The 144,179-nt window shown below is 43.6% G+C and overlaps 2 protein-coding genes across 2 annotated transcripts in view; both read right to left on the reverse strand.

The window, feature by feature from the left end:
• Nucleotides 1-4,861: 4,861 nt before the first annotated feature.
• YAP1 (Yes1 associated transcriptional regulator) lies at nucleotides 4,862-114,643 on the reverse strand. The gene is made up of 10 exons (XM_029048162.2): nucleotides 114,330-114,643; nucleotides 113,985-114,171; nucleotides 108,689-108,939; nucleotides 60,035-60,150; nucleotides 42,970-43,083; nucleotides 30,492-30,673; nucleotides 27,517-27,564; nucleotides 14,127-14,257; nucleotides 10,579-10,691; nucleotides 4,862-8,439 (listed from the first exon to the last, which is right to left on the reverse strand). The coding sequence occupies exons 1-10, from the start codon at nucleotides 114,641-114,643 to the stop codon at nucleotides 8,201-8,203; spliced, it is 1,695 nt and encodes a 564-aa protein (XP_028903995.2). The 3' UTR covers nucleotides 4,862-8,200.
• A 16,405-nt stretch (nucleotides 114,644-131,048) lies between these two features.
• CFAP300 (cilia and flagella associated protein 300) overlaps nucleotides 131,049-144,179 on the reverse strand; it is a 13,504-nt gene continuing 373 nt past the window's right edge. Inside the window, exons 2-7 of the mRNA XM_029048076.2 lie at nucleotides 143,411-143,492; nucleotides 143,094-143,169; nucleotides 139,809-139,975; nucleotides 137,607-137,779; nucleotides 134,421-134,487; nucleotides 131,049-131,693 (exon numbers count right to left, since the gene is read on the reverse strand). Coding sequence (XP_028903909.1) covers nucleotides 131,559-131,693; nucleotides 134,421-134,487; nucleotides 137,607-137,779; nucleotides 139,809-139,975; nucleotides 143,094-143,169; nucleotides 143,411-143,492 — 700 coding nt within the window. The 3' untranslated portion in view covers nucleotides 131,049-131,558. The remainder of the gene's footprint in view (nucleotides 131,694-134,420; nucleotides 134,488-137,606; nucleotides 137,780-139,808; nucleotides 139,976-143,093; nucleotides 143,170-143,410; nucleotides 143,493-144,179) is intronic.

A 144,179-nucleotide genomic window follows, 5' to 3' on the forward strand; every position in this document is an offset into this window, starting at 1 on the left:
GTAAAATGGGGATTAAGACTGGGAGGGCTTGACAAGAACACAACCCCCAAGGTATAGGAAAATGGGAAGCAAGCTAGAAGCCTAGGGAAGACCCATACGTTCATTTTAAGAGATTGCAATTTCAGTGCAATCAAGATGGTATTTTTTCACCCCAATAACGATGGTCTATGTTCTGGCTCCCAAGAGCAGAACAACTTTTACCAACATCTCCCCTCCTGATAAATCCGGAAACCACCCACTTCCTTAAAGAAAAAAAAGAAAAAAGAAAGTGAGGATCTCTGTATGGGAGCACGTACATGTAACGAAATGACAGGAAATCAGTTTTCAGACTGGAGAAAACAAAAAGGGATGATGTCACGATGGAGAGAAACAGGCAAAAACAAGTTAAACAGAGGAAAGGATTTGAAGGACAGCATGCCTACCACTGTCCTTCAGGCTAACAAAAAGGAAAAAAAAAAGAAAAAAGGGTCTTCCCTGAAAAAGATAAGCCAGAGAGAATGAGTTGTAATTACCTTCCCGTTCCAGTTGAGCCCACTGAATGGAGCCTAGGGGAGGAGTTGATGCAGGTCCCGGAGAAATTCCTTCTTTTAGACCTCTGGTGGGGAGGGAGAAGGATGAAAGGTTCAGGTTTGAGGGGGACCGAAGACATTGGGAACATAGGGCGAATCCCCACCGACCGGCCAAACGGAGATCAGTGTCGTGAGGGGGGGGGCGAGGCAACCAGGAAGGAAGTTAGTTTGGCTTTAGGAAAGCTCAGATCTGCCCCAGGCTAGGCTGGGGGAGAGGTAGAGGAGGAGGAGGAGAGGATTGGGGATACCCCTGCTTCCCCAGGGTTTGGGGGAGGGTTGAATGAGGAAGTGCCCTCTGGGTCAGAGAAACTCAGGGTTCCCAAGGCCTGAGGCAAGTGGGACCCCTTCTCCCACCTGACGCCCAGGCCCATGCTCCTTCCACGAAGCCACACTGCTCTCCAGACCTGAGTTCTAATCTCATTCTACCATTTGCCAGCTGTGAGACTTTGGGCAAGACAGTAAAATGGGGATTCAGTACTTGTTCTTCCTCTCCCCTAGACCGTTAGCTGTGTATAGGACATGGCCTGTGTCCATTCCGACTGTGTTGTAGTGCTTGGCACATTGTAGGCACTTAAATTGGAGGCCTCCCCAGCAACTAGTGCAATGCTCTGCACACACGGTGTCAACAGATGCCAACAATGACAACAACGTGGGAAAAGTTGATTGTGTTTTGTTGAGAGAGAATCAATAGGCTCTGCAGGCAGATTCCATGTGAGGGACAAGAGAGGAATTAATGATGTCTCTAGACGTAAACTCCTAGTGAGCAGGGATTGTGTCTGCCAACTCTGTTGCATTAGTACAACGCTCTTCATGCAGTAAGAGCTCAATAGTACTTAGTACAACGCTCTTCATGCAGTAAGAGCTCAATAAGTACCACTGATTGATGCCAAGGTGGATGGGAAGATTCCTGCACAATCTGAAAGGCAAAAAAAATCCAAACCAAGCCAGCATCACGGAGGCCTCTAAAACTTGTCAAAGGTAAACGCCTCAAAATTCGGCCCTCTCCGCTCTAATGTTCATATGCATGAGCTTCAGCGGGGAAGCGGCATGGCGTATTGGACAGAGTCCGGGCCTGGGAGTCAAAAGGTCGTGGGTTCGAATCCTGACTCTGCCACTTCTCTGCTTTGTGGCCTTGGGCAAGTCACTTCACTTGTCTGGGCCTCAGTTACCTCATCTGTAAAATGGGGATTGAGACTGAGCCCCATGTGGGACAAGGACTGAGTCCAATCCAATTTGCTTGTATCCAACCCAGTGCCTGGCACGTAGTAAGCACTTAAATACCACAGCTATTATTATAATTACCTCAACTCTGAGACACACTCTAGTCTCAGTGAATAGTTGGCCACACCAGAATTGACATCAGACCAATCAGCTAATTTTCCACACTGCTGTTAGAAAAAAACGGTGGGCAGGGAGGAACCGTAAATAAGAACACAACACACGGATATCATCTGGCTCGAAACAAAGGAAGGAGGGAAACACTTCTGACCTGTTGGAGACTAACGCCGTACATCAGGCTTTCGTGACTGGATCTGAAAGTTCTCTGCTGATGGTGGTTGATCTGTTAGGTCTTATTTTGGTTTCGCTACAGAAAATCTGGAAGGAGGGGTCACCTCGTGGATTTGATAGCATTTTTTTAATATTTCCTGCTCAGCTGAGTAACACAGGCAGGAAGGAGAGGTGAGCATAAAAGACATTTCAGAAAGAGGCAGCTGAGCTCTAAAGCTTGCTTTGGAAGTCCTGGAGTAGATACAGTCCCTCTCCCACACAGGGGTCACAATTTAAATAGGAAGTAGTAGGATTTAATCCCCATTTTACTGATGAGGAAACTGAGGTCCAGAGAAGTTAAGTGACTTACCCAAGGTCACACAGCAGAGAAGTGGCAGTACTGGGATTAGAACCCAGGCCCTCTGACTCCCAGACCCATGCTTAGGCGAAGCTGCTTCCTACCTGGAGAGCAGGAAGGAAGAGCACTGACTTGTGAAAGAGGCATACATGAATCTGCTTGTTGATTTGTAGATTTGAAAGTAAGCGAACTCACCTAAACACACCAAAAGACCATTCCCTGAGGGGTGGGGAAAGGCAGAGTAAAGGAAAAGGCGATCGGACGGATTTGATTTTTATTACTGGAGTGAACTGGAGCTATGAATTATTTCTGAAGAAAACATTTAATTTGGCAGAGAGTAGTGAAGGCGCATTACGGAGGTTTCGATTTTGAGCCTTGTTATTAAGCACGATGCAAGTCAGGCTTCTCATCCGAGTATCCAGTAATTCAATGCTGACACTAGAGTAGTGGGTGATTAGCTTATGCCATCACTGGACACAGGTTTTCAATTAAACAGATGTGATGGGTATTAATAGGCTAATGTGACTTCAAAGGAGCAGGTTGATTTTTTTTTTTTCCTTCCCAGTGAACTTTGATCTGGCCCTCTCTTATAATGCTGGGATTAGTCCCGGATCTCAAAAGCCAACGTACGAAGTTCACTGCCCTTTAAGAAATCCTGTGGCTTGCCCAGTTCTGGTACTGGAGTGGTTAAACAGGAAATGCTTAAGGTACTGACCTAACAGTGGAGGCAGAAGGAATATCCTTAACCTAATGACGCCACTTTCCAAGATTGAAGGTTTTGAGTTCTTTCTAAGGGTATTTCAAGGAAAGTCAAGATTTCAAGTATTTCAAAATAATAGCCCTGAAGATGCTTGGATTTGGTTTGTGCTTCCTGAAGATGGCATTTTGGGGATAGGTTTGTAAGGCAGTGTGACCAAAAAAAACCCACAAAACCTTTAAAGATTCTCCAGAGCAAATAAAAATGATACCTTTACTAAAACTTATTAACAACTGGGACTGATCAAATTCGGTTTGGGAGAAAAAAAAACCCTCTACAATAGCAGATGTGAACCTTTCAGTGAGAGAAGAACTAACTCTCATGTTTGAAAGGTTCATTAGTTGAGGCCAAACGACAAAGGCCTCCTCCCTATAACAAAGTAACACCGGCAGGCCCGGTGTCTGCTCTGACTGAATTCTATCTACCTCAGGGCTTAGCACAGCACTCCGCACAGAGGAAGCACCTAATACTACAATTATTATTATATTATAATTATCTATTATATTATAAATTATCTATTAAATTAAATTAAATTAAATTATCTATTATATTATATTATATTATATTATATATTATATTATTATATATATAATATATTATATTATATTATATTATATTATATTAAATTAAATTAAATTATCTATTATATTATAAATTATAAATATTTATAATTATATAAATATATATATAAATATATATATAATTAGGCAGTGTGACCAAAAAAAACCCACAAAACCTTTAAAGATTCTCCAGAGCAAATAAAAATGATACCTTTACTAAAACTTATTAACAACTGGGACTGATCAAATTCGGTTTGGGAGAAAAAAAAAACCTCTACAATAGCAGATGTGAACCTTTCAGTGAGAGAAGAACTAACTCTCATGTTTGAAAGGTTCATTAGTTGAGGCCAAACGACAAAGGCCTCCTCCCTATAACAAAGTAACACCGGCAGGCCCGGTGTCTGCTCTGACTGAATTCTATCTACCTCAGGGCTTAGCACAGCACTCCGCACAGAGGAAGCACCTAATACTACAATTATTATTATATTATAATTATCGGGGCCACTGTCTTCCTACCCGTCGGTCTGAATTAAGTGAATGTGCAGGGCCACTGATGTATGACAATTCAGATTATTAATAATAATAATAATAATGTGTATTTGTATGTGTTTATGTTCCAAGCACTGTACTAAGCGCTGGGGTAGATACAAGATAATGAGGTTGGACACAGCCCCTGTCCCAAACGGGCTTCTCGGCCTAAGGAGGAGGGAAACAGTGGAAAGTGCACAGTCCTGGGAGTCTAATCCCAGCTCTGCCACTTGTCTATGTGACCTTGGGCAAGTCACTTAACTTCTCTAAGACTGAGTTGCCACATCTGCAAAATGGGGGTCAAGATTATGATCCCTCCCTGGGATAGGGACTGTGTCCAACATGATTATCTTGTATCTGCCCCAGCACTTAGTACAGTGTCTGGCACAGAGTAAGCACTTTAAAAATACCACGTAAAAAAAGAAAAAAAAGAAGAGAGAGACAACCTACAGACAGTGGCTAAAGAGGAGCACAGATGCTTAAAATTAATCATATTAAAAAAAAATAATCAGACACTGCATGGGTTTTCACCTTCCTAACCTAATTCAGGGAACCAAAGCAACTGTAAATACTTTTTATCAAACGGTCAAAACAAGGGAGATGATTTTTAAGCACAAAGTATATATTTATACCACATAAACAAATGAAAAAAAGTATTACATAAGGAAAAAATAATGTAACAGAATTTACGTAGGTACCTAACATACTGGCATGCTTTTTCATCTAAAACAACAAAAAGGTAACATTGGTACTATATATATATATTTGACAAGTGTGCATTTAAGAATTCTCTAATATAAAACATTAAAAAGTGGAGAGTACTTTTTCAAGATATAGAAAAGTCAATAGTTTATAGACAGGCAGACCCACTATTCATATAAAAACATGCTTGCAAAGTGAAAATTCATATTAGTACTAACTTCCCAGATGTGCAAAAGCTATTAACTTAATCACTTTGAAATTGTCTTTTTTAAAATTGCATTGCTTGAGCTCCAACACTGATTGGTACAATTTTTAAAAACTGTTCGATTTACTGTTATTCCAACATGCTCCCATAGTTCACTGTAAATTAAAACTAATTGAACAATGTGGAAAATCTGATTCTAAAGTATCACCACCTTAACAGAATTGGGTTTTTAAAATGGCACTTCCATCCTTTAGCTACTTCATCAGATGGCACTTCTGAAAGTCGGAAACGGCAAATGTTTGTACCAAAAATCACAGAATCATTCTAAGGAGTTTTCCCCGCCTACTTAGAGGAGGGAAGGGTCAAGGAGGGATGCATGTTGGGGAAACAAAACTCCTTTAAAAATCGGTTTACTGTTAAAGCAATTCAAGAATACCCGGTTACGGTCAGAACTTACATCAACGCTACCCAATACAACCAAAAAAAAAGCAGTTCGGCGTTTTTACATATATATATATAATAATGAAAACACAAAACATCGAGACAGGCTGGGACTCTCCCCAAAAGGGGCAATTCTCTACACTCACTTCCGCCCCCCGTTTTAGCATGTCAGGCATTTGAGATCACCGCACAGTGTCACAACAGTGACACAGAACCGGCAAAGCCAACGTCGAAGGGAAACAGCTCTTGTTGGGTGGCTTTGTTTCAAATTTCTTAGTGTTATCAACACTGGGATCATTTCTTTTGTTTAGCCCCCGCGTTGGACACGGCAGAAGGGTCTTTCCGGAGGAGCAGGACGTTTCTAAAGTCTCCGTCAAAATCCCACTAAAACCTTAGAGCCACTCAAACCTTATGTGCCGCTGTTCATGGGGAGATGTGGTTTTGTGTCTTCTTTACAGAAGTAGCTTTGATCTTCCTCACGCTTTAAAGAAAAAAAAAATGCTGAACCATCCACATGCTATCCTGTCTAAAAGATTCAGGGACATACACGGGGAATATTCCACCCAAACTCCATCTCTCCGCTGCATTTATTTCCTCTGAAGAAGGACTGAAGTCAACCGTTTCGAATGCCTACCCGCTGTTATTTACAACCCAGTGATTGAGTCGTTGGAGCAATGGAAGTACTGAATGGAAGTACTGAATGCAAGACTTGCCGTTTTCACTTTTGCACTCCTAGAACGAAAGGGTCAAACGGCATAGAATCTGAATTGTACAAAAAAGGAAAAACATCGTCTCGAGAGGAGACACTGCATACCAAGTTTTGGCCAGGAAACTGTGTCTATGGCTAAGTTCTAAACCCTTGAAAATAAGGGGTTTTCATGGAAACATTGGCAGACCTTTAATTATAGAGGTGCTGGCTGGTGCCACTATAATTCATAAAAAATAATATTTCATAGCTTATACTGAAAAGTTGATTCATGCTCGTTTTGTTCATTTAAAAATACTCTTTGGAAACTGTCATAATTCCCGTAGACAGAGTAGTGTCATAGCTCTTCCCGCAAAAATAAAAGTATAATCGTGCTTATCTCTATCCCTGTCCTAAATTCAACTACCGATATACAATTCATTACCTGATCATTTCACCAGCTAACCATATTTTTATACTCTTTCTACACACTACCTCAGGGTTAATTTCTCAGCACACAGAACTACACAGAACTAAGGACAACTGTATGCTTCGAACGTACGGAGATGGTCCTGAAAAGGTTTGTCGCTCTTAACTTTCCGCACCTTCGTTAAAGGCATGTAGGTTGAAGTCTAGGATTTCCTTTCAAAAGCTACATTTAAGAGAAAGCTTTTAATCAAGTTTTCTCCTGTCACTGATTATCTATTCACTGACTTTATCCAGACTAAAGACTAGTTCTAGGGAGGTTTTGTTTCTCTCTTTTTTTTAATTAAAAAAGCTACTTTCAAATTCTTCTTCATGTCCAACAGGCGATATTTACTGTGCGTTCCCAGGCATCCCTGGGAACGCACTTCTGGATTGCTTCCAACCTGATTCAAACTTCGCATTTTCTCAATAGGCATGAAAAACAAACCGCTGGTCACGGGTTCTAATGTATACATTCAAAGCTACCATTTAAAAATAAATTGAAAAGTTACAGGGAAAAACATACAAAACTATATATTCAGCTATCAGGCTATATAAGACATATTATAGGTGTATTAAAAAAAAAAAGAGCAGACCATCAGGATTTAAATAAGACCGTGAAACCAGAAAAAGCTAGATTTCACCATAAAGAGAACACCTACAGTAACCCACCCAAACTATAACCACCGCTGCGTTCACTAGTAGGATCAATTCTCTACTTTCCCACAGACAAAAATGAGGCTCCGGTACGTGGCGATAATTTGCATTCAATTTTCTGGGAAAACTGCCTCACGTCTTGCAATCCCTTCAAATAAGATCGGGAGCCCTTAGTGACTGATGAGAGCGTTAGAAGTGGCACACACGTAATGTCAAACAAAATCTTCAGTCTTGGTTTGATCTGTATCTCCAAATCAGTATTGAGTTCTTTTGATCAGATACATCATTTTTGGCTTGTCAGACCAGAAAGTCATGTTTTTCCTCTCACCACAGGCAGTCGAAGAGACCATGAGTTGAACGCGCTACAAGTCGGGACACGTAAAAGCGAACTCACCAGCCCGACCGAGTGCTTCGTTCAGATGATCTACGCACACGTAATTGGACAGAAGGAATGACATCCATCATTCAAAAGGGCTCACCACCCCCTCCGCCCTCCCACCCACTCCCAACCCACCGAACGAACAGTAGTTGCGACGGCAAACAGAACTAAAGATTGAGACCGAGTTGCTGAGTCTTCGGGGTTGACTGGGAAAGAGGTCAGCAATATAGAACAGCAGCATGACAAGGAAGAGCAAAAATATTGGATGAATCTCTGTGGATATCTGTTCATTTCTCTCTCGACACAAGCCGGAAGTCTGCCCCAGTGGCTTGTTTGAGACCTCAGGAAGAGAGGACATATCTCCTTAGATCCTTCACAGATTGAGAATGCAGTCTCCCCGAGGCCTCTATAACCATGTGAGAAAGCTCTCTTTATCTAGCTTGGTGGCTGCCAGCACAGACTCCATGTCATTAAGGATGTCAGAACTCAGAGCCTCCTGCAGACTTGGCATGAGTTCTTCTCCTTCTATGTTCATCCCATCGCCTTCCAGGGTCCCCAGGTCCACGTTCGTTCCCGGAATGGCTTCCAGGTAGTCTGGGAAACGGTTCTGTTGGGAGGGCATGTTGCTTTGGCTGATGCTATCACCTGGTTGGGATCGAAAGGAAAAAAAGCAAAAAAAAGAAACATAGGAAAGGCCTATTAAGTAGATGTCACGACTGGATATGCAACTGTAACAAACGAGGCCATCCCTCTGGGTTCACCTAAATTTGGGACTCAGATTTTCTCTCGGCAGCGATACCAATCGGACTAATTCGCGGGTGTTTGGGCAGCAGAGGGTTTGGGGCAGCACAATAATGATTAAAATAACAACGACATCTGTTGTACCTGTTAAGTGCTTACTACGTGCCAGGCACCATACTAAGTGCCAGGAGAGATACGAGATGATCGGGTTGGACATCGGGCCTGTCCCGCACCCAACTCTCAGTTTAAATAGAAGGAAAAACAGGCATTGAAACCCCATTGCATGCATGAGGTAACAGGCACAGAGAAGCTAAGTGACTTGCCCAAGGTCACACAGCAGGCAGGGGGCAGAGCCACCATGAGAATCCAGGTCTTCGGGCTCCCAGGCCTGCGGTCTTTCTACTAGGCAACTCTGAATAACTGAAATCCACGAGATAACCCCAGCCTCAAACTGACCGGTCGGAGTTTCACCTCTTCTCCACGCCCACGCTCCAGCACAGGGACAAACCAACAGTGGAATGACCCTCTTCTCCCAATCCCTTCTGCATCACCCTGATTTGCTTACTTTATTCAACCCTCCCTCAGCCCCACGGCCCTTATTGGCATATCTGCAATTTATTTATTTCTTTATGAGGTCTGTCTCCCTCTCTAGACCGTAAGCGTGTTGTGAGCAGGGAGTGTGCCTACTGACTCTATAGTTATGGTGTACTTTCCCAAGCACTTAATACAGTGCTCTGCACACTGTAAGCGTTCAGTAGATCCAAGTGGTTGTGGCAGCAGGGGAGAGAAGGACAATTAGCTCCAGAAAAATCCAGAATGGACTGAATCAACCTCTTCGTAGTGTTTTACACACATTAAGCCCTCAATAAATACTGCAACTTGACTGGCTGCAAAGCAACTTGACCCCAAGTCATGCTGAGCAGTAAATGTATATCCCTGATGTCTCCCAAGAGCCTGCAGGTATTCCAACCACCCTGCCCGGCCCCTGACCTAGATTCTTTCCTATCCCAATTCACTGAATGTACCCCAGTTTTTAGTACAGTGTCTGACACATAGTAAGTACTTAAATACCGTGCCCTCTAGAAGGGTGGTAAATCCCTGCCCCCTAAAAAAGCCAGCAGGCATGAGGCAGGGGTCATTTTACAACCCTTATTTTTACCATTTTTCTCACTCAGAGATGGTGAGAATAAAAGGCTACAATAATAAGGGTTCAGGTGAAGAAAAAAAGCACTCAAATCACCTTTCCCCCTCCTACCTCACCTCGCTGCTTTCCTATTGCAACGCAACCCGCACACTTTGCTCCTTTAATGCTAACCTTCTCAATGGGCCTCCATCTCATCTGTGTTGCTGCCAACCTCTCACCCACGTCCTACCTTTGGCCTGGAATGCCCTCCTACCTCATATCTGACAGACGATTACTCTCTCCACCTTCAAAGCCTTACTGAGGCACATTTCTTCCAAGAGGCCTTCCCCAACTAGGCCCTCATTTCCTCTTTCTCGGTCTCTTCTTACACCCTTGCATTTAGGATTTGAGAACCCTTCAGTCACCCCTCTATCTATCCATGTATCTATCCATAATTCATTTGTATTAGTGTCTGTACCCCACTTCTGACCGTAAACTCACTGTGGGCAAAAAAACGTGTCTACCAACTCTCTCATACTGTACTCGGTGCTCTACACAGAGGAAGCGCTCAGTAAATACAACTGATTAAAGAAGCTGCTTCACTTAAAGATTTTTGTTTCCATGTTTTTAAAGGGTTTTGGTGCCTTCAAAAAGTTTTGTCCAGGAACACACAAAACTTTACAAGTTTCTCACAGTGCTCTAAGTGGTTGGTGAAGTTTAGAACGGAGAGAAAACTTAGGGTGCGGCACAGCAGCATTTCCAGGCCAAATCATATGTGGAGAGAAGTGGGGCAGAAATCCTCACGACTCAAATCCCATTTCTTCCAGGAACCGATGCTAAGGCTGGCTGAGTGTGAGGACACAGCTTTGGCAGAGGGAAGGTTGTGGGGGGGGAGAGAGGCCCACAAAAAGGAAACCAACCTGTATCCATTTCGTCAACACTGTTCAGGAAGTCATCCGGGGTCCTGGGAACGCTGTAACTGCTCATGCTCAGCCCGCTGTCTGTGCTCTCATCTCTGGAGTGATAGGTGCCGCTAGAACAACAGATCGGGGGGGGATGAGTTGACACAGGATGTTTGAAGATGACTGCTGACACTGAGCGAGCATCAACGTTCTTAACTTTGAAATAACAACTGTGGTATTCGTTAAGGGCTTACTATGCGCCAGATACCATACTAAGCGCTGCGGTGGGTCCAAGCAAATCGGGTTGGACACAGTCCCTCTCTCATGTGGGGCTCACAGTCTCAATCCCCATTTTAATAATGATAATGTTAATAACTGTGGTATTTGTTAAGCTCTTACTATGGGCCAGGCACTGTACTAAGTGTTGGGGTGGATACAAGCAAATCAGTTGGACACAGTGCCTGTCCCTTGTGGGGTTCATGGTCTCAATCCCCATTTCACAGATAACTGAGGCACAGAGAAGTGAAGTGACTTGCCCAAGGCCACACAGCAAACAAGTGGCCTTGGGACACTTGAAACACACACACACACACACACACACAGGAACTCAGGCATAGCCCAAGTGCTCTGAGGTGAAAATAACAAGTTAATCCTATTTAAAGCCGACTGCTTCAGGTAGCCTGGGGGTCTCCTTCATCTGAGCCCAGCTGCAGTGGGGAACGGGGGTCCCACTTTCCCATTTGATCAATCCCCCAAAGGACAGACCCAGGGATCAGCAACGGCATCTAGAAGAGTCAGCTCCCCAGGCCACGAAGCACTACAGTGTTGACGCTTCTAAGCCAACCGATCCTGGCAAACCTTCCCCCGGCAAACCTTCCCCGAGTCTGCCCTCCACAGTAGACGTCCGGAGAGCTAAGAGGTGGCAGGGCAGGTGGAGAGATCAAGGGGTTGGGGGCCCAGGTGGGAGGGCCGACCGACAGGTCTGCACTCGACTTCTGCTGCATGCCTAGCCTAGCCCTGGTGCTAATGAAAAACTAACCTAAATAAACAGCTACGGATGCATTTTGGACTGGGCTGGGGCAAATGAGTCACTGCCTCAGGGTGATCAGTAAACCTAATCTCTTGTTGGCGCTGTGAAAGAACGGGAAACAGGAGAAGCCTCTCAGTTAAAATGGATGGCAAGAGTCGGGGGCCAGACACACACACACACACAACCCACCATGTTCTTTAGACAGAAATGACGGTCGAAACAAGGGGGCTTTTTTTTTAGCATTAAATCTAAATATTTTTCCAGAAATTTACACAGGAGAAACAGTAGATGAGGACTCGTGTAAAAACTTGGTATCACGAGACGAACATATGGATCTGTAAATTAGACGCCCTTTGACCAAAGCGCTTTGAAATCAATTAATGGAAAATTCAAGTCAACAAAAGTAACAAGATCCCTAATGGTTTCGCAAACTACACACGGCAAGCCTCTACCTTGCCCGTGATTGGATGACGGTCTGTCAAAGGATCAATTGACATTCGCAGAAATCCTAAGCCTACTGCTTGAAAAATTTCTCCCGAATGGGAGGGATTTCAAGACAATTGATTACATTTTCAGGCAGTAAAAACTAGCCCACTTACAGATGAATATTTCTACTGGTGATTTGAAATTCAGTAGGAGATAAACTATTGTGAGCTGGATTGCAGCTCTCCTGGGCCCCTGCTGGCCCAGTGATCCAACGGTCAGCGGATCCAATCCAAGTCCCGGGATCCAAGGCCGGTCTGGATTGACCATCAAGCAGCTACCCCCAAAGCAGGGTTTCCTAGCCCCAGAAATCCAGAGGGTAACACCTCTGACCTGCCACGATGCCTCCCGTAAGGAAGAGATGGGGGGGAAAGGAAAGAACAGATGGAGATATCACCTCTCCACTTTGTGGTTTTAGTGCCTCTGGCATAAAATACATGAGTGGGGAGAGACAGAATGAGAGTAGGTGGATGAATGAGGATAGGTGCGTGTGTGAGTGTGTGTGTCACCACCCACACACCTGAAGGTCACACACACACACACACACACACACACACACACACACACACACACACTGGGTGGCTGAGTAAAGCTGTGAGCAGCAGAAAGTTGGGAAAGGATGGGAAAGAAGAATGACTAGGGAGAAGGGTGGGATGATAGGAGGGAGTGAAGACAGGGAGGGAAAAAAGAAAGCATTGAGAAGTACCAGAAGAAAACAACAAATAGTAGTGGGTGAGTGACGATGATGGTGTTCGTTAAGCACTTACTGTGTGCCAAGCACTGTTCTAAGCGCTGGGGGAGATCCAAGCTTATCAGGTTGTCCCAGGTGGGGCTCACGGTCTTAATCCCCATTTTACAGATGAGGCAACTGAGGCACAGAGAAGTGAAGTGACTTGCCCAAAGTCACACAGCTGACAAGTGGCGGAGCCAGGATTAGAACCCACAACCTCTGACTCCCAAGCCCATGCTCTTTCCAGTGGGTGGATGGTAGGCGAGGTAGAGAGGTGGGTGGTGGCATTTGAGAGTGGGTAGTGGGGCAAAGAGCTGCTGAAAGCTGTGGATGGGAGGTGATGAGACATAAGGGCAGGGATATACAGTAATGACATTAGGGCAAAGACACGATAGGTGAACAGAAAAACGAATCAGTAGGTCGGGGCCGGGGGAATGAAAAGAATGGTTAGCAAAGTTCACGTTTTGGAAATGTCCATCTCTAGGAATTTTAAATACTTGACACTTAGATCTCTTTTCAGAGGTACTCCAAAACAGGAAATGGATATTTAGGAAGAAAAAAAAAAGAAAAAGAAAAACCTCTCAAACTCCATATACTTAAAAAAAAAACAAACCCCAACACCCCGCCTACCAGAACTCGGAAGAATGAATAAACTTTGCTCAAACCTCGTTCAATAGGCTTTTGTAGGCAGAGAATGCAACATGTTTCAGCCTGCGGTGGCTGTTACTAACACAACACTGTGTATTTACGTAATCTACCTGAAACACTAGATCTGTGGTAACTTGGGGAAAAGTGTCCTCAGACGGTGGGGAATTCACAAATCTTGCCCCTAGTCCTAATATGTTCGGACCAAGTCCAACCCCAAACTATACTCCTGCCCTTCAGTCTGGTACTTTCGAGATGCCGTGTGAAAACCCCGAGTTAAACGCGTGTGTGTTAAATTCCCAGAGAGGGGCCTCGGAGCGTAGTGCGAGGAGGGTGTTTGGGTTGCGGCTCATCCGCTCTCAGTGAAAGGCATTCGCATGTTCTTTCTTGATTCCGTAAGTTTAAATAACTGTTAGTCAATAGATTGGGCCCAGGCAAACACGTTACGACTCCGAAATAAGAATCCCTTCTGCAAGTCTGAACACTTCATTTCCTCCCACAGGAGACAGTTTTTAATCCTCGGCTTTTACTGGACTTGCCATTTAAGGAGCGATTCATCTCCAGCTGGTGTTCTTGGCACACTCAAACGTTCAAAATAGACCATTGCAAGCGCTCTACAGAATGAGCCTCAAAATCACGATTTTTTTCAACTATTTGCCAGGAGCTGTTCCTACAGACCTGTTAAGAAAGGGATCAGAGCTATTTGTAGTCATTGTCCTCAGCTCCTGAGACATTCCCGGAGAAGACACTGGATTCTGAGCCCCACCGTCTTGTTCCATTGTCGGCAGCTGGCTTCGGAGAGCTAATTCCTAAAAAATACAAAGAACATTTCAGTGGTGAATAATCCAATACTGCAACGTCTTTTATACGTGTGTGTATTCATATATATATCATATGTATGTAGACAGACAGACACACACACACACAAATTACAATAAAAATATCAGCGTGGAAACATGGACTCAAGGCAAAAAGCTGGTCCCTCTATTAAAAGCCAAATTCAAAAAAATCTTTCTGGACCAAAGGGCTCAAAACATTAAAGACGTTTTAGCCCCTTTTAGCTCAAAACATTAAAGATTTAATTGCATTAAAGTTCAGCTCACCTACCTCTCTGATATTTCTGTATCAGTACCTTGAGAGTTAACTTAATTAAGCCCGTTGTATACACATTTGATGCCTTTTCTATGTAGCCTGGCACCACAAAGTTCTCCAATTGACTAAGGTAGCAAATCTTCACTGAGTGAAGGGGTGACCAACCTAACTTCTAAATGGGACTTTTCTTTCTCAGCCCTCTTTTGGAATTTAGTTTCTTATTTTCCGTGGTCTGTCTCCCCTCAGCTACTCCCACAGTGATGAACAATGAAAAATCTCCAAGGAACACGGATGACACGAGGTTTCCCCCAAGATATCAAAGCAGCCGTGGCAGTTCTGGGCTCCATCCGGCGGGGTAACCCGACTTGCATCCCGGCTCTTGTATCCCGGGCCAAAAGTCACAGGGCCAAAAACCCTGCACGGAGCAGGGTTTGGTTACCCGCCCCTCCCCTAACCTGCCCCTCCCCTAAGGGTGAGGCCATCAGATCGGGTGATGGGTCAGCTGCCCGTTGTCAATATCACCTCCCATTTATAAAATACAATACTTGGTAAAAAAAAATATATATATATATATATATAGGGGTCTGTTAGAAAAACCATCCTTGGTTCATGACTGACCCAAACACAACCAAATCCAGGCCTCTACAAACCGAGAGGTCCCTTTGATCCGAGATCTGTACAAGCACGCTAAGACTCCCCAAACACACTCGTCCTGTGAGCTGGCTACAACTGACCCATTCCAAGCATTCGGAGCCGACAATACACCCCATCTATGTCTGGCCTCACTTATGGATTGGGACTGACTTGCTGAGGCTTCTAGTCCTTGGGATCCTAGGAGACATCTGAGCAGATGTGAGCCTCCGGACATGTGTAGTGACTCCCAGGGGCAGGAACGCTGGGAGACCTGGGCAGACCAGCCCAAGCCCGACCCATCATTCCGACATTGGGTTCGGGTCCAGCTAGGTTCCGATAAACATATTACATTTCAAGACTTTAAAGAAGAAGCCGAGAGACACTTACACCTCCAAGTCCTACATTACTTTCAAAAACAAATGCAGAGGTGGTTTGGTATAAGATTTGGAATGGGGGACGAGCTTGGCCAGGCTAAGGTTGCTGATCGAGGGGAGCCTCGATTAGATTTTGTGCACCTTTTAAAGACAGTTTCTGGCCATGAGAGGGGGGTCCCAAGTAATACCAGAAAGGGAACTGGCTCTAGAAAAGAGCCCAGAGGTTGAAGAGGAAGGTGTGAGGGCAAGGTGTCAGAGAAGGGAAGATGACTTTAGCAACAGAGAAAACTGTGATCATGGATGCCATTAGTTTAATCCCAGCCCAGGCGCTGGCTTATTTTGAGACCCTGGGCCAGTCACTTATCCTCTCGTCTGCAAAATGGGGCTAAAATATTTGCTCTCCTTACACCTTAGAGATCTTGTGGGTCAGGGACTGTGTGCAGTCTGATTATCCGTGTCTACCACAGTTTTCAGTACATCGTTGGGGCTTAATAAATACCACAGTTACTGTTCACTGGACGTGAACCCTGAATGGTGGTGGATTGTTCCAGAGACACCAAAGTTGTGGATTTCAGGGACAGAGAGGGTGATGGTGTTACTGACAGAGAGGGTCCATCAGGAGGACTGAGTTTATGAGAGTCGGTGTAGGGTTTAGGCATGGAGTTTGAGGTGCTGGCAGACCAACCAAAAGGAAAGATCATGGACAGGACTGATTTAATTCCAGCCTGGCTCCTGGCTTACTGTATGACCTCGGGCAAGTGTCTCAGGTTCCATCATCTGCAAAATGGGGATAAGATACTTGCTGTCCTTATATCTCTTAGATCTCAGGGGACAGGGAGGCAAGAACTAAGACTAACTAGCTGGAGAGTAGGACAGGTGAGCAGTCAAGCTCCCCAAGAGTGTGAGTGTAAACCGAGGGGGAGGTGAGAGGGACCCACAACAAAGCCACAGTTGCGAATGAGAAAGGGCAGGGAAGATGGCGAACGGAGATGAGGAATGGTTAGAAAGGGAGGAGACAAACAGGCTGAGTGCCGCGATAGCAAAACCACGGTCTGATGGCTTTTCCAGGAGAAGGGAGTGGTTAAGAGGGCTGAAGGAGGCCAGGGAGGATTGGACAGAGCAGACTTGTCTAAAAGCTGTTATTGGGGAGCTTGCAGAGTGCAGCCTCAGTGAAATGAAGGGGGTGAAAAGCAGATGGAAATGGGTACGTGGCCTGTTAGAAGAGTTTGGACAGGAGAGGGGGCAGGGAGATGGGGCGACAGCTGGAGGATACTATGGGATCCAGAGGGCTCTTAGAATGAGAGAAGCATGAGCATATTCAATGTCAGTGGGGGAGACAGCTTCCTGAAAACTGAGAAGCAGCATGGCCTAGTGGAAAGAGCCCGGTTCTGGGAATCGGGAGACCTGGGTTCTCATCCCAGCTCTGCCACTTTCTTGCTGTGTGACCTCAGGCAAGTCGCTTGAGGAAACTGAGACCAAAGAAGGTAAGTGACTTCTTAGAATGGGAACAGAGGTCTCCTCAAATCTCAATTTCTCATCTTCTTCCTAAACCTCCACCTTTTAACTTCTCTATTATTCTCAGCAGCCCCTCCTAACTTCTCTGCCACTCATTACCATAACCTCAGAGTCACCTCGGACCACGCTTTCATTTGGTGTTTTACATGCAGTCCATTGTAAGTCTCATCTGTCAACCCTCACATCTTCAGTCCTTATTTTAAACCCCACAATTAATTGGCAACTGGATTACTGAAACCGTTTCAAGACACACCAACACACAAACACATGCCAGCAGGCCTCCACTCTGGTGATTCGCTTCCCAGTGCATGATAGGAGTTTGGGCTCAATGGGTATTCCTTTCCAGAAAATGCTTGCTGATGCAGACTCATGAAAATGGCATCCGATTAGTTACGGATAAGTGAAATGGGAAAGCCCACCTCGCATACACGTCATTGTGTATATATATAAAAAAAAGCTAAAAATACTTGCTTCATGTATCAAAGTGCACACATTTTATGTGAAATATTTGACTTCTGAAATACAGAAACGGAAATAAGAAAATGTTTCAGCTAGATTTCCTAGGACTCGATTACTTCAGAAAAATCAAGTCATTTGAAAGCTATGTCCAATTATTTCTAGCTACTTTTGGGAAAAAACAATCCTAGCGCACAGATATTTTTAGCACAGTGTTTTAACTTTGGGTGTTAGACAAAATAATCCACCAGCTCCTTAGAGAAAGAAGTAACTTTAAATATGAAATCAGCTTTTGTAGCTTTTCCAGCCACCTCCCAGGACTTTAAATGGCTATGCCAATTTGGCGCACTCATAAAATTAGTTTCTATTACATTCAAAATGTGCTTTAAAGTTACTTATTGCAACAGTGTAATTCTGAAATACTGCTGCTGAGAAACAACAGAAAAGAATTGGAATGCACTTTTCAATCAGATTATAATGAGGCTTAATTAAATACTCCACTACTGTTTCCCCACATTTAAAATTTTTGAGAGTTCTTTTTCAGGTGTTTCTACAAAAGGCTCAGAAAATACTTCCAAAAAAATGTGACAGACCATCTCCATACAAGATTTAGTTTACTGTTCTGAGGGATTCACATTACAATCCTTGGCTGGGAATACATTTATGAGCTCAATTCACCTCAGCACCAACAGCGCACTCGTGTAAGGAGAGTCACTGGTGGCACTTGTATATATCTTACATACCCTGATACTTCAGCATTTACTCATATATATTTATCTCTTCTTGCTTCCTTCTCCTCTCTGGAAAGCTATTTTAGTGTCTGTCTCCCCTGTAGGATGTAAACTCGTACTTCACTCAGGTAGTCCGTTATGTTTCTTAAGACCCTCCTCCCACCCTAGGTTAAAGTCTTGCTCCTAAGTATCAGTGTTATTGGGCCGCTTTTAATCCTTATTAATTTAAAAAGAGTAGAGACGATATCTCCCAAGCACTTAGCACAGTGCTCTGCCCACGGTAAGCAATAAGTAAATGTTATTGATTTTTTTTCCACATAAACCCCAGTTACCCATTTTTTTGGGGGGGTTGAATTTAGAAGGGAAGAGGTTTTTGTTGTTATTTGAAACTCAATAGTACTATTCTTGATTCAGAGATCAAAGGGCAAAAGAAATCTGGATTTTAAGATTCATCTCACATCTTTCTATTTTTACTCATTTCGTGGTACAACCACATTTTACAAAAAGTATTAATAGTACCTTTATACAAAAAGTTCTCATGGTGAAATATTTTTAATATAAAAATGACACTGGCTATCAATCTTTTCTGTCTTTATATTGCCTTGTTTAGCAGAGCACTTCTAACTCTAACAGAGCCTTTAGCAGACGTTTAAGTTGTGGTAAACATACAGCCATTTTTGGATAAAGTAGGGTAAGAGCATCAAGTACTTCTTCTGTAAGTGACTTTTTCAAATGGGGCCTGTTTTATAGACTCAAAAGCCAAATTTAGACACAAAATGACTCTAAAAATACACTTCTTATAAATAGTTCACCTACTTGCTATCGGTCTGTGTTCACAATTTTAAAAACAGAAAAAACAAAGTCGGGTTGCCTCCTTCTCAGTCATAGGTTTAACTCTAAGGAAACAGTGAAAATTTGACTCCACAGCTGGAAAAATTACTTTAGAGCCTGAAAACATACATCTTTTAAAATCTATGATATTTAACTAATCCTTCACCTGCCCAGACCAACTTTAAGAATACAGACTAGGGACGCATGTTTGAACTTTCCAAACAACTTGAGAATCCCAGTTTCCCAACAGTCTTTCCCAAATCGGGGCATCGGGACTGGAGCCGAAAGGATCCCGAGGCACTTGTAAATCTGCATAACATTAACTTTAAATTCTGGAATTTAAAGGTCTTTGGTTAAAATGGTCCCCAAGCATGATCTGTAATCTCCTCGCTGCTATCACGCCTAAAGATGTTCACTCTCACTAAGTGGCGGGGTGCCAGCCTCTTATTTGAGTGCCCACATGCCCTTGGCTACTTCTGGGGCTCTTTCTTTTTAGCCCATCACCACCACTGTCACCTGACTCGGGTTCTAAAGCTCAGTTAAGGAAGGGGGCTGCATAATCCCTCAGAGGTGAGCAGGGAAATCCAAAAAGTAATAATAATTATAATGATGATAAAAATAATAATAGTGGTATTTGTTAAAGTCATCATGGACAGGAAATGTATCTACCAACTCTGCTATACTGTACTCTCTCAGGCGCTTAGTACAGTGCTTGGCACATAGTAAGTGCTTAATCCAACATATTTATTGCTAAGAACTGTACTAAGCATTGGGGTAGATTCAAGATAATCCCAATCTCAGTAGGAGGGAGAACAGCTATTGAATCCTATTTTACAGATGAGGTAACTGAGGCACAGAGAAGTGAAGTGACTTGCCCAGGGTCACAAAGCAGACAAGTGGCAAAGCCAGGATTAAAACCCAGGTCCTCTGACTCCTGGGCCCGTTCTCTTCCCCTAGGCCATGATGCAACAGGCCCAGGGCCTTCTGCCCTGCCAAAGTGGATCTCACACTGAGTACTCTTCTGTATCATAAAACTTGCTTCATTTTCATCGACTGTTCAAGAAGGAAGAATCAGCAGATTTTCCTTGTAAATTAATAAGGATTAAAAGAAACCCAATTACCCTGATACTTTAGAACAAGACTTTACTTTAACCTAGGGTGGGAAGAGGGTCTTGAAAAACGTAACACAGTACGTGAGTAAAGCACCACCACAAAGTGATGTCTTCCTTGCATACTTAAGTGGTTAAAAATGCCCAAGTTTAGAACGAGCTTTTGCCCCCATATAAAATATCCAAAGAAATTGAGTTTATGAGCCCCGTGGTGGACAGAAGGGTGAAAAGCTCAAATTCTAGACATTGTTACTTTTTAGTTATTTTTTTAAAAGGCAAAATGGGGAGCCTGCCTCTAAATTATTCAAGCCACTGGCAAGATGAATGACAATCTGGAGAAGAGAGGCCAAATTCTTTTGCTGTTTGCAAATCCAGAAAAGCATGATTTGTTGCCAGTGGTGCAAATGTTTTCACACAGCTCAAAACAGTAGTATCATTTTGCTTTGTAGAAGTTCCAACCGCAGCCTCTCCAGTACTGGGACTAATGGTGCAGGGCAAAATCTTTACTAACACTAATATTCCAGTTTTCATCACCTATTAAACCAATAGATGACTGAATTTAACTTAGATTTATTAGTCCCAATAAGGACTTGGGCTTTGCAGTTTCAGAAGCCAAAGCTTACTTATAGCAACAGTGTCCATGGAGGCAGAAAGCAAATTAATAAATTCTATTTGCTATCAGGGACACCTTTTGCCAACGACTCTGGTTGTTCAGAATTTGGCCTCAGAGGGCTCTTTTCAAGTAACCGAAACCGAATGGAAGAATGGGATTAAAAAGCATCTGTATGTTTCTCTTTAAAAAAAGAGACCAAAAGGTTAAGCACTGGGCTCGAAATTTGAGGACCCCCCTGAGCCTGAGTTTGGAAAGAGTGTAAGCTCAGCTCTCTGGGACCTGCTGGGGTTTTACTGGTCACCAAAGATGGGCCAGGACTCAAGCCTGTGGAAAAGGGGTGATCACATGAGTAGCAATGCAGAGGTCTCACAGGTCAATGGCTGACCAATTCCAGAGGTGATAGCGCCCAGTTATAGCAAAACCAGGCACAAATTAAACATTGATTAGAAAAAAAAATGGCATTAAAGTGCTTACTATATGCTAGGCACTGTACTGTGCACGGGGGTAGATACAAGCTAATCAGGTCAGACCCAGTACCTGTCCCACATGGGGCTCAAAGTCTTAATCTGCAGAGGAAGTTATTGAGGCACAGAGAAGTGAAGTGACTTGCCCAAGGTCACCCAGCAGACAAGCAGCAGAACTGGGATAAGAGCCCAGGTCCTTCTGACTCCCAAGCCCGTGCCCTATCCATAAGACCACGCTGATGATAGTACTCTTCTGTCCAGCAGGTCCCTGGGTATGTGAACCTGCACCCCTTCGACCCCAGGAGAATCACATTCTTTGACGATTCCCCTTGTGCCTCAGTTTCTCCTCCAGTAAAGTGAAGAGGATCAGAAGTACTAGTTGAACATCTGATGAGCTAGTCCAGAAAAAATAAAATGCAGGCAGATGGAGTGGAAGAACAAAATACCACCCAAACTTTTTTTTAGAGAACCCCAGGAAATGTTTAATTTTCCCAAAAACCTTTTACAATTTTGACTGGTAGCACTATCCTGAATTTCTTTTACGGTCCTTTCTCTAAGAGTTCGTGGTGTTGGTTAGGACAACGCAAAAACTTCCATTCTGCTTTCTGACTTAGCTTCATTGCCAGAGAAAAAAGACGCAACCTCCTTCTCACTACAGACCCCCAGATTTGCATGTATTGCTTTATGAAGTCCCCTTTATTCTACAGACACACTACAAAAAGGCACAACTTCATTTTATCCCCACCTAAATTAACCTTTCTGATCACAGCAAAACTCCCCACATTGATATCTGGAGGAATATCAAATCTGGAAAAGTCCTCCAAAGGTATTAGATAAGCCTTAACAATAGGCCCAAGAGTCATTTTCCGCTCTAAGCCTAAAGCACTCATTACCTTTCCCAGGAATTTTGTGGAAGATACATACTACTGTTGAAACACTGAACACGGCATGTTTAACCGCAAAACTAAAAGTGGGAAGATAGTACCATCTAAAGGCTAGAAAGCAATGGAAGTAAGTTTCAGAAAAGCGTGAGTCATTTTTAATGAGGTATTTCTAATAATGAAAAGGAGACAGAATAACCTAAGAAAGAATCAGAACAAGAGTTATTTGCTTGGCATCGTCAGAAGAATCCATGGTGACAGGCATTCGCTCATACTGTTTTGTGGAGGCACGTACTGACACATTAATATTATTATTATCATTAAGTAAGCTCTTACTATGTATCAAGCACTGTTCTATGTGCTGGGGTAGATATAAGTAAATCAGGCTGGACACAATCCCTGACCCACATGGCGGTCATGGTCAAAGCAAGAGGAAGAACAGGTACTGAATTCTCATTTTACAAATGAGGAAATTGAGGCACAGAGAAGTTACATGACTTGCCCAAGGTCACATGGCCAGAAAGCAATACAGCCGGGGAGAGAACTCAGGTCCTCTGATTCCCGGGCCCAGCTTTTTCCACCAAATCGTTCTGTTCAGTTGGACAGTCGGACACTCTGGCACTGAGCCGCCTCTCAGAACAGTAAGGTCTGCTCTTTAAAGGTTTCAGTTTACCCATCTGAACCATAACAGATCCAGTATTCAGGTATTTTGAGAGTTAAGTGCAACTCCTTAAAATAATCCTGATTGCATCATCCAATAGAGCAGTGTTGTCCAACGTGTTCAGCTTGGGGAATCAGGGACTGGGTGGGGAAGGATAAAAGAGCAGGGCGTTGTCACTCTGACCACCAAGACTGCATCTTTCCCGAGGGATAGGTGGGGGTGGGGGTGGGAGGGGTGGCAAGGAAGGGGCTGTGCATTACACCTCTCTTCCTATACGAGGGCTCGGAGCAGAAGAGTTTAGGTACAGAAAATGTCGGTCAATCAAGCAATCATATTTATTGAGCACTGAACTAAGCGCCAAGGACAGTATACCACAATATATACCAAAGAGTATGATGGAAAAGAGTTGGTAGATACGATCCCCTGCCCGCAGTGAGCTTACAGGCCGAGTCGCTCGGAAGGTAGAGTGCCGTGATCTGGAGATGGGCTCATCGTGGATTGCGTGTATCAGAGGAGCTAACGGACCTCTGCCCATGTGGGTTTAAGCTCGGTCAGGGGAGTTGGGGCTGGGGGTTAGGGGTAAGGTGTGAATTTACGATTTACTCTGCTTCAGTTTTTTGAACTGGATTGCCAATCTGGATCACCCCAAAGCTGACAAGAGCTAAACAGGATTAAAAAGAGTAGAGAAGCTCTAATCAAGGGCTGATGGGACCCTCCAAATCAGGTCTTTTCATCCTTGAGCTCTTCAGAGGGCATGGAATGTGTCTACCAACTCTTTTCCATCATACTCTTCCAAGTCCTTAGTACGGCACTCTGCACACAATAAGCGCTCAACGAATGATCGTACTGTCCTCCCTCAGCCTACCAAAATGTTTTGAGTTCACAGCATTATGGTGATGACGAGCTATCAAGACACGTTTTCAATTCTCATAAGCCTAAACCAATGAGTTTCCGAGCCAGTGGCGTAAACCCGTCGGGGGACAGGCGGGTGCCGACCTGAGGTCTGGCATTTCCCGGACCCAAGCCTTCTTCTGAAAGTTCCTTCTAGGGATATTTCCAGAGGGATGGGCAGCCCCATGAGGAATATCCCGGAAAAGTAACGGAAACTGATCGCCTTAAGAGCAGGTGACAATTTACTGGGTGTCCAAGAGAAAAATGGAATCAGCCTAGAGTGGGTTTAAGATTCAGGAGTCCTACCACAGGAAGGTGTGGTGTTGAAAATGATAATAACAACAACAATAATAATAATAAAAATAGTATTTGTTTAGCACTTTCTATGTACCAGGCATACCAAGCACTGGGATGAATACAAGAAAAAATCGGGTTGCACACAGTTCCTTTACCACATGGGGCTCACAGTCCTAATCCCCATTTTCCAGATGAGGTAACTGAGGCACAGAAAAGTGAAGTGACTTGCCCAAGGTCACACAGCAGAAAGTAGCCGAACTGTGATTAGAACCCATGACCTTCTGACTCCCAGGACTGGGCTCTATCCACTTCATCACGCTGCTTCTCTGAACACTGTGGGCAGAGAACGTGTCTACTTACTCTGTTGTATTGTACTCTCCCAAGAGTTTAGTACAGTGCTCTGCACACAGTACGAGCTCAATAAATATAATGATGATGGTGATAATTGGGAGCTTCAACTGCTTGCAACTCAAAATACCATTATCATCATCATCATTTACACACAGCAAAAGTTCTAAGCAGAAGCCCTAACAGCTGGCAAGGCAAACTTGCTCAAGGTCAGGGTAAGAGGGTTGGGGTTCCAGTCCTTTCACACCTCTTCCTTTAAGCTCTTGAGTAGGTCTTTGAGGACTATCTTGCTCATGAATCAAAGACATACACGGGTCCCTCGTTTTACACCGGGGATCACTCTGACAGAATCAATGAAAAGCCGAAGTAGTTACTGGGGGCACAAAGATAGGTGAGCACTGGGGCCGAGATCTCGAGACAAGGTAAGGGAGAATCTGGGGGAAAAAAATTCAACAAAACAGAGCATTTGCCGTGGCCTACATATCTGAAGTGACATCAATCAATGTTATTTACTGAGAGCTGATTATGCACAGAGAACGTACTAAGCCCTTGGGAGAGTACAATAACTTGAGTGCAGCCTTCTATATTTTAACAATTATGCACATTTGCAGTTCAGAACTTCGTAATGACATTGTCCATGACTCACTGTCAGAACCAATACTTTCATTCATTCAACTGTACTTATTGAGTATTTATTGTGTGCAGAGCACTGTACTAAGCAATTGGGAAAGTACAATACAACAATAAACAGTGACATTCCCTGCCCACTTTCTTAAGCATGCAGTGAGGGGGGAAAAAGAAATGGAGAGGAAGCAAAACAAAACAAAAAACCCGCATTCCCAAAGGATCATTGCTTTAACCTGAACAGTCTAAGGAATGAATTTAGAAATTTAAAATTTGCTGCATAGTCAGAGCTTTTCAGAAGTTCACCCTCCCCAAAGCTTTTAAAAGGGAGATGTTATAACATTGATAAGGTGGAACAGAAAGGCTTTTGTCTTGCCGAAATCTATTTTCTTTCTCGCAGTTCAAATAAATCCAAATCTATTTTTTTTTATTTGCAGGGCCGATACAGAGTCACCCTTTCCACACCAATGGAAAGGACTGAGGAAAGAGATGGAGCCTTCTATAGTGGGCTATCTTGGTCACCAGAAACAAACAATATTTAAACTTAGTGGTCAAAGGGTATAATGGGATTTATCCAGGGGTTTACCAAGACGGCCAATCACGTACTGGGATCCTTCCCCTTCTGTCCCTGAATACTCCTGGTGCATTAGAAGCAGGGTGGCTTAGTGGATAGAGCATTGGCCTGAAGGATCTGGGTTCTAATCCCGGCTCTTCCACTTGTCCGCTGTGTACCTTGGGTAAATCTATTAACATCTCTGTGCCTCAGTTACCTCATCTGTAAAATGGGGGTTAAGACTGTGAACCCCATGTGGAACAGGGACTGTGTCCAACCGGATCAGCTTGTATCAACTCCAGCACTTAATAGAGTGCCTGGCACAAATAATAATAATAATAATAATAATAATAATAATAATAATACTGGTATTTGTTAAGTGCTTACTATGTGCCCGGCACTGTTCTAAGTAAAGGGTTTAACAGATACCATTAAAAAAATGCAAAACCATCAGTCTCAGGGTGCAGTATTACTTCCTGACCCAGAGAGATTCTTCCCATGTGTCAAAACTAATGAGCACTACTGCATTTCTTAGACTTCAATGCTTCTTGCTATTACGCATGTGCAAGGTGCTGATCAGAAAACCAACTTTGCTCATGTTTTTCCCCTTAAAGCTTTGAGTTCATTTTGGCTAATATTTTCATATAGGACTTGCTTTTGCCTTTTAACGGCCTAATCCCCCTTTTGGTTAATACCATCTGTCTGCAAAGCAGTGAAAGATGGGACTGTAGAACCAGAAGATAGAGCAGGAAGATTTGAAGCAGCATGGTGCAGGGGAAAGTGTGGGCCGGGAGTCAGAGGACATGGGTTCTAATCCCAGCTCTGCCATATGTCTGCTGCGTGACCTTATGTGAGTTGCTTCACTTCCCTTGCCTCAGTTATCTCATCTGTAAAATGGGGATTAAGACTATGAGCCCCATGTGGGACAGGGACGGTGTCCACCCTGGTTACCTTCTTTCTACCCCAGTGCTTAGAACAGTGCTTGGCACATAGTAAGGTACCTAATACCACAATTTTTATTATTATTAGTAGTAGCAGTATTAACAACTTCTCCTGAAACAGTGTGACTTCCTGTCTGAAAAGGGTGGCGTTACAGTGCTATCCATTCCACAAGCACTTACTGTCTGATCTAAAACTAACAAAAATAATCACTTGTGGAATTCCTTAATACGCAAGTGGCTCAAGTTCCAGAGTTTAGCCGCCCACACCCCAACCCCACCATCTACCCCAGGTTGGAGAAGAAAAGAGGGTTAACAGTGAGTGCTTTATATACACTGTTACCCCAGACCCAGTGGGATGGATCGGGATGACTGCTCCTGAAAATTAATTCAATATGAAATTGGAGCCCTAGTAGGAGAGACTGCTTTTTCCCTTTCAGCAGCCTTCCTTCTGTTTTTCTGCTGGCTCGCGTGTAAGGGTGTTCCCTTACAACGTCTCCCACCCTCTTCCCTCCTCTCTGGTGTGTGTGAGAGTCACTCCCCCAAACAACTAAACACCCCTTTTAGGACAGGAAAGTGACCGGTTCTGCTACTCAAGAAAAGCACCTACAAAATGAGGAATGAACATTTCTCTCAAAGGAGGATCTAATCAGCACCTCAGCACGACTAATTAAGCTATCCGAGTTACACAGGCTGGGTTCTCCTTGCTAGTCTGTAAACTGTTACATGACTGGGATTAAAACAAAGGTGAAATTATGTATCCTTTGAAATGACCTCAGTGCGTCCTGAGACCAAGCAGCAGTGGGCAATTTTCAGTGAAAAATGTGCACGGCAAGATTCCCTGGAGTAGTTCGAAAATGGGAGAATCCCTTTCTTTTGAAATAACACAGCACTCCGCTAACATTGGCATTAAGTATTTCAGCAGAAAGGTGGCTCATGGGTGGATGAAGCTATCGATCTTCAGTGAGGATGGCTGCCCGCAGCACCATTTTCTCCCTTGGCTATTTTTAGTGGATATTATTTCTTCTTATGCTAAAACATCAGTTTAAGAGCCTACCTGACGTTTTGGAGAATTTGCTGTGCTGGGATTGATATTCCGCAATGCCTAAGAGTAAAAAATAAGATGGATAAAAATTACTTTAGGCCACATGGTTTGGCTGTGCCGGCTGATTTACAAACACCATCCCATAGCACAGAATTCCCTTGATAACCCAAGAGGAGACAGACTGAGGGAGGTAAGAGCCAACGGAGCCACCACAGGATACATCTGAAGATGAGGAAGCTTTGACAGAATTTGAGAATGAAACAGGAAAACCTGTCTCCTTGCCTCAGGTGCTTTAGACCCTCCATCTATCTGCCAATTGCTCTCAAGTCATAAAGGAGAAAGGTCAAAAGTGGGCTGGAATCAGTCAGGGACATGCTGAAGCAAAAGGACCCATGGTAGTCCAGTGGAAAAGAGTTCATGGAAAAGTAATAGATGATAAACTTGAAGACTAGGACCTAATTTACACAGAGCTGAGTTCTCAAAGACAACCGAATTGTTAAAGCAGGAAAAACAATGATTCTACAAGCCACCAATGCCCAACACGAGGCAATGACTCAGAAGAAGAGAAAACTCAAAGCATTACACCCTTAAAAATAATAAAACTAATTCTTTCCAAGATCCATCACCCATAGTTTGCAGGACTGTAAAGTCTTCTGAATGAAGAGTTTTATAACTGTAGTGTTTCACCCACAAAACCCAAGCTAACTTATTCAAGCTGTCCTGCAGGCGATCGATTTCGACCCCCAGAAACACTCAGGAGGTGAAGCCTTAAAAAGATTTTCAAATAGCAACTGCAAGGACTGCTCTCATCACTTCATGGATTTCACCATCTACTCAGGGAAGTCTGATTTGCATCATTTGTTTGAGCCATTCAGTGAACAGAGTTATAAATTACAGAGCAAAAGGGAACGACTAAATTCTACTCTGGCGGTGCTACCCAGTGAGAGAGAGAGCATCACCGGAATGGCAACTTTCCAAGTCATCTTACGGCTCTTGGGAAGTCTTGATATTTAAGGATATGTTTAATAAGTAATGTCACCCTATTAATGGTAGATGATAAACAGATGTTTCCCCAGTGCCACTTTCTGATATCATGTGTTGGCTATTTTCTTCATGCAGTCAACTCTTTAATACCATCTTTGATGCCACCGACGACATATTTAAATGTACTATTTAAAGCAGTGTGTACGTCGATAATCTGTCCACATTCTGGTAATAAAGGGCATTGGAACAAATGCATTCAGAGGTTAAATGTCCATTTAACCTAAGACAACTAGGATAACGGCCTAGGACAACTTTCCAGCAGTATGGTCTTGTCCACCATATTCAAAGCAGATACACCGATGGATTTACTTGTAGATAAGGGCCAAAGGGGGAATTTGAGACTCCTCTCTGTGGATAGTAAAGCCTGCATGGTTCTTTCCAGTAGGATGAGGGGAGAATGGTTAGCGAGGATAGGCAGTGAAATGTTATGGGCAACTAAAACACGTTATTGTAAATATGAAGTGATCATTCTAAAAGAGTTCATTTTAAAGCACTTTGGTCAGCGTTATAAATTCGGCTATGCTTTTAAAGTCACATGTATAAAGCTAGAAAGCAGATTTTTAAACACCATTTGGAAGTATATGTACACACCCACATTTTAAAAAATTACAGTTTGACGTAGGCTCGATAATCTGGGTTTTCCAGTTGCAAATAATGAAATAGAATCCCAGTTGTAGTTTATTGATTTTCTCCTCCAGAGCTCTTGGAGTTATATGGCTAGATATGACATTTTAGAGGTGGTGTGAGCGGACCAGAAAGGAAAGCACTTGCCAAGCACGCCTTCCTTAATTAAGAACAAAAGTTGGCAATTCAGAGAAATTCAAGTATAACTTCAGTGGCAATGAAGCGATCCAATAATGCTATTCCTGTGACCTATTGGCCATTTTCCAGAAAGTCAAAATCTTTGGTTTTTGGGGGAGACTGGGGGAGAGGATGATTGAGATACTGGAACTTTAAATACACTGATGAAACCCCACAGATCTCTTGGTCTCAACACAGGAAATTCACCCCACCTGAAAAAGACTGACAAATTGAAAAAGGCAATGCCATTTGGGGACCTGATAATAGGATCACGACAGGAATGGGTGCTCTAGGAGAAGCAGTGTGGTTTAGTGGGTAGAGCATGGGCCTGGGAGTCCGAAGGACCTGGGTTCTAATCCCGGCTCCGCCACTTGTCTGTGTGTCAACTTGAGGCAAGTCACTTCACTTCCCGGTCCCAGTTCTCTTATCTGTAAAATAAGAGATTAAGCCTGGGAGCCCTACGTGGGACAAGGACTGTGTCTAACTCGATTTTCTTGTATTACCCCCACTGTTTAGAACAGTGCCTGTCACATAGTGAGCGCTTAACAAACACCATAATTATTATTACTATGGACTGTGTGTATCTGGAGGAGAAGGAAAGCCAATGGGATAATCTAGTACTGTATCTGAGAGCTTTCAAAGACATGCAAGAAATTATTCCAAACCCTGAAATGCTCAAGTTAAAAGCCGGTTAAAGTGGTGTTAGACCTTAGGATGCGGTTATCTGGGAAACGCCGATTAAGTGGTTGGGAGAAAAGAGGCAGCCAGGAGTTCTAGGAGTAGAGTCTAACCCTCGCTGATTTTCAGAGTAAGGGAAAGACTTCCCTCCAACTGTCTCTGTTAAGAGCTAAACCAGAGCACCCACCTGCTTTTGAGAAAGTATATTCTGGATCTATTGTCGCCGGTGGTCTGGCGCAGGTTTTGAAGCAACAAGATAAAAAAGCCCAACAATCGAAAATGAAAAACAAGTCAGTGAATGGAAAGGCTTTCTACAACAATGTAGCTGTAGGCATTGTTGTGCTCCAGATCCCTAGAGCTTCCCAGAGGTTAACAGAAGCGGAGCAGAACCAGCCATGCTGAACATCACAAACACAGAAAAAATAAAGAAAAGTGGAAGGTGGGTTTCTAACCTGTGGCCTCACCTGCCGGAGCAGTTCTTGGTGTTTCAGGCGCAGCCTCTCCTTTTCCATCTGCAGCTGCTGCAGTCTCATCTGTTGCTGCTGATTCGAGCTGCCTCCTCCCATAATTCCACCCTGAGGACTTTGGGGAGTCAATGGGGGCGGCTGCTTTACTGGAGCGCTTTGGCTGATTCTCTGGTTCATGGCTAAAAAGGAGCAAAGATATGGTCCATAAAACAAGACAAGACAAAACAACCGCACATCAAAAGGCCAGAAGAAACAGTTGACGGAGAGTTATCGCTCAAAAACAGCTATCAAGGAAACTACTATATCAGTAGTTATGGAACAGGTCAAAAAAGTAGTCGTTCCCCATCACGAGCCCTTCTCTGCCACGCCAATCAGAACAGATATTGTTAGCTGCTGCGCATCCACAAAACTCTACATCATTTGAGGATTCAATGCACCATGGTAAGAACAACAACTTTGGCCCTCGTTAAGCGCTTACTATGTGCCGAGCGCTGTTCTAAGCTGTGGGGTAAATACAGGTTCAAACAGGTTGGACACGGTCCCTGTCTCACATGGGACTCACGCTCTTATACCCATTTTACAGATGAGGTAACTGAGGCAACAGAGAAGTTGGCCAGGAAGCCAAACCAACTCAAATTACGTCAAGGACTTGCCGACTCTGAGAAGTCAAAGTAACCTCAATTAACAGCTTCGTGTTTCATCACCTGCAAAACTGACAGAAGGTGACAAGAAGATTTGGGGAGAGCAGGGTTTGGTAAATGGAAGAATGTAAACCGGGTGGTGAACTAAGCCTTTTTAGAAGCTAATCACGTTGAAGTCTTCTGGCATGATTTCTGTTAGTTGTCTGACCTATAAGCGGAGTCCAATTTTTTTTTTCTATTTTCTGCTTCCAAAACGATATGGATCCTATAGCCCTTTCTTGCACAATCACAAGTCAAAATGGTTAAATGGCCAAGTCAGCACAAATGTAATTCTGATTACGTGTTCTATCCAGCAACACGGCTCTGTAGGTCACGGAAACTAAATACATTTAGGATAAATATAGGATCACATAGATCCTGTGCCAACTTCCATTTTTGTTGTAAACAGTTGACGGCCTGTAGTCAGTGTTACTGAGCTATATATTAAATCCAGGCTGTTTATAGGGGCAGCAGTGGCAGTAAATCAAATCAATGGGACTTACTGAGCACTCACTGTGGGCAGAGTACTGTACTAAGCGCTTAGGAGGACACAATATACAGAGTTAGTAGATATGTTCCCTGCTCACGAGGACTTGATAGGTAAGAGGAAAAAAAATCCTTACAGAAAACAACCGCAAAAGAGGAGTACTTTAAAGTGATTGCACTAGGAAGGATTGCTTTAGGTAAATAACTATTTGGTATAGAATGGTTTGTCCACAACTAGGGAAAAAACCAAAGTCCAAAGCAGTTTAAGTAGTCAGAAAATGTCAGTGCCAGACATTTTTCACTCTCCATGAGATTGTACTAGGAGGGAATGCTTTATGTAAAGAATTGTTTGGTGTAGAGTGGTTTGTCCACAACTAGGGAAAAAACCGAAGTCCCTAACAGTTTTTTTTAAGTAGTCAGAAAATGTCAGTGTCAGGCATTTTTCACTCTCCATGGTTTCTAACATGTAGAAGGGGCTGGTTTTATCATAGCCTGGTCATTTGGGTGGTTTTTTTTTTTGAACTAGAAAAACCTATTATTGAAATTAAGAGAGCAGGAAGACCTATTGAATTGATCGCACTTCATTCCTTAGAAAATTGAGTCTTAAAATGGAGGAGGAAGCACTTGTTCTTAGTTACAGGTTCATTTTCATAATCTTTAAACCATTCCCAGTTGGGTTAATTGCAAACTTAAAGGCACTACACCTCGGGGCAGGTTTTTGTTCCCATGGGGAGGGAAAAGAAAGGGAGTTGCCCTTCAGTTTGGATATCAAAAGACTCTTGGATGGGGAATCCAGGGGAGAAATGAGGGGACCCAAAGGGAACCAGAAGGGGTAAACGAAACCAGCTTTATCAGTATAATTTTGTGTAAGCACATTTGTTGGGGGAAGTCTTCAATGTGGTAACTCCTGGACACAAATAACTCCCAGTTGGTCTTTGCTTACCAACCTGATTTGAACTGGCTTTAATTCAAAGGCAAATAAGCCTGGTTTATCTACTAGAACTTAAGATTTATCAGTTCCCTATTGCATCCTGTTCTTTACCTTTTGAGTATGTTAAGTATTTCTGCAGAGTGCTGGGCTATGTAGCAAAGACCTCACAGGCAGACAAGAAACAAAGGGGGCTTTGTTTCTGGGGGACAGGCGGGGGCAGGGCAGTGAGAGGAGGGAAGAATAGCATTACCCTTTCCCCACCTTTACAATCACTGAAGAAACCCTAATGTTTTCCACATTAGAGTACTTGTTCTCGGTTATCAAAAATATATGCCTAACGTACCACAGGAGTTTCAACTTGTTAAAACTTTAAATTATGAAAATAAGCAGATATATTCTTTAGAATCTCTAAAATAGTATCTGTTTCAGCTTCATTCAACAGCCAACTGCAGAGCTCAGCCTTCCAATGTTATAAGAAATCAACTATTAGGGGAAACAAACAAGTAGGGGAGTCACTTTCAGTTATGTTCTGGAATGTCACTACTTCCTTCAAGCCTCTGAATCTCCAGGGTTGAGGGTAATTTTTTTCCTGCATCAGCAAGAATTAAAGGTCCTTTTTGGAGATCGCAAATTTTTCTGACCAGCTTTTCTAAACATCCCCAACTCTTCAGAGTTTATTGCTCCCATGACCTTTCAAGCCGCGCAGGTTTTTAATAATAGGTTAAATGCCAACTTGGAACGGGAAAGGAAGAATTCCTTGAACTGGCTACAACTCCAATTCCTACCAGAATCCACAGGACAGAACACAAAGAAAGAAAATCATCACTTGATTGCAGGCAACTTGGTTGAGGTGTGTGTATTTGCCTTTTAAGATAACTACACTTGCTGCCTTCTAATTTATCATTGAGCACAGGTTATACTTACTATATAGTTATATTTCCTTTATACCTGTGAGAATTCTGTTCCTAAAAAGACCATAAGAAATAATAACTGGTGACTAAGTTCTTTCATAATAATGATGATAATAATACTGATGATAATGGTATTTGTTAAACACTTACTATATGCCAGGCACTGTACTAAGTATTGGGTGGAGACAAGCAAATCAGGTCGGACACAGTCCCTGACCCACGTGGGGCTCACGATCTCAATCCCCATTTTACAGATGAGGTAACTGAGGCCCAGAGAAGCAAACGGACTTGCCCAAGGCCACACAGCAGACAAGTAGCAGAGCCGGGATTAGAACCCATGACCTTCTGCCTCCCAGGCCTGTGCTCTATCCACTACATCATGCTGCTTCTTTCTGGGCAGGGGACGTGTCTGTCTACTTACTTGTCTCCCAAGTGTTTAGTATAGTGCTCTCCACACAATAAGCGCTCAATAAATACTGACTGACCAATAGATGATAAGCTATTTTATCATTTCTGGGAATTTTGCTAGAACCCAGGCACTGAGCATCTCGGGACAAAATAAAAGCAAGGAGGCAGGTCACTGGATCACCACTCGATGAATCAATTATTAACTCAAAGGTCCACTGAATAATAGTGCTAAAATGGCTGGCAAGGATGTTTTTGAACTCATTTATTTAGCTAATCAAGCACTTTCAACTCTAAAGCCTAGGGTGAATTTAATATTTTCCCCCTCCTTTAGAAAAATTATTACTTACCAAATCATAATATCCAAGTCTCCTTCTTATATCAGGAACCCCAGACTCCCCACCTCGGTAAAGACACATAATCTTGCAGCATCACGTTAATTATCACTTCTTGCCACACTTCAACCATAGGTAGGGTTTTGCTGCAGCTACTTTTTGTAGGCTCATTCGGGTCTTCCTCGCTTGTCATAGATTTCCATTTACACTCAAGCTAAGCATAGGGCTCCTTCTTAAAGAACAATCTTCTTTAAGGGCTTTTTCTTTTTGCAAGAGGAATATCGAATGTTAATGCCGGTATGCTTTTTGGCACTCTCCTTCCTCAGAGATAGCTGTGATAATGGGGCCGGCTTTTACGTCAGCAGAACTGAAGTAGTCAATGCCCCTTCCCGGCACCAACTGATACTGAGTATTACTATGTGCGAGGCACTGTACTAAGCACTTTGTACTGGTATCTCACTGTTGTTGGCCCCGCCTTCTCCCGCTACCCCCAATTTAAAGTTTCCCTACCTACCTTAAAACCGCTCACATTTCCCCTCCTTTCCCAGTGGCTCTCTCACCCCTTTGACTGTCAGTGCTTGTGGGTAGGATTGTGCCTTTCAGCTCTACTGCACTACCCCAAGTGTTTAGTACAGTGTTTCGCACACAGTAAGCACTCAATTTTATACCACTGACTGATTTATATTAATGTCTGTCTGCCCCTCCAGACTTTAAGTCTGTTGTAGACACAGCACATGTGTCTGCTAACTCTGTTGCTCTGTACTCTCCCGAGCGCTTAGTACAGTGCTCTGCACATAGTAAGTGCTCAATAAATATCACTGATTGAATCTGGGGCGTAGGCCCTGACTAGGAATTGGAAAAAAAAATGCAAAAAACACTTTAATGCTCAAAAACCTTGCTCTGAGAACAAGAAATAACAACCGACCCTATCACCTCAAACAGTGCAGGGCTCTGAGCTCTGAAGAGTCTTCAGAATAACTATCCATCATGATCCAATGCTTTCTACCCAAGCCATCTCTTCCCACCCCACCAAACAGCCATGATGAAAACCCATTGTGGTGAAACCATTTTTAAATAATACAACGTGATACAAGGTTAAAAACCAGGCAGAACATTTTCTCCTCATCACCTCATTAAACATCCTGGGTCAAGACCCAAGGGCAGCTAAATGAGGTGGTGGAGGAGAAAGTGTTCTAACTTACTTTTCACCCTTTCTCTTCTGAAGCTACCACTTTCCTGCTGGGAAACGGGTTTCAAGTCTAGTTTTTAAGGAGAGGAAGAATGTATGAGACATACAGAGTACAGTGCTCTGCACATAGTAAGAGCTCAAATACTACTGAATGAATACAGAGGGTCTTCCATTAACACTCTAGGATTAAAAAAAGAACACCTTTGATTGGAGCAAGGCTGTGTATTACAATGGGTTTTATGAAACCAGTCCCACTTCAAGCTAAAACAATATGCATATACAATACGTGGTTATAGTACACATCCTGACCCATGAAAGCAAGTCTACACTCCTCAGAGTATTAATATGGAACCCTATTCATAAGTTACATATTTAATAATCCATTGTTCTGGCAAGGATTTGCAATAGCACAGACAAAGCCTGGCTATCCCACCCTGTATCTGCTCTCATGTCTTTTATATCTGGTTTGTTTCTTTTTACACTCAGTGCTTCCATAAGGCATGCTTTCACTATGCATTTGGGATAGACCTCTGGTAAGGAATTAGAGAACGCTGTTCAGACACTGTGTATCAGTCAATCAATCGACAGCATTTATCGAGCACTTACTGTGTGTAGAGCACTGTATAAGCACTTGGGCGACTACAACAGAGTTGGTAGACACGTTTTCTGCCCACATGGAGCTTATAGTCTATCTGGTTAGAACTCAGTACAGTGTTAGAAGAAATAGCTGCAACTATGTGCTCTTTGCCAGTCAAGGAGGGTTAGAACAGTGCTCAACACATAGTAAGCACTTCATAAATACCATACCAAAAAGGGCCAGGGGGCGGAGGGGTCAGCAGGCTGGCAGGGTTCTAAGATACAAGATTTCTTTTACGTGGATTTATTTTAAGATGTAATGTCACAATACAGAGCTGAGTGTATGTGTGCTTTGGTAAGATTTCTCTCTCGATTGTAAGCCGAGCTTTTATCAAGATAAAAGATTCCTCTACCCTTTAAAACCAAATCTGAACTATCAGTACAAACACAGTCCCCAAATGGCTAAGGAAAAGTGGGGAAGAAAAAAGTAATAACGATAACTCTTCTCAATATTTCCAATTCACTGTTCTTTAGTCACCTCTTTATGACTAGCCCCCAACACAAACATAAATGCCTTTTCAGAGGTACACTGAGTCAGTAGCAACTTTTCATTTTCAGTTTCTTAAACAACAACAAAAACCTAGTCTGCTTCAAAAAGGGTTGTTTTGTTTTTTTGTTTTAATTTATGGATGATCACTCTGCGGAAGTCACAGGGAAAGAAAGGAAGGAAGATCCCAAGCACTTAGTACAGTGCTTTGCACAAGTCAAGGAGAACTCTTTCTTCAAGCACCCTTAATGTAACTACTAGTCCATCAATCAATGGTATTTACTGAGCACTTGCTGAGAGCAGAACACTGGGAGAATACAAAAAAACCAAGTTGGTAGACATGTTTCCTGTCCACAAGGAGCTTAGCGCATAGGGGGGGACAACAGGCATTAAAATTTACAGACAGAGCAAATGGGAAAGTATAAAATATGCACATAGGTACTTATGGGGTAAAGACCCAAGTGCAAGTGCCACACACAGGAGACAGCTTTACCGCACAGCCAGGATAAACTAAGCCGCTTAGAAAACAACCCAGAAACTCATAAGTGGAATTTCTCAGGAATGACTTCTCTAGAAAATTCAGTAATTCACCAAAAGCTCAGCTCTAACCCATTCCACATAATGGAATTTACCTGTATTTCAGAAAGATGAAAACAAACAACTTCAGCAAAGCACACTGAGATTCCAATAAAATAATCAACCGACCAATTGTTCATTCAGGGTCCAAAATATTCCTAAAAGATTTACTACTTATCATTAACAATAAAGGTGACCCTGGATGCTTGGGCCAAAAGAATGGATACGTTTGGGGATTCAGAAAGTCTAGCACCCAAAAAAACAGGAAAATTAGAAATATTGAACAAGAATAATAATGGTTGTTTTCTTTGAGTGTCTGTGGGCATTGACGGGTTAAGTGTTCTCTAAGCAGTTTATAGTCAAAAAAGGTTTCACCATCACCCCTACCAGTGCACCATCTGGGTAGATAACACAATTTATTATTATTTCCAAGATGAGAAACTGAGGAAGGAGATTCAATAATTATTAATGGGCCTGGGTCAGTCTCAAACCATAGAGTTCATGAGTTTCTATGTATAAAACCAAGCCCATGCATGTCGAGTCCAGGTTTGGAAGGGGAGGACACAGAATAGCCTCTAAAGACAATTGGAGTCACCTAGACAAATTTAAAATACTTAAGCAGCCCCAAGTCACAGATGTGCAATTCATTAACTGGCATTCTCTGATACCTGGCCCATTTTCCAGTAGGTACTGGTAGCTTCACAAGGGGCACATGGTTTTTAGCAGCATGGCTTAGTGGATAGAGCCCAGACCTAGGAGTCAGAAGGACCTGGGTTCTAATCCCAAGCTCCGCCCACTTGTCTGTTGTATGACGTTGGGCAAGTCACTTCACTTCTCTGGGACTCAGTGACCTCATCTGTAAAATGGGGATTAAGGCTGTGAGCCCCATGTGGGACAGGGACTGTGTCCAACCTGTTCAACTTGTATCTACCCCAGTGCTTAGAAGAGTCCTTGGCACATAGTAAGCCCTTAACAAGTACCTTAATTTTATTATTATTATTATTATTATTATTATTAATTGCAGATCTTAACTGGCCCCAAAGTGGATCGAAGTAAAAGCGGGGGGGGGGGGGGGGGGGGGGCGATATTTGATTCTGGAGAAGGGAGAAGGAAAACCAACGCAGCTCCAAACCAGGCAGAATAGAGCTTTTCTAAACAACTTTCCCATCAGCAAGCAGAGTCAACAGCAATGCCCCCAAGTTCAAAGTCATTGAACCATGTGGTGCAAGGGACGGCCCGATTGTCTGCCTGTCAGCCTGCCTGGTTTTGTCCTCTATTGCCAGCCTCGCTGGCAAGATGGCAAGGAGCAGTGATGCGCAAACTGATTATTGCCATGGGGCCTGATCAACAAATTAAATGTAGCAATTAAACTCCTGGCTTTTTTCCCCCCCTTTATTTAAAAACTGGCTCCAGATTTTAAGGACGATGGGTTTTGGAGGAAAATGAGGGTGGCTGAATTCACTGCGGGGGGGAAGAAAAGATTTTGAATTTCTATTCCCCAGTGGTGTATAATATCAGAAGAATGTTTGGTAGGGCCTATAACCTAGATATAACCTTTATGGCCTTCCCTGAGGAACCACTCATTATGGGCAGGGAACTTGTCTGCTAATTCTGTTGTATTGTCCTCTCCCAAACACTTAGTACAATGCTCTGCATATACTAAGTGCTCAACAAATACCATCAATTCCCTCCTCCCTAGATACATTTAAGGATCTTTCATCACATCTTCACCTAAATCTACTTAGTTCAAAATTGGAACCATAATAAATTAAAACATTTAGTGATGTCTTCATAGGTGTTATTATCCAATTCACTACGCAATTTAAGTTTGTTAGGAAATAGATGAAGAAGAACAAACAAAAAATACCCTACGTTTTACATGAGCATTTCAGGCAATTTACTTGGGCAAATTCAAGTATCGGTATGTCAAAACTCCATATAATAGAATCCACTAATGGGCTTTCCATTTCCAGTCATTAAATTTTAAGTGTTTTCAACCTACAATTAACTGGGCACAACTTCGTGTACCAGGTGGCAATTAAGAGTATCTTATCAAAAGAAAATTATTCTTATTATCATAAATTAACATAATTTGGTTCTGGAAAAGCATCATACAATTAATGCACACCTTCCCAGTTCCCTTGATAAGGTCTCTTATATTCATAAAAATCTTTTCACCAAAAGGGCAAGAAACATAGCCCTTGGTATGAAAGGCAGATGAGCAGAGGAAAAAAAATATCTTCTGCTCTGCACTGATCCTAGCTTTGCCAGAGCAGTAGAGTGGCTGGAAACTAAGAAGTGAAACAGATTACTGATTTTGAATTAAAAATGCAATTTCCTTTTCTGTAATGAAGTGCATCACAACTTCCAAGCCCTTTGTGATATTCTGCTTTCACAATGTTAATTAACCTCAAGAATTAGAATCCTTGGTTAAGGCTCTTTGAATCTTTTTTAAAATATTGTTGACTTAAAGGTAGGATTTTCCTCTCCCCCAGCTATGTCTCCAAAAAGTTATTTTGTTTAAAACTAATGCACTTATTTTTATCCCTGTGGTGCCATCAGCACTTATTTCCAAAAGCCTGAACTCTAACAATGTTTAACATGGCCTTTTAAATAAACAATGGAAACAAAAAATTATCCTATATGACCAATCCATTAACTGTCAGTGTTTTGGCATAGCTATTTCATCCTTTAAGAAAAATATTATAGTTGTATTGTGTTTTCGTTAGCATTTTTACTGGAATTTTATATTAACACAAGAAATAAAAAACAACAGCTCCAGCATGAAAAATAAAATGCTTTAACTCAAGATTCCTGTAATAATGGGTCTCAAAAACAAAAGCAAAAAAAGATTCTAGAAAAAAGTATTTAATTGCTGCAACGGGATTTACTATTTCTCTGTGTCCAGATTCTGCAAATGTTTCGATAAAGAACCACAACATCCCTATGCCTAGGACCTCCTAACAAGTATCTTAAGTTTTCAAATTGTACTTTTGATTTTCTGGTGAAAATGGCCCAGCCTCTCATAAAGGTAAGAAGTGAGTTCCTGTGATTTTTTGGGAGACAGGGAGAAGAGGAAGTGCATGTCAGAGAGAACGAGAGCCAGTCGCTCACTCTACGACATGCACCGACATGGCTTTTTGAACTGCTCTGAGTTTTCCAATTGCAAATAATGATTTGAAAATGATGAGTATCCTCAATGATGAATTCAACTAAGACAGCAAATTTCACACGTCGCTCTGCCTCATGCCTGCTGTGTGACTTAGGGCAAGTCACATGACTTCTCTGAGCCTCAGTTGTCTCATCTTCAAAAGGGGGATTCAGATCTTCCTCCCCCTTGGATTGGGAGCTCTGTGTGGGACAGGAATTATACCCGACCTGATTATTCTACATCTTCCCCAGTGCTTAGAACAGAGCTTAACACATATTAAGCACTGAACAAATATCAACCTCCACCCCCCAACCACCAAAAAACCCCCCAAATAAACTAATGCTTGAAGGGCAAGGGAGTATTTGTTCCCACCTCTGCTCTCCCCATATTGGAGATACCCTACCTTTTCGTCCCCCTCAAAATCCATGCATGTTTTTAAACAGCTAGAGTCAGGCCCAGTAACTTAACGTCAACAAAAACACAGCACTCACTGTGCTGACCACAACGTCTCCAGAAGGTCAGAACGAAGAAAAAGGAAGAACAACATTTTCTATTTCCTTGGCACAGATAAAATGTAACCGCAGGACAATGTGTTCGACTCCAGAGTTTTAGGAAAACTTGTAGTTCACCAGCAGCTAGCAGCTTGTCTCTATTTGCCGTCACTCTAGATCTGAGGAGCCCACATGCTTCCCCCCAACCCCCACCCCCCCCTTTCCTGAGCCCTCCTCCTCCGCCACCCCCCTCCTTCAGTTTCACTTGAGCTGTCTGACTGAAAAGGTCTGGAACAGATTAAAAGTCGGACCGCAAAATAAAAAGCCTTGGCATGTTCTCAGTCCCGTCTGGGACACACGGACACACATACACACACACATACACACTCCCTCCCTCCCCAGTGGGCCCCAAAAGGGAAACTCAAGTCAGGAAGAAGTCCTTTATGAAGCCCATTGGTCATTTCTAGCCTCTTTTTGAAAACAACCAATAGCGTTAACTGTTTTTGGAACTTAACAGTGCTGGAGACAAACGGTTCCACTCCTAATAGGGAGAGGCTATTTACCAGAGTTGAAATCGTTCTCAAAAATGAAACGTTTCGCTCAAACTCATGACCTTCGTTATTTACTCAAGACTTTACTCAGTGCCCCTTGACGAGCTCTTACATTTTTGATATGTGCAGCAAGGCTCTTTTTTTTTTTTGAATAAAATAAAATCAAAAAACGTAACTGGAAAAGCCAAATGTTTGCAGTGAGCAAGACGACTTGGGAAACGGAGCTGTATCTCTCTAGTCATGGCAAATAGCAACATTATTACCTCTCTAAATTACTCGGTTTCCCATTTCAACCACAAGGCCGTATTCATGTATTAAATAGAATCTGGAGTTGCAAATTACTAACATACTGCGTTTCTTTTGCGACACACAGACAGGTCTGTGGCTCGAAAGGCTAGTGTTCAAGCCAATCTGGACAGCTGCGAAAATGGTCAGACTCACCTTTTTGACTCGGCTGCAGATCAACCCGTCTACGAGCCAGCCTGGCCATTCACCGAGCAGTTTTGACTACTCTGCATTTTTTCCACGAGGGTAAAGGAAGTTTTGTTTTGTTTTAAAAAGCCATAAGCTCAGGTGGACACCACTGTTCATAAAGTTCCTGACAGCTGAGTTATTTAACCTGAACAGCTCTGGGTTGTGTTTTTTTCAGGGTTGTGTTTTTAGATGGCATTCACAGAGTTAATGCCTCTTTCCCGAAAGGGCCTCACAGTTGTTGTTAGGTCAACTCCTGTAAAGCTTCAAAGGCTTTGTATCCCCTCAGCCTGACCTACTCCGTGATCTGCACACTGTTTTCATTTAGCTGCAGTGAGTCCAAGACTAAAAGCTTCAAAACCACAGTGATCTGCTCCTTTTTAGACTCGTTTTTCCACAGCTCTGGAAAAATACCTCACAAGCCTACCCGAAGAATCAGAAAACGGTGAACGGTCGGCCTGGCGAATCGAAACTCATTCGCCTCTGTCAAAATGTGCAAACTTTGGGGGTGAAGAGTTTTGTGGGGCAGAAGAGAATCACTTTTGTTTGTCGCTTTTCTGAGGTGCGAAAGAAGCCACTTTGTTTCAAGGCCAAAACACGTTTTGTTAAACCATTTCACGTGATGCCTTTCCCAAGGTGATTGGTTAGTTCTTCTTTGAAGGACAAGAGACCCTGAAGACTTTAAAGACCTTTTGGGAACTGGCTCTCCCCACAGAAGCCTTTCTTTTCCTTTTCCCTCACGAGCACCACTCTGAAAAGCTGAAATTATGAGCTGGTGAGCAGGTTTCAAATGCAGGCTGACAGCCTGATTATTATTATAATTCCGAAGAACCTTTAAGTAGGGTCATTTTACTTCAAATAAAGGCTTGCAGGGAACAGTGATTTGGACTCAACTTAATTTTGGCAATTAACCTTTGGGTTGCCTGAAAAGCTGGGAGCCCAACTTGGGCAATCAACCGACTCCATGAAGCATGGACTTGAAGCGTTCCGGTGTATAAAACTGAACCAAGTGCAATGATGAAACTGTAAAGTTAATTCTTTAAAAAAAAACCCAACAACTTTTTTCTAACTCTCTTTCATAGTTAAGTATGTTCTCCCACACTCATAGGTCCCCCATAATGACAGATCCCAAGAGTAATCAGAAAGACTCTGAAATGTTTGAGATGAACCTTTACCAAAACGAGGGTCAAGCCTGGGGTCTAGCCAAGAGGTGGTCTTGTTCTTATGGTTTATGTAGTAAATCTCTCCGTCCTGGGTCATAGCTTGTTCCCATCCATCGGGAAGGGGGCCTGCAATATAGAAGGAATGAATTCATGGTAGGCTCTTTGTTTTTTTTTTGTTGTTTTTTTTTTGTTTTTTTTTCCAGCTGAAAAGATAGAGCTAATTAAAAAAAATTAAAAGTGGGGGGGGGGGGCGGGGGAAACAGCAGACACAAAACAATACATGAAACAAATTTCAAGCTCATGTGTTGGGAGGGAAGGGAAAAAGCATCCGAAAAATTAGATAACACTCCCCGACAGCTAATAAAAACCTGAATGTCTGGGTCGGGGGACGGGGGAGATGATTTAAACACCTGCTTTTGTCCTTTATTGTGATTTGACAAGTTTCCTATTTTGCAGAATCCCTTCAGGGGAAAAAAACATTTTGTGTCACAAAACCAACAATACGGAAAGCCTGCCATGACAGAACCCGCTTCTACACCAAAGCCAGCTGGATTACATTTGAGCTATTTAACTGGGTATTTAACTGGCTAGGGCGAGGTGGAAAGTCCCCCCTCTCCCCTCCCCACCGCTAAAGACAAGGGCAGGAGCACCGAGTGGACTTGGAGAAATCTCTCGGGGAGGTTAAGTTGAAGGCAGTAGGGAGAAACTACCCGATCGTTTCCAAAAGAACACACAATTGCATGGGTAATGTAGAGATGATATGCTCTCTTTTACTCAGTGGTTCTCAAAGTGTGGTCTACAGGCCAGAGCAACTGCCTTAAATACAGCTATAAGGCCACAGGTATGGGCCTCACTGATTAAAGACATCAGGCCGGTTTGCACTTCAATCAAGGGCATTTATTTATCGAGTGCTTACTGTGGGCAGAACACTGGACTAAGTGCTTAGGAGGGTGCAACACAACAGAGTTGGTAGACAAGTGGTTCTCTGCCCACAACGAGCTTACAGTCTAGAGGAAATGAAGATGATAATACTAATACTACTTCTTATGCACTTTAAGATTAAGTCCCCATTTTCCTCAGCTTCCCCTCCCCTCCACGTCGCCCCGACTCGCTCCCTTTGCTCTACCCCCCTCTCCGCTCCACAGCACTTGTGTATACATGCACATATCTAGAATTCTATTTATTTATATTGATGACTACTTGTTTTGATGTCTGTCTCCCCACTTCTAGACTGTAAGCCTGGTGTGGGCAGGGGTTGTTTCTATTACTGAACTGTGGCTTCCAAATGCTTAGTACAGTGCTCTGCACACAGTAAGTGCTCCGCACACAGTAAGTGCTCAATAAAGATGACTGAATGAATGAACTTTGAGCCAAGCCCTGTTCTAAGCACTGGAGTTAATTAGGTTAGGCACAATGTCTGTCCCACATGGGGCTCACAGCCTAAACAACAGTAATAATCATGGTTTCTCTTAAGTGTTCTACTAAGTGCTACATAGACACAAGAAGATCATATGTAACAGCTTCCCTGGAAGTGAGGCAGGATGACTGCAGGCTTAGATCAGATGCATTTCCAGAGATGAACCTTCTACTTTTTTTTAAATGGTATTGTTTATAATAATAATGATTGTGGTACTTGTTAAGTGCTTACTATGTGCCAGGTACTGTACTAAGCGATGGGGTGGATACGAGCAGCTCGGGTTGGACACAGTCCCTGTCCCACGTGGAGCTCACAGTCTCAATCCCCTTTTTACCAATGAGGTAACTGGGGCATAGAGAAGTGAAGTGACTTGCCCAAGGTCACACAGCAGACAAGCGGTGGAGCCAAGATTAGAACCCATAAGCTTCTCTCAGACCCATGCTCTACCCACTATGCCACACTGCTTCTCCAATGCGCTTACATATAATAAGCTATGTAAACATAGCTTATTATGTGTCAAGCACTGTTCTAAGCACTGGGATAGATACAAACTAAGTGTGTTGGACACGGTTCACATCCCACAAGGGGCTCACAGTCTTACTGCCCATTTTAGAGATGAAGTAACTGAGGCCAGAGAAGTGAAGTGACTTGTCCAAGGTCACACAGCAGACAAGTGGCAGAGCCAGAACTATAACCCAGGACCTTCTGACTCCCAGGCCGGAGCTCAATCCACTAGGCCACACTGCTTCTTTAAGGTCTATGAAATTGGAAGGTCTTCTGCTATACCAGGTCATCAATCAGGGTGATCTCTTTTAGACAGCTCCGGAGTAACAGCCGACAGACTGAGATCTCAGGAAATTTGTTGGGACGCATAAATTGGGGTCTGAGCTCTCCTATGGTTTCGACGAGGAATGAACTCTTCCACCAGGATATTTTACTGGGCCACTTTGCAATAATAGATTCTTCAGAAACTGAATCCGGAAAACTGCATCCCTGATGATCTGGAACAGTGTCATCCAACACTTTGAACATTTGTTATTCATTAGTCCTTAAATTTTTCATTCATTCATTCAATCATATTCATTGAGCACTTACTATGTGCAGAGTACTGTACTAAGCACTTGGAATGTACAATTCGGCAACAGATTTCAATCAGTGGTATTTACTGAACGATCACTGTGTGCAGAGCACTGTACTATGAGAAGCAGCGTGGCTCAGTGGAAAGAGCCCGGGCTTGGGAGTCAGAGGTCATGGGTTCTAATCCTGGCTCTTCCACTTGTCAGCTGTGTGGCCTTGGGCAAGTCACTTAACTTCTTTGGGCCTCAGTGACCTCATCTGTAAAATGGGGATGAAGATTGTGAGCCCCAAGTGGGACAACCTGATGACCTTGTATCTACCCCAGCGCTTAGAACAGTGCTCAGCACACAGTAAGCGCTTAACAAATACCAACATTATAATTATTATTACTAAGCTCTTGGGAGAATACGATACGATAGCATGGGACGACCCAAATCCTGCCCTCAAGAGTTTCAGGCAGATCGCAATTAAAATGCTTGTAAAACTGAATTTTCATTAAATTACTAGCAAGACACTTTATAAGCTCTTAATCCTTCCATTGTTCATTCTACTCAAGACAGTGGAGTTCAGAAACAGTCCCGAATAAAGTTCCAATAAATTCTCTCTCCTCTCGGCTCTCTTTATTGCTGCCTGGGACTAATTCAGCAAGCAGTAGTGGGCTGAGGAGGTTTAGCCATAAAAAATAGAAGTGACAGTGAAGAGGAGGAAGCACAAAACAAACACAAAGCATGGCAACTGCTTCTGTCACTGCACTTCGATTCTCACCCCAAACCCACAGCACTTACATACACTTTCTTATCCGATAATGGTTCTACCTTACATGTAATGCATTTTAAGAACTGTTTCTCCCACTAGATTGCAAGCTCCTGCCTACCAACTCTGCTGTACTCTCCCAAATGCTTATAACAGTGCTCTGCATACAGTAAGTGTCCAATCAATAGCACTGATCAATTGACTCTCCCCCAGGGATACTGAAATGGCACTGCAATGTTGTGTGCACAGAGCATAATGGGTTCCAATGCTTGATTAGCCAGGTCTTGAAAGCCTTCTAAGGTTTACCCTGAAATCTCAAAAAGATGATACTTGTAAGTGCTTATTTTATGTACTCGAATAGGGTTTCCATGCATGTCATTTCACAGAAAAAGTTAAGGATGGAGCTATGATTTTTAAGCCAGGGCAGTTGGGGCTAGAGCCCCAAAAAGAAACTTGGATCGCACAGAAAAGTGGTCGCATGGTAAGATAGCTTCCGTACATACAGCCAAGGATCCCTAAGCCACTTCAAGGGGGTGAAATTTCACAAACAACATCATCGTGAAAGCCAAAAATCCATCCGATGACACTACTTTACTATTCAGTGGGCCAGCTGCTGGGGAAGTGTTGTGCAACCTTGAAATTTAAAGTAAATGCAGAAACGTTCAACTGCCATGATAGGCGTTGGTCACGACAGCAAAAGGGTCTTCTTACTATGAGAAAACACTTACCTCCAAAAGGAACCCAAGAAGGTGCACTGCATTTAAGGCACTTGGTCTGCACCTTTCCCAGCCACGCCTCATCCCCCCCCTTTTTTAATGGCAAACGTCAAGTGCTTACTATATGCCACATGCTCTACTAAGCACTGGAGTAGATACAAGCTGATCAGGTTGGACAGAGTCCATTACCCTCATGGGACTCACGGTCTTAATCCTCATTTTAAAGATGAGGTAACAAGGCACCGTGCAGTGAAGTGACTTGCCCAGGGTCACACAGCGGTGGCAGAGCCAGGATTAGAGTCCAGGTCCTTCTGACTCACAGGCCCCGGCTCTATCCGTCTGCTAGGCCACTCTGCTTCCCCTCCAAGGTTTCGCCGCCCCGACTTTACCCCATTACGCTCTGTGGGTCTTCCCACTGCTTCCTCCGTAGGATATAATCATTGGGCAAGGAGAAAATAGAATGTAGAAGAAAAAACAAAAGCAACCGCCTCCTTAATGGCAGCAGTAAGTAAAACTTTACATGTAAAGGGTGCATGAATGCAGAATACAAATCTGGAAACTGGTTAATTCTACGAACTTTTATTATATAACTGCAGTTGGGATCCTGTACACTAATATCGTGTCCCTGGATCTGTGGGCACCCCAATCCTCGTCTTTTTTGGTTCCCAGACACAGCTCAAGTCATGAGGAGCAATTGCCCCCTGCCAGTGTAAACCTCCTCTTCCTGCCATCACAGTAGGGGGTTCAGCATGGCCTAGGGGAAAAAGAGCACAGGCCTAAGAGTCAGAGGACAACGGCTCTTGGCTCTGCATGTTCTCCGGCAAGTCATGTGACCTCGGGTAAGTCACTTCACTTCTCTGGGCCTCAGTTACCTCATCTGTAAAATGGGGATTAAGACTGTGAGCCCCCGTGGGATAGGGACTGCGTCCTGATTACCTTATATCCACCCCAGTGCTGAGAATAGTGCCTGGCATATAGTAAGCGCTTAGCGAACACCACGATTATGATTATTATTTAAAGTCGTGGGGGCAAGTTGCTCACAGACTTGTCATATCTGCAGCGTGCCTTGGCCTGCAGTAAGCATGTGCAGAACACCCTCCCCTTCTCCCACCCCAACTCCCACCACTCCTCCACAGAATCTCCTCAGATTGATGGGCCTCTTCACAAGGTTGCCAATCCTCTAGTGCCTTTCCTCCCCCACCCAGTCTGACATGGAGGTTGTAACCTCTCCTCTCCAACATCTGAATCTACAAGGATGTTGTAAATAACCAGCAGAAGCCAGAGTGCTAGGCGTATGTTTCAGAGAAAAGCTTCAAAGAGAAGCAGTATGGCACAGTGGACGGAGCACAGGTCTGGGAGTCAGAAATCATAGGTTCTAATCCCAGCTCCGCCATTTGTCTGCTGTGTGACCTTGGGCAAGTCATTTCACTTCCTCTGTGTTTCAGTCACCTCATCTTTAAAGTGGGGATCAAGATTGTGAGCCCCACGTGGGACAGGTTCTGCGTCCAACCCGACTTGCTTGTATCCACCCCAGTGCTTAGAACAGTCCCTGGCTCGTAATGCTTAACAAATATCATAATAATAATGTTTATTATTGCTATTTCAACAACATCCAATTTGGAGAAATAACTTGAAAAGCATTAGATTGAAGCAGCCTAGTGAAAGTGTCCAAGACTGGGAGTCAAAAGACCTTTCATTCATACATTCAGTCGTATATATTGAGTGCTTACTGTGTTCAAAGCACTGTACTGAGAGCTTGGGAGAGTAAAATACAATGATAGATACATAGTGAGCTCACAGTCTAGCGGGGGAGACAGACATTAATATACATAAATAAATAGACCTGGGTTCTAATCCAGGCTTCTCCTCTTGCCTGCTGGGTGACCATGGACAAGTCACTTGACTTCTCTGGGCCTCATCTCCCTCAACTATAAAATGGGAATCGTTCACTCTTCCTGCCTTAGATTGTGATCCCAATGTGGGAAAAGAACTCTGATTGGACTGCCTTTCCCAGGGCTTAGTACAGTGCTTGGCACATAGAAAGCACTGAACATATTTCACGATTATCATTATTATTATTATAATCATCATCATTATTAAGTCACGGGGCAAGGTTGCTCCTCCCAGGAAGAAGCCCCACTTCCTGAGGCCTGGGAGTCTCCTTGCTTGCAGCAGACAACTGGAGGTGATTACCGTTCTTTTCCCCATTTGCCCATCTGGGATTTCAGAATGGTCTCCAACAATCTCCTGATTAAGGACTGGTCTGGGTGCTATAAAGCCCCAAACGTCCACCTGAAGGATCAAGATGACAATTAATCAGAGGAGGACAAGCAGGAGCCAGAGTTTCTGATTTAGTTTGGAGATATTTTTTTTAAAGTGCCATTTGTTAAGTGCTTCGTACTTGCCAGGCCCTATACTAAGTGCTGGTACAAGCAAGTCAAATTGGACACAAATTAAGTTGGACACAGCCTCTGTCCCATGTGGGGCTCACAGTCTTAATCCTCATTTTACAGATGAGGTAACTGAGGCACAGAGAAGTTGAGTGACTTGCCCAAGATGAATCAATGGTACTTACTGAGCGCTTAGTATGTGCAGAGCAAGCACTTGGGAAAAGCACAACACAAGAGAACTGGCAGACACGTTCCCTACCCACAGTGAGCTTACAGCAAGACAGGTGTACGCCCAGGCCCGTGGTCTATCCACTAGACCACACTGCTTCTCAGAACTAGCTCTGGGGTTCAAGAACAATCAATATTTATTAAGTTAGTCACTCGGTTGTATTTACTGAACATTTCCTGCTTGCAAACCATTGTACTAGGTGCTTGGGAGAGAACGATATAACAGAGTTGGGTGACCCGTTCCCTACCCACAAGGAGCTCACATCAGTCTTTTCTGCAGAGACCCAGCTATCCTTGGCTAGCATCTGCTTTTAGATCTGTCCCGGGTTAATTCATGTTGTACTCTCCCCTCTTCTCTCTCCCACCCCTAGCGAAAAAGCTCCAAGGGAAAACTCCTTTCAGAAAGAAGCCTAGCTTCATGCAGACATGGCCAAAGTCCTGCCAGAATGACCAGAAATGAGAGGTGCAATAAACTTAACCTAGGAGCCTTGGAGGTTTTTGCTTGTGCAGAACGTGACTATTGCCTACTTATTAAAGACCTGAGCAAATTGGACTGTTCTGTACATTCCAATCTAATCACTGCTGAGGAACAATTCAGAACTTTGGTTTAAATCTATACACTTGGACTTGCTTACGACAGCACAGAATGAAGTGAAGAGTTAGGCAAAAGTAGTGAGAGGGTTTGGGCTTTCAATATTCAGTTAATTTTGACTGCTAGAAGAGACTTGGTTTGGGGGATTTTTTCCACTTTCAGGAACTCTGATGACAAGACATTATTTTGGAAGAAAGCTGTGAGGGTTGAGTACTCGAAAGTTCTAGGACCTTTCCTAGAGAAGTACCTTATTTTGCTCAACTAGAAGCCCAGTACAAAACACATTAACTCAGCTTGCCTTACTCTGATTTACGATTTCCGCTGTCTGGCTTAGTTTTCTTGCTTCTTTTGTATGGTTGTTAAATATAACCACGTGCCCAGAGACCACAGTGATGGTAACGTTTTTAATATGAAAAAATGATTGGATTTATCATGGGTGGAGACTGAACACTGTATTACAGTACTGATTAACGTGCCCCTTGTTAGGTTCCTTAAATGTGGTGTCATAACAACTTTCAATGAAGTGAATATTAAAATCTCTAAGGTTTGAGGGCCTCTCGTCTTCTGTTGATGAGCAAAATCCAGATAGCTATGCTTCTACAGCTAATTCACAACCACACTTTGAGTTTTAGGAAGAAACTAGGAGTTTCTTATCAATCGGCATGTCTTCATGGAAAGAAGCACAGGCCTAGGAGTCGCAGGACCTGAGTTCTATTCTTGGCTCTGCCACTCACCTACTGTATGACTTCGGGCAAATCACCTAACTTCCATACTTCCATATGCCGCAGTTACCTCAACTGTGAAATAGGGATTCAGACAGTGAGTCCTCATGTGGGTCACAGACTGTTTCCAACCTAATTATCTTTTATCTCCTCCAGAACTCTGTACAGTGCCTGGCACATAGTAAGTACTTAACACATACCATTAAACAAAAAAAAACCAACCCCAAAACAAACAAAAAATGAATGGGATTTATTCATCATCATAGCTAGAGAGCTGTGCTTCTGCAGCTAATTCACAACCACACAGTTTTGGGGAGGAACTAGGAGTTTCTGGAAGAATGGTATTTGTTTCACCAATGGTATTTATTGAGTGCTTACTTTGCATATAACATTGTACTAAACATTTGGCAGTGTACAAGATAGCTGGTACACCTATTCCCTGCCCTACTCATGCTGCTTAATGCCAAGAAGGAAGATTAGGGTTTCCTCAAAAGACAATCAGAACAAAAATTTAAAGACGACCTGTTTAGCTAGGGGGGAGGCATCACAAGAGGTTGCCTGTCTACTCTTACTATTTCAAACCTCAGGTGAGGATCAGGCATATAGTGGAACGATTTGACTTCAGTAACAAATATTGCCCAAATTAAGATTATTTACCCACCATCGAGTGTTTACTGAGTTTCCCCCTGGATGCAGAGCCCTGTACTAGGTGCTTAGGAAAAAGAATAAACATTAAATGGAAATTTTTCAAATGGCTGATTGATACCTTCTCCCTTAGCAACTCCAAACTTCCAGAACAATTCACAGAATAAACAAAAACCCTCCTGCCGTCAAGACTGACTCAGTACCAATGTCCTGTTCTGGCTTATGGGCCCTCTCGCGTTATTTTAAGTGTCTGACTAAAGCAAATAAAGGGTCCGCTCAAACAAGAAAACCTTGATTGAAAGTTGAGAGATCAGCATCAGCCCTGCCTTAGAACCATCCTATGTTTCACGGGATAATGGCTCATAAATGAAATGAATAACCACACACAAAAAAATCACTTGATGACATGGCAATGGAGTTAGCAATGAATCATTTCGATCTGGGCAGGGAACACACTACCAATTCTATGGTGCTCTCCTCTCCCAAGCGCTCTGCACATAGTAAGCATTCAATAAATACAACTGATTGATCATAGAAGTTCAGGTCAAGAGCCACGGATAATAATAATAGAAATATTTGTTAAGCACTTATTCTGTGCCAAACACTGCACTAAGCGCTGACGTAGATAGATGATCATCAGGTCCCTCATGGGGCTCATAATCTAAATAAAAGGGAAAACAGGCTTTGAATCCCCATTCTGCAGATGAGGGAACTGAGGCACAGAGAAGTTAAGTGACTTACCCCTGCTCCCTTAGCAGGTATGAGGCAGAGCCAGGATTAGAATCCAGGATCTCTGACTCCCAGACCGGTGAACTTTCTCAGATGAGTAGATGCACTGCTTTGAAATCATGCATCACTTGTTGATGAACATGAATGATCTACTTCAAAGTGTGAGACCCAAACTCCTCTCTAATTGGGCAACTGGTGTAGCTGGATTGGATTTGGGGATGAGGGGAGAGGCGCTTATCTCAGAACATAAGATCCAGAGCCAAGATTCTGGACTTTGTGGATCACAAAGCCTGCAATTTTAACTACACAGAATCACGCTGGCAGACTGAATATAGGTTTGAATTCGTTCTCAATCTCCTGTTGCTTTGTTGATATTATGTTGGCTAAAATTAGCAGACATGTTCCCTGCCCATAATGAGTTTAGAGTCTAGAGGGAGCTTACAGTCAAGAGATAATGAAATAGAGAACACAAGGAGATGGCAAAAAACAGCTGCCTCATGGCCATTTCTCAGTTTAGTTGGGAAGAAATGTTAACTGTGCAATTTTTGACATCAGTAATCGCAGAAGTGACATCAGAAAATCACCCTGGGGCCAGAGGCCACCTTTGAGCATGCGCTGCTCTTTGGAATGCTAAGTCTGGGCGACTCTTTTGTCTCTGTGCCTTTATTAACTTGTCATTGATTGACACTGCATAAAACTGGTCTCAAATGATTAGTAAAGTGAAATCCTTCAGTTTAGGCAAGATCATTTTTATCTGCGCCAGGGATCTCGGTTTCTATGTGAAAAATTGGGACAGAATGCAATGGCAACTAAGTCATCTTGCATTTGAATCCAAGCCATCTTCCACCTCTCTACCCTGTTAGGAACAACATCTTTTGGGAAACTATCTTCTCTAGCTCATTCTGGAAACATTAAGATAATCTCAGCTCCCTATGTGGCAGGGTTAGTTTTGTTTCACTTCATTGTCTATATATGGCAATCTATAAATACCATTTTGCAAAAATTAGCATCTTGATCCTTCACACAAATATTCCTTCTATGAGTCATAGAATGCTTGCAGCAAGAGTAACCAAAAGAATTTGGAAATCACTTAGAAGGACAAAAATTAAACTTCCGGCACTATCAAGAGGAGACAGAAATAGATGCTGTAATAGTTCAACTTGGTTGCCAACTGTAAATAATCTAATCCTTCTTTAGTCCTCAATTTTTTTTTTAACAAAATATCTCTGGCACACACAGAGAAACTACTATGAAAATATCTCAACAGAAAACTGAATGTGGAAGAAAAAAACTGGATAAAGACACACCTATTTTACAGGCTCCATCATCCCATAAGGAAAAACAGATCTAGCTGAACAGAAGCAAAGGTAGTTGTCCCACCCAATGCCTGAATTCTTTATAATTTTTCTACCAACCCAGCATTCTTCAGTGTACTCCGTACCCTAAATTAGGCCGGCAGTTGGCAACCAAATACATTCTTTTTCTCCACTTTGTCTCCTTCAGAAGAAGTAGTGATTATCCCCAAATCAAAATGTTTACAAGTATAATAAATATCCCAGTGCAATTTTCACTCACCATGAAAGAGCAACCCTCTCTGATATTTGAATTACTTTTCCCACGCTGGGTAAAAAGAAGCTACCTGAAATTATGTTCAAAAGATGAAACAGCTAGGTGAATTCCTCCACTGAACACAGGGATTCTCTTGGGATGCCTTTTCATTCATTCAATTCATTCAATAGTATTTATTGAGCGTTTACTATGTGCAGAGCACTGTACTAAGCGCTTGGGATGAACAAGTCGGCAACAGATAGAGACAGTCCCTGCCGTTTGACGGGCTTACGGTCTAATCGGGGGAGACGGACAGACGAGAACAATGGCAATAAACAGAGTCAAGGGGAAGAACATCTCGTAAAAACAATGGCAACTAAATAGAATCGATTTATTAACAAAATAAATAGGGTAACGAAAATATATACAGTTGAGCGGACGAGTACAGTGCTGTGGGGATGGGAAGGGAGAGGTGGAGTAGCAGAGGGAAAAGGGGAAAATGAGGGTTTAGCTGTGGAGAGGTAAAGGGGGGATGGCAGAGGGAGTAGAGGGAGAAAAGGAGCTCAGTCTGGGAAGGCCTCGTGGAGGAGGTGAGTTTTAAGTAGGGTTTTGAAGAGGGAAAGAGAATCAGTTTGGCGGAGGTGAGGAGGGAGGGCGTTCCAGGACCGCGGGAGGACGTGACCCGGGGGTCGATGGCGGGATAGGCGAGACCGAGGGACGGTGAGGAGGTGGGTGGCAGAGGAGCGGAGCGTGCGGGGTGGGCGGTAGAATTTTACAAAGTGGTATTTGTTAAGCGGTTACTATGTGCCAGGCACTGTACTAAAAGCTGGGGTAGAGTCAAGCTAATCAGGTTGGACACTGTCCCTGTCCCACATGGGGCTCTGAGTCTTAATACTGCTAATACTCTACTGTTAATACTTAATAATTGCAAGATCCCTGAAGGCACAGATCACATCTATTAACTCCCCTGTACTCTCCCCAAGCACTTGGTACAGTGTCCTGCACAGAGTAAACACTCTCGACTGCTAAAGGGTTCCAGAACTGTGGATTCATGTAAATTTACTGATCACTTTTTTTCACTAATTTATACTAATTTGAAGGCTTTGAATCCAACCATTACAGTGTCTTTTCTACATATTCGGGATGCAACAAGGCTCATTTTAGAAATGAATTACTATTTGTTCTTGGGAGTTGGAAGGAATACCAATGGATGGAGCACCTTTCTCTTTGATGTGACTTTCTGAGAACCTTTCTGAGCACTGAGTATTTCTCCTTCTTCCCTCCTACTCCTTTGGAGTTTGGCTGCTACTCATAGGACAACAGTGGAGGAAAAAAAAGAGAGACTACCAAGTTAGCCTAGAAAATGGAGTTAGAAGCCAAGCAGCAGGGTGGAGTCTTTTGAGTTTATTGTATTGAATGCAACATGTGCCCCTAAGGCAGGTTTCGTGTGTGGGTGCTTGAGAGAGGAGCTCCTGACCCTGCAGGCTCGCGTGACTGAACTGGAAGAGCAGGAGGTTTAACAGAGAATTTTATGGCCAAGACTTTCGAGGACAATGTAGAGCAATCTCATCTCCTTGTGTCTGTGGGAGTGTGTGGAGTGTGGAAGGAAGAAAAAGTCCCAGGGCCAAAAGGAGTAGTAGTTTTTTTTAAGCACCGATTTGTGCCAAAAACCGGACTAGGCGGTGTAAAAATACAAAAGTGAAAGAGTACAATCCCAGATCCTCCAGAGGCTTAAAATCTAAAGATGAGAACCCATTTATTCAAACTGTGGTACTTATTGAGCACTTACGATGATGACGATGGCATTTGCTACACGCTTACTAAGTGCCAGGCGGTAATGTTTCTGTGCTCTGCACACAGTAAGCGCTCGATAAATAGGAGTGACTGACTGCTTTGAGCTTAGGTCTCTGCCACACTAAGCAAGAGAGCATGTGAAATTCTTCAGCTCCCAAGTTCTCGAAGACAACCGAGAAAGGTTCTTCCCATTAGTGATCTGGCCTCGTTCTTTCTAACCTCACCTTTGAAGAAACCTACTTTCACCTCCTCTGATACTATCTTAGATGGATATTAATGAGGTGGGGAAGAGAAGCAGTGTTATTTAGTGAGTAGAGCAAGGGCCCGGGAATCAGAAGGACCCGGATTCTAATCCCAGCTCAGCTGCTTGTCTACTGTGTGACCTTAGGCAATTCACTTCACTTTTCAGCGCCTCAGTTACCTCATCTGTAAAATGGATATTAAGACTTTGAGTCCCATGTTGGAAAAGGACTCTTTCCAACCTGATTAGCTTGTATCTACCCCAGCATTTAGTAAGTGCCTGACACATAGTAAGCGCTTAACAAATACTTTTTTTTAAAAAAAAGGGGGGAGGGTTAGAGACCTGATCTTCCTCTCCAACAGACTAAAATAATAAAAAATGCAAATTCTGAAGTTTTGCTGCAAAAAGACTGAAAACTTCCATTCTCCTAGTAACATGACACAGGTGCCATTCTATAACAGAGCATCACTGTAAATTTTATATCAATAAAACCAAAGGTCAGTTTCACAGCGGTTCCCTAAAATAGCTTTAAAAACAAGTTTAAGCAGAAAACTGCGCCAGAACCATCAGTATCACACATCCTTATGAACATCAGCACAACAATAAACCAAGTTACCCACATTCCAAGGGATCATTAAAATTTACAGGCAACCTTTACAAAAGGAAAAAATTCTGTTTCAACTGATGAAGTCTGTGTGGTAAATTATCTATTTTAAACACAGGGCTTGACAATAGCAGACATCACTTTTTCTTTGGAATGCACAAAAGAGAAAGTTTGAAGTTCTATTCTTTTTGTTGCTCACGTTGAAATAGATATTATTTAATAGATAACTTTTGGTGAAAACACTATCTTAAATACATAACTGAGTATTTCTTTTGTTCCATTTTTATAATGAAAGCATCTAAGGAACTGGGTCTAGCAATAGTAAGGCACCACCTACTTGATTAAAAGATGGGTTTATTAGCACATGACAATGACTTAATTTCCTAACTCAAAGAGCCCTTCAGTATTTCCCTCTGCTAAATAACTGCAGCTGAACAACACTCATCAGAGCAGATTTCTGATAGTCCCACAAGCTATTCGGTCACATCCAGAACCCTACAATTGAGCCAGCAAACAGTAATGCTTCCCCTAAGAACATTTAAAAGTCTGGAGCTAGCAGGGAAGCATTTCCATGTACACCTGAGTTTAAAGCCAGAAGAGGATGTCAATTAAGTTGCCCATATCTTGACTTACCCAGGGGAAAATATTACAGAAGGTGAATAGGAAACCAGCAACAAAAAACTCCCAACTTTTCCTACTCTGCCCTTAGTAGTCTGCTCACAGGAGAAGTAGAATATCTACTTTATTGCTCAGAAATCCCCCCCAGGTCATTACGATCCCCCCAGAACCCCCCAAAGACCATCTTTTATGCATAACAGGTCAAAAATAGGGCAAGCTGGAGGAGCAGCAAAAGACAATATGTGCATGGGTTTATTGTAGGGCTAGGAATACGTGATATAGGGAAAGGAATTTGATGCTTTTTTTTCTGGGAACAAGATCTATGGGGTTTAACCACCATATTGGTCCCAAGAGAAGCACTGTGACTGGAAAGCACAGGCCTGGGAGTCAGGACCCAGGTTCTAATCCAGGTTCAGCCACTTGCCTCCTGTGTGATCTCAGGGAAGTCCCTTCACTTCTCTGTGCCTCAGTTTCCTCATCTGCAAAACTGGGACTCAGTGCCTGTTCTCCATCCTACTTTGACTGTGAGTCCTAGTTGGGACAGGGACTGTGTCCAAACTGATTATCTGGTAAAATCATAATAATAATTAAGGTATCTGTTAAGCGCTTATTTGTGCCAAGCACTGTCCTAAGCACTGGCGTAGATACAAGGTAATCAGGTTATCCCTTGTGGGGCTCACAGTCTCGATGCCCATTTTACAGATGAGGTAACAGGAACAGAGAAGTTTAGTGACTTGCCCAAGGTCACACAGCAGACAAGTGACAGAGCTAGGATTTCAGCCAATGGAATTCACACTGCTTTCGGATAATTCCCAAGGTGCTTGTTGTGGGGAGGGAACATATCTATCAACTCTGCTATACTGTATGCTCCCAAGTGCCTAAGTACAGTGCTCCGCACACAGTAAACACTCAAGAAATACAATTGATTGGACAGCTTGTCTGCTTTGGAAGGCTGGTCGGTGGAAAGATGCTGAGGACAGACACAGAAAGGACACCAACACCCACCCAAAACACGAAAAGAAGAGATCTCAGCAACCACCTTTCAGACGCAAAGAAGAGGCAAGAGAAAATAAGCAAGAAAATTGAACCAAATTCACTGAGCCTGAGATTTCCACATCGCTGGAGAGAACCTGGAGTGGGGAGTTGGAAAGAGAGCTTGAGTGAGGTGAGGTTTGAAGGGGGAGACCACTTTAATGAGTCACATGAAATCTCAACATGGAATACTGCCAGCTACCAGGTCTGGTCACCAGAACAACTCAGAAATAAACTCTCAATCAATCATATTTATTGAGTGCTTACTGTGTGCCGAGAGCACTGAAATAAACACCTGGGAGAATACAACAATAAACAGACACATTCCCTGCCCACAAAGAGCTTACGGTCTAGAGAGGGGAGACAGACAATATAAAAATCAATTACAGATATGTACATAAGGGCTGTGGGGCTGGGAGGGGGGAAGAATAGAGGGACCAAGTCAGGGCTACACAGAAGGCAGTGGGAGAAGAGGAAATGGCAGGGGGCCGGCGGGGGACTTCGTCAGGGAAGGCCTTTTGGAGGAGATGTGCCTTCAGTAAGGCTTTGAAGGCGGGGAGAATAATTGTCAGAGTTTCACAGGCACGTTCCCTGTCCCACAGCAACCTTATAGTCAGGGGTGGGAGAGACACTGACAGTCTAGAGCTTCTAAGAGTGAGAATGCATGGCTTTGTGTGCATGTACTTGAGAGGCAGTCTTTCCCACACTGGACCCGTTCGGACATAACAGGGAGCCTTCTCGAGCCTTTTGCGCAATGAAGATTAGCAAAGGTTGCTCGAACACTATAGATGCTGTCAAAAAGTACGGCTGCCTGGGCTGTCCACTTTGACAGCACTGTAGTTCAGTATTTATGGGGAAGTGGAGGGGAAAAGAGGAGGTATCCCATTCGTATCAGGGCATCATTTGAGACAACCATGCTCTCTCATCAAGTCCCCATATAGACGACAGCAATCACACTGCAAGATGGCGGGTGGTTTGTAAACATGGAACAGAATATCTTTTTTTCTTTAATGGCATTTGTCAGGCACTTAATTTCACAATGGGCAGAACCCCTCGTGTTGAGAACTGATCATGAGTGCTTTCAAAATACAAGGAGTGCCAAGCTTCCTAATTTCCCCTCTTTTGTGGCTATGGCATTTTTGGCAATAGCAGAATATTAAACCAAACAGAAACTCCTCACTGTTGGTTTTAAAGCACTCAATCACCTTGGCCCTTCCTACCTCTCCTTCTACAACCCAGGCTTCATACTTCGCTCTAATTCTTACCTTCTCACTGTACCTCAATCTCATCTATCTCGCCGCAGACCCCTCACTCACGTCCTTCCTCGGGCCTAGAATGCCTTCCCTCCTCAAATCTGAGGGACAATTACTCTCCCCGTCTTCAAAACCTTACTGAAAGCACATCTCCTGCAAGAAGCCTTCTCTGACTAAGCCCTCATTTCTTCTTCTTCCACTCCTGTGTCGCCCTGCCTTCTCTCTTTATTCATCCCCCACCCCCAGTCCCACAGCACTTATGACCATATCTGTAATTCATTTGTATTAATATCCGTCTCCCCCTCTAGACCGTAAGCTTGTTGGGGGTAGGGAATGTGTCTGTTGTTGTATTCTCCCAAGTGCTTAGTACAGTGCTCTGCACACATTAAGTACTCAATAAATACAATCGACTAACTGGTTTATGTCTTGGGCAAGTCAACCTTTCTCTGTCTCAGTTACCTCACCCGTAAAATGAGGAATAAGACAGAGAGCTCCATGTGGGTCAAGAACTGTGTCCAACCTGATAAGCCTGTATCTAATCCAGCGCTTAGTACAGTCCTAGCACATAATAAGCGCTTAATTACCATAAAAAAGATTAGGGCTTTTCAAAAAATGTAGCGGCTATTCATAACTAAAAAAGGCAAAGAACTGAGCTTTTATACAATGATTTAGGAAGCATGGGCAATTTGCATTCTTCCAATGAGGGTCTCTGACTTACCTGATGCGGAATTCATTATATTCTGTTGCACTGGAGGGCTCGTCGGGGCCGTCACGTTCATCTGGGACAACATGGCCTTCCTTGGGTCCTGCCACGTTGTGGTCTGATCGATGTGACTGAAATCAAAGAGATCCTTCATTAGCTAACCAAGCTCTGCATCTTCACAAAAATGATTTCTACTATACCCTCAAACGGACACTTTTCAATTTTTCATCTGCTCATGGAAAAGGACGTTTGGCTCTCCTTTCCCACCCCACTTTAGTGACTCTGCACATTATGCAGCCACTAGAAATTTCTCCTCAGCAGGTCGTCCAGCTGTTCTGCACATCCTCAGTTGGATTTGGAACAAAGGAACAAGAAATACATCCACACGATAATAATGAGAAGCAATTATGCCTAGTGGATAGAGCACGGGCCTAGGAGTCAGAAGGACCTGGGTTCTAATCCTGGCCCTGCCACCTGTCTGCTGGGTGACCTTGGGCAAGTCATTATACTTCTCTGTACCTCAGGTCCCTCATCTGTAAAACAGGGGTAAAGACTTTGAACTCCATGTGGGACACGGATTGTGTCCAACCTGATTAATTTGTAAATACCCCAGTGCTTAGTACAGTGCCTGGCACACTGCAGGTGCTTAACAAATACCATTTAAAAAAAAATTCATTCCTCACACATTAGTAACCCAACATTGTAAGACTGGGTAAAACTTTTGCCCAAGTTTGAAAACTCACAGAAGTATAACAGTACTTGAAATACACTGTATTTTTAAGTTTACACCACATCATTATTTGCAACTCTATTAAAAAAACAAGTCAACTTATGCAAGATGGTGAGTCAAAACATACTTTTTAAACCCCGAAAGATACACCTGCCAGTGTTAACATTAAACCTGTGTCCATTTCACTACCCTTCACACTCATGCTGTGTAATATAAATGCATGGAAAACCAAATCATTATCAAATTTGGGAAAGGAAAGAATTCTCTAAAATGGATAATATATTTTTCCATCTTCCTTTAGTCGGGAACAATTCCCTAAACTTTCAGCTCTTTGGTGGTCTTACTTTTGTTTTCCCAACACTAATTCTTCCTACATTGTAATTAACATCATCGTGGTGTTTCTTAGCCCAATTTATCATCATTATCATCATTGGTATTTACTGTATGCTTCTTATAGGCAGAGCACTGAAATAAGCAGTTGGGTTACTTGCTCACAGAGAGTTTACAGTCTAGAGGGGGAGATATTAATATAAATAATTTATACTCCTCCAACCTCTTGCCCACAATCTCCCACTGGCCTGGAACTCCCTACCTTTCCATATGATGATGATGATGGTATCTGTTAAGTGCTTACTATGTGCCAAGCACTGTTCTGGGCTTTTTTCATATCCGACAGACCACCACTCTCCCCACCTTCAAAGCCTTTGCCAATGTAATTGGATCTGTCCCTTTGAAGCACCTGATAGTCACACCACCTTCAGCCTCACAGCACTTAGGTCTACAGCCACAATTTAATGTCTTTCTCCCCATTCTAAAGAGTTGCACCTACCAACTTTTACATTGTATTCTCCCAAGAGCTTAATACAGTGTGTTGCACACAGTAAGAGCGCAATAAATAGTACTGATTGACTGACTGACTGGCTTCATTTTCTGCAACCTATCCATTGGGTCAAGTAAAATGCACTGCAAAAAGAGAGAGTTCAATTAAAAATTACATAGAGGTGCAAATCTTAAAATCTATGAACCCAATTTATGGCCTTGGTTGCATTAGCTTCTGTTCGGTTTCACTCCCACTTTTTAGATTAGGGGAGGGGGACGGTCTCAAGAGATTGCAGTGACAACCTTCGCTTATATTTTAGTGCTATTCCAGATTACGGATTATCGACAGGATTCCATTACACGGGGAGTACATCGAGAAGAACAGAAAAGGTCACGTGCCACCCTGGCAGTGGCAAATGAAATCTGGTAAACAACTGGAGACCAGACCTGCAAATTTCATCATGCTGTTGGAGCATGGCCAGGATTTTACATCTTATGAAAATGTCATAAAATAGGGAAATGGAGAGAGAAAGAAGAGAGGAGAGAGAGAGAGTGAGTGTGACTGTGTGTGTAGAAATTGTAGAAACCAAACTCCTCGGGATGCGTTGCAGTTTCCGAATCTGTAGCAGAATCAACAGTAATCAACAGTAAACACAAACCTCCTGAGTGCAGAGAAGTACTCTAACAGGCACTTCGGGAACAAACAACATTTTAACGCCTCATTAAGACTCAATTATACAACTCCTCTTTCAAAAGAAGTAAAAATAAGTAAGACCAGGTGAAAGATTTTCATTTCTTCTCAAGACAGTTGCACCCAAATCATATTTTGCAGTTCTCAGTGGTCAAAATAAATCTCACAAAAATGAATTTGAAGTCCAATATAGATTATGCATGTTTCAAGTCAAGTCAAACTCTAAATGTGATTTTTTTTTTAAAACAATGACGGTTAATGGTTCAACCCTTGTTTCAATATGCTCAAACTTAATGTGTTGAAGACTTGCATATTGCAGGCAAGCCAATGTTTAAACAGACTATCCTCCAACTGACTGATCTTAACTGCGATATTAGGCATGGAGTGGTATATCTCTAAATTCCCCATTCAGAAACGCCAAAATGATCCTGTCTTGTAGATAAATTACAATGACAAGAAGCAGCATGGCTTAGTCAACTGAGCAGGGCCCTGAGAGTCAGAAGGATCTGGGTTCTAATTCCTGATTCCCACTTGTTTGCTGAGTGACCTTGGGCCTGTCACTTCACTTCTCTGGGCCTCAGTTCCCTCATCTGTAAAATGGAGACATGGACTAGATCCAAGCTGACTAACTCGTCTCTACCCCAGAACTCAGTTCAGTGGCTGGCACATAAGAAGTGCTTAACAAATACCATCAAAAACACAAACAAAAAACCACACAACAATAGCCTCCAACCCACACAATTTCAGATCTTTAAATTCTTGGAATTACCACTTATAACTTTTTTCTTGCTGTGACTGCCACGTAGCTGGAAGCTGCTGCTTCCTCAGCTATGGGATGGAAACAATAGTGTACTTGGGCATCTACTTGGTAGCAGCATGGCCTAGAGGAAAGAGCCTAGGCCTGGGAGTCAGAGGAACTGCGTTCTAATTCTGGCTCCATCAATGTCTTCTGGGTGCCACTTTTCTGTGATTTAGTTTTCTCATCTCTCTCCAATTTAGACTGTGAGCCCCATGTGGGACAGGGACTGGGTCCAATCTGATAAACTTCAATGCCTGGTCAATATCCCCATGTGAAAGGAGAACAGAGAAATGCCAGCCTCAGAATCAGAGATGATGATGGTATTTGTTAAGCACTTACACTGTCCTAAGCACTGAGGTGGACCCAAGCAAATGGAGTTGGGCACAATCCCTGTCCCTAGGGCTCACAGTCTCAACCCCCCTTTTACAGATGAGATAACTGAGACACAGAGAAGTGCAGTGCCTCGCCCAAAATCACGAAGTAGACAAGTGGGGGATCCGGGATTAGAAGCCATGACCTTCTGACTCCCAGGTCCATGCTGTATCACCTACTCCTTGCTGCTTCTCCAGGACATAGAAGACACTGATGAGGGTTGCGAGAAGGTAATACACTTATGAAAAGAGCAGCTTCAAAACCAAGGAAGAATATTGTGTCACAAGCCTAGAGTCTATATTCCTTATGTGAAGGATTATATTTCTGCTTCTGTTTTCCCTTCTGTTGTCATTCCTCCAGTTTGCCCTTCCAGATGGCCAGTGCAACAGGATTTTATAATAATGCTGGTATCTGTTAATCGCTTACTATGTGCCAAGCACTGGATGAAGAGCTGAGATAGATACAAGGTGATCATGTCAGATGCTTGAGCCACACAGGCCTCACAGCTTAATTTTTAAGGGAATTTGTTAAGCTTTTACTATGTATCAAGCACTAAGTGCCGGGGTAGATACAAGTTAATCAGGTCAGACATAGTCCCTGTTTCACATGAGGTCCCACAGTCTAAGAACTGGGGAGGACAGGTATTGAGTTCCCATTTTGCAGTTGATGAAACTGAGGCAGAGAGAAAAGAAGTGACTTGCCCAAGGTCACATAGCAGGCAAGTGGCAGAGCTGGGATTAGAACCCATGACTTTCTGACTCCCAGGCCTGTGCTTTATCCACTAGCCCAAGGTGCTTCCCTCTGGACCTCTAGTTTGAACAGAGAACTGGTGGAGGAGACTTGGACACACGCACACAACAAACACACATACATAAAATTTACATCTAAAGGGAGAAGCTTCTAATGTACCCACCAACTCTTAAAGTGCACTCCCTCAAGCGCTTCTTACAATGTTCTACACCCAGTAAGCACTCAATAAATACCACTGATCTATCAGTTAAGTAAGAGAATCCGGTTACGATGAGTCCACGGACAAGAAATTTTTGTGGCTGTAAGCACGCATGGAGCTCTTCTCATCTTGACAGAGCAGGCTTGCCATCACAACTCTCGGCCCCTCCCTGTTCCTTTTCTCCCCAGGGCGATCTTTCTTGCTCTTATCAAATATGCTCACTACTACAGCAAAAGAATCCACCCACATATCCAGGAGAGCCGTGTCTAGAGCTGCAGTCAAATGGTCTACGTTCTCCCAGTTTGCTCACGCACGACCCAGGAGCCGTGAGGCCTGGGGAAGGGGGAAAGGGACAAAAATCTTTCATTCATTCAATAGTATTTATTGAGCGCTTACTATGTGCAGAGCACTGTACTAAGCGCTTGGATCTGTGACACGGCCCCATGCTATCTGCCGTCGGACTCGAGTGTCGCTAAAAAAGATGATTGAGTGTTTTGTATTTTAAAATATGCTAAGAATAAAGGAGAAACAGACACGATGGAGCTATTTTTAAAAGGACCATGAAAGATTTAAACATATACATATTATATATATTATACATATTAGAGACATATTAAACCATTTTGCTTACCTTGCATGTTTTATAGTACCAAGATCTACTATAGTCTACCTCACCCCCCCAAAAAAATCAATGGCTTTCACTGAATGTTTACTATGTTCAGAGATGTGTACTACATACTTGGTAGAGTACAGTACAACAGAGTTGGTAGACATGATCTCTGCCTAGTCCAGAGGGATAGGTCTACTAACTCTTATATTCTCCCAAGTGCTTAGTACAGTGCACTGCATATAGTAAGCGCTCAAATACCATTGATGATGATGAGCGACCATTTGCTATGTCTCACGTAATTTCTTAAATGTCAAGGGCAAGGGAAGACCAGAAGAAAAGGCTTCTGAACTCAATGATAGAGCACGGGCCTGGTTCAACCCAATTTGCTTGTATCCACCCCAGGGCTTAGTACAGTGCCTGGCACAAAGTAAGCGCTTAACAAATACCACAGTTATTATACAGTTGATTGCTCCAAATTGCCTAAAATCTGGCAATTGGACTTCTGAAAACAGAATTGTATTTTTACCAACATTAAACAGGCACTTACACAGACCTATAGGGAGAAGCCAACTGGTGAAACAGATGTAGATGAAGAAGCAGAGTTTTTTTTCTTCTAGTAAATAGACAATTTAATCAATGTACTAGAATACAATAAAGCCTAAGGAGCTTTTAATAAACTACTTTCAAATTTTTAAAACTTCTAAACTCTTACATCTCTTACATTCAGGGGGTTCCCCACAGCTAGGCAAAAACAAAGTTCAAAGGTAAATTAACTAGAGGATATAAAATACATAGCACATGCCAAACTAACATCAAATTTCTTATTTTAGCTAAATTAATCTGCAAAGACAATCATTACAAAAAGACCATACGCTTAAAAAACAAAAAACTTTCGAGTACAAACTGATCAGAGCGGGTCTGATCACTTGATTGTACTGTAATAATAATGACGGTATTTGTTAAGCACTTACTATATGCCAAGCACTGTTCTAAGCACTGGGGCAGATAATAAGTAGTCAGGTTGTCCTATATGGGGCTCCCACTTTTAACCCCCATTTTCCAGATGAGGTAACTGAGGCACAGAGAAGTTAAGTGACTTGCCCAAGGTCATGCAGCAGGCAACTGGTGGAGCTGGGATTAGAATGCACATCCCCTGACTCCCAAGCCCCCGCTCTTGCCATTAGGCCACACTGCTACTGCATTACTGTATTATCCCCAGTGCTTAGCACTTGGTAAGGGCTTACCAAATCCTGCAATTATTATTACTATTAAATGCTCTAGATATCTCCTGTCTGAAAAAGTAGTGGTTAATGAGATATTCCAACCCCAAAAAGAATTTTAAAAGTCTAGCCAAAAATAAATAAAATTCTCTGAATGTATCATCAACAGTTATCAACTTGACGACTGACAACAATTTTTTCATTCATTCATTCAATCAATCGTATTTATTGAGCGCTTACTTTGTGCAGAGCACTGTATTAAGCGCTTAGAAAGTACAATTCAGCAACAAAGAGACAATCCCTGATTATTTTATCTCATTACAAAGTCAAAATGAACTATCATGCTTCAAGAAGAGCAGAAATATTTATTCGGAAGACAAGTATATTTCATACAGCAAGGAGGTACTTCTGATGAGAGGTCAGAAATCTGTCCAAACAACTTGAAGAGAAAAGGATGTTTTCTTTTGGCCTCAAAAAATGATGCAAACATACCACCAATCCAAAACAGCCTGCTGAAACTCCACACATCAGCTGCTGCCCACTCTAACACACAGACTGACTCATTCTCCAAAAGCAACTTGTAAATCCAATATGGTACTAAACAAATAGCACCAAAAATGCTTTCTTCGATAACAGAGCAGCTTGTGAATAGATCATCTGATGCGACAAGTTAGTGGGGAACAACTCTGCATATATTACTCTATTTATTTTATTAATGATGTGTATATATCTATAATTCTATTTATCTTGATGATATTTACACCAGACTACTTGTTTTGTTCTGTTTTGTTTTGTCTGCCTCCCCCGTTTAGACTGTGCACCCATTGATGGGCAGGGATTGTCTCTGTTACCGAACTGTCCATTCCAAGCACTTAGTACACTGCTCTGCACATAGTAAGCGCTCAATAAATACGATTGAATGAATGAATGGGGAATAAGAGTTTAGGTTTGAGGATGCAAGTGTCTTCAGATTTTTTTCTTAAGTGCATTTCAAGCTGGGCCTTTTCAGTCACCTGTGGAAGCTAAAGCACTTAGCCCAACTCTTACTTAGCTTTTTTGGGAAGCATAGATGGGCAATTTTCATTCCCACAGGACTCATGCTCAAGTACCATGATTCCTCACTTTGGTTCAGCTAAAAGTTCGGTTTAGGGGAGAAGGGAGTCTAAAATAATTTATGTGTTTAAATTTTCTTCTCACTTGAAACCTCTAATATTTTGTTTGGGGGATGCCATTTTCTATTCTCTTCCGAACAGGTGAATATGTTTGTTTTTTTTTTAAATAACGATGTGAAATCACTGTAAACCCCTAGAAGGCAGGAATTGTTTCTGGCCATCTATTGTAATCTCTTAAGCGCTTAGGGCAGTGTTCTCTGTACTTACTAAGCGCTCAATAAATACCCATGATTGACTAAAACAACTGTAAGCCAACTTCAGACCTACGTACATTGACTCCTGGATGGATAAGTTTTTAACACAGACTTAGAATGTTCTGAGGCTACGGGCTAATGAATCTCCCAGTTCCTCCTTCACTGAGGGTTTGGAATTAAAAAGCAACCCTTGATCATACCTCAGGCTCACGGGATGGAAGTTTCTACGTCGATGCCCTAACTAGGCAGCGGGTGGGTAGTCTCATTGGTGAAGAATAACTTTCGGGTGGGATATCTTCATCCAAAAATACGAAACTTGCCACATCTCTAACACGCACCTTTTCATTCTAGAAAGGTACCGAATACGTTCTAGATCACTAACTGTACTGATTTCATTTGGTTTACCCAACATGAGATCACAGTCACAGTCCAATTCGCGGCAGAATTGATAAAGAGAAAAAATAAGGGCTGAAAAATACATTCCCTCAGGTCACTGGAGGCCACCCTGGCTTCCAGCCCAGTGATTTAATTTCACAAATTTCTGGTTCTCAATTTAGCACTGAGCAGCCCACGCTGCCAGAACAGGCAACGATGGGAGACGGAACCTTCAGCTCTGCCAAGACGACGTTTTCGCTACATGTTTCAGCTGGAATGCCGTTAGGGAAATGGAGTGTAATCTTCCAAAAACACCAGTCTGGCGGGGCTCCAGGGGCCCCGTTTTCGGAAGAAATGTCTTGTAAAACATGGCGGGTGGTGTCGACACAGGTGGGTGCTGTGAGAGTTTCTCTTAACATGGGGTTTTGCAAGAACGAGAAGGGGATGGACTTGGTCCTGCTTTAACAACCGATGGTAATTTATTGGGTGCTTACTGTGTGCAGAGCATTTGTAGTAAGGGTGCTTAGAGCACTGTACTAATCGCTTAGGGCATGGTACTGAGTACTTTGAAATCTTAATGAGGTAAGCCTGGTTGATCACTTTTCAATAACGTTTTGGCTACTGAATTTTAAAATACTCATTTATGAAAATCTCAGCAAGTGTCCCATTGCATATCCACAACTGCTCGATCAATCGACTGTATTCAGCATTTACTATGCACAGAGTGACGTACTGAGCGCTTGGAAAGTACGATACTAGGAAATTTGTGGACACGGTCCCTTCCCATAATGAGTTTACAGTCTCAGTAGCACAGAAAGGGACTGTGCAATGACAAAGCTCAGGGTCTTCCCACCAAAAAAATCCCCTAATTCATTCATTCATTCATTCAGTCGTATTTATTGAGCGCTTAGTGTGTGCAGAGCCTAACAAAAGGGCCACCAGGTTTAGAGCTCTTAACTGCCAGGCTGTTTGAAGGATACGGACGGAGAGGCAGTGTGGCCTAGGTGGAGAGAGCCCAAGTCTGGGCTCAGAAGACTTGGGTTCTAATCCAGAGTCTACCACTTGTCTGCTGTATGATCTGGGGCAAGTCATTGGTTGGAGATAGTCTCTGTCGCACATGGGGCTCACGGTCTCAATCCTCATTTTACAGATGAAGCAACTGAGGCCCAGAGAAGTAAGGCGATTTGACCAAGGTCACACAGTAGACAAGAGGCAGAGCTGGGATTAGAATCCATCACCTTCTGAGTCCCAAACCCATGCTCTACCCACTACGCCAGGTTGCTGAAGCTTTCGCTACCCACAGAACCTGGTGCAGTTTTCATTTTATTCTCTTGATTACGATGATATTCTTGAAGCCCCCTTTCCGCTTCTAATTAGGCTGAGGGACAGCAATTTGTCTTCTGCTGCTGCTTTCACCTTTCAGGAGTTATGCCACATTGGTTGGGTTTGCTTCATAAAACAATAATCGTGGCATTTGTTATAGGCAGGAATGTGCCTGTTAGACTGTTTTCTCCTAAGCGCTTAGTACAGTATGCTGTAAACACTCAAATTCGACAGACTAACTGTTAAGCACTTTCCGCATGCCATACACTAAGTGCTGGAAAATATACTACATAATCAGGTAGGACACAGTCAGGTTTTTAGAATGAATGTCATTTTTGAGTTTCTCCACTTCAGCTCACCAAACAACAAGTTGTTTGGATCTTCTGAGGATGTGGACTCTCCTCATGCGTCCCTTCGAGCAAACATAAATGAAAACATTTCATTCCTCTGGAACCCTAAAAGAGAACACAATCGCTACCCATTTCATTTGGATTTACGTGTTAACACACGCTAAACTATTTCTAGGTTCAATTCCTATGTTCAGAAACACAGATCCTAAATTACACTCAGGCCTCCAACATGAGATCTATGTTGACAAATCCATTTCTCTAGTATTCACTCAGTCTGATGACACACAGAAACGCACACAAATCGCTTCTTCTCACAGTGTTGCATACCACAACCAAACAAGTTGGCATTGTCAGAAAAATTGGCCCCCAATTACCTAGCAACATTCTAGTCAGACCATCAAGTTAAAATACACATTATAGCACAATCCCGAGTTCTAAGATATTGCACAGAACTTACTGTAAAAACCAGCCAGACAAAATGGCTGTCACAAGGAAATCTGCAGGGAATGAGAGAGAGTGGAATAGGTGAGAAGCCAATACATCAGAGCAGAGAGAAGTGGGAAGGGAGAGGAGAAAGAAAAAATCTTCTCAGTTAAACCATAAAAGTTCCACTTAGCCCATTAATCTTGAAAGAGAGGGAGGGGAAGGAAAGGAGAAAGAGAGACTTGGATGTGGCTTAGAGTAAAGAGCACAGGCCTGAGATTCAGAGAAGTTGCATTGTATATTCTCTGCCATTTGACTGCTGTGTGATCTTGGGAAAGTTACTTTAATTCTCTTTACCTCGGTTTTGTCGCCTGTAAAATGGGGATTCAGTGCCTGTTTCCCCACAAGCCCCCTGGACTGTGAGCCCCAAATCAGGCAGGGATTTATGCCTGACACTATCTTGTACCTCCACCAGGGCTTAGTAGAGTGCCTGGCCAGAAGTGCTTGAAAAATAGCAAAATTATAATAATTATTATGATATTGTGTGTGCTAATTTTGTTGTACTCTCCCAAGAGCTTGGTACAATGTTTTATACATAGTAAGTGCTTGCTCAATAAAAACCATTGATTATTATTATTTCTCCCCAACCTGCATCCCTGTGATTCATGTCTCCCTTCCTACATCAGACAACAGAGGACAAGTAACTTTTCCCCCTCTTTATTACCAATTCCCCCAGAAGCCAGCCTCCCTGCCTGCTACCTTTTCTTCTCCCCAGGAAGCCGGCTGTGGTTAAAGAGCAAGCCGTTAAGACATCTTAGTACTGCTCTAAGTCAATAGAGTCAATAAGAGAAAAAAGTGTATTATAAATCCAAACTTTTAACACTTCTACAATTCAAGCTAGTCTCTAAATCAGACTCCTCCCTCTAGACTGAATCGGAGAGCTTTTGGTTTATTTTGGTGTCCAATCTCATTAAATTTCTTGAGGGCAGGGATCAAATCTCTTACTCAATGGTGCCATCCCAAGTGCTTAGTCCAGTGTTCTGCAAACAGTCGGTGCTCCATAAATACCGCTGATTGATGCTATAAAAGATGTTCCATAAGGATACAGTGCACACTAAAGTTTTATTGCCTTTTGGATGGTTTCAACTTTTGCAATGGTGACCTTGTGACATCAAATGACTAGCCCAAGTGCTAGTATAAATGAGTGTTTTGTAAGAGGAAGCAATACAGTGAAAAGATACGGGCAGAAGTGCAACGGGGAAGGGGGGGGGTGAATGAGCACCCCAGTGCTTGGGTGATGCAGAAGTGCTGAAGCGGCAGTAGGGAGAGAAATAGGTTGGGGAGAAGAGATATCCGGGAAGGTCTCCTGGAGGTGTGATTTCCTAAGGGCCTTGAAGATGAGAAGAGCAGTGGTTGACCAAATGTGAACTCAGAAAGAAGGGAGTGAGCAAGAGTTCAGTGGTGGGAGATGTGAGAATGAAGCACAGTGAGTAAGACTGGCTTGAGAGGAGCTAAGCGTACCAGCTGGCTTGTAGAGGGTGAGGAGCAAGAATAAATGTGGGGAGAAAGAAAGCTGAGTACCTTAAAGCCAAAGGGAAGGAGTTTCTGCTGGGTGCAAAAAAGAGAAACCCCCAGAGGTTTGGGGTTTTTTTTTCACTAATATTTAAGCGCCTACTATATGCCAGGCACCGTACTAAGAGTTGGGTTAGATATACATTAATCAAGTTGGACACAGTCCTTGTCCCACATAGGACTCACAGTCTTAATCTCCATTTTACAGATGAGGTAACTGAGGCACAGTGAAGTGACTTGCCCGAGGTCACACAGCCAAGGGGCAGAATGGGGATCAGAATCCAGGTCCTTCTGGCATCCAGGCCCGTGGTCTATCCGCCAAGCCAGGCTGCTTCCTCGAGGGGAGGTTTTTAAGGGGAGCGAGGGGGAACAGAGTGAAGAGGGCACAGTTTGGGGGAGGAGAGGAAGGATGAGGAGGATGTGGTATCCGAGTCAGGATGTAGAACTCATTCATTCATTCAATCGTATTTACTGAGCGATTACTGTGTGCCGAGCACTGTAGTAAGCGCTTGGAATGTACAATTCGGCAACAGGGAGTGACAGTCCCTGCCCAATGACGGAAAAGTAGTACACGCTTGGACTAGGGTGGTAGCAGTTTGTATCCAATTAACCCAGAAAGAGGAGGAGGCTCTTTAGCTTTCTAGGAAGATTCGCTCTAGAGCAATTTAACTCATCGAATCCTGCCATTACAAGCAGTTGGCCAAAACTGCTGACTCTGGAAATCCTAGTTTACATTCAGCCTTCTCAAAGCTGCTGAGGTGATAAACCCTTTCCCTGGATATGGCCCCCAGCTCACTATTAGAATCCCTTCTGAACTCATGACAACCAAGGGTGCTCTTCTATATATTCTACCAAGCTCTTAGGACAGCATTCTGCATATAGTAAGCGCTCAATAAATTTGACTGACTTCTAGCCCATGCCTCTTCCGAAAGGAGGATCATAAAAAAAAAAAAGCACCAATGTGAAATTCCCATGCCACTGAGGTGTTTTTTTAATGATATGTGTGAAGCTCTTACAATGTGCCAGGCATTGTACTGAGTGCTGCGGGAGATGCAAGCTAATTCAGGTTGGAGAGAGTGTATGTCCCACATGGGGCTCCCAGATTTAATCCCCATTTTACAGATAAGGCACAGAGACGTAAAGTGACTTGCCCACCCTCACACAGCAGACAAGTGGCAGAGCCAGGATTAGAACCTAGGTCCTCTGACTCCCAGGCCCGTGCTCCTTCCACTAGGCCACGCTGCTTCTCCATTCATTTGAAGTTCTGAAGGACACAGAGCTGCATCTTCCACTATCTGCATCTTCAGTGGACTGTGAGGGCAGGAATAGATCTTTCCTGGGAAAACAACATATTAAATGCTCCCAGGGCCTATTTACTCCCTGGTAATAATTTATACACTTCAAATGGAGCATTAATTTAATTCCCTAGAGACTGTTATACACAGACAGCATTTACAGTATGCTATACGTGCACCAACAGTTTTCTAAAACACCCTCAAAGCGGTCTGAAAGGCTTCAATTTCCTCCCAGAATGTCTTATTGCCAGGGAGTAAATCTGAGCTCACAATCTACAGCACTTGCCAGTCCAGGGAACAAGGATGACCAGTGGAAGTATCCATCCATCCTGTAGGCTTTAGACAGACAGAAATATCCACATTACTCCTCATATGAGAAATTCCTGACTAGGCTGATAAGCTCAAAGAACTAGTCTGATAAAATGATCTCAAATCTATTGAAATATTTGGCTTTTTGCTACCTTCAAGTCTCCTTCTATTACTGGTACCTAAACTTTGAAGGAAAACCCACCAGAGGCTGCCATTTAAGACAAGGAACTATAAACAATATTCCTTTCTCAGTAGTGAAGCTAGACTTGTAGCTCTTTCCCTAAGAGCTCCATTTGGCTCTAAGGCAACCTAATCTCCCTCCAACATAAACGCAGTCATTTGTATTACATTCCAGGAGATGAGCCACCAATATTGACTTAAAAATTAAGACTGGGTGTGTTTAGAGGACACGTTCTCTTGGTTCGTTGGTATTTAGTCAGAAAGTATGCTCTTTTCTGCCAGAGGGTATTTTCATTATGCATTTGGCTAGAGCTCCATCAGGGAATTAGGCAACGGGGATCCAAGGAACACCGACCTGTCAGGATCCAGTGTGATGGTGTGGGATAGTTGCGATGGTGTGACATACACTGAAACCACTCCACGCAACCTCCATGTCACAGGACAACTGAGTAGAAAAACTGATGTCATTAGCATGCCTGAAGTTCTAGTCTTGAGCTTCTGGACAGAATTCAGTCAGGATACGGCAGAGGGTGACCAGATGATAATTTTTTACATGGTATTTGTTAAGCGTTTACTATCAATGGCAATTATTGAACACCTACCTGCAGAGTACTGTACTAAACACTTGGGAGAGCACACTATAACAGAGTTGGTAGTCCCTGCCCACCGCGAGCTTACAGTCCAGAGGGGCAGGAACCATGTCTAATTTCCACCTGGGTTTCTTTTCCCAGCACTCAGTAAGTACTTAATTATTATTCCTTTCAGAATATGAAAGCATAAATCCTCCTCTCCCACTACTAATGACTGTGAGCCCCACATGGGACAGGGACTTTTCCAGTAATTTTATCTACCCCAGCACTTAATTCAGTGCTTAGCATCTAGTAATCACTTAATGAATGCCATAATTAATAAATGAAACGAGTAGGAGGAACCAATAGCAATCTTTAACCGGTGGGGTCTCAATTTTAAGGTGCGGAATGAGAAAAATAACAAAAACCAAGTGTTGTACTTGCCTCTCTGACCTGGCCCAATGCCTTCTTACACTTGCTGCCTATCCTTAATATGCCCAAGGTCATTATTGCCCATTGTAAGGCACCATTACTCACACAAAGGTCACTAGCAGCTTCAGGGGAACTTTATCACTCCAATTTGTCACTATCTGCACTGAAACTCAAAGACTGAATGGGTGAAGGAAAGAAGGATGTTCTTTCCTGCTTGCCTTATCTTAATTACTCTCCCTTGTTCAATTTCCACTCTTGGCAAAGGCTGTAGGCTGCTTAGGAGTGTCTTCGGTTTGGGGTATTTACTGGCCACCCACAAAGTCTGGAACAATGGGCAGAGAGCACACAAAATGTTGCCGTGCCCTTGGTCCAAGAGGTTGGAGGACTAAGGGGTGGCCTAATGGAAAGGGCCTGAGCATCAGAGAACCTGAGTTCTAATTCCAACTTCACCACTTGTCTGCTGTGTGACCCTGGGGAAGTAACTTCACTTCTCTGTGCCTCAGTTACCTCATCTCTAAAATGGGGATTAAGACTCTGAGCCCCATGTGGGACATGGACTGCGTTCAACCCAATTAGCTTGTATCCACACCAGTGCTTAGAACAGTGCCTGGCACATAGTAAGCACTTTACAAAGATGGCAATTTATTACTATTACTACTTTTCTCTGGGTCTCATTTTCCTCATCTATAAAACGGAGATTAAATCCTAATTTCTCCTACTAAAAGCATGTCCCATGTGAGACAGGCTCTGTGTCCACCCTGATTAACTTGTGTCTACCCCAACACTTAGTATTGTGTTTAGCACATACTAAGCACTTGCCAAGTATTAATCTATATTTATTGTTATTGGGGTTAAAAAAAAGCTTCTACTTTAATATTCAGAATATTCAGCGACTTGGTCCCTCAATAGGTTTGCCGAGCCATGGAAAACCAAAACAAGACAGATGGTCCTCTCAAATCGCTGTGATGCTGGCCACCGACTTGGTAGCCCAAAGTAGTCCTGCTATGGGCTCTTGGCTTCACTCTACTGGTCAAAACAAATGTCCTCGCTATTCTTCACTGCACAATCCAGAGAAACTGGCTCTCCTCAGAAAGGTCCCCTGGCAAAGGTGACAAGAACTGGCTCCGCAAGTCCTTAAGACCTTGCCTGCTGCTAATGTAAGTGGGGAACTTAAGGGCTCTTTTCCTTTCCTCCCTTCAAAAAGCTCTTTAAATATCTTTCTCTTCCAAATCAACACACAACATAGGACCCTGGCATGAGAAATGTGACATAAGTAAAGACAGCTTATATTTAATTTGGCGCTGTAGTAGCAATCCTAGCTATATTTCAAGACTTTTCCAATAATTGTTATTTTAACAGAAGACATCTAATTTACATTTAAATCTTCAACTTGGTGATCACCAAAACTTCAAAAAAATGCAATTCAAGATTTATTTGCTAAAACTGAGTTGTAAAACTGTGCATCAGTGATGGTACCTGTGGAACCAGGTCTGCTGAGAAGAGAACATAATGGAAACACTCCACCACTTCTACAGTCTCTTCTCTCCCTCATCACCCAACATCTTTGCTGCACACCAAAATTTTGAATTTTCAAGGCTCCCAGAGTAGTGTCAAGTTGTCAAGATTACAGATCGTATAGGACTAGGACGTATCAATTTCTGGTTTACCCTGCATTACTATACATTCTCAGGTCCACTTTATCCATCTTGATTCAATCACACAAACGGCAATGGGACAAATAGATTTTTGTCCTGATCAAGTATTTTTATGGCTAACACCAAACTAGGCCGTATCTTTGCGTGTCACGGAAAGAGATGCCTTCTGGCAATTGTGGCCTGGATGAAAGCTAAAATGCATCACTCTGAGAACAAACACACACACATACACACACACCCCTTGTATCAGATTGCAGATGCTAAGCTTGCTGTGGGAGGGGAGCATGTCTGCTAACTCAGTTGGATTGTACTCTCCCAAGAGTTTAGCACCGTTCTCTGCACATAGTACATGTTCAATAAATACCAGTGACTGTGCTTTTCAGAGAATGACAGGAGGGATATAAAGAATGTCCATTCATGCATACTCTGCAATAAGTAAAGCATGGAAATCTAATGTTGCATGATCTGTTTTAAACCAGACATATTGCAACTATCCCCATTAGTAAAGGAAAGGGGAAAGTCGATACCTGGTGCTTATTATCCCTGGTAGAAAGTTTATCTGAGAACTTCTTACATTCAGAAGTTTCACTTGTAGAAATGAACCTATGAAGGAGACACAGCTGGCCAATTGGAATAATGCAAAGTGAGTCTTATGAATGTCAATAGTTGGTTTCCGTATTGTTTACCTTTTCTTGCTTGATGCTGTTGTCAAACTTCCCAGGATATCATGATGGCAGGGTTGGTTTTAAAATTCAGAGAAGTGGGCAGACAGCCCAGATTTATGGCTCACTTATCAAGCCCATGTTTGTTGTGCAAGTGTTATTTATAGTGTCACATGCTAGGGGCTGAAACCAAGCTAGCTAAAGCTACATGCTTAATTGACTCCGAGGAACAATACTGCATTGTTCCATCTAATCCTTCCCCAGGCTTCAGCTCCTAAACCACAAACGTATGCTTTTTAATGTTTGTACACTTATACCCTGACCTATTTTGGGAACCATTAATAAAAGCCAAGAGACACATACCCAAAGGACAACGCTTTGATAAGAAATGATTGCTATATCATTCACTTTGTCACTAGGATCAGATTCCAATTTCCTTTTACAGCTGTAGTCTTGCAACCAATCAAAAACACTGGACTGACTAAATGAGATGAGGAAAATTAATTACAATCAATTACAAAAATTACAATTCTGGACACCCAGAAAGAGTTGTTGCTTGAAAAAAATGTGGAGCATTATTTCCGCTGTACCTAGACATCTGAAAACCCTCAGCCAGTCAATCTCTCCTGGCAAGTAGAACGTAAGTTTAAATCTAAACCAGGTTTATCACATAACATAACATTTACATATAAATCTACTCTGTGAAACCATATTTTCTTAAGGGGAAGATCATGGCTAACAAACTCCTTAGTACTTTGCTCTCAAACTTGTGCTTCCGCTCTTTCAACACCCTCTGGAAGGCTGTTCTCATGTGCATGTGAGAGAATTATCTCTTGTCAAGTGCAATAGGGTTCTACCTATCCTTCCATCTTTATTTACATGAAGCCTTTCACCTCACAGACCTAAAGTATTTTACCTACATTAACACATTTATACTTGGGAAGATTGGACCATTGGAGTAACTTGGCCCAGGTCACGCCTACTACCAATTATTATTACTATTTTTATTATTATTATTATTAAGTGCCGTCGAGTCATTTCCGATTCGTAGCGACTCCGTGGATATACTTTCTCTAGAACGTCTGTCCTTTAATCCTACCAGCTCAGACAGGAACTGGTGAGCGCCAAACCTGTTTCAGGCATCCTTTGACCTCACTCCGCATGACACAAGCCCGGAAGACCAAGCTAACAGGGACTGAGGTGGGTTTAGGCTCGCACAGAACTGGGATCGGCATTTATGGCCAATTGGGAGAAGCAACTGTCTCTTCGGGGAGCAGCTTCACCGCTGCTAAGCCTGGAGGGCTAATAGAACTTCAGTGGGGCTACCACCCTGTCAGCCCAACCTTGGCCAGTACCTGGCTAAGGAATACCTCTGTCCAATGCAGCAAGTTAAGAATGTGAAGAAGGCATTCATTTAAGGCTCAGCTTCTCCCCAGGAGTGCTAGGAGGAAAGAGTCGAGATTTTATGAGACAAAGGATTCTCCCTGCTAACCACAGCCTTGTTTTTTATATAGTTTTCCTCTTTTCCCCTTTCCCTTACTCTTAGGGTGTGAATCCCTTGGGGATCAGGAAGCATGTCTAAATTCCACCTGTGTATCTCCCAAGTGCTAAGTACAGGGCTCCGCAGAAAGTAAACAACAAATATCACTGCTATCACTACTCGAAATTTGCCTTGGGGCTCATTAATGGCCTGAGAAGATGTAGATGGGATGAGAGTTGTAAACTCAGATCATCAGCTCCTTGGAGGCAGGAAACATATTTTATTGTTCTGGTACACTGCATGGGGGTCCAAAAATACTTTTACTGACAATACTCAGGAGGAAGGGGGATAACATATTTAAGTGGTGGGTTTCCAGCAGGAGTAAAGTTCTTATTGGACCAATTAAGGAAAAAAAACAACCACATTGCTGAAGTAAGATCGTTGTGAGCGGGGAATGGGTCTGTTTATTGTGGTATTGTACTCTTCCAAGGGCTCAGTACACTGCTCTGCACACAGCAGGCACTCCAATACGAATGAATTATTTTTCAACAAGACAAAATTAGCAAAGTATGGAAAAGATGCTCCTTACAGCCTCTACCAAGTACATGAAAGGGAAAGGGGTCCAAAAGCATCTTTAATATTACTTCTGAAGGAAATAAGCTTCCGCAGCTGATCCCACACAAAATGTGAACTTGAACCGGCGTGGCTTAGTGGAAAGAGCACAGGCTTGGGAGTCAGAAGATGTGGGTTCTAATCTCAGCTCTGTCACTTGACTGCTCTCTGACCTCGGGCAAGCCACTTAACTTCTCTGTGCCTCAATTACCTCATCTGTAAAATGGGGATTAAGCCCCACATGGGTCAATCTGATTATCTTGTAACTATCCCAGTGTTCAGAACAGGGCTTGGCACATAGTAAGCACTTAAATACCATAATTACTACTATTATAATTAAGCTCAGTACAGGAACTTGAAAAGCGGCCGGGTTGTAAAGTCCTGTAATGGGTACATTCTATCGGGGCGGAAATTGGGCAGATTTTGCATCAGTTAAGTTTTGAGGGGGTCCTCAACCCCAAGGTCTTCCCCGAACCCATGACCATCTGTGGCCAAATCTCCTTTTTCAGCTGCCAAGAGCTCTTTCCTAAATCAGCTGGGCATGCAGTGCCAACCACAGCACAAACCATTCACTGGGAAAGGTACAAAGACATACAAGTCTGCTTCTTTTGTTACAACTGAGAGGTCGAAAACCAGGAGAAAAGGAGCAGTAAGTGGTTCATAAATTATGCTGATGAAACTGCTTCGGGAACTGAATGGGGTCTTTGTCCTAATAATGGAGGTATTTGTTAAGTACTTACTCTGTGCCAAGCACTGTACTAAGCGCTGGGGTAGGTCCAAGATAATCAGGTCCCACACAGGGCTCAGGGTCTAAATAGGAGGGAGAACGCGTATCGAAGGCCCATTCTGTAGATGAGGAAACAGACACAATGAAGTGAGGTGACTTGTCCAAGGTCACAAAGCAGGTGAGGGAGCAGGGATTAGAAGCCAGGTCCTCGGGATACCAGGCCTGTGCTCTTTCTACTAGGCCAGGGCATAGAGAAGGTTGGACACATGGCCTTGTAGACCTGCAACTTGTATTAAGTTTGATTCCCTGTTGTTCCCATATTGCCTTGAAGTCTTCTCAAATGGTCAGCCAATCGTATTTATTGAGCACTTACTGTGTGCAGAGCACTGTCTTCTCTCATGCCATCCGGTCATCTCTGACCCATAGCAAGTCTACGACATCTCTCCGAGAACGCCCCGCACTACATCTGCAATCTTTCCGGTAGCGGATCCGTAGGGTTTTCTCGGTAAAAATCCGCAAGGGGTTTACCATTGCCTTCTTCCGTGCAGTAAACTTGAGTCCCCACCTTCTACTGCTTCCCATCCCGCTGCTGCCCAGCACAGGTGAGTTTTGACTCCAAGCTAGGAATGGGAATGGGTAGGCCTCTGCTTGACTCTCCCTCCTGTAGTCGAGACTGGTAGAGTATTGGGAACTCTCCGGGTGTGATCCTGAGAGGGGAGCAGAGCACTGTACTAAGTGTTTTAATCCATTTTGGCCTTTGTTTTTTTTTCACTGTAGCCCACAGAACAGCATGCTTACTAGCTAGCAGAATTCAATCACTGCTTTGAGTGTTGTGTTGAAGACGAGAACTTTGGCTGTGTGTAATCGCTGTCCGGATTTCCCCAGAACAGGAATTGCTTTCCTTCAGAATTCCTGGCAGATCTCAATGCTGTGCTGACTCTGCAGAGTGATTCATAATCACTCCAATGTCTTCTGTGTGCATGTGTCTCAAAGACTGCAGATTCTAAAAAAGAGTGTAAAGTGCTTACTATGGTGCCATGCCCTCAGAGAGATAGGACAATCAGATTGCATGCAGACTTTGTCCTACATAATTAAGGTATTTGTTAAGTGCTTACTATGTGCCAAGCACTGTTCTAAGCAGTGGGGTAGATACAAGCTAATTAGGTTGGGCACAGTCCCTGTTCCACCTGGGGCTCAGTCTTGATCCCCATTTTACAAATGAGGTAACGGAGACAGAATTTAAGTGATTTGCCCAAGATTACACAGCAAATAAGTGGTGGAGCAGGAATTTGAACCCACACCCTCTGACCCCCAAGCCCATGTTCTTGCCACTAGGCCATGCTGCTTCTCATGGGGCTCACAGTCTAAGAGGGAAGGAAAACGGGCATTTAATCCTCATGTTACAGTTGAGGAAACTGAGGCACGGAGAAATTAAGGGACTTGCCTGTGGTCACAAAACAAGCAGGTGGCAGAGCTGGGATTCGAATCCAAGTCTCCTGATTCCCAGGTCTGTGCTCTATCCATTAGACAACACCATCTCTCTATTATCTTCATTTCACATCAAGTAAATGCCACGGCAACTCTCCGGCTACCTTAGTAAGCGCTTAATAAATACCATCATTACTACCACCCTTACATATTGATAGACTCGTGCCCTTTATAATCATTTCTCTCACTCTTCACTAAGATTTGTCCTCCTGTCCGTCTCCCCAACTATATTTTAAGCTCCACAACCACAAGATTCCCACTTTTCATGTCTTGCTTGCCTACCCCACCCTGCCCCTAATAATAATAATAATACTTGTGGTATTTATTAAGCACTTACAATGTGCCAAGGCACTGTACTAAGCGCCCTGGTGGATACAAGCAAATCGGGTTGGACACAATCCCAGACCCACGTGGGGCTCAAAGCCTCAATCCCCCTTTTACAGATGACGAAACTGAGGTCCAGAGAAGTGAAGTTACTGGCCTGAGGTCACACAGCAGACGAGTGGTGGAGCTGTTATTAGAACCCATGACCTTCTGACTCCCAGGCCCGTGCTCTATCCACTATACCTTGCTGCCTCTGCCCCTGCCCACCCAGGACTGCTGTTACACCTGCCGGGTGGAGGGTATACAGGTGCCCTAGTGCTTCAAACAGGACTTCCAGATCGGGGACCTTGTGTCTTGACTTGCAAATCCGTTTCATTCACTGGGTCGGGCCACTTCTGCTCTAAGCAAGGAATGGAGATGCCAACTGACATCATTTCCTGAACTGATTCAGTGGCTCCACCACACCTGCTACCATCCATCCATCCTGGCCATATTGACAACTAACTTTCTCCTGCCAAGTTTAGTGGTAAGAATTCGAACCACATTCTTCCAGAGACACCATTCTCCACAACCCACCCGCAGCCGCCCTGGCCATCTGTTGCTGGCCGTGTTTGACTGGGCTACTGCCTTGCTATGCACCCATAACTGTCCTCTTGCTGAAAGGACACACCCAGATTACTAATACAGAGGCACCTTCTAGCTGTCCAAACCAAACAGCTTTACTTCAAATAATCAAGCTAACCCGCAGAAGTTGATGTTTCAGGGAAAAATCTTTTTCCTTACCATTACATAAATATCACATATTTGGTTGAATTATTATTTTAAAAGATCAAACACAGTCATCACTGTCTGCAGGGGATGGCCATGTAATTAGTAATTACACCAGTGTTTATGGAGCCACACACTTCTAATCGATCCTCAAAGACCCAGGACCCTCATGGCAGCAAATGGGTCTAGCTCCAAAGGTACATTCTGAATTGCTCCAGCCTCTACCTCATTATTATTATCATTATTATCATTACCATATTTGTTGAGCATTTTCTATTGTCAAGCACTGTTCACAACGTCCATTTCTTCTCTGGACCAATAGACTAAAGGCAAAGTTTAAGATTTTAAATTTTATGAATAAAAAAATAGAGCATGTGCACACATACTCATGAAGTTAGTCCAGGAAAAGATGTGAAAAATCCTGTGACAGAGCAGACTTGTAATGCACAGCATCTGTTTTTGACCGTGTGTGTGTGTGTGTGTGTGTGTGTGTGTGTATGTTTAATTAGGACCACAGCTTCTATTTACTTGCAAATTCCTCTTTAAAAATACTTTCAAAGGCAGTCTTTGGCTGTGATAGTAACTGTTTGGGGAGGGACTTCAGAAGCCAGAACCTACGTAACACCCATGAAAGCAGGGACAATATCTTTTGTTGTTTTCTAAGTACCAAGCCCACATGGGTCACTTGAACATTTTCTACAATTCTGTGGTTTATTATTATGTGCCACACTGGGACCAGAATGAGTGCAACTGAAAACTAGGGCTTTTTCTTCAAGTTATCATGCCGATTCAGTAACTTTCAGAGTAACTACCTTCCAAAAAAAAAAACTTTTCCCTTTCACCCTTCCCTCCTGTCCCGGGGCCAGAGCCTGGAGCTTTGAATGCCAGAAAGTTTGAGAGTCCCAAGAGACCAAGAACACTATTTCCGGAAGCATTTCGATTGAAAAAGGAATTTTCTCAATTAATTTCATGAATTGTAATTTGCCAAAAAAAGAAAAAAAAAAAACAACCTCTTCCTCCTCCCCATAAAGGTGTGGAAGATTCAGTTGGTAAAGCATGACCTGGTTGCCCGCTCACACTGCCGTGCTGAGTTCTCCAGAAACAAAGGAGAAAGATGTGGTAAAGGGCCATGATGGGAAATAGAAGGACAACCCAGATGAAAGGAGGAAGTGAGCATGTTTTACTTGGATCTTCGAAATTCAAACCATATTCCCACAGTTATTCCCAACTCATTTCAAAATATGTGGAAAGCAGAGTACCGTCTGTCCCAAGGCAGCGGAGTTTACTTTTAACATGGTTTCTGGGTATTTAAGACTAACTACATACACTTTTTCTGTGTTTGAACGGGACTGGTGGGGACGGAACGATTTACCAAGCCCATTCCACCACAAGAAAGGGAGGACCAGGGTTTGATCCAGCTTTTTAAAAGCTGAGGAGACAGTACGTAGGCCTTTCTCCTCGCCCCAGACTGAAGTTGAAGCATATGAGACTAAAAGCTCCCAAACTGATTTGCTGGATTAGTCACCAAAAGTTTCCAGAGAGAAAGGCAAAACCTCAACTCTTTGAATTGGCCTTCGTGTCCTTTCTTGGGCCCAACCAGCAGATTGGGCAATTTGCCATCACAGCCAAACATTCGCCCACAACGTGCTCTTGGTTGGAGCTGACAGTGCCCTCCGAATTCTTGCTGTCCAAGACAGGGCATTTCTAAAAATGACCCTCAATCTCTGTGGAAGAAAACAATTGCTCTGTTTTCCAAGCCTCACCCAGGCACCCACTTTTCAGAGCACTGTACTGGGTGTAAGGGAAAGACACACAAAAAGTCCCGACAAAACCTGTGCTTGAGGAGCTTACATTCTGAAGAGAACTATAAAAACACTCTACACCAGGGACATAGCTAAATGTGTACACTTTCAATTGCTGCAGCAGAACTAACCGTATTTACTTAGTACTTGGTGCCTATTCCCTGAGCGAATCGTATTAGACAAAACATACAAGTGTCAAGTAATCAAGGGTTTGTAAATAGGGCTGGACAACTGCCAAAAAATAGATAATTTGAGGCCTTCCCAAATAAGAATACTTGGACCCAACAAGTATTGGGCAGAGTCAATGTACATGTATAAACATTATATATTATAGATATTTATAAGCAGCATGGCAGAGTGGACTGAGCATGGGCCTGGGAGTCAGAGGTCATGGGTTCTGATCTTAGCTCTGGCACTCTGCTGTGTGACCTTGGACAAGTCACTTTAATTCTCTGTGCCTCAGTTGCCTCATCTATACAATGGGGATGGAGACTATGAACCCCATGTGGGACAGGGACTGTGTTCAACCAAATTTACTTGTTTCCACCCCAGTGCTTAGTAGAGTGCCTGGAACACAGTAAGCACTTATATACCTCAATTCTTCTTCTTCTTGATATATTAATGTCTGTTCCCTTCCCCACCCCCGCCCCCACACTATAAGCTCACTGTGGGCAAGGAACACATCTACCAACTCTGCTGTACTCTCCCGAGCACTGTATTAAGTGCTCTGTACGCAGTAAGTGCAATAAATACTACGGATTGACTGATTTATTGATTCCTCTGCCGCACCCTCCTACCTGGCTCCAACCAACTTTTTGGCTTGGAGCCAGAGTCCTGTGGTAGATATAAACAAGTCTGCTGAGATGTTCAGCCCCATGTCTGTCCGTGAAAGGACCGGCAATCAGATTTTCTCCAAATTACAATGAGCCTGGCCAGTCCAGGCTGAGAAGGTTGGGAGTTACATAAGATTATGGCCGAAATGACTGGGACCAGATTGTTGCAAGGAGACATCTAACTAATATCTGCTCAATGACCTTAGGAAATGCCTTGAATAATACGGCCACATAGCCAGAACTGTTTTTTCCCCAGCGCATTCTGATAGCATATTACTAAATCATCATGATCAACAAATATTGCATTCCCCACTGCCAGTCAACAAGTACATCTTGGGCACTCTCAAAGGGGCACAGCATAGTCCATGTTGCTTTCTTAGAACTCCTTGCAGTGCAGTGAAATAAATCCCCTGAGACTGTAAGCTTACTGTGGGCAGGGAAAGTGCCTACCAATTCTATTGTACTGAACTCTCCAAAGGGCTTGATACAGTGCTCTGCATGCTTTAAGCGTTCAATAAACATCATAAATTTATTTTTTTTAGTGGAATTTGTTAAGCACTTAATAAATGCCAGGCACTGTTCAAAGCTCTGGGATAGATAAATGGTAATCAGGTTGGACACAGCCCACGTCCCCTTGGGGCTCACAGTCTGAATTCCCATTTTACAGATGAGGGAACTGAGGCACAGAGAAATTAAGTGGCTTGTCCAAGGTTTCACAGGAGATAAGTGGTGGACACGGGACTAGAACCCAGCTGTACTTCTGACTCCCAGGCCTGGCCTATACACACTAGGCCATGCTGATTTCCTAAAGAAAAAAAATGCACACCTTCTTTCTTACAAAGACCTATCAAGGACCCTCAAGCCACACTTTAGGCAAGACAAGATCATAAACATGACCCCATCCAAAGAGATGCTTATAGAAGTCTGCATGATGCACACAGAGTAAGTATGGAACATGCAGGACCAGTTGAGGGAAGTCAAGGTTGAAGAGTTGTAAGGCTTTATCGGTTGCCAAACCAAAGATTTCTACACCATTACCAACAGGATTTACTGAGCATCGACCCTGAGCAGGGCATCATACCAGAATAATCCATTATAGCCACACCCAAAAAACCAAGAAGGGTAACCTGCAGACATGGGCACAGAGAATATCAACCATTTTTCCATACCTTCTCCTATTCCAAAGGATAAGGCCTTGAAGCCTAAAAATTTGCCTCCACCTACAGCAAAAGCACACCCTAAATAGTGAGGAAGTCAGCAGGGCATATCAGAGCTGGGACACATGGTATGTTTTCACATCTGATGCCAAACCTGCCCAGACTGGAGGCACCTGTGGGACCCTTTCAACTGAGAAGAGGCTTCAGGACCGCAGCGTTGCTAACATCAGTCAGCCAGCCGTATTTACTGAGCACTTACTGCGTGCAGAGCACTTTACTAAGTGCTTGGGAGTGTAAATTATAACAAACATCTTCACAAAGAGAGATGAAGTTGTGGTGATGGCTGTGACTGTGGTACCCTGTGCTGTGTGACGGTGAAGCAGCATGGTCTAGTGGGTAGAGCACCGGCCTGGAACTCAGAAGGATCTGGCTTCTAATCCTGGCTCCACCACTTGTGTGCTGAATGACCCTAGGCAAGTCCCCTCATTTCTCTGTGCCTAGGTTAGCTCGTATATAAAATGGAGATTAAGACTGTGAGCCCCCGCGGGACAAGGACGGTGTCCAACCTAATTTGCTAGTATCCATCCCAGCGCTTAGGACAGTGCCTGGCACATAGTAGATGCTTAACAAATGGCAAAGTTATTATTACTATTACTTCACTGCCTGGCACCGCCAGCCTGGACCCTTCTGGACCAGCTAACGACGTACCCACCCCGAGGGACGGAGACCGTGTCTAATTCCCAACTACGTTGTCTCTCCCAGCACTTAGCACAGTGCTCGGCACCCAGGAAGTGCTTTAATACTATTCTTACTACCCATAATTACGATACGGCATTAGGCAGAAAATGGGTCTGTTTATCATTGTGTTGCACTCTCCCAAGCGCTCAGTACTGTGCTCTGCACACAGTAAGCGCTCAATAAATACAACTGAATGAATGATTTGAATAAATCAGACAACAGGACAGGGGACATGACCCCCTCCGAGCATCTGGAAAGTCCCGGGAACACCACCATTAAAACGCCTGGAGACGGTCACTTAGCAGCTGGTCCACATCCCGGAGGCACGCGCTTAGACCAGGGAGAACTGCTTCGCAGATTCAGCCTAATGGTAAAGATTAACAATAAGCCCGGAGAAAAGTTGCAGTAACTGAGCCAACGGTGCCAGGAAAATCCTACACACACCAGAGATCTTTGTCAGCGACACGAAACTGAACTCCGTCACAGAAGCCCGCTTCAGTCAGCCCATTGTCCGACTGGGGGTGCTGGTGAAAAGAAGAGCCGAAAACCAAAGCAAGGAGATTGGTGGAGAGTGTGGGGGTGGCCTACGGGGCAAACAGCCTCAGACCCAAGTCTCGCAGCTGTAACGTGATCCCGTCTTCTACAGCAGTAAGGGATTTGGCCCATCCCACAATGATGAAACTAGCTCTTCTTAAACGGTCCTAGCAGGTCTACCAAATGACCCAACAAGATCTGAAGGAATGAGTTGCCAGAAGATAGACTGCCGGAATCTACGCGGCGCTCCTCGCAGAACGACCTTGTTGTGCGAGACAGAAGCATAAAATGGGAGGCCACGACCAGCCGTGATGGCTACTGTATGGTTGGCTAATAATAATAATAATAATAGTGGTATTTCTTAAGCGCTTGCTATGTGCCAGGCCCTGTACTGAGAGCCGGGGTAGATTCAAGGTAATCGGGTTGGACACAATCTCTGTCCCACATGGGGCTCACAGTCTTAATCCCCATTTTACAGATGAATAACTGAGGCCCAGAGAAGTGAACTGCCCAAAGTCACAGAGAAGACAAGTGGCAGAGCCGGGATTATAACCCAGATTCTTCTGAATTTTCCCCGCCCACAATGAGTTTACAGTCTAGAAGGGGAGACAGGCTCCTTCAGCTGCACGGCACTTATGTACAGATCCGTAATTTCTTTATATTAATGTCCGTCTCCCCCTCTAGACCGTAAGCTTGTCACGGGCAGGGAATGTGTCTGTTTATTGTTTTACTGTCCTCTCCCAAGCGCTTAGTGCAGTGCTCTGCCCCCAGTAAGTGCTCAATAAATACGACTGAATGAATTTATTTTTATTAACGCCTGTCTCTCCTCTAGACTGTAAGCTCATTGCAGCCAGGGAATGTGTCATCCAATTGTTATAATGTACTCTCCCAAGTGCTTTAATACAGTGCTCTGCACACAGTAAGTGCTCAATAAATATGATTGGTTAATTTTGGTACTTGTTAAGTGCTTACTATGTGTCAAGCACTGGGGTAAATACAAGGGAATCAGGCTGTCCTACCTGGGGCTCAGTCTTAATCCCACTTTTATAGATGAGGTAACTCAGGCACAGAGAAGTGAAGCGTCTTGCCCAAGGTCACACAGCAGACAAGTGGCAGAGCTGGGATTAGAACCCATGTCCTCTGACTCCCAAGCCCGGGCTCTTGCCACATTAATATAAATACATTATAGATATGTACTTAAGTGCTGTGGGGCTGAGGGTGGGGTGACTAACAAGTACTTAAGAGTCCAGATCCAAGTGAAGAAGCAGAGTCAGTAAATTTCTGCCTCAGTTTCCTCATCTGTAAATTGGGGATTAAATTCCTATTCTTCTGCCTACTTAGATTTTGAGCCTCATGTGGGTCAAGAACTGTGTCTGACCTGATTACTTTGCATCTTTCCCAGACCTTAGAACAGGGCCTAGCACATAGTAAGCACTTAAATATCACAATTACTATTACTATTAGTGAAGGACAGCACGAAAGATAAATGTTGGGAGCCATAAAACAGGTAAGAAGTCTGGTGTGCTGCAATTGAGAAAGGAGTGGTTTGTCTGGTGAACTCTGTATTGTACTAGAATTATAAAGAGACACTTCCATCCACAGCAGACAGAAAAAACTTAGGAAAGCATCATTAACTATTCCCTTAGGTGGACGGCTATATTTTATGGATTTTTTTTTTCTGTGAGAAGCATTCAAGCTTCCATCTGTAGTTCTCAATTTTTTTTTTTGTAACAGGATCAGTAACTTTCAGCAGGATAATTCTACTTCCTAAATTCTATAACCAAAAAATTTTCGGTTTTATTTACCCCAGCACTTAGAACAGCGTTTAACGTAGCTAGCGTTTAATAAATACCATAAAAATAAAGCTCTGACCTTTTTACCGAAATTTTCCCCAACTGTTCACCAACAGCAATTAAACAATGGCATAGACACTCAACCCACCCAACACTCACAAACTCTTGGAGCTCTGATCGACTGTGTGTGGGAGCACTGAAAGCATAAAGATGAATTCAAATGTTGGGGGAACATTCCTATTTTAAGGAAACAGTAACTATTTAGTTCTGTTCAGGACAGTCGGAAAGCCACGGTGTCAAATTTCGTGTCTCTGCTTCTAACATTAAACGATATTACAGCAGAATGCTCGGAAACATATTTACCTGGGATCTCGTCAACTCAAGGTAACAAATCTTAGGGAGTCCTTATCCATTATGAACACCAACAGGACAATCCTAACATTCTGGCCACTACTACAATTTACTTAAATATCTTCAGGAATTAAATTAGACACTGAAATCGTCTGAAGTAGGGTGAGGCGTACCTATGTATGGTGACACTGGCTACAACCTAAATGCTATATAAAACACATTCTTTGTTTCATAATGTTGGTATTTGTTAAGCGCTTACTATGTGCCAAGCACTGTTCTAAGCACTGGGGTAGATAGAGTAATCAGGTTGTCCCAAGTGGGGCTTACAGTCTGAACCCCCATTTTACAGATGAGGTAACTGAGGCACAGAGAAGTTAAGTGACTTGCCCAAGGTCATCCAGCTGACAAGCAGCGGAACCAGGACTAGAACTCATGACCTCTGACTCCCAAGCCCGGGATCTTCCCACTGAGCCACGCAGCTTCTCATTCAACCATCTGCTAAAGTCAGTTATTTTCATACTAGAAAGGTAAAAAAAAAAATGATAGAAAAGGATTTTGTTGAATCAAAATTCTGGAGAGAGATTTGATGTGGACAATCGGAAAGCACAGGTCCCAGACAGAATGGCACCAAATGATTAGCAGTCTACTGCAAAAGAAAATGCATAGCAAATAATGTTGTAATGCACCATCTCTTACGTTTAATTAGCGTGCCAAATTCTTGCATGGTGAGAAAAATCCGATTCTTTAAATAGGCGCCAAAAAGTAAACAAAACCATTTTCCCTATCGTGAAAGGGGAACTGAAAAATTTTAATTTCTTGAACCCTAAAAATGGTGACTTGTGGAGCAGGACAGCATTCTAGGTTTCCCAGAAAATGGGAATATCTACCAAAGTTGGGGGTGGAAGAGTTGGGAGGGGAGACTTTGAATGACAAACGCTTTGACTCTGTGCGGTCATTGATGGCTCATCCAGACGGGGACGAGAAGATACATGTGACATCACATTAGGTCAGACAGAGAGTATAACAAAATGACGTCGTGCGTGCCATTTGGCGAAGTCTGTCTGAGGCCACAATGACTTCTGACGCCCCCAACTCCCGACACCTACCGGGTCCCCATTTTCTTCAGAGCCGTCATGTCCCCCTGAAAACAGGTCCTCCCCTCCAAGCTGCAGAACTTGGCAGCAGGTCCCAAGGCGGAGGGAGGTTGGGTGCTGAAAATAGAAATACCGGACATAAAAGCATCCTGTGCTGTACCCATCCCACACACACCAGCTGAAACCAGACTGTCCAACACTAAGTTCACTGTAGGTGGGTTTAAAAAAAGGGGGAAAAAAAGGAATTCATTAAACTCTTACTGTGTGCCAGGCACTGTACTAAGCACTGCGGTGGATACAAGCAAATCGGGTTGGACACATCCCCGCTCCACAGTCTCAATCCCAATTTTACAGATGAGGGAACTGAGGCATAGAGAAGTGAAATGACTTGCTTAAGGACACAAAGCAGACAATTGGCACAGCCGGGATCAGAAACCATGACCTCTGACTCCCAGACCCATGCTCTATGCACTATGACATGTTGTAGGGCATGTGTCTACCAACTCCTATATTGTATTCTCCCGAGGGCTTAGTACAGTTCAGCATAGAAGCACTCACGCAATAAATACCATTTATTGATCATAAAACTAGGCTGGCCACCTGACTTTTACGCTATATCCTACAATATCCATCTCCCTCTAGGCTGTGAGCTCACTATAGGCAGTCAATATGTCTGTTTACTGTAATACTGTCCACTCCTAAACACTTAGTACAGTGTTCTGCACACAATAAGCAGATTTGGGCACCTCAAACCAAACCAGTCCAAACTATCGGGCTCCTCCCAATTTCCTGAACTCATCCTGCTCACTTGGCTGCCCTGGCTCGTTTCAAGACGGAGCCCCTCATGGCATGGTGCCACAGCAATGAACCTCAACTTCTGTGCTGGCCAATGATAAAAAGAAAACATGTCTGAAGACACCCTGATTTTCTGTAACTCACAGAAGATGAAACACACAAAAAAGGTCTATTTCCTGTACCTCTCATTTAACGAATGGGTGTTTTAATAGCACAGAATTTCAAGTTTCTATTAAATACCAATACTTCTCACATCTACCAGAAAGACCTCATTTTAAAACTTTTAAGTAGAATCACAGTTCAAAGAAAATATATGAGGCTGCCAGGATACAAACTAAATCACCAAAGTTACCTTCCAAATGACCCCTGTAGTATTGTTTTAAGAAAGCAAAGTGTAACAGGTCTCCCTCCACCTCAGTCTTAAATCTTATCTTCCTCCAACTCCATGATCTCCACTTTTTTTTTCTTTTAAATGGCATTTGTTAAGGGCTTACTAAGTGTTGGGCACTACACTAAGCACTGGGGTAGATATAAGATGATCAGGTTGGACACGATCCATACCCCACATGGGGCACAAAGTCTTAAATGAGGAGATTTAGCAGACAAGTACAGAGCCGGGATTTTAGAGGAGGGGGAGGGAAGAAGGGAAGGTAAATAAATTTTCATGCGAAGACATCTTTAAAGTCTCCCTTTTCGATTTCTGAAAGATAGTTTAAATTTTTTTCAATCTGCGGAACCCATAAACAACTTCTACAGTCCCAAAAGCACCCCAAGAGTTGTCATTTATGATACTGACATCCAAATTCACAAAGCTACTAAATATGTGGCTTTTTCGGTCAGCCCACAGAGGCTGAGCCAGGGAAGAAAGAGAAAACCTTACCAAATGGAAAATATAACTCATTTAATTTTGTCATCTTCCAAGGCCATTTAAAAAACAATGGAAAACCAGAAGTCAGCACACAGATTCAGTTGATACACCCTGGCGGGTACCCGCCCCCTAGACATCTGAGAAATGACTTGGCAAAGCTCTCAAAGACAAAGTTCTAGTTTGGTAGCCTTCAATGCACAGACGAGCATTTTCAATGACACTAACAGACTGCAATAAATGAAAAAAGCAATCACTCATTTTGAGAATTGGATTTCTGCAAAGAACCTACTGCAATAACGAGCAAAATCAACTCGTCGTTACTGCTGAAACTAAGTTCAATCCACTTTTGAAGAAAAAATAATAAACTAAAGGCTCTTGAGACAGCAAACAAGTGTATGAAATTCAGAATAGGCCACTTAATAGGTAAAAGTGACCTCTGGATGTCAGTCAATCATATTTATGGAGCACTTACTGTGTGCCCAGCACTGTGCTAAGCGGTTGGGAGAGTACAATATTGTATGTGCAAAGAACTCAACCCCTCTCCCACAGCCTCTCGTACAACAGAAGATTCTTCCGTGACATTCTTGTGTCATACAGGGACAGGCTGCTTATTGCATCCATACGCACCCAAGCGCTTAGTACAGTGCTCTGCACATAGTAAGCGCTCAATAAATACTATTGAATGAATGAATGCACATACCACTGATTGACGAAAAGAAATAAGAGGGAAAGGAAAAAAAAGAAGCATGGCAATGTGTCCATTCCCACCAAATCTGTGAAAAAGCTGCTGTCACTTTTCTCCCATTCCAACAACCAGTCAAAGCCCCTGAGAGAGGTGTCATATGGGAACAGAGTAGACAGCGGTGCAGAATGTTACCACCCAGTGAAAAGAGAATGTGGTTCAATCACTCTACGATCCCTACAAAAGTGCTCCTGGGAGCTCTGCAGGACAACAGGGCTCCAAGATTTTAAACTAAACAAAACAAAAAAGGTATGGATTTTTAATCCCTCTAGAACCAAACATTGCAAATATCCGGCTACAGGTGGGTAGGCCATTATTTAATCAGCACACTGATGGAGAAGTTATTGTTGATTCAGTTTGTTTTGACTACCACCCGGTGTTTCTGCACTAATCTCATAACTACTATTTACCAAGCGCGACTAAAGCAAAACAAAAACTCCCGGGGTTTAGATAGGAAAAACATAAATATTATACCAAGAGGCCTCCAAACATCAATCTTCAGGGCAAACAACTCCTGACACTTCCTTTAGTACCTATTTTCTGGTGTCATTGAGAATTCAAAAGCTACGGGATGGTGTGTGGCTGATGTACTTGAAGAAGCAACTTCTAAATCATCTTTTTTTTTTAACATGACTTACCATTCTGTTCAATTAATTTTACGATCATTGTAACAAAGCTCAGGAACGAAGGTAGATTTGCCTACCAAGTCTAAGAAATGTGCAAATAACATATATTCCAAACAAAAGAAGTTCAAAACACAGGTTTCACAAGGTGTGAAGATTAAGACCCCTCTTCTCCGGAACCTCTTTGATGGACAATTCCAAGTTTCTGTTATTGAGAGCTTAAACCAAAGGGGTGAAAAAAAAAAACAGCTCAATTTATCAAATAACAGAAGTGATTTTAATCATTTAGAGATAAAACAACATTAAATTTGAAGGGGTTTGTAATTATTTGATGCCAGGCTATATTCTGCAAGCTCAAAAAAAATTGTTCCCTTCAATTCTTCATAATTTACTTTTTAACAATTTGGGCTTAAGGTGCTTTTAAGTACCTCCTTCCCTTCAGCAAAGCAAGCAATTAAAGAAAATTAAAAAGTGCAAAGCTAGTGAACTCCTACTCCAGGCTGACTTCAGGGTGGAAGAATCAATTAAGTGGTGGGCAGTCACCGACTTGCTCAGCAACTCCTGCTCTAGCAAGATTGGAGCTGCAAGCCTGAGGAAAAGCTTCTCAAATAACAACTCCCCTGTCCCTTTTTAACTCCTCTCACTGTCCAAAGACAACTCCAATTCCCAAACTGCAGTCACGACAGCATTTTACCTTGTGAGAAAGAGCCATACACAAGCTAGTTAACCCTTAGAAGTACTCCATGCTAGCATAGCACTGAAATCTGATTTCCTAAAGAAACTGAACTGCTACTGGTTGTTTTCAAGACCGTTTCGTTTTGGAAGCGGATGAACAATTTGGATGTGTTCATGGCTCCTCCTGTATATAGAGCTCACTGCTAAAAACGCTTAGCTTTTAGACTGATCCACTATTCTTTCCCCAACCTTAACCATCTTTCTCCGAAAAAGAGCGCTCTACGTGAACCAAATTTTAGAAGGCTCCAGCAAAGCCAGGCTGATACCTAGTCTTACAAACCCTGAAAAGTTTTGGGAATGGTGCTTAGTAGGAAAGAGCACGGGCTTCGGAGTCAGAGGACGTGGGTTCTAATCCCCGCTCCGCCTCTTGTCTGCTGTGTGACCTTAAGCAAGCCACTTAGCTTCTCCGTGCCTCAGTTCTCATCTGTAAAATGGGGATTAATAAAAATAACAATGATAATGATGGTATTTGTTAAACACTTAACTATGTGCCAAGCAATGTTCTAAGCGTTGGATTATGACTGTGAGACTCACATAGGACAACCTGATTACCTTGCATCTACCCCAGTGTTTAGAACAGTGCTTGGCACATAGTAAGCATTTAACAAATAGCATTATTATTATCTCCCTTCCCCATCAGTTTTTGGCAGGGGGGAGAGGTGAAAGCAAGAGAATGGTGGATGGTAGCCTGGGAAATGGGGCTAATTGCTTGGGAGAGTACAATACAAAAGAGTTGGTAGACACACTTATCGAAAGGACATAAGTGCTATGGGGCTGTGGGAGGGGTGTCCTATAGGCTACAGATCCAAGAGCATAGCTGATATAGAAAGGAGAGAGAGTAGGAAAAATGAGGGCTGAGTCTTAGAAGGCCTCTTGGAGGAGATGTGATTTTAAGAGTCTCTGAAAGAACTGGAGCTAGAACCCAGATCTCCTGCCTCCCAGATCTATGCTCGTTCCACTAAGCCACCTTGCTGTCTTAGCTCACCTTAAACAAAAAATAAATCCATCAATGCTATTTATTGAGGGCTTGCTGTGCACAGAGTACTGTACTAAGTGTTTGGGAGGGTCAATACAAAAGGAGTTGGTAGACAGGTTCCCTGCCCGCGAAACAGAAATGTGCCTCAGAGTTCTTCCTTTGCCTTGCTGTTCTGCCTAGGTGAGGGTCAAAGAGCAGGAAAAGGGGGAGGCACAACCCATTTAGGCTTGGCTTTCTATTAGCTTGACCCGGGTCCAGAAGACAGGGGTCGGCCATGCTGCTCCCAATATGACTGAACCTCACAGACAATATACAGTATTTAGAGCCTGAACACTCAGGTGGCTAAACCCATCACACGAATAAACCGCTGAAATGGAAAATCTGCTAATGCCCAAGTTTACTAATTTATAAATGCAGTCTAAAACTCAAGCTACTGGGATAAACTAGATTTAAATACACTAAGTACTCTAAGTGATAAATGTAAATAGAGGAAGGGAAAAAAAATAATCACCACTGAGACAGCTGTGAATGAAGGAATTAAGGTGTGCAAGCATTCAACTAGGGATACTCAGACCACCTAAATTATGGACCTGGCACTAAAACCATCCTGTGAGGCTATTTAATTTCTTTAAATCTCAGTTTTCCTTTCCGTGAAACGGAGATGTGTGGATCATCCTAAACGTATTGAAAAAATTAAAATTCTAGTCCCTCTTTTCCCCCCTACCCAAAATGTGAGAGTGTTTCAAGGTGTTCAAAGAATACACAAAATGCCAGAGTTTGATCACAATTGTTGTTATTACAGAGCACTACACTAAGCGCTTGGGAGAGTACAATACAATAGAGTCGGTAGACACAGTCCCTTCCCACAGAGAGCTCAGTCTAGAGAGGAGCTTGCCTGTCTACTTGCTAACAACCCCAAAAAGCCATTGTGAAAAGGTATTAGCCATTAGCCCAGTGTTTTGAGAACATGAAGGAACTATCCAAGGCAGTGTAGATATTGTCACATTCTAGTATTTCCCCTAGATGTACTTTATTTTAATGTCCGTCTCCTCCGAAGACTGTAAGTTCACTGAGGGCAGGGATCGTGTCTACCAACTCTATTGCATTGTACTTTCCCACGCACTTAGCTCTCAGACTTTGTAGTGTGAGCTTACTACAGTCCTCTGCACACAATAAATGCTCAATAAATAACATTGATTTATTGAAGGGGTGAAGGAGAACTCGACAGGGAAGAACTTCCTCCTATTCACTGCCACAGTCTGGTGTTGCCACCCACACCCAGCCAGAAGACTTTGACCAGTCCCGGTTCATTCACTCGATCATATTTTTTGAGCACTTACTATGTACAGGGCACTGTACTAAGCTCAAAACTGCCAAATCTGAAGAAATACTGACCAGTGACCTGAACTCTAGGGACCTAAACTCTAGGGACCTACTTGTCTCCCAGACACAAGGGTTTTTCATCCCACGCACTGTCCAAATAATGCAGAACTAAGAGAAATCCACAGATAATTTATGGGGAGCTGAAGATAATTAATTGGCTTTCTCTCTTTTCTTCTTCCAGATCACCTGAGAGCAGAAAGCTGCTTTCAGTCCCTTTTCCGGCTTCTTCTTTTCCCCCTCTCCCACAGAAGATGGTTTTCGTAACTCCACCAGGTTTATCCTCCACACCCACACTTCCCTACCTTTCCCCCCCAACTCAAGTTATATGGCCGGGAGAAATGGCTCCAGGCCAGACCCTCTCAGTTATGGTTCTCTTTCCTGGATGCTAACTAAGGCTATGACAGAGGGCTCTGGGTGATTTATGTAGATTTTTTTTTTTAATTAGCACCTCTGAAGGCCCCTGGAGACCAAAGGAATGGAGAAAAAAAGAATTAAAACTTGGACAGAGGATGAAAATACATAACATTTTCAGAAGTAGGCTGGTCTATAAAAAAGAAATTGCATGTTTCAACACAAACCAAAAAAGTCAAGTCTGATTTCAGTCTCAAACTTGCTTTAGCTTAGCTTCCCAACACCAACCAGTTTCCTAAGAGAAACACAACTTCTTTTTCTCTAGTGTAAAAAGATAAAAATAATGTTGGTTACCTCAATCTCAAACAGACATGAAAAAAAGCATTCAGTTACATAATTGATGTTCAAAATACTGATAAGTAATTCTTAGCTCTCAAGATGACTTTTCTCAGGAAAAAGGTAGGTGAAAGGAAAAAAAAAAACAATTCTCAAATCAAATTCCTGAAGTATGCAACAGCATTATGATTCATTCACTCAATAGTATTTATTGAGCGCTTACTATGTGCAGAGCATTGTATTAAGCGCTTGGAATGAACAAGTCCTTACTTAGATCCTTGGCATATTAGGAGAAAAACAAATTGACCCATTAAATAAAGGGCAGACCATTAAAATTGCAGAAATTACACATACTTTGGAAGTTCTCACACTAATAGGTATAGGTATAAAAATTTAAGTGTTGTTTTAAGCAAAATGAAACCTAAGTGCATTATTTTGCAAAAAGGAAAGCTTTCTTTTTACTTTTCCAACACAATTCCAAAGATAAATTCAAAAGGGAAAAGAATCCTTGAAACACCACGAATTTAAAAAACAGCAATGCAACTTTGGAAACGGGCTCCCTATAGCTCTTCATAAATCAGAATTTTTTTTTTCAGGTAAACAACAGTAAATGACCTCTACTTGACTCTGGCTGTCAAGATTTCTTCTAGATTTCTTTTACAGCAAAAATCTCTAAATGACCGTAACTAACTTTTCCTACTACCATCACCACCCTTCCTGACCTTCTCTCCAACAAAATATTAAAATGAGACAAATGATAAAATTCTGATTTTTCCCCATCCCAGAAAACTCTTATTAATGAAGTTAAAGCAAAGTCCAGGATTGTTTGGAAGACAACATTTTGTTTCCTTAGTAACTGGGGACGTTGATAAGCAGCAGTCCTAGTAGCCTTGTTACACAATTCTTTTAAATGAAGCTAGTTTGTATATTAACTATTAACTATTTGATTGTAGTGAGAAAAAATAAGGGCAACAATTTAAATGAAATCCATCACGTATGATTTTATCTCTACTTTTGAGAATGAGAAGCAGCGTGGCCTAATGGATAGAGCATGGACCTGGGAGTCAGAAGGCCCTGGATTCTGCTGTGTGATCTTGGGCAAGTCACTTAACTTCTTTAGGCCTCAGTTACCTCATCTGCAAAATGGGGGCTAAGAACTTAATCTGAGCCCCATGTGGGACACGAACTATATCCAACCTGATTATCTTGTATCTACCCCAGCATTCAGTACAGTGCCTGGCACATAGTAAGCGCTTAACAAATACCATTAAAAAAAAAAATTCAGGATAGAGTCTTTGACATTTAGAGCCTGAATTTTTAACCCCAAAATAGGGTCACTGTGTATTAACTGTTCAATTTTCCCATGCAGGACAGTTATATCCCATAATTTGATTTGGATGGTTAACTAATCATGGATTAAACCTGGTGCAACATAAAGAGTCATTACACTCTTCTTTGGAGAACCGACAACCTTATACACAATCCAACCTCTAGGAAATGATAAAATAAACCATTTTAAGTGATAGAAAATTTGCCTTCTTTTAGTTGACAATACAAACCAATATATTCAGACACCATCAGGAAGGTTTTCCTTGTTACAGCTACAGGTTTCTCCCATTAAGGGTACACTCTTTTCTTCCGTAATGTCCATGCTCCATGGAGGAATCATCTGGTGGCACCCCTTTGCTTGATTTCAAGGCCACGTAACCCTAAAGCTGCCACACTACTACTAGAAACCATCTATGACAACAGTAAAAAGACTGGTACAACACATCCAAATAGGACCCAAGAATTTAAACCACCAAATCCTACGAGTTAACTTCAACATATGCTGCAGTGAAATGGGCACTGGGTTTGGAGTTGACTCACATATGATTAAACTGAACGCTAGCCTGCCTCCCAAACTTTGCCATTGACAGTTAAATATTTTCTACCTAATCAAAAGGCCGGGGGGGCGGGGAAGAGGGCGGGGGAGGAATCCAAGAAAAATTAGCAAAAACCCTGGCACACCACCATGCCACTTGCCTCACCCACCCCATCTCTAAACTGCAAGTTCACTGTGAGCAGGGAATGTGGCTGTTATATTGTACTCTACCAAGCACTTAGTTCAGTGCTCTGCACAGATTAAGTGTCCAATAAATATATCTGACTCTGAAAATGAATCGCATCAAAGTTGTCCCTAGTCCTCCACCTGCAGGTGAGACCACCTCCGTCCAGCCTGCCAATCTAATTGGTAATTGTGGTATTCGTTGAACGCTTACTATGTGCCTGGCACTATACTGACCGCTGGGGCAGATACAAGCAAATCAGGTTGCACACATCCCTGTCACAGTCTTAATCCCCACTTTACAGATGGGGTAAAGGAAGCCCAGAGAAGTGAAGTGATTTGCCCAACGTCACACAGCAGACAAGAAGCAGACAAGTAGCAGAGCCAGGATTAGAACCCAAGTTCCCCTGACTCCCAGGCCCGTGCTTTACCCAATAGGCCACACTGTTTCTCTGTTCTATAGTTTCCAGCCAGTTCTCCCACATACCATTTTGTCCGTCTCCTCTACCTTTTCGATATACTGACTTTTTATAGCATAGTCTTCATTGGTCTAGACCAAACTGGTTCAGTGAGTGTCCTACAACTTATTTGGCTTTTAGAGTTTGTTGGTTCTGCCACAGACATTATATCTGGCTTCCTGAACTATAAGTCACCTGTGACTGCGATTGTTTTGTCTGGGAAAAATCAGATTTAAATTTGTCTTGTGTTTTAGCTTTATTTTTATGATTTAAGTGCAAACAATATCTGCAATGGGAGTATTCTTTCAGCAATATTACCCCTTTCCAGTATTTGGAAGTGGCTAAGAGAAATCAACACCACACTAACTGTTGGGGATATGTGTATGGTGTTAAATCAACAGCACTTCGTTTGGCTCACTGAATTCTGGAAGCAATCTAAAATTTCATTTCCTCATCTGGGTTTGGGGACAAGGGCTGTATATTGAAGAATGAAGACATACGAGATCAACAACAACAACAACAACCGACCACACATGCCACTTTTTCCAGGAAAAGAGAAATCTTCCAAAAAACAAAAAATGTCAGAGCACATTTTAAATGGCCAAACCTTTCAGATATCATATTTCCAAACACAAGTCAATCGGATCTCCCTAACAAGGCAGACGGTGACAATTCGTCACATTAGTGGGCTAAATGTAAAGTTTTTCTTAAACTTTCTTAGGCAGTGCAAATGTTACCTTTGTTAATAAATCGAGTTTAGCCCCTAATTTTTAAGAATTAATGCTTCCAAATATAGAGTAAAACATCAAAAATCTACACACTACCTATGAACCAGTTAACATTAACTGGCATGGGAAAAACATCACCAACAATGTTCTCCACGTAACACAGGAATCGATCCACCTGCAACACAATCTCATTGAGCTGGACACATGTGGAGGATGGGTAACAGCAGGATGCCCAAGAAGGAGCTAGAAGGCCAACTGACAGGAGAATACGAACAGGAGGAGCAGATTAAATGAAATTGGCCCACTGCCATCTGCAGTGTCCCTTCCAAACACCGGGGACCAGGATATTCATTTAACCAGTTAGGGCGAAAAGTTAACCCCCCCACCCAAATCCAAAATACTTTGGGGGTAACAGCGAGAGCCAACCCATCTCCTGGCTCTCGGTGTTAAGACCTATCCTGAAGCAGGGTGGCTTAGTGGATAGATCCTGGGTTTGGGAATCAGAGGTCATGGGATCTAATCCCAGCTCCACCACTTGTTAGCTGTGTGACTTTGGGCAAGTCACTTTGCTTCTCTGTGCCTGGATTAGCTCATCTGTAAAATGGGGATAAAGACTGTGAGCCCCACGTGGGGCAACCTGATTACCTTTTATCTACCCCAGAGTTTAGAACGGTGCTTGGCACATAGTAAGCGCTTAACAAATATCATCATCATCATCATCTGGACTCTGTCCAAACCACAAGAGGAAACTAAACCTATGGGTCTGGACTTCGTTTGCCTTTCTTTTTGAAACCACTCAGGTGAATTAGGCAAATCGCTCCACTGATCAAATCACTGGCAAGAGCTAGTGCCAGACTGGGGCAAGTATACACCTAACGGAGCCGCTTTACCCCAACTACGGAAACAGACTGCAGCGAGCTTTCGCTTGGTAGTACCAGTTGCGCCTCCCTTTCCCCCATTTTAATTGCAAGTAGCTCATCCTAACCCAAACTCTGAAATTCTGCTCTCACCCTATCAACGTTTGTTTGCTCACTGAACTCATTCCAGAGCTTTTTGGCTTGTCCCTCCTTAGCAGCCGATTGATAAGTCTAATCATACAAACCAGTGCGATTTACCCAAATACCCCAAAGTTGGAAGATAGATGGAAAACTGAGGCCAAGCCAAACTTCAAATAATTTTGTCTGAAATAATACGATCACTGAGGTTCCAGCACTGTTTTCCTCCTTGAAGTTCTACGGCTGGAACTTCAGATACAATGAAAACACCACCAGTGACTGAACTAGTCCTGTAAATAGTTACAGGACTAGAAATAATTAATGCCAGAGGAGCAATAAAGAATGCAGATTTCATTTGTTTATCTAATGGGGGGTCAGGCTGATAAAGAAGTGTGAATTGAAGTTATTCTGGGAGGGAAATTAACATTTTCTTTTAAAACTGTCTAAACTATGTTTCCAAAGTGCTTTTAAAACTTACATGCAAATTCATGCCACAAGTGTCTTTTCTAACCCACAGGAGCTATTTTCTGCCCAGACCTGTCACTACAACCAGGGCTTCCCGAGATGGTACAAAAAGCTTTCAGGATACTTATCCAGTGAACAGGGCTTTTGGTCCCATTTCGCATACATTTTCTCACTCGGTGGGTAAACATGAAGAGTAGAAAGTCAGATACCAAGGCCAGCCCAGTCAACAGAACAAAAGTTTCTTTAAGTCTTCTGAAACAGATTTGGGTGTGCTGCCCATCTTACATATCTCTTTGCTCTTTCTCTGTCCACAAAATCCTGGCCTAGTCTAGCGGCCATTTAAACATCCCTGGCCAATTTATATTCAGTTTTGTCAGGGCATGTCACCAAGAGAGCAGTGCAGAAGCCTATCCCCAAAAGGGTTTTTTGTAGCGGGTCACGCTTAATCAATGATATTTATCGAGCGCTTACTGTGGGAGCAGGGCATCTTCATCAGCAACAGCGTATTAAGTACATGGGAGAGTACACAGAGTTGGCAGAGATGTTCCCTGCCCCAAAAGAGTTTGCCGTCTAGAGGGGGAGACAGATATTAATATAATTACAGACATGTACATAAGTGCTGTGGGGAGACTATCGAGTGTTTAAAGGATACACTTGATATTCGGAGTTTCCCATATTTGGAAGCGGGGGGGTTAGAGAGGTTCAAGTCTCAAGTCAGGGGAATCTGATGAACCTGGTGAGATATGGAAAAATGTCCCCAGGAAAGGAGTGAGAAACAGAGAACCGGGAGACAGTGAGGCCATAAAGGATAAAAACAGCTGAAGACCCCGCAGGAGGGGAGGGAATGACCAAATTAGCATCCTTCGGTTAATTTGCAAGGATTGTCTATCACTTATTGGATGAGTTACAGATTATAATCCCTCCCATACCCTGAGCCTGCTGAGGATTAAACAACCGGGCCATCCCCTGTTTCTGGCTTCTAAGAATGCTGAGGAGAGGACTGTCTTGATTTATACCAACTCCTTTTGTTCGCCTTTAGGAGAGGTCAAGCCCTGAACAAATAAAAGTGCTTCCATGGTGGCAGTTCTTGTTCCCAGGAAACCTGGTGCTACAGTACTTAAGTGACTAGAGCCATGAAGCAATCCTTCTTCATAAAGCAATAATGTCCCTTTCATGGTCTGAAGTTCTGATTAATCCTGGAAGCAACAGCCCAACGAGGAGGAGATGATTGCTTAGTAACCACCGTTCCCGATGCACACAATTCTTTTAATACTTCCCATTACACAACTCTGTCCTAGTACAGATCTGAATTATTAAGCCGCACACAACAATGGTTAAATGACTCTAGAAGATGCAGGGCGTCTCTAAATTCAATAAAATGAAAGACGCTACTTTATATCAAATAAAGCTACACTGCCCATTTCTGCCCTCTTGGTGGTTCTAGGCAAATTTAAATTTTAAATGTATCATCGGTCCCAAGAAAAAAAATCCTTCCCCTCGTTTGTCACCAGTCCATTTTTTTCTACTCAGGAGACCCCCGTTTTCTAGGCATAGCTAGCAGAGAAAATACTTCTTACAAGCAAATGAAAACTCCTTATATTTTTTTGTTTTTACCATGATCCAACCACCCTACAAATACGAAATAGTTAACCTAAACAGTGGGGGTGAGGGGAGCCTCCCATGCTTGCAGACTCTTGAGTTTACTGCATTTCTGCATGTAAACCACCAATTAAATCTTGCCCTGTTTACATTAAAAATGCTTTCATTTATATTTTTGCTGATAAGTGGGCTTATCTTACAGTCTATTTGTTTAGTTACAACCACCCTCTTCAAACTCTGTTTTCCCTCCTGAACTGCAAGGAGGAGCACTCTCAAATGAGCCCTTCCAGAGTCTTTCTGCCCTTCCAGATTCCTTTCCTCTAAATCAGAGCAGTATTGCGGATCACCCTTTCCATCCCCACTCACTCACTGCAGAGCAGAAGAGACACTTTCAGCTTTATCACAGCTCAGTCTCAATACCAAGACGAAGAGGTGGAGACTTACCCCTCCCCTGAGATCTGGAAATACTTTATGAGACGGCAATTTGAACTGTTTTTGAAGTTTCCTCTACATCTTCCAGAATGACAGGTCTTTCATTTTCAAGAGGGAAACCCTTTACTTATACTTACTGCAACACCATCTAACCACACCATAACCAACTTCTCATTCTTTGTTCCACTGTTGTGGGACTTTATTTTAAAACATTTAGCTTTAGCGCATCGGTTAAGATCTACAGCTTTGTGTTCTCTAAAAGGCATAAGATAAACACATATTTTGGCAAAAGCGAAAAGCAGAGAAGAACGAAAATCAGTTTTCAGGGCATCAAATGGCTGTTTTAGATGTCTCGCTCAACATCTTAGTTTGCACTGGAGGAATCAAAGATTTGACTGTCTTTCTGAAGCAGTCACTGGTAAGTGTCAAAGGAAGAGCCAAAGTCTATCTACTGGAGTAGTTACAAACACGGTCTGTGACAACGTTTCATTTGATACCTGAAAAGTCCCAAATCTACGCTGAGCAAGGCCAAACACTCTGAGAAGCCTCCTTAATCAAGGTGCTGAATGCGTTATTTCATCAATAGCTTAAAGGTACTCGGGGCAAATTTTGTGAGCACAATCTCAAATGGACCTTCTACCCAAGGAAACCAGAAAAGCCTAAAACCAAGTCTTTTGCCACTCAACTGGAATAGAGAAGAAAAAACACACACATACGGGCAAGAAATCTAACTTTGAAACGATGTTATGCGGGACAGACCAAATGCAATCTCTAAAAAGTTGCGTGTTTGTGTCCCTTTTTAAAAAGGAAAAAAGTAGAAGTGATTAGACATCAAGTTTGCAGGAAGTTGTGTGTATATGGTAATGGCTTCAGGGAAATTGATAATAAAAACTCATTTTGGAGAAGTATAAACACCCTCTACCCCCACAGATAGAATTGAAGACTAATTCAGGAAGTTATTCAACAGTTCATAAAGAAATAGGAAGTTGTTGACAAACTATCTGAAGAGCCATTTCCTGTAGGAAAAGCAACTACAAGGCAGCCGAGGTGCAGAACAATTTTCTCAAAGCGTGATGAAATACAGCAGTTATTCATGCACGCTCAATCCATTATGTGAAGAGAGCCAAATTTTAAGATTCAATGAATGACGGAAAAAGGAGGATTAGATGTACTACATGTACCCCAAAATATTTATAAAAATAGAAACCTGTTACGGCCACTTAACTCTGGTTCAGGTAGTTGACCTGTGCTGTTACTATAGTACAATATCTCCGTGTGCTCTCTTATCAGGATGAAGTAGACGCTTTCTTCACAGTTCAGACTACTGGGATGGCCTCCTCGGGAGGGAGGTCTTTAAAAGTAGGACTTTCTTTTTTTTGAATGGCATTTGTTAAGCGCTTACTTAATAAGTCAGTCACCATTCTAACCGCTGGGGTAGTATGAGATAATTAGGTCGGACACGGCCCTGTCCCGCACGGGGCTCACAGGCAAAGTAGGAAGGAGAACGGGTATTTAATCCCCATTGTACAGTTGAGGAAACTGAGGCACTGAAAATTTATGTGACTTGCCCAAGGTCACCCAGCAAGCAAATCGCCAGAGGCAGGATTAGATTCCAGGTCCTCTGACTCCCAGGCCCGAGCTCTTGCCACCAGGCCACGCTGCTTCTCGTCTGCTACTGCTATTCCTTTGGGATGGTGGAGGCGTTGGCCAGCCCTTCGCAGATCCCTTCTGGACGGTGAACGGATCGATATTTAAAGTAAAACCATCGTCCAAAACCTCTGGGGACCCAACGACCCACCACCTTTGATTTTTATACTTAACTGGTATCTAAAAGACAGTCCACATAGCATTTTGTAACACATGCACAATATGTGACTTTCGACTGGTTAAAGTTTCATTTCAGATTTTTTAGGATACTTCAAAATGATACATGAAATACCCTTTTCAATCTTCAGCCACTCCTGACCATGTAGATGGCAACGTGAAAATATCTGCATTCACATAAAAAGTGAAGTGAAATGTTCCTTGGCGTGACAGTCTCCAGTGCACCAAAAGGTGATTAAACTCTTCAGATTGATGAGTACCAAGTGTCTGGTATTTAGAGATCTGAAAAATCAGTTTTAATCCCAAAAGGCATTCCTTGTGCTTATTCTAGATTTACGGAATTTTCCCTCCATCTTCACCGAGTTTCTAATACGGTTTCAGGGCAGTCTACAAATTACATTACTAAGATAAAAGGGTCTAGCTTACTCTTTCAGAGCTGGATCCTACCTTTACAGAAGCCACAACTGATCTCTGTAACTGACGTCGCCCTTGAGTTACTTCCACTCCTTCTCTCATTATATAAGAGGTGCTGATCTTCGGATGGTTAGAATCCCATTTCCCACACCGCGTCCCACTGAGCTATGCCAAGAAGCACAGCATCATGGGATCGGCCGGCAATTGGAAAAATTGAATACATAAATGTCCTATGTCAAGGCACATTGTTTTCAACCTTTTCAGAAGAGCACATTTTGCCTACAGCAGATAATACCTGGGATGGTAAAAACAACAGAAAATGAGGCTCGAAAGAAAAGGGTAAAAACTGTGACTGAAGAAAAGTGGTCTTTCCAGGGAAGATTGCTTCAGTCACTCGCTAATCCTTAAGGGCAAAGTGTCAGAAAAAGATTGTGTCTGAAATGGAATGATTTCCAATTCCTACCCACTAGAAAGGCTACTGGAAATAACTCAAAAAATGCTTAGGGAGGAGGTTAATTAAGAGAAGCATTTGCACTGTAGAAAAACCTTCTAAAAAAGGACCTATTTTTGAGTTAGGTTAAAACGGCCTAATGGTCAAAATAAGGAAGAATGTTTATTCATGCCAAACCAGAGGCATTGGTGGTCTCCAACCTATAGGCAGCATGAGAAGAGCTAAAACTTATTAAGAAACTGTAAACAGAGTCTTCAGCTGTTCTCAGAGTCTCTCCACAGCACTGAGTAAGGAAAGCCGAAAGCAAACAGCCTATTAAGCGGTTTAAAATCTCCCCAGGTCAGCATGTGACCCAGCAGGGAGAGGTTCAAAAAGTACAGCCTTTATTTTTCTTCCTAACAACCTGGTTTGTTTCCACTCCTTTCCCCTTCAAGACACATCCTTCACAGCTAGCAGCTCTTTCAATCATTTACTTTGGATGTCTGCTTGAGAACAAACCATCTTGCTCATGCAGATGAGTTTGCCAGACTTGTGTGTACTTTCCAGTCTCAGGCTCTTTATTGTTCTGGTGGAAACTGACCCTTTGAAATGGATACCAGGACACCACGAAGGGGGGGGGGGGGGGGGAGAACTTGCCTAAAAAGTTAAAAGATTTTCTGGAGTAACAATTAAACTGAAGAGAAAATTTAAATCATCTCCTGTGCTCTTCACCTAAAAGAGCGAAAGATATTTTGGAGCTCTTTAAAACAAACTGTTTTTCAAAATATGGAATGAAAACCCTTGTTAAAAAAAACTGAAATATCAAGGTGCAATAAGACAGCTAAAATGATATTACATACAATTTATTTGGATTACGGTTTTTAAATCTTCCCAACTTTCTTTAAAAAGTTAAGATTTCACTATGAACTAGTCCAATTAAAACTTGAAATACTTCTCACTGTCCCAAAGAAATCAAACCTCTACATCGCTATATCAGCTTTATAATAGAACAGTCAAAACTATTACTACATTTCTACGTTTCGAGTCTTGAACACTTTTCCCTTTTTTGGTAATCCCGAAAAATACTTTCCACATCTTTTACATGAAACGGGTCAGAGACTTAAGGGGGCTTTGTCGCTAACTTTAAAATTAAAGAGGAAAATAACTTAAGTACCATCCAGCGTGATGGAACTTTGAGCATTCCATTAGAGCATCCGAGGGCCAACCGAACTTCTGGGTGGACATTTTCAGAGGGTGCCAGTGACATTAGAGAACAGCCCAGCTTAAAAAAAAAATGGTGACACCCCAAACCGATGGCATGGACCAAGTATTTTAACCATCAAAAGTTTCAAAATATTCTATCAATCCTGCCAAAAAATTGATTTTCAAGTGTTTGGTTTCAAAGATTTTCACCCCAAATGTTTAAAATTGGAAGTGTCTTGTACTTTAACGCTCAGATTCGTTTTGTGACTAGTTCCACTTCGATAGGAGCGATGCTGCCACTTTACAATGAATTCAGCAAATTGCTGAGATGGGCGAGTCCAGTTGGTTTGGGCACTTTTTTTAAAAATTTTTATGGTATTTGTTCAGGGCTTACTCTGAGCCAGGCACCACACTAAACACTGGGGTAAGACACAACCTAATCAGTTTGGATGCGGTCCAGGTCCCACGTGGGGGCTCACGGTCTTTATGCCCATTTTACAGACGAGGCACTGAGGCAGGGAGAAGTTACGTGTCTGGCCCAAGGTCACACCGCAGACAAGTAGCGGAGCCGGGGTTTGAACCCAGGTCACCTGATTCCCAGGCCAGTGGCCTTTCCACTAGGCGACTCTGCTTTTCTTGAAGTTTCGCTGCTGCACTTGAGATCTACCGAGTTGCACGTGCACACACACGTGCACACAATCGTTTCCCCCAACAGCACCGGACAATACTTATTGATTAAAGGAGCTTTAATAAAGGGTCGGACAACTATATTTCTTCTTCCGCTCTTGAGAATGTAATTGTCAAATGAATGGCTCGCCTTCCCCCCGCTCTCCCGCCACTTCCCCCCTCCCTTGTTCACTTACTTCAGAAAATATCTCTGACCAGAGGACGTCTTTGCCATTTCCCAGCCTGCTGGCAGTGGCACGTCATCAGGGATCTCGAAGGATGACTGGCGGAGATGTTGAGCCGAAGGAGAAGCTCCGGGGCCTGAAAGGACTCCAGAGGGTGTGAGTGTCCCCGGAGAGACAGCTCCCAACTGCAGGGAAGCCGGAGAGGAATGAGCTCGGACGTGCTGAGGAGTCAGGGCTCCTGCAGTTCCCGCATCAGTGCTTGCCTGTTGGGAGTCCAAAGTGCTTCCATTAACCTCTCGCTTAAAACAGCCATTAGCCGCACCAACCAACGTGAAGGATGCATCACGACACGATCTGACTGCGATTTCACAAGACCTTGAGAAAAGAGCTCTTCAAAAGTTAGCCACCTCAAAAGAACCCATAGGACCGGCTCTTGAAAGTGCTTGCGTGGGTTTCTCGTATTAAGGGCAGGCTCTACTTCTACCGCATTCACTGAGGAGGATTCCCTTAACAGCACGAGTCAGTCTGGCATTTCCACAAATACCAGCGGCACTGTTGGTCTCAGAGGATGGGGCAAACGCATTTGGAGAGAACTGAATGAAAATCTGCCCGACTGAAAAACGATCTGTAAGGTATGAAATACGCAGGTCCGAAACAAAAGAGTAGCAATCCATTTAGCTTTTGAAGAGAATTTTGGTCCTGGTTTGGGAAACGTCAAAGTATCAAGGAAATTGAGTTTCTTAAATTGATGAGGCAGGTATGTGAATTTTTTATTTCTTTTTAAAGATCACCTTCCCTCGACAAAACTCATCAGGAAATTCCTGCAAATAAGTTTCTTCACAGGATGGATAAATCCTCAAGGAAGAGAGCACATTCACCAACACAAGTTTTAAAGGAGGCTAAAGTGCCTGATGTTACAAAGGGTAATTATTTCTTGCTTAACAACTGGAAGCTGTCATTAATTTCAGCAGTTGTAAGCATCTGGACACTGCAATTTTTGTGGATTACCAAGGATATCTGCTCCAAACCCCACACCCTCTTGTATTTCTTGGGTGTAACAGAATCAGATCAAAATTAGGGCTCTGAATAGTAATGTACTTAGGGTTTCCCCTACGTACTCCTGTGCAAACCTGAAAAATACATCAAGTCAGTCTGAAAATGGAATCACCGACCCATAACTAGTAAGATCTTTCCTTCTTAAACGTGGAAATTCATTTCAGTAATAAACCTTCAGGGCTTGGGTCTTGTGACTTCTGCAAGCTTCTAAAGTACTTTTACAGGGCTCTGCATACAGTTAGGCCCTCAATACGTTTGACAGGAAAATCCTGAAATACGGAGAACCACAAGTTATAATTGATATAGTGTGAATTTGTAAAAAAAGAAAAAAAATACACAAATTGAATCAACAGATTAAGAAGCTCTACAGCATCATGGCTCGGGTTGTAAATATGATAATCAGCACAACTATTGCCAGAAAGCTGCCAGCACCCAGAAGTTATTAACTGCCTTGAACTCCTTGAAGTTTTGCATTTGCGGGATACACTTTTACAATCCCAACTTCTTTGTGTGGGCTGTTTGAATGAACGTTCGTTTCACGTCATGGATTTAAAGTGTGGAAAATGAATACAGAATGCTTAATCTAGTTTGCAGTAATTGTTAGATTTAAAAAACCCATTTATGGCAAAAATTATATCCCTGCACAGCTATGGAGTGTTTTCAGCTGTACAGTGGTGGCTGGGGGAGGGAGGGACCGGGGGCGGTGTAACTAAAGGTTTAAGGGCAGTCCTCAGATTTACAACCTAATCAATTCCTGAAAAGTTGGGATTTTAAATTGAACCAATTTCCCCAAATATAAATGGGAGATTGATTCCCGGACCAAGATCAGATACCCTATTTTTACCAAAATTACCCAGAATTGTGTGATGACAATGAGGTCGCAAACAACAGACCAGACTCAGTCATGTCACAATTGACTTGGGGACCAAGAACCCATGAGAAGTGATTGATTACGGTTCTCCTCCTTCCAGATTCGTGTACTCAATAGGATGAGTAATTCCTGTATCGCTACACGAATGGAACATATCGAGCCCGAGAGGTTCCATGATAGGGCAGGCGGTCGACTTTTACCTCAGTGCACGTGAAGCGGATGTGTCGACCCTCCCTAGTGACCGCCTAGCAGGCATTCCCATTTCCACTGCCCATTCCCCGGCCTCTTAAAAACTTCTCCTTTCACCCACAGCTTTTAAAGTGGTTTCCAATGGCTCACGGGGGCAGCTCCCCCATTGCCCACACGCCAGAGTTTGGGCCACAAACGAGGCTAGCGTGGTGAAGCGTTGCAGTGTTGAAACCGATGTGCTGTAAAGCTGAAAAAGAGTGCAAGGTTGGAAACTTAAGTGTCGTTCGGCCCGATCCGGAACGTAATAACTTGTACATTGTTCTTGAACCAGAGACCTAAACTTTCTCCCATCTTACGGAGAGTCTTCACCCCCTGATGTCAGAAGGTTCAAGGGGCTACCCATTTGGAACAGTTTTGTTCAGCCTTACGATTGAGGGGAGGGGGAGAGCAGAGGCAGGGAGAAGGGGATCAATATTCTTTGCATTCAGGTCACTCTAGGCTCTAAGAAACCCGAAGGTAGTTACTTGAAAAATCAATATCGATCTTGGAACAAGTTTCACCCTACAGAACACTTGTCACACCCCATGCTTCAAAAAGAGTTCTAAGTCCTTCAAAAGAGGGCATTAAAATGCTGTCAGACCCTTAATGGAAAGGGAGGCCCCAGGGTGAAGCAATGGTCAATGAATTGACAAAATACACAAAATAAACATATGTTTACATAAATAAATCTATATATATATATAGGGAAGGAGCATAGCTTTGTGGATGGAGCATGGGCCTGGAAGTCGGAAGGTCTTGGGTTCTGATCCCGGCTCCGTCACTTGTCTGCTGCGTGACCTAGGGCAAGTCACTTCCCTTCACTGTGCCCCAGTTACCTCATCTGGAAAATGGGGACTGAGACTGCGAGCCCTGCGTGAGACTGGGACCGTCTCCAACCCGCAGCGCCCAGTCCAGTGCCTGGCAAATAGGAAGCACTTCACCAGTGGCCCAATTATTATATACTTTCAGAGGAAGGCTGGGCTTCATCGCTTTTGAAGAGTTAGTCATCGCTTCCCAAACACCAACTTTTAATCATCCTTGCACTACGAAAGAGTCCGCATGAGTCAACCTGCGGGACGTTGCCAAAGACTGCTTTAATGGACGCTCAGAACGGAGCATTGTAGTGGCGGGGCCGGTCCCGGGCAATCCCGCAGCCAACAAAACACTCCCAACTCCCCAAATCGACAAGTGAAACGAAAACATTTCGATTTATTTGGGGGGTGGGGAGGAGGTTGCAACCGACCCTCGGCAGGGGAGGAAACCTTGCGGAAAAATACCTTGGCGATCAACTTTAAAGGAAAAGTTTGGGCCGAGGGAGGTTTATGTCTCCAGTTCCAAACCAGGGTTGGTGGGGGGGGAAATATGGAGAAAAAAATAAATGCTTTCTGCGCTTCCAAGGAGGGAGGTTGGGGAAAATGGAGAAAACATGAATGCCTTCTGTACTTCCACGGGTGGGGGGGGCCCTTTTCTGTACTTCCAGGGAGGGAGATGGGGGGGCGGGAAATGGGGGGAGCAGTGCATTCGGTGCTTCCAGAGAGGGAAGTGGGTGGAAAAATGGGGAGGGGGGATGCTTCCCGAACTTCCAGGGAGGGAGGTGCGGGAAAAAAAGTGCTTTCTGTACTTCCAAGGAGGGAGGTGGGGGAAATGGGGGAAAAACAAATGCTTTCTGTGGTTTCAGGGAGAGTGGTGGGGGTGGGAAAAATGCTTTCTGTACTTCCAGGAAGGGAGGGAGGGGGAAAATGGGGGGGGGGGGATGTTTTCTGTACTTCCAGGGAGGGAAAAATGGTTTCTGTGCTTCCAAGGAGGGAGGTGGGGGAGGGTGGAAAAAGGGAGAGAAACTAACTCCCCCACCCCCAATCGAGCCGGAAAACTAGGGAACGATTAAGCGATTCCCGGGTAGGGCGCATGAGCTGGACCCCACCTCAACTTTACCAACTCGGCTGGCCCACGACCCAGTTGGCAGAACGCCCTTCGACCGGGGGGGGGGGGGGGGTCGAAGGACGGAGGAAAGGAAGAAGGCAGGAAGGAAGGAAGGAAGGAAGGAAGGTAAGTGCGGGCCGGGCCGGGGAGGGGCTTGCATTGTGCAAGCCCACCGAGTTGCACGGAACTTCTCGCCGAAACTTTCCCCACCCCCTTCCTCCCTTCCCTTCTCCTCCTCCTCCTCCCGCCCGCCCCGGGCAATGGGGGAAAGGGGAGACCAAGGAGGAGGAGGAGAGGAGGAGGCAGGGGAGGAGAGGAGGAGGCAGGGGAGGAGAGGAGGAGGCAGGGGAGGGGGAGAGGAGAGAAACCCTGCCGCCCCCGGCTTCTTCTGGTGAGGGCCCTGGGCGGGAGCCCAGGGACTGTGGAAGGGAGCACGGAGGGAAGAGGGGAGGGAGCACAGAGGGAGTATGGAAGGGATCACGGCAGGGAATACAGAGAGAGTATGGAAGGGAGCACAGGGAGTGTGGAAGGGATCACGGAGGGAATAAGGGAGGGAGCATAGAGTATGGAAGGGAGCTGGAGGGACGAGGGGAGGGAGTAGAGAGGGAATAAGGGAGGGAGCACAGAGGGAAGTATGGAAGGGAGCAGGGAGGAAATAAGGGAGGGAGCACAGAGGGAAGTATGGAAGGGAGCAGGGAGGAAATAAGGGAGGGAGCACAGAGGGAAGTATGGAAGGGAGCAGGGAGGAAATAAGGGAGGGAGCATAGAGGGAATAGGGAAGGGAGCACAGAGGGAAGTTTGGAAGGGAGCAGGGAGAGAATAAGGGAGGGAGCACAGAGGGAGTATAGAAGAGAGCAGGGAGGGAATAAGGGAGGGAGCACAGAGGGAGTACAGAAGGGAGCAGGGAGGGAGCACAGAGGGAAGTTTGGCAGGGAGCAGGAGGGAATAAGGGAGGGAGCACAGAGGGAGTATAGAAGGGAGCACGGAGGGAATAAAGGAGGGAGCACAGAGGGAGTATAGAAGGGAGCAGGGAGGGAATAAGAGAGGGAGCACAGAGGGAGTACAGAAGGGAGCAGGGAGGGAACACGGGAGGGAGCACAGAGGGAAGTTTGGAAGGGAGCAGGAGGGAATAAGGGAGGGAGCACAGAGGGAGTACGGAAGGGAGCACGGGAGGGGGAGTAAGAGAGGGAACAGAGGAGGGAGCCGGGGGGGCGGCGTGCGCGTGTGACCTACCTGGCGGGAGTGGGCCTTGGGGTCTGGGGGCTTGAAGAAGGAGTCGGGGAGCTTCCTGAGTCTCATGGGCACGGTGTGCGGCACGTTGGCCGTCTTGGGGTTCATGACGGCGTTGAACAGCGCCTCCAGGTCCGTCTCCGAGTCTCCCCGGACGTGGACGATCTGGTGTCCGGCGGGCGGCGGCGGGGCGGCGGCGGCGGCGGCGGCGACGGGGGCGGGGGCGGCGACGGGGCCCCCGCCCCCCCCAGGACCGGCTCCCCCGGGCCCCCCGCCCCCCCCAGGACCGGCTCCCCCGGGGCCCCCGCCCCCCCCAGGACCGGCCGGCTCGGGGGTCCCGGCGGCGGCGTTGGCGGCGGCGGCGCTGGCGGGGGTGCCGGGGGGCGCCGGGGGCTGCCCCCCGGCCGGGGCGGGCTGCTGGCCCGGATCCATCGGCCGCTCCTCCGCCCCGGAGGGCTTCCCGGCGGCGACGGCGGCGGCGGCGGCTCCCGCTGGCTGCAGCCCCGGGACCGGACTCCGACCAAACTTTCTCCTCCAAAACTTCCTCCCCTCCACGTGACCGCAGCTCCGCCTCCTCTTCCCATTCCCAACGCCCCCTTCCTTAAAGGAACAGGCGGCCCGGGAATTCCGCCCCTTCCCCTGGCTCCGCCGACCCCTGCCATCGCCGTCCTAAGCGCCGGGGGGAGATCCGGGGTCATCAGGTGGTCCCACGTGGGGCTCACAGTCTTCATCCCCATTTTTCAGAGGAGGGAACTGAGGCCCAGAGAAGAAGAAGAACAACAATGTTGGTATTTGTTCAGCGCTGACGATGTGCGGAGCACTGGCCTGAGCACTGGGGAGATCCGGGGTCATCAGGTGGTCCCACGTGGGGCTCACAGTCTTCATCCCCATTTTTCAGAGGAGGGAACTGAGGCCCAGAGAAGAAGAACAACAACAATGTTGGTATTTGTTCAGCGCTTACTACGTGCGGAGCGCTGTCCTAAGCGCCGGGGGAGATCCGGGGCCATCAGGTGGTGAATAGAATAGAATTTATTCGAAAGAAATAGAATTTACTGAGCACTTGCTGTGTGCAGAGCTCTGTACTAAGTGACCACCTGGCAACATGGACAGATAAATGATGTAATAACGGTGGTATCTGTTAAGCGCTTACTACGTGCAGAGCGCTGTCCTAAGCGCTGAGGGAGATACAAGGGAATGAGGTTGTCCCACGGGAGGCTCACAGTCTTCATCCCCATTTGACAGAGGAGGGAACTGAGGCCCAGAGAAGTGAAGTGACTTGCCCACGGTCAGCCAGCTGACGAGTGGCAGAGTCGGGATTCGAACCCACCACCTCCGACTCCCAAGCCCGGGCTCTTGCCACTGAGCCAAGCGCTTACGTTGTGCCAAGCACTAGTGTGGACCCAGGGTAATGAGGTTGCCCCCACGTGGGTCTCACGCTTTTCATCCCCATTTGACAGAGGAGGGAACTGAGGCACGGAGAAGTGAAGTGACTGGCCCAAGGTCACTCAGCAGATGAGTGGCGGAGCTGGAAATAGAATCCAGATCCTTCTGACTCGTTCAGTGCTTACTACGTGTCAAGCACTGGTCTAAGCGCTGGGGTAGGTGCAAGTCAATCAGGTTGGATACAGTCCCTGCCCCACATGGGGCTCACACTCTTAATCCCCCTCTTTTTACAGATGAGGAAACTGAGGCACAGGGAAGTGCAGCGAGGTCACACAGCAGACACGTGGCGGGATTAGAACCCAGGTCCTTCTGCCTCCCACAGCCCGTTGCTCTAGCCCCTAAGCCACCCTGCAGTGATCTTTGGTGTCGCTGGCAACCCTCAGCCTTTACTCTTTTATTTATGGTCCTTTGATTTTTGTCGTAAGCTCGCCCAGGTCAAGAGGAATTGGCCAGAGCCAAGAAAGTGCACCGACTTGTTTCACATTCCTCAAGAATTAAAAAAATGCAACCTTGCCACTGCAGGATGACTAAAGTTCATCATTATCCCGGTAGCTTTGGGGAAGGAAAAAAAAAATTCCGATTTTAAAATTGCATACCTCTCTAACAGATGTCTTGGGTTTGGGTGGGATTTTTGAGACATAACTGTGAAGGAATTTGCATTTAATACCCTTAAAGAAATTGAGGAGGGCCTTAAAATTCTAGGAAGGAGAAATTGTATTTTGTGGATGGCAGTTATGGAATTTGGGAATGGAATTTGGACTGGCTTCAAGTTGGAGAAATGTCTCAAAAAAGCATTGATCTCATCACCTGAGAGATTACTTTTCCCTGTTTTCTGAAAAATTATCTTTTGCCAAATTCCGGCCGACTCTTTGGGGCTATTTTTCTTTAGGTTCAGATGCCCGTCCCGGGACTAGTCCCCCCAGAATCTGGAAGAGGATTGGTAAAAATGCAAATGATTCACATCTAATTTTGACTGTCCCTCCTCTCTGAATTTTTAAAAGCTATCCGACCCTTAGACTAAGCTCTTACCAGATAAATACATTTTCTTATAATTTTTTTTCAGTTGATGCTTTTGTTTCATTTCTCCATCACTCATCCATATGACATTTCATCGTTTGAGACCTTTTCCATCTTTTAATAATGGCCAATTGTTCTTACACATTCTTTGTTAAAATGGCCTTTTCTTTGTTTTAAGCTCAGATTGAGGGAAAAAATAGGTGGCTGTGCGGTTCGGTTTAAAACTTTCTGCTCCAGTAAAAGTGATTTTAGGACAATTACATGGGTTTACTGTCTACCGTATTCAACAGATTGATGTTTCCCAATTAAACCTAACAAAGTAGTGTGGTCTTGTGTAAAGAGTATGAATCTGGGAGTCAGAGGACCTGGGTTCTAATCCCGACTCTGCCACTTGGCTGCTGTGTAACCTTGGGCAAGGGGCAATTAATCTATGCCTCCTCTGTAAAATTGGGGATTAAATCACCCTCCTATTTAGCCTGTCAGCCCTAGGTGAGTCAGGGACTGGATTTCATTCAGTCAGTCAATTGTATTTACTGAGCGCTTACCGCGTGCAGAGCACCTAGGAGAGTACTGAACATTAAACAGACACATTCCCTCCCTACAAGGAGTTTACAGTCTAGCGGTGGGGATTTGACCTGAGCGTTTATATATATACACCCACACACCTATCTACCCGTATCTACCCACACTTTGTACGGTGCTTGGCACATAGCAAAAACTTAGCAAAGATCACCATTATTATTAATATCTTGGTTTTAAAGAGCCACTTTTTCCAAATGCAAAGACTTAAAAATTGGCTTCACTGGGAGGAAGCAGGATAGTCATCTTTGTAGCCTTTATACCTCTAGAGTGGTCATTATAATATGTCTACACAAAATCATCAACATTGAGACTAGTATTTCCTAAACACGTCCGTGTTTAAAATTGCAAAGCATCATCAGAGCACATATTTGAAAATGTTCTGGATGGGCTTTTTTGCCTGTAACATTACCACAGAATTTTGTGTCCCACTGTCTTGGGAACTATAGAAACTGAGGATCAAATTTGACCATTTCGATCGACTGTGTTAGAAAGTACAGGGAGAATAAATAGGGAGGAACCAAACAGAGAAAGCCAGGACAAACATTTGCTCCAACAGTATTTTTTAGAGGAATCAGGCATTTATTCTCAGAAGAATCTCATGTAATAGTGGCATTCATTGGATTAATCCTTGCAAGAAAGTCAAGAGTACCTCAGCTAAAATTTGAGCCTGCTGCTTAGGTATGGATTCTTAAGATCTTTTATTATTTTTTAAATATTTCTATGTTCTCCAGCCCCCCTCTCAACCTTCTTCCCTTGCGTTACCTACTCTCCCCACCTCCTGTCTTCTTAACCCCCGTTTCTTCATCTTGATTGTGTTTCCTCCTTCCCCTCACCAACAAAAATATTTGCCTTTGGGCAAAGACTGAGCCCTGGAAACTTCAAGGCAAAAAGAGGGGGAAAAAAAATTCAAAAGTTCGTGAGTGAAAACCTGGTGTTGTAATGGAAGTTGTCCTTTAACTGTAGTATTTACTGCTGTGAGCACTATAATTAAAGGGCTCAAGATACAGAGGAGGCTGCTTTGTTCAATATTGTTTCACCTGCTTTAAATTGGAAACGGAATTACTTTGTAAGTGAATTGGAAGGTTGGTTGGTGTCATTTTATCTTCTGCAAGTGTCTCCGTTGCCTTGCAAAATGCTATTTTATAACTGAGAAATCCACAGGCGATAAATTTCAATCATAGGTTAACGAAGGGATAAAGAAAACATCCCTTTCTTCCTCTTCTTTTGTGAACAGCCACCGGAGAGAGATCGGTGCTTCGGGGAGTTCAACTTCTCCGGATCTCCATTGTGAAACTGAAAATTAACCAGAACATACTGTCACAAGATTCTCTTTTATTTAACATTTCCTTTTAACCTCACCGAGGGAATCCAGCCTGACCTTTTAGGAGGGCCACTGCCAGGATCTCTCAGGCCATGAAACAAACTCCAGCCCTTCACAGCTTTCCTACATCATGTAGTAAACCTAATACGTAATTGTAGAAGATGAAGGCTGAAGCAATAATAATAATAGTCGTAATCGTAGCAGTCGATTCGGAGAGAATAAATGATCAAATTCCTTTCCACTTAGAATCTTCAGTTCTTGGTTGTGCCTCCGAACAGCCACAGGACTTAAAAGAGAAACTTTCAAGAAGTCGATTCATTCAGTAGTGTTTACTGAGCACTTGTGTGGACAGCACTGTATGGGCGAGGTTTTGGAGAAGTACAATAAAAACTCAAGATATGATCTCTGATTTCAAGGAGTTCACAGTCTTCTGAGGGAGACTGTTGTTACTGTTATTGGGTGGTCACCTGATGCACTGAAGTGGAACTAGGTACTTTGAAGTCTATAATTAGGAAGGTAAACATTCCCTGCCCACAAGGAGTTTACACTCTAATTAGGTGAACAAACAAAAACATTTGGAGGAGCAGTCAAAATAAACTATCGAATGAACAATGGGATAGAGATATAGGCAAGAGTGTTAAGTACCTGTCAATAAATGTTTCAGGGCTAGAATTGGCTGATGGGTTTATTTGGCCGAGTTCCGGGAAATGAATAGGGGAAGGTTTTTTAGAGGAGGTGGGATGGTAGGAGGGAGTTGAATTATTCATCGCATTTATTAAGTGCTTACTGTGTGCAAAGGACTGTACTAAGCGCTTGGGAGAGTATGATAGAACCTCAGACACGTTCCCTGCCCATGACGAGCTCACAGTCTAGAGGGGGAGATAGACATTACTACGTAGTGGATAGAGCGCGGGCTTGGGAGTCAGGAGGGCATGGGTTCTAATCCCTACTCCGCCGCTTGTCTGCTGAGGGACCTTGGGCAAGTTACTTCACTTCTCTGGGCCTCAGTTACCTCATCTGGAAAATGGGGATTAAGATGGTGAGTCCCACGTGAGACAACCTGAAGACCTTGTATCTACCTCGGTGCTTAGAACAGTGCTTGGCACATAGTAAGCGCTTAACAAATACCATAATTATCATGATTATTAAATAGATAAATAAATAACAGATATGTACATATGTGCCATAGGGAAGGGAGAGAGAATGAATGAAGGAGCAACTATGAGCCGTGCAGAAGGGAGCAGGAGTCAGGGAAGGCTTCCTGGAGGAGATGTGCCTTCAATAAGGCTTTGAAGTGGGAGAGAGCAACTATCTACCGGAATTTATCTGAAAGTGGGGAGAGCTGTGGTCGATCAGATTTGGGAAGCGAGGGAGTTCCAACATGGAGGTACCGAGCAAGCTAGGGGGCAGAAGGTGAGGTATAAGCAACGTGAATGGAGAGAAACACATTGAGAGGAGGGTTGGGAGGGAGAAAAGATAGGATAACTCTCTCCCCAAAGTAGCCCTACCTGCCTTCCCTTCACTCCTCAGCTCCATGTTCAAAATTGCATCAAAAGTGAGGGGAAAGGGCCAGAAACTGGAAACAGAGACACACTTCTCCTTTATCGTGAAAGATAATGGGATTCTCCCAAGATTTAAGCCCAGGGCTTCTGCTAGTGTACTTTCCTTAGTTGAAACAGGAACCTCCTTAACCCACCATGTCAAAAACAGAACTCTTCGTCTTCCTTTCTGAATCCATTCCTCCTCATTTTTTTCACCCCGATGGCCACCACCACCATCACACAGAAGTTTACAGCTGTGGTGGCATCACAGCCTTCCATCTTCGGCCTTTAGTCTGTCTCTAAATCCTGCTAACACTTCCCAGCTCAGTCCCCTCCTCCCCATCCTAGTTCAACTCTTTAACCCTCCAGCCTGGATCATTGCAAAGCCATCTTAGTGGTCTCCCTGCTCCAACCTCTCCCCTTTATGGTCCTTCCTCCATTTGACTGCCCCCACCCCCCCGAAAAACCACTAAAATCTCCGTAGTCATGGTCCTGAATGGTCCTGAAGTCTCAGGTTCAGGGTCCATCCATCACTGCAGATGAAAAACATCATCATCAACTTGGATCCTTATTATTATGATGGTATTTGTCGAGTGCTTACGACATGTCAAGTGCTGTTCTAAGCCTGGGGTAGGTACAAGTTAATCAGGTTGGCCACCGTCCTCAGTTACCTCACCTGTAAAATGGAGATTAAGACCCTGAGCCCCATGTGGGACAACCTGCTTACCTTATATCTAACCCAGTGCTTAGAACAGTGTTTGGCACCTAGTAAGCACTTAACAAATACTCTTATCATTATTATCATTTGCCTGACTACTTGTTTTGTTGTCTTGTCTCCTTCTTTTAGACTGTGAGTCCGTTGTATGGGCAGGGATTATCTCTATCTGTTACCTAATTGTACACTCCAAGCACTTAGTACGGTGGTCTTCACACAGTAAGCACTAAACAATAAATAAATACGATTGAATGAATGAATTATTAATAATACTTATGAATGAATTATTAATAATATGAATGAATGAATGAACCAGTTAAAGCATCTCTGCCCATAAAACCAGATTTATTTCATGGACCGAAGCCGGTGGATGACCACAAGAGCTATCCTGAGAACTACTCAGTAGGGCCAATTTTTGCAAAATGGTACTGGACCAGGGCAGGCTGAAGAAGAGTAAATGAAACTGGAGGAGAATCGTCAGGCAAATGCAGCCTGTTTTGGGGCCCGAGGAGTGAGGAAACAAGTGGGAATTATTCATTTAATCAATCCATCGTATTTATTCAGCCCCTCCTGGGTGCAGAGCACTGAACTGAGCACTTGGGAGAGTACAGTGCAACAAGAAATAGACACGTTCCTTGCCCACAGTGAGCTCATGGTCTAGAGGGGGTGGCAGACATTAATGATATGTTTATGATTTCAGAGAGGTGATGATGATCATAGACTTGGCTCTTAAACGATTCAAATTGCTATCACACCATGCTCGAGGACCAAATTATGATTCTGTTGGGGTCAGGGATGAAGAAGCTCACTCCCACCTGCCCAGAATTTGCTCTCATTGACCCTTCCCCAAAGTGCAAAGATCCCCTTTCCCTTTCTCCCTTCCTAATTTGATTTTTTATTTATTTGGATGGCATTTGTTAAGCACTTACTATATGTCAAGCACCATCCTAAGTGCTGGGGTAGATACAAACTAATCAGGTTGGACACAGTCCCTGTTTCATATGGTACTCACAGTCTTAATCCCCATTTTACAAATGAGGTCACTGTGGCCCAGAGAAGTGAAGTGAATTGCCCAAGGTCACACACACCCACTCCACCAGTGGGCCCAAAGCTAAACCGCCTTGTCCTTGCAGGGACCCTCCATTCATACCACCAGGAAGAGGTTGCTTGAATATGAAGGGTTAACTTTCTCTTCTCCCCCTCATTGCTGAGGGAAATGGTTCTCTTCATCCTGGCATGACTTGTTTAATTATTCGGTTTAATTATTTGACTCTATTTTCATGGTCTCTGCTTCTGTCATTAGAGGCGACTATATATTTACGCGTGAATAAATGAAGTCTTGCAACTGATCCTGTGCACTGACTCCCTCTGCTGAATTTCTCCAACTCGAATGGTTCAGGAACGTAAGCTTTGTGCATTAGAGGGGAAGTTCTCTGTGCTTGTGGCTAAACCTTAAATCAATAATTGTTAGGCAGACATTCAATTAAAGCAAACCTCCCTACAGTCAACTAGGAGGAACAATAAACAAGGATCTAATGAGGAAGAGAAGGGCAGGGCTTCACACCTCCATGTCACTGTCTTCAATTTAATTGAAAGTAGAGCATATTCCCTAATCTCCATTCTCCTTCCTTGACTGGATCTTCCCTTCCCCCTCTCCTTTTCAAGAAGGAGATCAAATAATTGAGCTGCTTCTTGTACAAACAAAGGAAGAACAGGTCCATTGTAGGACGGACCTTAGGAAAATAGGTTGCCCTGAGCTAGCCAGGCTGTGACCTCCTTGTGGGCAGGAATGTGTCTGTTGTTAGTGTGTACCCTCCCAAGTGCTTAGTACAGTGCTTTGCCCATAGTAAGCGCTCAATAAATATGATTGAGTGAGGGAATGAATGAATAGTGTAGTGAAATCCAAGGGCTGGATGGGCTACTGTTATTATGGTATTTGTTAAGCACTTACTATGTGCCAAGCACTACTGTAATTTGGGTATTTGTTAAGTGCTTACTAAGCAAAGCACTGTACTAAGCGCTTACTAAGCAAAGCACTGTACTAAGCACTGGGATAGGTACAAGATAATCAGGTCCCACATGGGGTTCACTAAGTAGAGGGTAGAAGAAGTATTGGATCCCCATTTTGCAGATGAAGGAACTGAGGCCCAGAGAAGTTAAGTGACTTGCCCAAGGTCACACAGCAGGGATGTGGCAGAACCAGATTTAGAACTCAGGTCCTTCTGACTCTCAGGCCCACACTCGTTCCACTACTGTAGGGCAACAATATCTTGTAAAGTTTTCTGGGAGATGGGATTTCACAATTCCTCTCTGGCTTGACCAGGGCACCTTGTTTGCTCTCCTGCTTTGCTCTGAATTGATGAAAGTGCTCCAATGCAGACACTCAGAGCCTCCTGCTAAAAATCAATCAATCAATCAAATTTATTGAGCACTTACTGGGTGCAGAGCACTGGACTAAGCACTTGGAAGAGGACAATACAACGATATAAGAGAGTTGGGATCCACAAATGACAATCCAACTTGAGAAAGCTCACAAGGTTTATAACAACTCTAGCAGCCCAAGTTGTGGATTCCTGTCTGCTGATCCCCACGATGATTTTCCCGGAGCATTTTTATTGGCCTTTATTTCTTCTTAGAAGAGATTCAGGAGTCTTAGGAAATCCAAATGCAGTCAGCACAACAGAGCAGGCATAGGGTCTTGAGCTCAGTGCCTTGCACATAGTATGCACTGAACAAATACCATCATCATTATTATTATAGCCTAGGAGTCTGCCCTGACCCTTTCACAGGGTGAAGGTCTGCTACATTTCAATTGGCTGTGTGGAAAACTCTGCTTTAGCAAATCTGTAATTACTTTTGAAATACTAGAAAGGTCATGCTGGAAAAACGCCTCCCTCCCATTCTTCTTTTTGTTTCTGTGTTGTTGGGCTGGTGGTTTATTTATTGCTTTTACTGTAGTTATTCACTCCTTATTTGTCTGTCACCATTTTCCCCTTTTCCCCAAGCCCTCTTTTTGATTGTTAGCCACTGCCCAATACCAGAGGCCAAGAATCATGTCCAGATTATTATCCTTGTACCTTTCTCCGACACTCAGAATAGTGCTTGGCACAAGGTAAATGCTTGACAAGTGCAATTACAAGAAAAAAATGGAGCTGTTAACTCTAAAAGAACTACCCAAGACACAATCGTTGCTACTACTACCAATAATAATAATTAGGATATTAAGTGCTTACTATGTGTCAAGCACTGTTCTAAGCCCTGGGGTAGAAAAAGTACAGACAGAGGACCTGGGTTCTAATCTTGGCTCTGCCAACCTACCGTGTGACCTTGGGCAAGTCACAGAGCTTCTCTGTGCCTCAGTTACTTCATCTGAAAAATTGGGATTCAATGCCGTTTCTAAGTCTGTTCTACTTAGCCCCTGAGCCCCATGGGGCCGGGCCTGTGTCCTACCTGATTAACTTGAGCTATGCAAGAGCTTAGAACAGTGCTTGACCCCAAACTAATACTATAATCATAAGAATAATGATACAATACAGTAAAGTTGGTAATAATAATAATTGTGGTATTTGTTAAGCGCTCACTATGTGCCAGGCACTGTACTAAGCGCTGGGGTGGATGCAAGCAAATCGGGTTGGGCACAGTCCCTATCCCAAATGGGGTTCGTAGTTTTATTCTCCTTTTTCCAGATGATTGAACGGAGGCACAGAGAAGTTAAGTAACTTGCCCAAAGTCACACAGCTGACAAGTGGCAGAGTCGGAATTAGAACCCAGGTCCTCTGACTCCCTAGCCCAGACTCTATCCAACTAGGCCATCCCACTTCCTACTAAACCCACAACTAGGGTTCTTGAAGGCAGGGAAGATTCAGGTGGCTTTTTTGTCCATTTTTGTTGACTTCCTTTTTTGCTGTGTTCTTTGTTTATGCTCTCTAATCCACCTTGTAATTACAGAACATTTACTAGTCTATTAGTTTTTTGGGTTTTTTGACTAGTCTGAATCTCCTGATGAAGCACAAATAAGCAAAATCAACAGCAATGGGTAGTTTATTTCATTCCTGTATAAATTTCTATCAGCCGTGAGCTTGTGGACATTTACAAAACTGCCAGTACGTACCCTCAGATTGTATACAGTGAATGTTCATGATATATTACACTTCTTAATGTGAATTTCCCTCTAGACTGTAAACTCGATATGACCAGGGAATGTGTCTAATAATTCTATTACGTTGTACCCTCCCAAGCGCCTAGTAAAGTGCTCTGCACCCAGTAAGCATTCAATAAATGATTGGTGTATTTATTGATTGACAAAGAGGGCAAGTAAATCAAAGTTACTCACTGATGTACTTGTACTTAGTTCACATATTTCACTAAATCTTAACTCTATTATGAGGTCTTAATGAATTTCCACATTCTCATGTTTAAAATGCAATCATTAGAACCAAAAGGAAATTGATAATCCATCCCATTGAAGAGAAGTGCATTGTGTGCAGACTTTTCAATTCAACATCACATGTTGTGGTAATTGCATTTGCTTTATCAATGGAACATCAGAAGTGGTTGTAGCTCGTAGTAGTCGAAAACAAAGATTTATTGGGGAGGTTGTAAATTGACACTTCTGTTCTTAATCCATTCTTCATGGTTTACAGTTGCTGAAAAGGGAGTGAGAGAGAATAATGGAGTAATCAAGTATAATGCTTCAGTGCTTCAGTCAGCATGGGAAAAGACAGAGCTCAGCTCCTCTAGACCTCAGAGACTAATGCTTGAGAAATTTAAGTTACAAGCCATAAAATCATTAGTCTAATTATGGGAATGAAATCTGTCTCCATATTTTAAAATCAACATGCTTTTCTCTTGCAATCAGGGATTCTCTTCAGTTTTTTTGTTACTGAAAAAAATGCCTTTACTTAGACTGTGCGATCCAAGTGGGACAGGGATTGGATCCAACTTGATAAACCTGTATCTAACCCAAAACTTTATCTACCCCAGTGCTTGGAACAGTGCATGACACCTACTAAATGCTTAACAAATGCCCTCAGTATTACTTCTAGTTGTAGTAATAGTGAATGTGTCTTGGGTAGGTCTTTTAGAGTTAACAGTTCCATTTTTTTCTTTTAATTGCACTTGTCCAAAAAAAAAAGTGTCTATTAGTGATTTCTTAAAAATATGGCCTATGCATAGAGATAGAGTTTCAAAACCAGGATCCAATTCTGACTCCCACTAACTTGTGGGATGCTTAGTAACTAAATCGCCCTGCTTTGACAAACCCCCCCCCCCAGTTTTTCTATCTATAAAATATGATAATAGGGTTACTGGTCCTCAACCACCTAAGTAAGTGGAAAAGATTAATGAGATCATGTAGCGAGGCATTCTAATATCCTTGAAGGAAAGATATTTCGGAAGGTTGAAACATCATCGAGTTGGAAGTCATATTTGCTGTTTTATGGCCGTTTCTGTGTTGTCAAGGCCTAGTGGCACCAGGAAAATCCCCTGCGTCACATCTGTGGCCGCCTTGCCGCTCCGGGCCCTTCAGCGGCTGCAGTTTCCTCGCACCAGTGAGACTCGGCCGGGTTGGTGACCGGAATTTGCTCCAGCGAGAACCGTCTAGGTAAGAAAGCCGAAACCCGGTTAGATGTTATAGGAGTACCAGAAGTCCGGCCCTACCCAAAAGGAGCAGATGCAGCAGTAATTATTGTAATGATAATTGCGGTATCATCAATATCATCATCAATGGTATTTATTGAGTGCTTACTATGTACAGAGCACTGTATTAAGCACTTGGGAAAGTACAGTGCAACAGAGTGGAAAAGCACATTCCCTGCCCACAAAGAGAAGCAGCGTGGCTCAGTGGAAAGAGCCCAGGCTTGGGAGTCAGAGGTCATGGGTTCAAATCCTGATCTGTCACTTGTCAGCTGGGTGACTGTGGGCAAGTCACTTGACTTCTAGAAGCCTCAGTTACCTCATTTGTAAAATGGGGATTAACTGTGAGCCTCACATGGGACAACCTGATTACCCTGTATCTCCCCCAGTGCTTAGAACAGTGCTCTCCACATAGTCAGCACTTAACAGATACCAACATTATTATTATTAAAGAGCTTACGGTCTAGAGGGGGAGATCGACTTGAATATAAATGAATAATTGATTTGTGAAATTCTTACTATGTGCCAAGCCCTAGGTAGATACTGTTGAGGGGGGAGGGAGAGCAGGTATTTAATTCCCCCTTTTACAGTTGAGGAAACCGAGGAACAAAAAAGTTAAGTAACTACTTGCCCAAGGACACACAGCAGGAAAATGGTAGACTCCGGATTAGAACCCAGGTGCCCTTCCTTGCAGGTCTGTACTCTTTCTACTAAGCCATGCTGCTTATTGAGCGCCCACTGAATCCCACTGTACTAAGTGCTTGGGAAAGTTCAGTAGAAGCACAAAGGCCATTCCCTGCCCTTAGGAGCTTACACTCTACTGGGGGAGTTAACAATATTTATAATAATATCGTATTATTTAAAATAATAATAATTGTGGTATTTAAGTGCTTACTATGTGTCAGGCACTGCACTAAGCACTGGGAGTCGGGGGTGAAAATACAAGCAAATAGGGTTGGACACAGTCCCTGTCCCACATGGGGCTCACAGTCTTAATCCCCATTTTACAGACGAGGTAACTAAAGCACAGAGAAGTGAAGTGACTTGTCCAAAGTCACACAGTAGACAAATGGCAGAACCGGGATTAGAATCCAGGTCTTTCTAATGCCCAGGCTTGTGCTCTATCGATTAGACCATGCTGCTTCTTACACTTTTGACAAACAAAAGATCCTGCTGGATCACTTGTCCTCAAAAGTGTCCTTCATGATCCCATATGCATTTTTGTTTCCTGAAACCCCTGGCCAGAGTGCCAGACCAGAGAAGATCTTCTGATATGATGGAATACAGTTCCTTTTCCCTGCAACTCTCGCCTCTCATCCCCCATCACCCCCCCCAAAAGTGAAGTTGACCATTTCAGTTGCACTAGAAAAGTATTAGTTTTACAAATTTGCAATCGTCACTATCACACTTTAAAAAAGAATCAATTTTGCTATTGTTTATATTGTTAAACTATTTACTGGTAGATTGATTATATTCTCTTCTAAATCTAAGGAAAATGCTTAATCTTTTAATACAGTCATTCTTTTCCTTTGGGAAATATTTGTCAGAAGCTTCCTCCAAAAGCAAAGATGGTCTCTGTACATATGTAAATCGATTCTTCAGAGGTGGATTAGGTTCCTTAATCCACAGATAAACACAAAATGCTAACTAGAAGTAAATCCTTGTTAGCTCTGTACTCTGAGGCAGAGGCAGGAAACCAAGCCTTCAGAACCACAATTACCTGAGCAAGTCAGGCAAAAAATGGCCTTGACAATGGCCTTCCACATTTCACTTCCTTGCAGTGACCCTTTTCTGTCATCCACCCGGAGCCCTAGCTGGCCAACTGCCTGGTCTTTCTCCCCTTCCCCAACCCCCCATCTCCACAGCTCTTTAAACTTTAAACTCTTTAAACTTCACAATCCCTGTCTTCACAGTACACTTTGGTCCTCTGCCCCACAGTCCTCCACGATACCCCCACAGCCCTGGATGGATTCACAACAGGACCACAGATCAAGCTGGGCAAAACCGAGCAGAGCTGAACCAGGCCAGACGACTTCGGTAGGCTCGGAGCGTGGGTGGGCAGGACAGTGGCCGCCAGCCGAGGAAGACGGTTCCGTCCCCGAAGAACCTGGTGGTCTCGGACCAGGCTCGGGACAGGGACGAGAAAATCCCGGCTGGGCTGCAGACCAGGAGGAGGAGGTTTGCCCAGGGGGTGCAGTATCAGATGAAAACTGTGATCTGAGGAGTTTGGAACACAAGAAAAACCCCTCCCTGGCACAGACTCTGGGGGAAGACATTTATCTAGGTGTTCTATCCCACTCAACAGATCCAAGTCAACAGTATCCATTGAAATGATGATGATTTTCTGAAGGTTGAGATCTGAGATGATATCGACAAGGGATCCCATTCAGGTCTCTGTTCCCAAATGAAACAGAACCCAGTAGCGCTTTCTAAACCCTGCTTTCTTAATCCACAGACTGACAGGATTTTGTCTCCTCTTCATGCATCTCACCTCCTGATCAAACCAGCCTTCCAACCCTTCCCCTCCCTGTAAAGTGTCTTAACGTCTGACTCCCCCTAAAGACTGGAAGCTCCTTGAAGTCAGGGATTGTGTCTGCCTAGCGTATTGTACTCTCCCAAGTACATAGTCCAGCGGTCTGCATTCGGTAAGTGCTCAATAAATGCCACTGAGGATGAGGGTGATGATGGTTGGCAGGGGGAGAATGGTGATGGTCTAGCTCCTCCCCAGCTCAGCCTGGCCCTGTCCCAGTGGCTTGGTCAGGAAGCCAGGAAAGGTGGGGATGGACTTGGTAGGGGCAGCAATTGAAGTTTGACCTGCTCCTCTGCTTTCCCAGCCTTCCAGCCTCCTCCCGGGCCCACCAAGCCGGGGGAACATGGGGAAATAGACCAGAGAGAGACTACCCTTGTCTTCCGGCCATCCCGATCTGGTGGCAGTCCATTCCAGAAGAGGGGGTGGCATGAGGGAGGGTGAGGGGGCAGAGCGGGTGAGGCTGGTGGTGGGGAATGGATGTCAGAATGGAAATCTAATTTGGTAAGAAAAGGAAATCCACCACCTTGTTACAACTGAAAAATTCTTCAGCTTCAGGTTGGACGATCTGGTTTTCAACCTGAATTTTCCTTGTAATTGTAACCATAGCCCTACCCTGACAATTCCCAAATCTATTAATCCTTAACAGAGATCTATTTTGGCAGAGTGCTATACTGAATGTTTGGAAGAGTCCACCAGAAGTAAAAGACGTGGTGCCTGACCTCAAAAATCAATCAGTGGTATTTATTGAGGACTTACTGAAGGTAAGCAGATATAAATTATGTATAGAGAGCGGGAGCAAGAGGAAGAAATATAAATCGGGTAGTAGCACAAATGTGTCAATGTGAAGTAGCTAAGGAATTGGATGTTCAGTAAATGCACATATGTACATAAAACTGAATATGGCTTTTGGGGTGATAAAAGCATAATAATTATGTTATTTGTTAAGCATTTACTAGGTGTTACGTGGTGGGGTGGATACAAGGAAATCGGGTTGGACTCAGTCCCTGTCCCACCTGGGGCTCACAGTCTTAATCTCCATTTTACAGATGAGGTAACTGAGGCACAGAGAAGTCAAGTGACTTGCTCAAGGTCACCCACGGCAGACTAGTGGTGGAGCTGGGATTAGAACCCATAACCTTCTGATTCCCAGGCCCATGTTCTATCCACTATGCCATGCTGCTTCTCCAAGGGTGTTGGAAATAAATCAGGGAAACCTTCTTGAAGATTAATGAGAATTTTAGCAGGGTTTTGAAGATGAGGAGAGATGTAGTCTGGCAGATTTGTAGCAGAGGAACAGGTAGGGGAAACAGTGTGATTCTGGGATCAGCGGCGAGAGAGAAGTAGAGTTAGATGAGTTGGAGTGATGAGTTGGCGCTCACAGTGTAATGAGCTCCAATCTAATCCACTGACTTTGGATGGTTGGTTGGCATTTTGCCCTCCCCTGCCTTGGAAACTCCCTGATTAATTCTCAACTCCCAGTCCCATCAATCCACCCTTATGCCAGCCATCCACCCGAAATAGTCTCCGCATTTATGTACCTAAGAAGATTTTTATATGTACATGTATTTGTATAGTCAAATATTTATTCATCCATTTCATTGTGAAATAGCTTGTTCCTCTTCCTGTTAGAACCCTGTTCTTCCTCCTGCTCCCACTTTTTGTAAATCATGTTGATTCGTTGGTCCATCCTATTAGATTGTAAATTCCTGAAGGGCAGTGATTATGTGTCATCTTCTTAGCACCCACCCAAGTGCGTAGCACAGTGTACCATGCTCAGGAGGCGCTCCATAAGTACCACTGTTGTCATTTGGAAGAGGGACTTTGCAAAGCAATGATCGATTACCTCACTGAATGCCGTAGTCTTTAGCCCTTTCCTTCTGCCAACCCTGGATAGCTCCCCCTTCATCCCGGGGCCCCCCAAAATGGCTCCAGGGCCACCTCCAGAGACTGGGCAGGCTGTCAGTAAGGTGCGGAAGGCACCTTGAGACCTTGAGACGTCGGCTGTCAATCACATAGACTCCTGGACCGATCATGAGACATCTACAGGGAAGCAGGTGCCTCAGAACTAATATCTGGGCTTGGTGAGGCCATATTGGCCATTAGGAAGGTGAACGGGACCAAGTGGAACTGCAGCGACGAGAACAACAAAATCCAACTTAATCTCCCTTTTGTTGGTGTGAAAATGATGCAGGAATCTTAATGGCAATTCAGGAGTGGGCAGGATTAGCTTCAATTTTTAGAAGTCTTTCTAAACTACAGATGTAGTTGCCTCCCGGAGACACAGTGAGAGTTTACAAATCCATTTATTGAAGAATTTTAAACAATGCACAGTGAAACATAAAAGGAGTGACTAAGTATCCCATAGCTCCTGAGATATAAACAGAATGCCAAGGAGGCAAGCAAATATGAGCATGCCAGTAAATTAAAGAATATTAATATCTATCTGTATAGCTCGCTCATGAAATGACCAACTTCTTAGTAAAATGTTAGTAAAGCCATTTTAAAACTAAAATATGGAGAGTAAATAAGAAGTTACTAAATATTTATAGCTTTAAGTGAAATGTTTGTTATGGGTTAGTTGTATTCCAAATAACTTTAAAGAAGAATTTTCATGCTCTTTCCTAGAACATCACCGGACATGATGTATATGAGTCTGACCCTCTATTAGCAACCCAAAAAGAATGGATACTTGACAAGTTAGGTATTTTTTCCTCTTTGAGGCCGGCTGTTATATGTCATTAGAAACTGAAGACCTGAAATAGTAAAGAGCGGCTGAGGAGTCTGTGCCGGAATATCAACCTTCAGATACCTTCCCTACGCCAAAAGAGTGGTATAAAACATGAACGTGGCGCTTCAGAGGATCCACAATCAAGTAGGCAAATGTCTGCTCGTGATTTTTTGTTGAAGGGTAGCATAAGCCAGTGGCATCCTGAAAATATATAAATCTTGAATTACTGACTCTGGACAATGGTGACAAAGTCAAATATTTAAAATTTCACCTGCTTAAACAGGAAGAAATACATTGTAAGAACAAATAAGTTGGTGGCTCTTAGTATTTATGGAGAGTGTAGTACCTTAGGCTCTGTACGTAAGAAAGACAAACACCTTGTCCTCAAGGAGTTTGCTTCTGAAATAGAAGCTTAATGCACTTTCCAAGAGCTGTTTTACCAAGTCTAAACTCTGCTAAATTCCTTAGTGTGGAGTTTTTTTTATTGACCCTTTCACTTTTTTGCCCCTCTGAGGGACGTGTGGGAGACAGTGGTGGGTGGTTCATCTTGTACACTCTAGACTGTGGGAAGCAGCGTGGCCTAGTAGAAAGAGCACGGGTCTGGGAGTCAAAGGACCTGGGTCCTAATTCCGTCTCCATCACTTCCCTCTGTGCGTCTTTAGGCAACTCGTTTAACTTCTCTGTGTGTCAGTCTCCTCATCCGTAAAATGGGGATTAAATCCTACTCCCTCCTATTTAGACTGTGAGCCTATGTGGGGCAGGGATTGTGTCCAATTTCTATCTACCCCAGCGCTTAGTGCAGTGCCCGACACATAGCAAGTACTTAAATACTAGAACTATTATAATCATTTCTATTATTTGGACACCTGGAAAACATTCTGTCCCCTCATCTCTAATAATAATAACAATATTAATATGATCAGGTTCTACCTGGGGCTCACAGTCTAAGTAAAAGGGAGAACAAGTATTGAATCTCCATGTTACAGATGAGGGAACCAAGGCACAGAAAAGTGAAGTCACTTTATATTATTTACCTTCTCCAACAGAGGAAAAAAAAAAAACCCAGCTACCTGGAATGTTAGAGAATGGGACCACCCTGAGCACTTGGATACTCTGGATAATCATATTTCCCTATTTTTACTGAAAAGCGGCTGTAAATAAGATGGCATTCAAATCTGAAGGGCTGGCAAGTCCTAAGCCCCTTATTTAATTACTGGTAAACTTTACACTCTACAACGGAAACCTACTCTGCCATCGTGGGGCTTGGGATTCCAAAGAAGTAACATTTGGTTGGCAGAATTCAGGGTCCCAAGAAAAAAACACTTTAAATCTCAACAATCAATCCGGAGCCATGTAAAATGAGCTCCAGTTTACTTAAATCAAGGGAGCCCCAAATTCTTGCCCTGCCTATCGCCTGGTGCCCAGAGGGTCCCAGGTGACTCTGGCCCTGGCTGGCGCCCACACCTAGCCCCTGCCTGCCCTCTGCCCTCTGCCCTAGAGCGGTTCTATCAGCAAACAGCCCCAATTCTGGCTCATTAAAAAAAATGAAAGCATCCAAGCATCCTGTGGGCAGGGAACGGGTCTTGTGCTTCTCGTTGTACTTTCCAAACCCTTAGTACAGTGAGTTGCGCTCAAGAGGTGGTCAGTAAATATCATCATGGCTACTACTAAAGAGTGGGCTCCATTAGGAACCTGGCTTTAATCATAACTTTAGTATATTAATAATGATAATGATGGTGTTTGTTAAGCGCTTATTATGTGCCAGGCATTGTACTAAGAACTAGGGTAGATGCAAGATAATCAGGTTGGACGCAGTCCCTGACCCACATGGGACTCACAGTCTTAACCCCTATTTTATAGATGAGGTCACTAGAGGCACAGAGACCTCGCCCAGAGTCACACAGAGGACAAGTGGAAGGGGTCAGGATTAGAGCACAGGTCCTCTGACTCTCAGGCCACCTACTCGGCTTTTGCCTTATATAACAGTTCCGGCTGGTATGGAGGTCAAGAGTTGTGTCTGAGGTTGTGATTGTTTTATGGCCTCACTAAGCTCTGTAGTACTCACTTCTATTTACCTTACAGTTTCCATTTCATTTACACTTTGATAAATAGCTTTGGTAGCACTTGGTCAATACCTAGTATTCCCATGTTCTTTACCTTTATACAGAACTGAGGTCTGTTACTACCAGGCAAGAACTGAATAGAAAATTTTGCAATTTTCTAAACAATCGGAATCTGCATATGAGAAGTTTTATGGGGAATAACAAAGCATTTCCTTTTGACCACTCATGGTCTAAGGATGTGCCTAATATAACTACTGATCAAATTCATGTTAATATGAAATAATTTGATGACTGTTTCCTGTAAAGCATCAGTTTTTATATCTTTAGATTTTTTGAGGAATAAAATGAGCTTGTAGAGATTTCCAGCCTTGATTGGGTTCAACAATCATATGATCAATCAGTGATATCTATTGAGTGCTTACTTTGTGCGGAACACTGAACTAAGCTGGGGAGAGTACCATACAGCAGAAATGGTAGACAGGTCCCCTGCCTACCACGACTTTACAGTCTAGATGGGGAGACAGACATAATAATATACGCCGTTGCGCCGGGTTGTAGTATAGCCTCAGATGCAACCTTGGGGAAAGCAAGAGAATGTGGTAGCAGAGGTGCAGCAGACGAGGGATAGGGTAGACGAAGAGAAGAAAGGGAAATTCATTGCGGATTAGCCACTAGAAATAAGCACAATTGCTTAGCAGTTTTAATCTTCTCCCACTTACTATGGTACATCTCCACCCAACTCCAATAATTGACAATTTCCCAGCTTCTAAACGTCTCCCAATTCCATTAGTAGAATGAACCTAGATCATTCCCTTAATCACCCAGTGGCAAGTGGGTCGCCTTCAACAGAAGAAGCAACACTCACGTAGGCTAAGACCTTGAAGATAGTAGAGGTGATATGAATTCCCTTGGATTCACGATCCTTTTGAACACTGAAAACAAAGAAAGGTGTTAGATGTTTTAAACAGAAATTCTGACCTCTAACGTTTTAAATATTTAAATATGTTTTCAGCTTCCTTCTGTATCGCCTTGACTTGCTCCCTTTATTCATGAGGTAACTGAGGCCCAGAAAAGTGAAGTGACCTGCCCAAGGTCACACAGCAGAGAAGTGGCGGAGCCAGGATTAGAACTCGTAACCTTCTAACTCCCAGGCCCGTGCTCCATCCACTACGCCATGCTGCTTAACAGACTGTGAGCCTGTTGTTGGGTAGGGATTGTCCCAGCGCTTAGAACAGTGTTTGGCACATAATAAGCACTTAACAGATGCCCTCATTATTATTATTATTATCTGTTGCTGAATTGTACTTTCCAAGTGCTTAGTTCAGTGTTCTGCCCACAGTAAGCGCTCAATAAATATGAATGAATATCTGGGGACCTGGGTTGGAGATAGGAGGTGGGCGGCTGCCTCGGGTGCAGAGTCGAAAGGGCCGGAATGAGAAAGTCACAGAGGTGCGGAGCGGGGGTTCATTTCCCCCTAATTTAATTGGTCCTCAGAACTGGCCTGGACTCTGGTGGGGAAACAGGGATTTATAAGAAGTAGAAGGATGGGACATTCCATTTTTTTCCTCCCTTCCCCTGTCCTCACTGTGAAAGGTCACCCAGGTTTGCCAAGCTGCTTTGTGTCATCAGGGTGAAGGAGGGAAGCAGGGGGATCCCTTTCCAGGCAACTTCCTACTCCGGTCCTGGGCAACTTCCTACTCCTCTTGCCCCTGAAACCAATTCCATCGAGGGCTTTCATTTTCCTTCTGGATCCAGGCACCAGAAAGCCTGGTTATAGCCCCAGATCTGTCCATCAGCTGAGCCAAGAGCCAACAGAGCCTTTAAAGACTGGGCCCTCTTACTGGTCAATAATAATAATAATGATGGTATTTGTTAAGTGCTTACTATGTGCCAAGCACTGTTCTAAGCACTGGCGTAGATTCAAGGTCATCAGTTTGTCCCACGTGGGGCTCACAGTCTCAATCCCCATGTTACAGATGAGGTGACTGAGGCACAGGGAAGTTCAACGGCTTGCCCCAAGTCACCCAGCTGACCAGTGGCGGAGCGGGGATGGGAACCCATGACCTCTGCCTCCCAAGCCTGTGCTCTTTCCAGTAAGCCACATTGCTTCCCAATCATGTATGGTGTCCAGTTGGTTGGAAAAAATTCCAGTTTAGTTTACATTTTAATAATTTAAACTGGTCCTGGCTCAGCCACCTGTTTGCTTTGTGACTTGGGCAAGTCACTTAACTTTTTTGTGTCTCAGTTCCCTCATATGTAAGATGGGCACTAAGACTGTGAGCTCCATGTGGGACATGGACTGTGCCCAACCTGATTAGCTTATATCTACCCCAGGGTTTAGCACAGTGCCTGGCACCATGTTTACCAAAAAAAAAACAAAAGAAAGAAACCAATGCAGTTAACTAGTGACCTGATCTCCAGAGATATCCTGCAGGCTTCCTTTCCAACAAAAACGAAGAGTTTTTGTTACCATCAATTTATTCAGTTGTCTATTGTTGAAAAACAAACCCTGGAAAGGGATATTAATTAGCGCCGACGGAAGTCAGAAATGGCTTTAGGAAAATGATAATGGACAACTTTGGTCTCTGGGGGAAAACTATCAATAGTTGCTGGAAAATGAACGTTTGCAAATGATTAACCCAACTGGTTGAAGGCGGGGAGGGGAGTTTTACAAAGTAGGAATCAGAGAAGGCATTCTTTGAGTGGCCCAAAGGAATCATTCACTAACTTACTTAAAACTAATTTGAGGTTCCAAGGAATAGAATTCATGGGGGAGAACATGAAACAGACCCTTAAGGAAATGAGATATTAGGGGGTGAGTAAAAACAGAAGAGCCATCAAAAGCCAGATGAGAAGCTAATTTTTCTGCTCCTCTCTCTAGAGGAGGTTTTTAGATCTAACCTTGCCTGTGAAAGAGCATGCTTAAAGTAGCATGGTGTAGTGGCTAGAGCACGGGCCTGGGAGTCAGCAGGTCCTGGGTTCTAGTCCTGGCTCCGCCACTTGTCTTAATCCCCATTTTATAGATGAGGTGACTGAGGAACAGAGAATTTACTGGCCCAAGATCACCCAGCAGCAGAGTGGGAGAATGGGATTTAGAACCCCGGTCTTCTGACTCCCTTGATTTTATATATATATATATATATATATATATATATATATATATATAAAATTAGCTTTGAGCAGATTTTGCCATTAATCACTGAGAGTCAAAAAAAAATCCGTGAAGAAGAGGAGGGGCAGAGAGATGGCCACTTCTTCTGGAGTGCTCCCAGGATCAACTGCTGTGGAGCTTGGAGGGGATGAGAAACAGGGAAGAAAAAAGCCAAAGATTGGAGTGGATTAATTGACCAGTGGTATAAAGAATGATAGCAAGACTTGACCACTCGTTGTGTGCAGGAAATGTGTCTGTTTATTGTTATATTGTATGCTCCCATGCATTCAGTGGAGTATTCTGCAAACAGTAAATGCTCTCTAGACTGTAAGCTTGTTGTGGATAGGGAATGTGTCTGTTTATTGTTGTACTGTACTTTCCCAACACTTTCTCAACACTATTGAGGGCACACAGTAAGCACTCAGTAAATATGAATGAATGAATAAATAAATGCAATTGATTGATTGACAGCCTGATAGGTGGGGTTGGTTTGTGCATGATCAGGTGATCACAGTGATTGGAAACAGATAGAGTTATCTAAATATCTCAGTGATTAAACAAATAGACCGGATTCCCCTCCCTCACTTAAAAGAAATAGTAATAATAATGATAATAATGGAATGTGTTAAGCGCTGTAGTAAGTGCTGGGGTAGATACAAGATAATCAGGTCCCCCATGGATTCCACAGTCTAAGGAGGAGGGAGAACAGGCACTGAATCCCCATTTTGCAAATGAGAGAAAGGAGGCACAGAGAAGAGATTTGTTCAAACTCACACAGCAGGAGAGTGGCAGAGCCAGGATTAGAATCCACGTCCTCTCTCCCCCCAGGCCCATGCTCTTTACACTAGGCCACGCTGCTTCTGTTTCTGTGTGCAGCCTAGTAACATCTAGTAACATTACCTCACCAAGTCCTTATAGATAGATTTCGTCGTTTCCAGGTATGGACCTAAGATATCTTCAAATTGGCAGAGAACTCCACCGAGACAAAGGTGTTTAAAAAGACGATAAAGGAACTCCTCTCGCTCTAATTGGCTGAATATCTCATAATTTTCAGAGTCTTCTAACAGTAAAACCTTGTATAAAATAAGAAAAAAAAGCCAACATCTATGACAAATAGCTTTCGATAAACCCCGATTTACACTGAGTCATGATCATCACCATCATCAGTGCTTAGAACATAGTAAGTGCTTAACAAACCATCATTATGATTATCATCATCGTCACTGTCAAGAAGACTGTATGCAGGGCACTGGAATCTAATCCTGACTCATTCAGTGGTATTTATTGAGTGCTTGTTGGGTGCAGAACACCGTACTAAGCACATGGGAGAGTCCTATACAACAATTAACGGACACATTCCCTGATCATAACAACTCTGCCACTTGCCTGTTGTTGACCTTCACTTCACTTCTCTGTGCCTCAGTATCCTTATCTGTGAAATGGGGATTCAACATAATAATAATAATAATAATATTGGAGTTCATTAAGCACTTACTGTGTGTCAAGCCCTGTTCTAAGCACTGGGGTAGATACAAGGTAATCGGGTTGTCCAACATGGCGCTCACAGTCCTAATCCCCATTTTACAGATGAGGTAACTGAGGCACCAAGAAATTAAGTGACTTGCCCAAGGCCACACGGAAGACACATGGCAAAGCAGCGATTAGATGTAATCATGGTAGACACGGTCCCTGTCCCCAAGGAGCTAGCTGTCTAGAGGGGAAGATGGACATTAAAATACATTATCAATATGGACATGAGTGCTGTGGGGCTGAAGGCGGAGTGAATAAAGGGAACCAATTTGAGTGCAAGACAAATGCAGAAGGGAACGATGACAATGACGGGAGAGATTCTTGTTCATTCTATAAAGAAGTCAAGGATTTTATAAGTCATTAATTTGGAAGAATAATATACCAATAAAACACAAATTGAGTCCAACCTCATTAACTTTGGACCCCACTAACCAGGACAGGGCAGCTTAACACACTAGCCCCGCTTCTTCCTTTGGACTTCCTTTCCTGTGGTTTTGATCTCCAGATGTGGTTAACAAAGACTCAGTTAAGCGGCCAGCTCCCTGGGCAGCGGGAGAATATGCAGAGAAAGTGGGAAATCAGCTGGGGCGGAGTGAAACAAAGCACTTCCTGAATCTCCAGCTGCCTTACAGAACAAATTAAGGAAAGAGAGAAAAAGAGACAGGCAGACCAATAGAGATACCAGAAAATACACAACAGGGATTGGTTGGTTGGTTGGTTCTCAATCTGTCTCTCTCTCTCTCTCCCCCCCACACCCACCTACCTCCTCTCGCCACATCCCTCCCTCCTTCCTTCCCTCTCTCCCCCCATTTCCCTCCTTCTCCTCCCTCTCCCCACATTTCCCTCCTTCTCCTCCCTCTCCCCACATTTCCCTCCCTCTCCTCCCATTTCCCTTCCTCTCCCCTCATTCCCTCCCTCTCCCCTCATTCCCCCATTCCCTCCCTCTCCTCCCATTTCCCTCCCTCTCCTCCCATTTCCCTCCCTCTCCTCCCATTTCCCTCCCTCTCCTCCCATTTCCCTCCCTCTCCTCCCATTTCCCTCCCTCTCCTCCCATTTCCCTCCCTCTCCCCCCATTTCCCTCCCTCTCCCCTCATTCCCTCCCTCTCCCCTCATTCCCCCATTCCCTCCCTGTCCCCCATTTCCCTCCCTCCTCCCCCATTTCTCTCTCTCTCTCCCCCATTTCCATCCCTCTCTCTCTCTCTTCCCATTTGCCCCCCTTTCTCTCTCTCTCTCTCTCTCCCTATTTCCCTCCCTCTCCCATTTGGCTCCCTTTCTCTCTCTCCCATTTCCCTCTCTCCCCCCACTTCCCTCTTCTCCCCTCTGCCTTCGCACTCCAGACCCCTGATCTTTCCACTGAACCAGGCTGTGAGTGGAGGTGAGAATTGGGGAAAGGCCAATAGAGAGGCTTTTCTACTTTCTACCTTTCCAGTGGGTTGCAGGGCCACTGGAGCCTGAAGGTGGAATAAATACCTTGATTGATGGATTAATTGAATACAGCCCAACAGAAGAGTGTTTCTAGCCATAGCCAAGATGTGAAAACATCATTGTAAAATTGAAAAATGCTGCACTTACTTTGCGTAACTCATCAGAGATCACAAAGGAGTCATAAAAATCATCCAAACACTTAACAATATGCCCACTATCTCGAACTATTTCTTCAGAATACAGTCGGTCAAAAAATGACATTGAAACTTGTGTGCACGGAACAGTGACGGCCTCAATTTTCTTCACGTCTGTTCCTGAAAGATATTTTATAAAGAGTCAACAACAGAAAGTTCACCAAGGGTGTCGATTATTCTGATTTCTGAAGGAAATTTAGAAGAAAGCCACAGAATGGAGATAACAAGACATCAAAAGTTCGACGCTAAGGCAAACGAAACGAAAATGAAAAATTAGCATCTGGAATTTCTTATCAGGCCCAGCTGGAACTAAGGACGGAGAATGACCCCAGACTTATATTGGACTCTCTCAAGCGTTTAGTCCAATGCTGTGCACACGGTAAGCTCTGAATAAATATGATTGATTGATTGACTTCTGGGGTTTGGCTTGGGTAAAGCCACGATGGAATCAGGAATTTGGTCTCTGAGGATTCATTATCATCGTGTTGTCATCAGTGGCATTTCTGGAGCATCCACTGAATGGGAAGCATTCCACTAAGAGCTGGGGCAACCCCAAACAAACTAAAATTTCATGTGGTCTTTAAGGAAACCGTCAGTAGACCACTTGCACATTCTATCTTCGAGTAAGAATTTTACTTTTGGCTCTACTGTTACTGTTTGATTAAAAACATCTGGTTGTTACTCTTAATTGTGAGCACCAATATAAATAAATAATATGCCTGAGGGGGAAAATGTGATGGTCTGGGTTTTCAGCCTTTTGATACCCGATACTCTTTACCCCAACTAAAAGGCCTTTGACTAATCTAGGCTTTAGGTTTTCCTTTAATTAAAGAAAAAAAAAAACTTAAGCTCTAGTGTGGATTTTTATGAATTTTAATCCCAGGAGAAGGTACCATTGTTTAAAATGTGTACTAAAACAGAGAGCATGATCATTGAGAAGATTAGGGGCCCCACTCCAGGGGAAGTGGTGAGGGGGGTGTCCAGCCCAGGCCTGGGGAGTCAGAGGATGTGGGTTCTAATCCCGGCTCCGCCACTCCCTTGTGATCTTGGGCAAGACACTTAACTTCTGTGCCTCAGTTACTGCATTTGCAGGCTGGGGATAAAAATATCTGTTCTCCCTCCCTCTTTTACTGGAAGCTCTATGTGGGACAGAGACTACATCTGATCTCTTTATATTATTATTATTATTATTATTATTACTGCTATTAATAATGATGATGGTATTTGTTAAGTGTTTACTGTGTCAAGCACTGTTCTAAGCCCCGGGGTAGATACAAAGTAATCAGGTTGGATGAAGTTCCTGTCCCACATGGGGCTCACAGTCTTAATCCCCATTTTCTAGATAAGGTAACTGAGGACCAGAGAAGTCAAGTGACTTGTCCAAGGTCATGCAGCTGACAAGAGCCGGGGCCGGCATTAGAACCCACGTCCTTCTGACTCACAAGGCTGTGCTCTATCCACTAGACCACGCTGCTCTCATGTTATTATTGTATCTACTTGGTACAGTGTTTGGCACATAGTAAATGCTTTCAAACACCACAATTCTTCTTATTATTGTTGGCTTTCTGGGATGCCTGCCTCACCCCACCCATCTCAGGGCGTATGTATGTGTCTATGTTGTGTGTGTATGCTTGTATGTCCTCCTCCCTGGTCCCGTGTTTGTATGTCTGCATGCCCACCTTGGCCAAGTCACTTTGCTTCTCTGTGCCTCAGTTACCTTATCTGTAAAATGGGGATTAAGACTGTGAGTCCAGTGTGGGACAGGGACTGTTTCCAATATGATTAGATTGTATCTACTTCAGCGTTTAGGACAGTGCCTGACACATAGTAAGCACTTAAATACCACAATTATTATTATTATTATCATCTCCTGTTGTGCGTATATGTCCGTGTTCCTACGTATTGTATTTTTTCCCTTCCTCTGCCCTGTATTCACTCCCACTCTTGGCAAAACTAGTTGGCATCTCTGTAGAAGATGATGACCAGCTGTTCTCTGTGTCCTCTGAGGACAAAAATAAAGAGATGGCTTAAACTGCTCCATGCAATATTTAGGATTTAGCTAAGGAGGCATTTCCTAGTGGCGTTTTACACACAATGGGCACTGGATAAAGAGGGGGCTTGACCAACTGACTGATTTCCTGTAGTGAAGATGGCTTACACAAATATTGCAATAGAATGCAGTCAGGGACTCTCAGGTCTAGAAAGGATCTCAAGAAGTTAGTGCTCTAACTCCATGGCTAAACTGCTAAATTCAGATGGTTGTTGATTCCAAGATCATCAGGGACAACAGACCTTTGTAGCTTGTCCCAGTGTATTTTATTAATAATAATAATAATAATAGCATTTGTTAAGCTTGTCACACTGTAGGCACTAATAAATATGATTGAATAAATGAATGAATGAAAGAAATAAAGGTTGTGGTTGCTTCAGCCACTTTCAAACCCGCATGGGAGTCTTAGAATTTAGATTTAAATTGAATCTGGGCTGAAATCAAAAGAAATAAGAGAGGAACCAGCCTGGATCTAAATGCTGGTACTCATGGCTTACTCCGTGAAGGGAGGAGAATGCATGTCAGTCTGCCAATTATAGGTCTGAACAAAGGTCAGAAATGCCAGGTGAAACGAGAAGAGGGAGAAGGAGAAAGAGGGAGAGGGATGGGAAGAAAAGACGCTGAAGCCTTTCCTTTCCTGTGTTTACAAGCTCTGTCAGGCTTCTCTGACTGGAACCTTCTGGGAGGAATTGGGAACCAGCCAATCTTCCAGAGGTTTTCTGGGAAATGTAGTCCTTTTGGAAACACAGCTCCCAGGAGGACAGGACTGTAGGAACGAGTTTCTTTTTCTTCTTTCGGTCTCCTTTTATTACAGTTTCACGGCCAGGAAGAATCTAAATATTTCCACAGGCTCGCTTCTCACGGTATCCCTTCGTATACTCGATATGGTAGCCGGTAGCCCGGCACGTAGGCTGATGGAGAAGTCAAGAGAAGTCTTGGATGGAGGGGAGAACAGTAAGGTTTGGGAAACTGCCTCAATTGTGGAGAGATTAGAACTGACTGACAAATTAGACACAGAGTCAGAATCAGTGAAAAAGCCTTTAGGAGATAGTGCAAAACAAGGGTGGAGATTTCCATATGAATCATTTTCATGTTTTCAAAACAACCAAGCAGTGAGGGTAAATATTTTCTCAGAAATATAGGAAAATAACCATATGAAAAGCTCTCTTCAAAATAAATGATATTTACCTAGGGTAATCCACTGTCCAGAGGACTCCGAAAGTAATTTCAAATTAGCAATAACATTTGGATCTCTAAAAAAAGCCTGTAATATAAAGGGAGGGAGAAAAATAGAACAAAATGAAAGACTAGGTTTCTAAAACAATATTAACTTCTACGACAAACAGAATATTTTCATTGAACAATTTAGTGGTAGGACTTTTTTATGTGTCTTGGCTCTGAAACATATTTGCAAGTCTTTGTGGATAATGATAATGTGCAATACAATAAAACTGTTAGAAAAATCTTCCAGTGACAGGTCTAAATCAATCTTCCACCTCACTTACCATCACGAAATCATCTTTCCGGTAGGACTGGAAATTCTGGTCAAAGCCAAAGGCCTGGGCGCAGATCCTGCCCAGCATGGACCTGGGGCACAGGGAATGGCAAGTGAGTTGAGGGAAGCCCGAGGGACAAGCCCCATAGCCCGACTCACCCCACGAGCACAACCCCTTCCCCCCAACGCCCGCAAACACTTCTTCCTCAACCCCTCCATCCCTCCTGTGAACTCTTTCCCTCTCCTCCCTCTCGGAACCCTCCTCTCCATCCCTTAGACCTCCCCACTCTCTTCCTTCTTGGAGACCCTCCCTCCTCCCCTTTCCTCCTTTTGGGAACCTTTCCTCAGACCTTCCCTATCTCTATGCTCTTGGAAAGTCTCCCCCTCCTCTTCCCTTTTGGGAACGGCCCCCATCCCATAGACCCTCCTCCTTTCTTCCCTCTTGGAAACCCATTCCCCTTCTTCCCTCTTAGTAACCCTCCACCCCATCCTTTAGTCCCTCTCCCCCTGCCCCCCAACTCCCTTCTGGGGACCCTTCCCCTCACTCCCTTAGAACCTCCTCTTTTCTTCCCTCTTGGAAACCCACTCCCCTTCCTCCCTCTTAGGAACCCTCCACCCCATCCTTTAGACCCTCTCCCCCCACCCCCCAACTCCCCTTTGGGGATCCTTCCCCTCACTCCCTTACACCCTCCTCCTCTCTTCCCTCTTGGAAACCCACTCCCCTTCCTCTTAGGAACCCACCTCCCCATCCTTTAGACTCTCCCCCCAACTTCCTTTTG

This window comes from Ornithorhynchus anatinus, chromosome 20 (genome assembly GCF_004115215.2).
Source record: "Ornithorhynchus anatinus isolate Pmale09 chromosome 20, mOrnAna1.pri.v4, whole genome shotgun sequence".
In the NCBI taxonomy this organism is placed as follows: Eukaryota; Metazoa; Chordata; class Mammalia; order Monotremata; family Ornithorhynchidae; genus Ornithorhynchus; species Ornithorhynchus anatinus.

Bases quoted from the DNA above. Each gene is read 5' to 3' on its own strand.
- YAP1 (XM_029048162.2), bottom strand. From the start codon at position 114,643: ATGGCAGGGGTCGGCGGAGCCAGGGGAAGGGGCGGAATTCCCGGGCCG. The intron at 27,565-30,491 runs GTGAGGCCACAG...TTTTACTCTTAG, and splicing joins ACCAAGAACTGCTCCGGCAG to GCATTGCGGAATATCAATCC. The intron at 8,440-10,578 runs GTTGGTTTCCTT...GATCCCAACCAG, and splicing joins TGTTGACGAAATGGATACAG to GTGATAGCATCAGCCAAAGC.